This window comes from Sturnus vulgaris, unplaced genomic scaffold (genome assembly GCF_052056855.1).
Source record: "Sturnus vulgaris isolate bStuVul1 unplaced genomic scaffold, bStuVul1.hap1 Scaffold_195, whole genome shotgun sequence".
Taxonomy (NCBI): domain Eukaryota; kingdom Metazoa; phylum Chordata; class Aves; order Passeriformes; family Sturnidae; genus Sturnus; species Sturnus vulgaris.
This window is the reverse complement of record NW_028276170.1, coordinates 12812345-12955456: the sequence shown is the minus strand read 5'-3', so window position 1 is coordinate 12955456 and position 143112 is coordinate 12812345. Positions and strand designations below refer to the sequence as shown.

The 143112-nt window shown below is 52.5% G+C and overlaps 1 protein-coding gene across 1 annotated transcript; it reads right to left on the bottom strand.

The window, feature by feature from the left end:
• Window positions 1-23390: 23390 nt before the first annotated feature.
• Window positions 23391-108883, bottom strand: LOC148218091 (uncharacterized). The gene is given in 4 exon segments (XM_088158049.1): window positions 23391-23853; window positions 71888-72518; window positions 76820-76824; window positions 108155-108883. Coding segments are annotated over 4 exon segments (1821 nt in total). The 5' UTR covers window positions 108877-108883.
• Between the last annotated feature and the right edge of the window lie 34229 nt (window positions 108884-143112).

The window sequence follows — 143112 nt, the reverse complement described above, 5'->3', positions numbered from 1 at the left end:
GTATTCTATCACCATCTGTTGAAGCCAGCTGGGGTAGGGATCCTTATCTCCGAGGGAGATATCCTCTGTAAATGGGCCATATGCTAGAAAACAGGTGGGGGAGTGTTCTTTATCTTTCCTTCCATCCATCCTTCCTCCAGGACGATATCAGGTATCTTCTGTTAATGGGCCATTGAGTTCAATACATAACTGATAAAATTACATCATCCCATTTTGAGATTGTGCACCCAGGGGGAGGAGCCAAACATTTTGTACCTAGATTCAAACTGAGATTTGGAACACCAAATCATCCCTTACCCACTGGTTTCCAGAGGACAAGAGCTACCAGACCTTTCTACAGGATCACTACTACAACAAGACCACGTCATCTGGACTGCTACCACCACCTTAACTAGAGGGGCGTAAGGTTGTATTCTGACTCTGTCAGTTGTTTTCTTTTGTATTGCATGTATTATATTTTTTTCTCTTGTTTTTTTCTATAAAATTCTGTTTCTGACTTGGAGTCTCTCACAGGTTTTGCTTTCAAACCAGCCCAATTTTCGAGGGGATTTTGGCTGAATCTTGGTGTTTGGGAGGTTATTACAGACACAAGATGGTCAATGACTTCCAGAGATGAACTTTGGCAAGGAGGAACTCCCGGTTTATGGAGCTCTCTTGTTTTTTCCCCAAACCAGGATTTTTCATTCCCACGGCATGAGGACATGGAGGAGGCAGAAAAGCCCCGGAGATCCCGCAGGAGGAGGGGCTGCAAACCAAGCACAGGGAGCTGCAAGGAGGAAAGACCCTCCCTGAGCCGGGAAGGCGGCCGGAGATCCAGGCAGAGCTCAGAGCTGGTGGAGAAGCCTCCTGGAGGGGAGAAGCCCCACAAGTGCTTGGAATGTGGGAAGGGTTTCAGCTACCGCTCCAGCATGATCCGGCACCAGCAGATCCACACTGGAGAGAAGCCCTATGAGTGTAGGGAATGTGGGAAGGGATTCAGAGTCAGCTTCCATCTCATCCGGCACCAGCTAATCCACACTGGGGAAAAGCCCTATGAGTGCGGAGAATGTGGGAAGAGCTTCAGCAACAGCTCCAACCTGATCCGGCACAAGATGATCCATACTGGGAAAAAGCCCTACGAGTGTGGGGATTGTGGGAAGAGCTTCAGCTACAGCTCCAATCTGATCCGGCACCAGCTGATCCACACTGGACAAAAGTCCTACGAGTGTGGGAAATGTGGTAAGGGTTTCAGCAACAGTTCCTACCTGTTGCAGCATCAGTTGAGCCATACAGGGGACAGGCCCTACACATGCTTGGAATGTAGAAAGAGCTTTGCGTGGATGTCCAGCTTAAAAAAACACGAGCACATCCACACCGGGGAGAGGCCCTACGAGTGTCCCAAGTGTGGGAAGAGGTTTCAGACCAGCTCCAATCTCCTCATGCATGAGCGGATTCACACAGAGGAGAGGCCCTTCCGCTGCCCTGACTGCGGGAAAGGATTCAATCTCAACTCCACCCTCACTGTCCACCGGCGCATCCACACTGGGGAGAGGCCCTACGAGTGTCCTGAGTGTGGGAAGAGCTTCTCAAAGAGCTCAACCTTGACCCGACACCAACGGAGGCTCCACTAAGGGAAGCCCTGTGAGTGCCCCGAGTGTGGGAAGAGCTTCGTGCTCTGCTCCAGCTCCATCCCCCATGGGAGGATCGGTGTTGGATGATCCCCAGTGACCCCCGTTGGGCAGAGCCCTGGTGATCCGTGGTCCTGGTTATCCTCGTTGGGTCGGGGGAAGGGGTTGGAGAGATTTCTTTCCCTTCTTATTCTCCTGTGATTTGGTTGGTAATAAATTCCCTCGCTGTGCCCAGGCTCAGTCTGTTGTTCCCCTTCAGGTGCTCAGGGTGGGATCTCTCCTGTTCATTCTCTCAACTCCTGGGCCTTTCCTCAGCCAATCAAATAATGTAATTTAGATTCAGCCAATCAGAGAGAGCAGCTCTGTTGACACAGCAGTGTCCAGGCAGATCCACAGCACCCAGTGTTCCCCACCTGGACCCCACCCAGTCACTAACCCCCTGTGGCACTTACACAGGTCCTTCCCCAGTCCCTCCACACAATAAACGTGACTGGGGTGAACTGGTAAGCTTTATCGGGAACACTGGGAGCAGCTGGGGAGGGGCAGAGTGGCAGCAGGGCTGGGGGTAACACATGATCCCCCTAAAATTAGTGTGGGGACAAAGCAGAGGTCCTGCCCAAGCCTGATACCACGGGGCAGGGCTGCAGCTGCTGCCAGCTCAGCAGCTCTGTGGGAACAGAAAAGGAGGTGACACCCGAGTGGGGGCCCCACGGGGAGCACACACACTCCAAGAGAGGTGGCACATGATCCCCCCAGGACCCCTGGTCTTAGGCTGCAATACAGGATGGGACAAAAAGTATGTATTCTATCACCACCTGTTGAAATCAGCTGGGGCAGTGATCCTTATCTCTGTGGGAGATATCCTCTGCTAATGGGCCATCTGTTAAAATCAGGTGCAGCAGTCATCTTTATCTTTTCCACAGCCCATCCTGCCTTCAGGAAGATATCTTCTGTTAATGGGCTATTGAGTTATACTGTATGACTGATAAAATTACATCATTCCTTCCGTTCCCAATGAATGAATGATAAAATTCTATCATCGCATTGGGAGATGCTCCAGCCAGGGGGAGGAGCCAAGCCTTTCCTAGCTAGATAAAAACTGAGATTTGAAACACCAAGGCAGTCTTTCTCCACTGGATCGCAGTGGAAAATTGGATCTTTCAACATCAATACTGGACCTTCAGAGGAGAACTGCACGTTTCTACAGGAGCACTGCTTCAACTGAACCATATCTGTCATCCAGGAGGACTGCAGCCACCATTCAATCAGACTGCTACCAGCACCCTGACTGACACGGTGTCAGGTTGTATTCTGACTGTCAGTGGGTTATTTTTGGGCTTTTACTCTCTGATACTGTATTTCTATTTTAATTTTCCTAGTAAAGAACTGTTATGCCTATTCCCATACCTTTGCCAGAGAGCCTCTTAATTTCAAAATTATAATAATTTGGAGGGTGGGAGTTTAGATTCTCCATTTTAAAAAGAGGCTTCTGCCTTTCTTGGCAGACACCTTCTTTCAAACCAAGATAGATTTTGGTGCCCAACGTGGGGTCTGAGGGCACTGGGAGAAAGAAGGAATAACAGCTCCTGGGTAACCTGTTTTTTTGTGTGCTGGATATAGAAACCTCATTGGGTGGGACCATGTGGTCTAGCTTACTGTGGTTCAGGTGGCACGTGGTCATGGCTGTATTCCTCCCATTTGCAGGCCCTATAACTAAAGCTACTGTGGCTGTTATCCAGTTTGCTTTATGGGTTAATAAGGTGAGAAATTAATGGATTTTTAACTTCTTTGGAAGGCGGGTACATGGATTCAGGACTATCACACTCTAAATGTGTTATTGGGATTACTTTAACAATGGTACCTACTGTGAGGGAATGACACCAGGGAAGACTTTTCTCCCAACCCTTTACCCAGTTTTTTGGGTCTACCCCACCATTTTCTGAAGGGATAAAATGTCCTCTAAATGCTAATGATATCATACAGTGGCTGGTGTTGCTGATATGCCTGTTCTATTTAGCAGTCAGAGATAAGGGAATATTTATTGGCTTGGATAACCACTCTGGTACCTACCCCAGGAAATAGAGATGCTGCTGCAGAGACTGACCCTGCCCCACAGCCTGTCTCAGAAAGGAACCACCCAGACTGGGTGGGTGTTTTAGTGAAGGAGATGTGTGAGATGAGCTAGATGCTGAAGGAGTACCTTTCCCCAGCTGGTGAGAAACTCCCCCTGCCTTAGAGGGAGAGTCTGATGGTGCAGCAGTGGAACCCACAGACATTACATCTGTCCAGGTTCCAGCTGAACTGCAAGGGCAATCACAGCCAGCAATAGCCAGCCCTGTGGAAACAAAGAAGTCTAAGATGAAAACAAGGCACCTAGATAATAAGAAAGGAGGGCCCTCACAAGCAGCAGGGGAGACAGAGGTTGAGATCATCACCGAGTCCCTGTCATATGAAAGTCTCTCTAGTCTGTGAAAAGACATTGTATGATGGGGCAGCGAGGCTTTTACAACCTGGTTACTTTGGGTCTGGGACCTTATGGGTACAGGCGTCCAACTGGATGGTCCTGAGGCAAGGAATTTGGGACCCGTGACCCAGGACTCAGGTGTGGACCAGGTATTTGTAAGGGAGACAGGGTCCCTTTCCCTCTGGGAGCGACTTTTAATGAGTGTGAGAGAGAGATTTGTCCACAGAGAGAGAATGCAGGAGCACCACCATAGAATGTGCTGGAAGACCCTTGAGGAAGGGATGCAAGAGCTGAGAGAAGTGGCAGTACTGGAGGTGCTCTTTGGGAGGGATGGACAGCATGACAATGACCCTGACAAGGTCAGGTGCACAGGGCAGATGTTGTGGAATCTGGCAAACCCGGGGCCATCTCAATACACCACCTTTATTGCAACAATTAATGCTGATAACAACCAAGATACAGTGGGTTCTGTTGCTAATAAGCAACAAGCTTAGAAATTTTGAGAGTATGATCAAAGCTCGATGCAGGCTCATGTCTCTGCTGTAATTGTGAGCCTCCAAGAGGAGATGAGGGAGGAGGTGAGGAAGAACAGTTCCCAAGCAGCAGCAGTGCGAGTCACAGACCCCAAAGTTAGAGTACACTCTGAGTATTTTATTGATAACTTACATCTTGCACTTCATACATTAAACTGTGTTAATCAGACTCTGTCATATCACGAGTTCCTGGAACACATTTTCAAGCCTTCCAGCTGTAGCCCAAGGGAAGCTGTTTCTGTCTTGCATCACAAAATTGGCAGATGTTTTGCAAAGACAGCCCTTTAAAAAGGACTTGTTACTTGCATTAACATCCAAGAGGTTGCTTTCAAAGACAGACAAAAAAACCCATGAACAAACAGGAACCAAACAAACAACATATTAAAAACTTTATTTTTAGCTCTTGCTTTTAATATTTTCCAAGCTGGCCTCTTCTTCCACTGCAGTGTTTTTCTTTGAACAGAAAAACACCTTTGCCAGAGGATGTGACTTAACAAGGCACATAGAACTTACACACAATGGATATATTAAAGCTAAACAGGCAGAGTCCCATTTCACAATCATCATCATTTATTTTCTGTTTATTTTGTTTTCAGAAGGGTGAGAACTGTATCTCAGATCCCCTGGCTAGTTTGGTGCCCTAGCCACTGATTACCTGTCCTTTCTAATTATCTGTCCTTTCTGTAGTTCCTCTGGCCATTTGTCGCTCTTTGATCGCTGCCTTCTTCACCTGATTTTTATATTTTTCTGGATTTGTGGGCGATTTTGTATGGGTTTTGATTTTTTCTTGGTGGTTGTTTTGTTTGCCTGTTTTGTTGGGTCACAGTTTTGGTGTTGTTATTTGGTTGGGGTTTTTTCCAGTTACCAGTAGGAATCAGCTTGTGATTTGGATTGTAAAGTTTTGAAGACAGGTGTTGCACATAAAGGTTGTTTTTGTTTTTCAAGTCATCTCACACACAGCTCTGCAAGGCCCTGTGACTTTGAGGACTGTGAGCTCTAACAAATTGTGCATGAATAGGAAACTTGTAGTTCCTATCTGCATTACACACAGCAAAATGTAAATAAAGTGTTTGGAATGGAATCAATTCTAACCTTTTTTTTTTTCCTGCCATGCCATAAATTGTGTCAGATTCATCAATGAACTCGGTTCTTCCAGGATGGAGTGTGCAAGGATAATCCCTTAGCTCCTGTGTGGAGCTGGTGTGCACCAGGCCAGACACAGCACTGTCACCCATAGCCAGCCTCTGTCTGCACAGAGAGCAGGGAGCTGCAGCTCTGAGGAACTCAGGGCTTAGTGAGCAAACACACCAAACCCCTCATTTAGATCTGTTACTTTACTGGACTATTTGTTGCTATGTATTTAGTATATATTTATTTATAGTATATGCTGCTGGTATATTTTTATATCCCCACCCAAAGCTGAAAAAAAAGAACCCTGGCAGTTTGCTTTAGCTGTGAAGTCAAGAGACTCATTTCAACAGGTTCCAGCTTTGCTCGTTGTTTGAATTCAAAGCAAGCAAAAACCTCTTCTGTTGGTCACATCAAACCAGCATAAGTCTGTGAAAGACAGAAGAGTGTAAAAATTAGTTCATTTTCTAGTACTTACAGTCTTCTAATTCAGCCATGGGATAATTATGCCATAATTCACTAGATCAAATAACTGGTAAAAGCAATAGAAAAGAAATTTTTTAAAGCTAGGTTTAAAAAAAGTGGATTAATTTCATAAACAAAACCATGTAGTAAAAATACAGTAATTTAAACTTCTCAAAGCCTTTTGATAATGGAGCCCTGCACCCCAGTCATGTGCAGTGCAGCCTCAGCTGTCCCTTTGAGCCCAGAGCTGCCAAGGATCAGGGCTGGGATGAGCCTTCACCCAAAAGTGAATCCAAAATCAGTCGAGAACAGGGCTCACACACAGAGCAAAGTCTAAAGGCCAAGCCCAAACCTCCATCAGGTTGGATTTGTTTAAACACTGAATTGTAGAAAATTTGCTCATCCTGTAACATCATTATTACCATGAAACTTTACATGAGCTGCTAAATAACCACATTCCCATCCTGAAATGCATTCCCAAATATTGTTGTGAACTTGCTCTGCCTCTGCCGCTGCTCCTGGGGCTGCTCTTGGCCCCGCAGCCTCAGTGGGAGCCAGCACTGGCTGCAGCCCCAGCGGGCTCCCCAGGACAAGGCCCAGCAATTAAGAGGCCAATTAAAGCACTGGGCAGCAGCAGAACCCTTATCAGAGTTATTTGGACAACAGGGACTTGCCACAGCTCCACAGCAGCATGACCATGAGCCAGGCTACCAATGCAATGAGCAGAGTTTTAATAAAACTGCGGAGAAAAGTCAGCAACTTACCGTCCTATCTGATAGAGCTTCCGAATGCCAAAATAGCAGCAGAGCAGGACAAGTGGCACAGTGAACATTGTCACTACTGTGCCGATCATGCAGGACCAGCGCACATCCTGGGGGCAGACAATTCTTGGAAGGCGCTCTGGATCCTGAGCATCTATTCCTGTTTCAGGGATAACATCTGTGGGAGCAATGGGGAGCGTGAGCCCGTGCTGGGCTCCACTGCTGAGCTGGCAGCTCGCTGCATACGGCCAGGACGTTCTCTGTTTGCCCCAGAGCTGGGGCCTGCAGGCACCTTGGCACCCCTTGGCACAGGCTGTGCCACCCAACAAAGCCCAGGAGGCCGGGAGGAGAGCCCGGGGCCAGCGCAGCTGCTTGGGCAGTCGCTGCTTCCAGGGAGCCGCGCCCAACCCATCCCTGAGCAGCCACTGCCAGCCCCGACCCTCCCTGCCCCGTGACAGCTCCCCCAGCCCAAGGGGACAGAGCCAGGCCCTGTCAGGACACACTGGAGCCCTGCTCTCCCCCTCTGCCCTTTCCCCACCATGGTCACCCCTTGCAGCCCCTCCCAGGTTTCGGGCGGTGTCTCCCACGGAGGGATCCCAGCAGGATTGCTCAGCCTGGCTGAGCCTGGCACAGCAATCACCTTCTGTGGCTCTGCCTGGCATCTCCTCCCTTTGTGTACCAGGGGCTGGCACGGAGCCATTGCTTCCTCCAGGAAGCGCTGCCTTCACCAAGGCCTTTTGGTCCACCTCTGGAGAAAGGAAGAGGCACAGCTGGATCAGATGGAACCATTCCCCATTGGGGAGGGGGCATCTTCAGTAAGTAATATTTGTCAAAGACATGGATAAGGATCAGGAAAAGGCCCAGGCTCTTGGGGTTGCCACTGGGCCCTCCCTCCTCCAAACAGCCACCCCTCCTGATCTAGCCTGAGGCCAGGAAATTTCAGGGATCTCAGGGTGTGCATGGCCTGTGGGGCACTTTGGGATCCCTGTCAGATGATGCCAAAGGCCTTCCTGCAGAGGCTGGGGAGAAGCTGCAGCCAGGCCAGGCTGGGAAACAGCCCTGCAGGCTGTGACAGCAGCAGTGGGACAGCGAGGCTGCCATGGATCCCTTCCCGCTGTGCCGGGCACGGCGTGTCCAGATGTGCAGAGAAAGCCCCCGGCTGCTGAGTGTCAGGAGAAGGCTGAGGGAAATGCACCCACCACGGCGTCTCTGCAGATCACTCAGCATCTGCTCCAGCAGTTTGGCTGCCTCCAGGGATTTCTTGTTTCCTGTTTCTTGGGCCTTGCCTGTTGGTAGATCTTAGAGCAAAGTAATTCAACATCATGTGGATGGATTCCACAAAAGCAGTGCTCAGCTTGTGGGGTCAGCAGGTACACACTACTCACTCCTGCTATGGGAATTGGATTTGGACACAGCATCCAGCCCTGGAGCTGCCAAAGTGCTCCGTGCAGACACACCTGTAACTCAACAGCCACACAAGCTTCTGTCACCTGGTTTCTGCCAGGTTGTCAATGATTGTGCTGTGAGGGGAAGTTAAGAACTTACCTGCAGAAGCTCCCAAGAGTTCCAAATCTTCCATCCAACTTCCTTGAGAAGCCTTCCCAGGAACCTCACCTAGAAGGGAGCACAGATCAGAAGCATTTCCATGGTGTGCTGGGATCCCCTTCTTCCTTAGGGAACTGGGCAGTGCAAGGAAGGGAAATGCACCCACCACGGTGTCTCTCCAGATCACTTAGCATCTGGTCCAGATGTTTGGCTGCCTCCAGAGATTTCTGGTCTCCTGTGTCTTGCCTCTTGGCTTTTGGAAGACTTTAGAGCAAAATAGTTGCACTTCAAGTGTATGCATAGGGTGAGGCTGTGGGAGCCAGATGTGAATGGACATGGCCAAAGCTGCAGAGGGGCCTGGGGGGCTCTACGGTAGCTCTGGTCACTCTCCACACTCTTTCCATGCCCTGTTCAACATCCCTGGAGGGGATATCAGGGCAGCCCACGGCCACTCTGGCTCTCTCCCTCCCACTGAGGAAAACCTCCCTAAAGCCCTATGGAAAACCATCCCCAACGCTTCCTGGGGAGAAGGGAGCGCTGTCCCAGGAAAGGGGAGCCAGGCCCCCAGCTCACCTGCTCCCTGTGCTCTCCACGGAGCTGCCTGGGCAGCCCTGGCAGGCAGGGCCAGTGCCAGGAGGAGCAGGAGGAAGAGGCGCAGAGCCAGGGCCATGGTGCCTTGCCCTGTGCCAGTCCCGCAGCTCTTGCTGCCCCCGCTGTCCTGACACCGCTGTCCCAATGTCAGCACCACTGCCGCCGCCGCCGCTGCTGCCGCAGCAGTTGTGCTCAAGGCCTGACTGCTCGGTGCCTGTGGTGCTGTGCAACCACGGAGCTCTGGCACCACTGCGACCTCAGAGCCTGCTGTGACCTCATGTCCAGCGTGGAATTTTGTGGGGAGTGGGATCTATGTTCTTTGGGAGGGAGCTCATCCTGCCCAGCAGCTCTGTCCAAGGGCTGTGACACAGTCCCAGCCCAGCTGATCTCACAGCCTGGGGGATGAAGGGATGGAGAGCAGCTCTGCCGGGAAGGGCTTGTGGGTGCTGCTAGATGAGAGGCTGGACATGAGCCAGCAGTGACACATCCAAAGGAGTGAATGTTGAAGGAGGTGATTCCACCCCTCTGGTCTGATGAGAACCCACCTGGAGTACTGCATCCAGCTCTGGGTCCCAACACAGGAAGGACATGGTCCCGGTGGAGCTAGTCCAGAGGAGGCACAAAATGATCTGAGGGCTGGAGCCTCTCTGCTTTGGAAACAGGCTGGGAAGCTGGGGGTGTTCATGCTGGAAGAGAGAAGGCTCCAGGGAGACCTGATTGCTGCCTTTCAGTACGTTAAGGGGACTTGTAAAAAAGATGGGACAGAATTTTTAGTGGGGTCTGACTTCTCCGGGCAGGCCTTGGCAGCACCGCAGCCCTTCATGGCCTCCCACTGTCCCGTGCCCTCCACGCCTCCCCCAGGCCTGCCTGGCTGCTGAACGAGCTCCAGAGGAGCCGCATCAAGAGGCACCTCAGAGCCCTCAGCAATCCAGCCAGCAACACACGGGCAGGACACAGATGGCGCTTCCAGGCTGGCAGAGGGGTGCTGGCCATCTCCAGGGACCGGTCTCTCAGGGATCCCTGCCGCAGCTCCGGCCTCTGCCCGCCCGCTCTGTCAGAAGCCTTAAGGCTTCCACAGAACCACCAAAGGCCAAGGGCCTTTTGGCCACTTTCCCTTCCACTCCGCATGCTTGGCCAACTTGGCGAGCACAAGCACCCTTTTTGCCCTCTTCCCCATGGGCCTGAAGACTCTGGGCACCAAAAGAAAGCTCCTGGACCTCTGTGTATGACAACAGCAATTTACTAATACTACAATGGGGTGAAACAAAGTGCTTGCAGAGCAGAGGTGTTCCCTGCAGGCTCAGGTGGCCCCAGCAGACGCAGCCTCCCGGATCAGTTCTCCACACTGCTCACGCAGGACAACCAGCCCCTGCGACACAGGGAAGGCCGTGACTTCCAGAGCCGGCGGAATCCATCTCGCATCTGCTGGAGTCGGGAGGAGGGAATGCTCTGTACAGCTCTGTTGATGTACAGAGTCTGAAGAGCCAGGCATGAGATGGCAGGGCTGGTGTCATCTGTCATGTCCTGAAGGGCTGGAAGAGAGAGGAACAGAGCCACAGTCAGAGCCTGCATCTGCAGGGACCTGGGGAGACCCTCCAGCCCCATCCCTCCCACACGGCAGCTCTTGCCATGGCCTGGAGGAAGCAGGAGACAGCGAGGATCAGCTGGAAGGCGCTGGCCACAAATGTCCCTCCCGCAGGCCCCTGGAAGGTCTCTGTGCTCTGCCCACGCCGCCCCTCGTGCGCGCAGGGAGCAGAGCCCTCCCAGCCGGGGCAGGGAACGCAGCTGCCAGCGCCAGCCCCCGCTGACAGCCCGCTGGCCTCACTCACCCCTGCACATGAGCTGCAACTCTCGCTGCTGCTCTCTCAGGAACCGCCCGGCCATCCCTGCCAACACAGAGCCTGTCACGGCCCCAGCCGCACAGCTGCCCCGCAGCGGCGCTGCCAGCCCTGCGGCCACAGCAGCGCCTTCCCCTGCAGGGCTCAGGCCCGGCCCTCGCCGCATCCTGACGCCCAAGGACACGGCTGCGAGAGGGCGGCAGCGGCGCCGAGGGCAGGCGGGGCTCCAGAGCCCCGGCCCGGATGGCGCTGCCGGGGCAGCAGGCGGGGCTGGGGCCGAGCTGCGGCGGGGCGGGGAGGGAGCCGGGCTTGTGGCTCACCAAGAAACCTGAGGGCCGCCTCTCGCAGGGGCTCCTGTGGGCTCCGCAGGTACGGCAGCGCCTGGCGCAGCAGCTCGGCCGCTCGGCTCCTGTCCTGTGCCAGCTGGAGAGAGCGGCAGGGCACGGAGGGAAGGGTTGGCGCGGGCTCTGTCCCTTGGCCCCGGCCTGCCCTGCCCGCACAGCCCTGAGCGGGGCAGAGGGCCCGGCAAGGCGCGGGCTTGATGGAGCTCGGGGCTCCATCAGCTCCGGCCCTGGGGCCAGAGGAGCCTGGAGAAGAGCCCGCGTGGGCAGCCCAGGGAAGGGAGCAGCGTTCTTACCAAGCACTCGCCAAACCTCCACATCTGATCCGCCATCAGCAGCCGCCTAAGATCTCTCCTCTTCAGGAAGGTTAGTGCAGAAAGCAGCGTTTCACAAGAGGCCTGCAGAGCAGCAGAGACCCAGAGATGGCACCGCAGCCCAGGGCACAGGACCTGCCTCCCTGTGCCAAGGCCAGGAGGAGGCTGGAGCCCATGAGGTGCCCGGGTGCAGGGAGACAGCTGAGCCCCCTGCCAGGAGGACAGCAGCGCCCAGGAGTCCTCACCTCTGCCACACGCATGTTCTCATGGTGGCAGTTGAAGAAGAGTGGCAGCAGGCTCTTGCTCACAAGCATCTTGAGGGGCTTTTTAGCCTTGGCCGCTACCAACCTCATCACCTCTTGGAAGAGGCGAATGGAGAGCAGCTGCACATGGCGGTTGTCCTGTTGGAAAGGAAGCACAAGCCCTCCACATCAGCTGCTCCAGGCCCCTCTGTGCACAGGCCCAAAAATCCATGGGGCCCCACACTTGGGGGCAGCACCCAGTGGCCGTGGCTGGGGGCACAGAGCCTTACGTTGTCCAGCAGTGGCCAGAGCGCGCCAGCCAGCCGCAGGGCGATGGGGCTGGGTATTGCGAGGTGTCTGTGCGAGAGCAGAAAGCTGAGCACCGCGACGGTCATCTCAACGATGTCTTCATCTGCATCCCGCAACAGGTCCACAAGGCTTTCTGTCAGGCTGTACATTCTAATGCTCTGCATGGAAGACAAGGCAGGGCAAGCCCACGCTGCTGCTGCTGCTGCTGCCGTGGAGCCCAGGGGCCGAAGGCCTGTCCTGAAGCACTCGGGCAGCTGAACAGCAACGCAGGAGAGCTGGGAGCAGCTGCCACAGCTCCCAAAGCCCAGCCAAGCCCAAGGGGCTGCTTTCCCCAGCCCCACGCTGCCAGCACAGCTTCAGCCGCTGCTGTCTTCTCACCATCGAGGGGTCCTTGCTGAGCTGCACGAGGCCTCTGAGCACCAGGCGACGCATCTCCGTGGACGTGCTCTGCAGGCGCCTTGCCATGATCTCCAGGACGCTGTCACCCCATTCATTGATGTCCAGGAGGTCCAGGACCTGAAAGGCACAAAGCAGTGACCGGGGTGCCCAGCTGGCAGGAGCTCAGAACTGCACAGGGCTGAGCCAAGGCAGCAGCACAGGGCACGGGCACCGTCCCAGGCAGCTGCGGCTGTGAGAGGGCAGAGAGGTGGGAGGCAGCTCAGCTGTGCTGCCCATGGGGCTCACCTCCACAAGGAATGCCATGGCAGGCAGCTGCCAGTCTGAAATGTCTTGGCTGAGGAGCTCCAAGAGGCAGGAGATGAAGCTGCAACACCAGATCATGGAGACACAGCGCATCTCCCTGGTGGGGGGAAAAGGCATCATTGCCCCTGAGCTGAGAGGGCAAAGCTCTCCCAGGACTGACTCACAGAGCTCTGGTCTTTTCCCAAGCACCCCGTGGGCGCTTTGGGAGGCGGCTGTTCCCGGGCACCCTCCTGTGCCAGCCTTTTCCAGTCTGCTCGTCCGTCTCTTTGTGACAAAGCCGTCTCACCCCTGCCCATGGGAACTGTGTGGGGCACCCTGGGCACAAGTGCCGGGGGCAGCAGGGAGAAGGGGGTCTCACCTGGCCAGGAGTCCCACTGCATAGTGGTGGGTGTCAGTACAGAGCAGCGTGTCCCAGCCAGCCTTGCCTTCCATGGCTACCACAACACGCTCACACTGCACTCGGCAGAGCAGGACCTTCAGGGTCTGCACTGCAAACCTGTGTGCAGAGCAAAGCCCAGGTGATGCTGGCAGCCCTGGCTCCTGCCTTGGAAGGGATGGGGAGACTGGGAGGACTGGGATGGAGCACCTTTGGGGGTTGGTGGCAAGGCCCAGTTGCTCCTGGCACCCCTTCCAGAAGGTATCAACCTCCTCTGGCGTATCCAGTGTGCTGATGTAAACTTGGAAGAGCAGACACAGAAAGAGACGGGGAAAATACTCCAACACTATAGGTGGGCACCAGGTCAGGTTGAAGACCCTCCACAGTGTCACGGTTGCCTGCAAAAAATGAACCACCCAGAGACAACACTCAGTGCCAAGACATCCGTGTGGCAGGGCCCGAGCATGCCAGGGAGAGGCTGGGGGAGACACCTCGGGGTCACCCAGCCTGGTGCCCCTGAACCTTGCCCCTAAGGCAGGTTTCAGCGCAGTGCCTGAGGCAGAGAGATGCAGCTGGGGGGAGGACAGAGAGCTAGCTGCTGGAGAGGTGGCCTAGGGGCAAGCAAAGGTCAGTTGCAGGAACTCACAGCCAGGGCAAAGACTCCTGTGCTGTCCCCATCGGAGGTGTACACACTGTCCACTGGCCAGGCGTTCAGCACATTGAGGAGTATCTGCAGCGCCGGCTCCGCAGTCCCAGTGGAGGACATGATCACTCCCCACATGGCCGTAGCAGCTCTGTGGGGTCAGAGCTCTGTGTCAGGGGGGTCTGGGCCACAGCACTGTGGCCTGGGCTGCTGCAGGGGCCCGCGCTGGCCGTCAGCCCTGCCTCTGCCCACCGGCCCTCGCTGGCAGCACCCAGCCAGCCCACGGGGGTGCAGGCATCTTGAGGGGCAGGGAGGGAGCGTGGCAGCACGCTCAGGGGCTGACATGGCAGCACTGGCAAACGGAGGAGCCAGAGGCTCCTGGAACTGTCCCCCTGTCTGGCAGTCACCAGGGACAGCCTCTACAGGGTAACGGGCCGGGGAACCCTAAATCCTCAAGGCAGGTGGGGCTGCCGTACCTGTCACCCGATGGGGCCCAGTGCAAGAGAGTCATCAGCACATCGCAGGGGTATTCCCTGGTCAGCTCCAGAAGGGCCTTGTCCAGCCTGTGCCCAGCAGACTCGTTGGCCGTGAGCCACTTGTGGATGTACCTCACCATGGCTGGCACCTGCAGAAGGCCCGGGGAGACTTGGACACCTGCCCGAGCAGCAGGTTCCCCAGCTTCCCCTGAGAAGTGCTGCCCTTCCCACCCTATTGGGCTGGGCCTCAAAGACTGAAGGAACCCAGCAGAGCTGGCTTGAGGCGCCACACAATTCCTGGGGTGATCAAGCCCTGGCCACAGGCTGCTTACTTGCTTTGGATTGGAGACACCCTTCTCCACAAGCAAATCCAGCATGGCAGCCCCGGTCTCAGCAGTGAAGAGGGGAAAGTTTGCCAAGAGCCCAGTGCCCACACCGGTGGTCTCTTCCCGCCAAATGCACATGATGAATTCATAGATCATCTGCAGGAGAAGGGAAGGAAGAGAGGGAGAATCCATGGAGTGCTCCAAGCACGGTGCTGGGCTGAGCAGTGACAGCAGGCCCAGCCCAGGTGGGGATGGCTGCAGTACCTGCGCTGTTCTGCGGAAGCGGCCACGGGCAGGGTCCTGCTCTTGTGTCGGGTCCATGGCGGCACCTGGCAAAGAGCGAGCGCAGCCAGGGCTGAGGGGCTGTGGGAGAGGCCGGAGAACACAGGCCAGCCCTGCATTCCCAGGCAGGGACAGCCCTGGGATGCCCCAGAGATGGGGTGTGGCTGCCAGGGGGTTCAGCCCCAGCCCCTCTTCTGTCCTACCCATGGGCATGTTGGATGGGATGGGATGGGATGGGATGGGATGGGATGGGATGGGATGGGATGGGATGGGATGGGATGGGATGGGATGGGATGGGATGGGATGGGGCTAAGCTGGCTGCAGGCACCAGCCCTGTGACCCAGCTCTGCTACTCACCCTCCTGCAGCAGCTGGATCTGCTCCAGCTCTTCAGGCTGCTGTGCTGAGGGAGCTGCAGCCTCCTCCTCCTCCTTCACCCAGGCCAGCTTGGGCACTCTGGGTGGTGTCTGCTCCATGTCACTGTTTGGAGTTGGGACTGCTTGCAGGAGAGATGACTTGGAAAAGCTCCAGATGACCAAGTGCTGCAGTTGTGCCTTGTAGGCAGCTGCAACAGAGAAGCCTTGGGAAGGCTACAGGACACCGTGTCCTGCAGTCTGTCCTCGAGGTCACCTGCAGAGGAAACGCTTTGGAAAAGCTCCGGGTCAGTAGGGAACAAGCTGGCTGTGTGGGGGCTCCTCACAGCACCGCTCTCTCCGTCCTGTCCCGACGAGTGCACCGAGCACTGTGGTGTGGCCGTGTCACCGCCAGCACCTATGTCACGACGTGTCACAAAGGGTCACCCTTGTACGCTCTGTCCCTTTCCTATTGCACGGTGACCACGGTGCACTGTGTCACAAAGAGCCCTAGGACACACCTCCACGTGCCCTGAGGACACCCCCACCCCACCCCCACCCCCAAAGTGGCCCAGCTTGCAAGGAAGACGTTCCCCCAAGGTTCGAGGACAGCCCAACAGGAATTTTAGGAATGGCTCAAACAACAAGCAGATGCTCCTCTGCTCTGCCTGCTCAGGGCAGCAGAAGGAGCCCCCACGGTTGCCGATGCAGCTGCAGCAGGAAGGGCATCGGGGCCTTCCACAGCAGCTGCCAGGGCCTCTTTGGGACAAGACCCGGTGCTGGGTGGCCGTCACACACACAGGAGTGTGACACAGACACGGGACGTATGGCCCAGGGCACGAATGCTGCTCTGAGCCCTGGGAGTAGTGAAATCAGCAGGTGTGGCAGAGTCCCTGCCAAAGGAGACCTGCCGCCCCCAAGGCCTGCCAATGCTGGTGCCTGCTCCTGCCACAGAGACCTGTGTCCCCTGGGGACTTCTCTGCCAGAGGACAGCCAAAGCCCACGTGCATTGGTGTGTGTGCTCTTTCTGCAGGCGGCTGTTGGCAGGAGCACCTGGTGGCAACACTTGGTCTCTGTCAGAAGCTGTTACTCCTTCCTGGAATGATTTTTGCTTGGAAGTGATTATGTGCAGTGTCCACGCATCTCCCCAGCCCATCACTGCCTCACACACGAGGTGACCACCAAGCCACTCTCCGGCCATCTGACCCGCAGCTGAGCCCTTCCCAGAGTGCCCGCACCCGCAGGGAGCGCAGGGCTGGATTTGGCCGCCAGAGAGTTGGTGACCCTCGTGAGATCCTCGGTGCATTTAGTTCCCACAGGAGTGTGGGCACCGCTGGGAAATGATCTGCATGCCTTGTTAATTGGATGTTCTTCCACCGCTAGCCTGGGGCAGGATCTCTCCCGGTCCTCCTCTCAACTCCCGGGCCTCTCCTCAGCCAATCAGAGAAGGCACCAAAATAATTGAGCCAATCAGAGCGCGCGGCGCTGATGACTCCTCAGGCAGTCCCAGAGCGCCCAGAGCTCCTCACCTGGACTCCACCCGCGCCCCGCCCCCAGCGCCCCCCGCCAGGAGAATTTGGGGAGGGGGCTATCACGTTTTATCTTCTTTTTTGTTTTTCTAGAGTCGAGATTAAATGCTCTAGATACGGAATTTCGTGTTCGGACTCAGATGTTTATTAATTCTTATCTATATTACAGTGAGTTCTACAGCACTTCTAGCTAACAGGCGAAAAATGGCGACGTAACTCTCTCTACAAGGGTTTTTAAGGGCCAATGAGTCCAATTAAAAAAAGACACCATAATAGCCCAAGAACCAATCACCCGTGACCTGCAATGTGGAATTTTCTATTTAATTACAAAAGTACCACCTAGACCCGCAAAGAAATTGAAGTAGAAAGAAACCTCCGCCCTAAAATCTCCATCTTGTTTGATATATATTACTATATTCTAAAATCACAAATTCTAAATTTTCCACTATGTGACACTGCACATTTCTATTCCAACAACACACCAGTGATCCCAGATCTATCACTGAATTCTGGAAACCTTCTTCACAGCCTCAGGTCAAAAGCAGTGTTTGCCGGGGGGTCAATGCCTGTCAGCACAGAAAGCCCAAACCCCTCAGTTTCCAGGGTTCCAACAGGGGGGAGGTGTCAGACCCTGCCCGGCGCTGGCCATGGGGCGTGTGGGGCAGCTGGGGCCCTACTGGTGCCACTGGGAGCCCCCCGGGCTGGGGGCGCGGAGCTCTCGGGTGAGCGGGAGAGGCGGGAAGGGAAGTGGTGGAACGGTGGGGAGAGAAAGGGAAATGGGGAGGTGGGACCCCCAAACAGATGTTGGGGGGGGCAGGCGACTGGGGAGTGATGGGAAAGGGGGAGGAAAATACGGAGAAGCGTGGAAAAGATGAACTGGGACAGCGGGAAGAAGGGTCCCATGGTGGCCGTGGGGCACTGGGGGTGCAAGGTCGGGGTTGCCCCGGAGCTCTTGGCTACTGTGGGCTGCTGGGGGGCTGCTGGGGGGGCACCCCCGGACCTGTGTCCTGCACACACAGCGCTGTTCCAGGAGATGGTTTAGTCCGAGTGTCACTTCATTCACGGCACCGACCGGCTGAGGTTCGTGGAGAGGAACATCTCCAAGCGGGAGCAGTTCCTGCACTTGGGCAGCGATGTGGGGCTGCACGTGGGGACACCTCCTTTGGGGACAAGGCTGCCAGGCACTGGAACAGCGACCCGCAATGGATGGAGTACAGACGGGCTGCGGTGGACAGGCACTGCTGGCACAACTACGAGTTGTCCAGCCCGTTCCTCGTGGAGCGCAGAGGTGAGCGTGGGGCAGAGCGTGTCCCCTCGGGCCCTGCCCTGGGAATGACCCTGGAGCCCCTCAGAACCTGCCTGGGAATCACCCGAGACACGTCAGCCCTTCTTGTGCCCATCCCCGGGGCCTCCTGCCCCTCACCCCAAGTGACTCGGGTGGCTCTCCCAGTCCATCCCAGTCTCTCCCAGTCCATCCCAGTCTCTCCCAGTGTCCTCACAGTCCCTCCCAGTGTCACCAGAGTCCCTCCCAATTCCTCTCAGTCCCTGGCCATTTAATTCCCAGTCCACTCCCAGTCCGTCTAACTCCACTCCCAAACCTCCATCCTCTCTCCCAGTGCCCTCCCAGTGCCCTTCCAAATCTCTCCCTTCTCCCCCAATGACACCCGAGTTCCTCCCAGTCCTTTCCAAGTCCTTTGCAGTCCAATCCCAAACCTCCACCCTCTCTCCCATTGCCCCAATCCAATCCACTCTCTCCCAGTGTTCCTCCATTCTCTCCAATTTCATTCCCAGTCCCTCTCAGTGCCACACCAGCCCTCTCCTGTTGGGGACCTGGTCCTGGTGGCCACCACATGCCCTGAGAGCTCCTGCTGGCCCTGGAACCACCTCACCTGGATCTCAGCAGGGTAGAAATCCATGGAGCAGAGCAGGCAGCTGGGGCCGGGCTGGGAGCTCGAGGGCCACAGTGAGATGGACACACTGGGGGGCACTGGGAGAGAATGGGGACACACTGGGATCAGCTGGGGGGAACAGGGAGGGATTTGAGTGAGACTGGAGGGGATGGAGAAAGATCAGGAACTGGAAAGCAAGGGTTGGAATGAGGTTGGCTGTGATGGGAAGAGACTGGGAGGAGTCCTGGTGAGTCCTGGTGAGACTGGGTAGGGACTGGGAGAGGGTTTGGGGGTCCTGGGGAGGTGGGGGGCAACTGGGAGTGGGTTATGGGATCGTGAGAGTGACAGGAGGAGCGTTGGTGTCTCCTGGGGAGGCCGGGAAGAGATTGGGAGGAGGATTCAAGGAGTCCTGGGTGGGCTAGAGGTGACTGGGAGGGTGATTGGAGTAGCTTGGGGTGTCTGAGAGATTTTGGGAGGTCTTGACGCCTGTGGACCCCCAAAGATGCCACCGGACACCGCCCGCAGCAAGGTGCTGATGGGGATCGGGGGCTCCGTGTTGGGTTTCGTCTTCCTGGAGCTGGGGCTCGGCTTCTACCTGTGCAAGAAGGGTGAGGGGAGGGTCCCGGGGGTCGTGTTCCGACCCCGCAGCGTGTGCACTCCCCATGGGGACCCAGTCAGGTGCTGCCCCCTTTTCTCTGCCCACAGAGCTCCTGACCCAGCAGCTGCTGCAGCCCCTCCCCATGGCCTCGGGTGCGGCCGGGACCCCCCGGCTCCGTCCCCGCGCTGATTTTGGGGGGATCGTGTGTTCCCACCAGCCCTGCTGTCACTCTGCCCCAGCCCAGCTGCTCCCAGTGCTCCCAATAAAGCTTCCCAGTTCGCCCCGGTCCCTTTTACTTGGGGGCGGGACTGGAGAGGGACTTGGGGGAACCGCGCAGGGGGATCGTGACTGGGCGGGGAGGGCGGGTCCAGGTGGGGAACACTGGGTGCTGCGGGTCTGCCCGGCAACCGATGAGTCATCACAGCTGCTCTCTTTGATTGGCTGAATCTTCTTCATCGCATTCTCTGATTGGCTGAGAACAGGCCCGGGAGTTGAGAGAAGGAACAGGAGAGATCCCGCCCCGAGCACCGGCACGGGAACAACAGAGCCAGCCTGGGCACAGCGAGGGAATTTATTACCAACCAAATCACAGAGGGACAAGGAGAAGCGAGAGAAATCTCTCCAGCTCCTTCCCCCTCACCCAACAGGGATCACCAGGACCACGGATCACCAGGGCTCTGCCCAACGGGGGTCACTGGGGATCATCCAACACCGATCCTCCCATGGGAGATGGAGCTGGAGCAGAGCACGAAGCTCTTCCCACACTCGGGACACTCACAGGGCTTCCCTCAGTGGTCTCTCTGCTGGTGTTGGGTCAAGGCTGATCTCTGTGAGAAGCTCTTCCCACACTCCCCACACACGTAGGGCCTCTCCCCAGCGTGGACCTTGTGATCGTTGATGCTGTGGGGGTTCTTGCAGAAGCTCTTCCCTCCTTCCAAGCATCAGCAGGGATATTTCTTAGTTTGGATTTCCTGGTGCCGCATCAAGTGGGAGCTCAGGGTGGAGCTCATTTCATGTTCTAAGCTCTTGTAGGGTGTCTCAGTTTGAGAGATGGTTTTTAAGAGGACACCCTGGAGTGAGTGTCATCTCCTCTACAGGGTTCCAATAATCCCTTTCCACCAACACGAAATTAATATTAATAGATGAAAGTGGAAAAAACTCCAACACTTTATTAACAAACAGTAAGCCCAAAAGGCAATTTAAAAACAAAAAAAGTAAATAACTGGTAGATATTAAGTTGTCAGACCTTACCCCACACACATACCTGGGACAAAAGACCCAAAATGCCAGAGAAATCCCCGCTCACAACACATGGTACAGCCGCCGACTTCTCCCCCAGGGGAAAAACCAACCAGGGGCTGTCCCGAAGGAGAGGAAAGCCCGGGGCTCGCCTGCCCTTGAACTCCTCCCCAGCCGGGCTCCGCGGGCACGGTCCCGGCAGGCGAAGCAGCGGGGCTGAAGCCTCGGGCTGTTTTCTCTCCCGGCTCGGCCCGGCTCGCAGCGGCTTTGGGCTGCAGCGGCGCCGCTCCGCTCCTGCCGGCGCGGAGCCCCTGGGCTGCGACACAGCAGCTGCTCAGTTCGCCTCCAGGCACGGCAAGGCTGCCCCTGCAGCCTCTCCCAGCCAAGAAAAGGGAAAAAATCCTGTTTCCTGGGCCAAAAACGCTTCTCAGCCAAACAGAAACCCACGGTGCACAGAGAGAGCCGCGGAAAACCCGAGCAGCGAGGCTTCAAAACGCCCGCGGAATGAACAAGGAGCCTCTCCCCGCCCCGGCCCCGCACACATCCCCTCCCGGGCTGCCGGGGTTTAGATACAATAACCATTCTTTGGGCACAAAGCAGAGGATCATGGAATTACCATCACAGTAACTCACTGCAAGAGAATCGTGTACACAATAATCACATGTATCTATCTATAAAAGCATGTACTGCACGCTGGGTACAGCAATGTGCTCTAGGACAGGAGTGGAGAGGCTGAACGGACACCAGGGGAGATGGGGAATGTACGGACACAGCAAACCCTCCAAGGTCTTTAACCTCATTCCCAGCTTTTCCGTGTTTCAAGGGCCTTGAATGCTGGATTTCAATGAACTGAGATGTCATTGTGAAAAGCAGAGCAGTCTGGAACCAGACACTGCTGCTGGAGTCAAAGCCTGGACTTGTCACATCTCAGATTTCAAAATATATTGAAGAAAAACCTCCATTACCCACAACCCTTCCCAGCCCATCCATCCTCACACATAACGAAATACAACAGAACTCTTTCTAAAGAGTAAAAGAAAAAAAAGGTAAAATGAAGAATGAAAATGTTCCCGGATAAAAAGTCACATTGAGAAAATGCAAAATAATGAAGTGTGTCTAGAAAAGCCGGCTGTGATTTCTCAGATATTGGGCTCAGGGTCAGCTCCGAGCCGGGCTCTGTCTCCCAGGTGCCCAAGTGCCCGGGCCAGCTCTGAGCAGCCTCTCCCGGCTCTCCAGCCCGGCTTTGTCCCGGCTCTGCCCCGGGCAGGCACTCGGTGTTTCCGTGGTGCCCCTGCCCCGCTCAGCTCCCCGTGCCCTGCAAAGGCGCCGAGGCTGCGCTCGGTGCCCCTGGGTGTCACTGAGCGAGGCACTGACGAGCCCCGGTGCCCGGGCACAGCCCTGAGGGACACCCCTCGTCCCCGGCCTCCCGCGGGACACGGAGCCACTGCCCACAAGGCCCTGGCACGTCCGGCCCGGCCAATTCCTCCTGCCCCGGCCAGCCCGGGCTGCAGCCCCAGGGCTCTGCAGGCCGGGGCTGGGGCTGCCGGCTCCCACCGTGGCCAAAGCCTCCCAGGGCTCTGGCCATGCCAGGGGCTACAAGGCCACGAGGCCGGGGCTGCTCCGGGCCGCTTCCAGGCTGTCCCTCTGCTCTTGGGTGCCGGGGGTGGCCCTTTGTGACACGGGCGTGTGTCAGGGCCCTCGGTGATGCGGGACATTGTGGTGCTGTCATGAATGAAAGCGTTTGAGATCGCCTAAAAATCGGTGACAAGGGCATGAACAAAAGTCAGATTTAATATTAAGCGACAAAGCACAAGTTCGGTGGCAAAATTCACTCTACTGCCTACAGGACAGCTAAGGCACAACAAGGGAAAACAAGCAACAACAAAACCAAACAAAATCCAGGCAACCAAAACAGAAATGAACTGAGAACTCCCTAGGGGAGTGTGGGTGGGTGTAAGTTCATAACTATAACTAAACTTTGCTTACCGGCCTAACTTAGATATCCAAGGTACTTCCACATCTAGGAAAGCTGTATTTCTCCCAGATTTGCTGTAGCATATGTTCAGGGGCACACACACAGACAGAACAGTCAGTGCAGGCAATTCCCCCCAGAGCTCAGTGAAATCCTCCCTTCAGATGTTTTTGCATCTCCCACTGGCCGAAGGATGGGGCCTTGAGCAGTGAGGGTATGGGCCCAGGACACGTCGTGTTTCAGCGATCCTCCAGGCACAGCAAAGCCGAGGGTTTGCTGGCTCTGAGAGGCCCCTCAGAGGGAGACTGCTGGTCACAGCCCACGGTGGCCCAGGAGAGCTCAAAGGTCTCCTTTTGGATTTCTGCTGACAGGGGCACAAGAGAGTGGGCTCCAGTCATAACCATGTTTCATCCCAGCCACAGATTGGGTCAGCACTTTCTCTAGAAGTGGGGGAATGCATCACCACACTGGGATCCCAGGGGTGCCCATGGCCTGGGTGACGCTGGCCCGATGCCAGGCACCCACCAAAGCCACTCTGATCCTGCTCCTCCAGGTGCACAGGGGGGAGAAAATTTAAAAGAGAATTTCTGGGTCAGATTAAGACAGGGAGAGATCGTCCAAAAACAGCAGAACAGGCATCACAGACCCAGCCTGGGAACAGGGAGGAAATTTATTACCAACCAAACAGCTCAAAAACAAGGAGAGTGAAAAGATCTCTCCAATTCCTTCCCCCCACCCAACACGGATCACCAGGGCTCTGCCCAACGGGGGTCACTGGGGATCATCCAACACCGATCCTCCCATGGGGGATGGAGCTGGAGCAGAGCACGAAGCTCTTCCCACACTCGGGGCACTCACAGGGCTTCCCTTAGTGGAGCCTCCGTTGGTGTTCGGTCATGGTTGAGCTCCTGGAGAAGCTCTTCCCACACTCAGGACACTCGTAGGGCCTCTCCCCAGTGTGGATGCGCCGGTGCCTGATGAGGGTGGAGTTGTGCCTGAATCCCTTCCCGCAGTCGGGGCAGCGGAAGGGCCTCTCCTCTGTGTGAATCCGCTCATGTTCCAGGAGATGGGAGCTTCTCTGAAACCTCTTCCCACACTTGGGACACTCGTAGGGCCTCTCTCCAGTGTGGATGCGCTGGTGTTTTCTCAGGCCACTGCTCCACCCAAAGCTCTTCCCACATTCCAAGCAGGTGTAGGGCCGTTCCCCTGTGTGGATCACCTGGTGTTGTATCAGGTTGGAGCTGTCGCTGAAGCTCTTCCCACATTCCCCACACTGGTAGGGCTTCTCCCCAGTGTGGATCCTCTGGTGTAGGATCAGTTTGGACCTGTAGCTGAAACCCTTCCCACATTCCAAGCACTTGTGGGGCTTCTCCCCTCCAGGAGGCTTCTCCACCAGCTCTGAGCTCTGCCTGGATCTCCGGCCGCCTTCCCGGCTCAGGGAGGGTCTTTCCTCCTCGCAGCTCCTTGGGCTGGGTTTGCAGCTCCTCCTCCTGAGGGATCTATGGGGCTTTTCCTCCTCCTCCATCTGCCCACACCTTCGGAATGACAAATCCTGGTTTGAGGAAAAGAACAAGATAAGAGGTACTTGGGCTGGGGGCTTCTCCTTTCCCAAGATCATCTCAGGAAGTCACTGAGCATCTTGTGTCTGTGTGTAAGAACCTCCAAAACACCAAGATTCACCCCTGTGAAAATCGTGGAACCCTCTCCCCTGTCACCTGCTGCATGTGGGGGGAATAACACTCCTGGGGCTGGAGGGGAGGCTGCACATACAGGGAGTGGTAGAACCTTGTGCTGCTTCCCGTTTCTGCTCATCCTCCTCCTCTGTTTTCGCCAAATTTCCTCACAATCCTCTTCCTCCTACTATTCCTCCTCCTGAACAATCCCACCTTCTTGTCCCACGTGCATTATTTGACCACTTTGTTGTTCAACTCTGCTTTTCCTTCCCTTCTCCTGCTGCCCCCAGGCCCAGCACCCACTGCCGGCTCCCTCTTCCCCCCAAACCCACAGCATCCCAGCGCAGGGGCAGCGATGGAGCTGGGGCAGCTCGGGCTGGGGCAGCGCTGGGCTCTCGGCCGCTCCCGCCCGCACTCGCTCCCCACTGCAGCCGCTGCCGCCACCACAGCGCGGGGGGGCCCGGCCTTGGCGCTCCCCCCCTCCCACCTCCCCAAATTCCCCTGCCGGGGGGCGCTGGGGCCCGGGCCGGGCGCAGGTGGCTCCAGGTGGGCAACGCTGGGAGCTGCGGCTCTGCCTGGACACTGCTGCGTCATCACCGCCGCGCGCTCTCATTGGCTCAGCGCTGCCCGAGGGGCGGGGCTGCACCAAGCCGGGACACCCTGCTCCAGGGGGGATGGCCCCAAAACGGGGGACCCCCATGCAAGGAACAACAGCAAAGGGTCTCTACAAACACAGGCTGCGAATCCGCTTGGACACAGGGCCGGGGACGCGGACATAAGGAAGTGACAGCAGAAGCCATCAGGGTCAGAAAATGTTATTAACTGACCACACAGACTGCTGCTCAGCCAAGGTCCTGCTCAATTCATGAACTCCCAGAAGAAGAACAAACACTTAACAGAGCCATGAATATCGTTAGCTTTTCAAAAGTGGAATGCATATTAACGGGGGGGAATTCAGCAGGTGCATTGGGATGTCTGTACCACTCAAGTACTTCAGGCAATATGGAAAGGGAGAGGGAGATGAGGCTGGGAAAATTAGGATGAAAAGGAGGCTGTGTACTCCAAGAATTGCAGAAGCCTCATGGGAAATGGCCAGTGCTCTCTTCCTTTTTTTATGAATTAAATTACGTTTACAAGACTCCTCTGTCTTCCGAAGAGACAGAAACCTCTGGTGATGTGAATTTTTTCAAACACCTTGGGCCCGGTCAGAATTCCTTCCCCCGTCCGGGGCGGGGGCAGTGAGTGGAGCTGAAGGTGCCTCACCGAGTTTGGGTGATCGGCTCCCTTGGGTGGCGGCGGCACCGGGCATGGATTGGGTACCCGAGAGTGACCAGGAGACAGACGAGTGACAGATCAGGGGGCTGGGAAGAGTCGGCAGCCAGAGAGCACTGAAAATCTCAGCAGTGACTACAGTGGCATCTTCGGGGACTAAACATGGCAGGGCACCCGTGGAGGGTACAAAGGAAAAGCCAGGAAGGGCTCCTGGCCAAAGGGATGATGATCCCAAAATATCTCTGAAGGGTCCCTTGGGAGCATCTTGAGGGAGTTTGCGCATTCTCCCAGAGGTAATCACGGACATGGACACCCAGGGGCGCAATAAGGGAAGTCCAGAAGGGATTGGTACAACACGGGGGTGGATGCTGTTGGTGTGCAGGGAAGGGATTGGGTGAAGGGGAGTGTGCAGGAATATGGTTCAGGCAAGATGCAGCAGGAGCAATCTATGTGGGAAGAAAAATAATGATGGAAAAGAGGAGGAAGAGAAAAATACTGAGGATGGGGATGTTTTTCAGCAGGCTCTCATCCTCAGAAGTTGCCAGCTGCTGCAGATCCTTTGTATCCCCGGTTGCCAGGACAGGCACACAAGGAGGTCAGGATTGCAGGGGGTTTCTCTGTGCTGGGCAGCGGCAGGAGCGGGCGCAGAGGGGCGGCACCGGGAGCACGGGCTGGGGGCCTGTGGGGAGCTGCGGGGCCGGGCCGGGGCTGTGGGGCAGCCGGGGCTCAGCGCCGGGCGCTGCCTGAGCCCAGCACCCCCCGGCAATTGCAGGCCCGGCAGTGGCCCCCGGCCCCCAGGAGGCTGCGGGACGCCCCGGCCGCTGCCCGGCCCCGTGGAGCTGCCGGCCCTGCCCGCCGGGGGGGCCGCGTTTGGACACTGCGGCAGGACAGGCACCGGCTCTGGGATACGGGCTGGCCACGGCAGCCACAGCACAAGGAGCAGCAGGACAAAGGAACAGCTGGGAAATGGGGATTGGACGTGCAAGCATCCAGATTAGCTTTTAAGCATTTTCCTTGGGTCAGTGCAGAAAGGAATGATTTAGCAGAAAGCTCAGCAGCTGTCAGAGGATGAGCACCCCCAGGCACTGAGGGGGCTGCAGGAGGGGCAGAAGAAGCCCCTGGAGCACTTGGTCACAAAGGCACAGCAGGGGAATGCAAGAAGGGAGGAGGAAAAGGCCAAGGGGAAGGCAAAGGCCATGGCAGAGTTTCTACAGCCCCTGAGGGATGAACCCCAGGGCTCAAGGGGGCCCCAGCACCCAGGGGCTCTCACATCCTTACACCATCTTCAACCAGGTGCCCTCCTCACACTGACACCATTCAGGAATTGATGGCAAAGATGCTTTCTGGGGATGCCCACTTACACAGGATGGTAAACTGGATTTTGCCTTTGAGTGGGAAAATGGAAAAGACATGGACGGTCCTTCTGCAGGGATGCACGGAAGCACCAGCCCTATTGGGGCAAGCCTTGCGGAAAATATCACAAGAATTTACCCAACCCCCAGGGATTGGGTTAATGCAGGATGTGGATGACTTGCTGCAGAGGACAAGAAGTGGTAGAAGAAGCCTCTGTGAAATGGCTGAATGTTCAGGCTAAAAAGCATTTTTGTCTATTTGAAATAAAAGAGGAAATGATGGAGAAAAGGGTTAAATATTTGCGACATATTTTGACTGAGTGTTTGTGGTGTATTGGCCCAGAGAGGGACCAGGGAATCTCAGAAGTAATCCAGGACGAAAAAGCAGCTGCAAGAATTCTGAGGATTAATAGGCAATTGGAGAACCTGGATTGAAGATTCTCTGCTCTAGCCACAACATTGTATGACTTTTTAAACTCAAATATCCTCAGTGTTGTGGTATGGACAGGAGAAAAGAAAAAAAACCTGAGAAAATGAAAAATAACAAAATGATTGGACCACCAGCTATGTCTCCTCCAGACTGAGAAAAAGAAATTTGAATTCTATGTGTGTTATAAGTGTACATTATATTATTGAGTTTTTGCAAATATTAAAATGAATGCCATATGCTGGAAAATACTGTTGTATGAACATAGTTTCTCTTAGTTCTGCAATTAACAAAACTTATAAATACAAATATATATACATAAATAAACAAAAGTTATAATTAGTTTGTGATAAATATATTTTTGTTCCAGTATAATGTCATAATCTTATGTTCATGTAACAAACTTGGAGAATGGCAATAAAGATAATCAGGAAATTCTTCACATTCTCGGAATTATGGGACACCAAAACCCCAGGAAAGGAAAAAATAATGATTTACAGGTTGGAGGGGAATGATTCTGAATAATGCATGAAGGTGTATGAATATGCAACATGTTGCTGCATTTAGGAAGTGTTTTCTGAGTCAGTGTGTGCCCTTGGCTGAAGGCCAAGCATCCGGCCATTATAACCTTGGGCCAGAGCCAGGGCAGATATTCAATTCTCTCCCTTGGAATTGATCTTTGCAATTCCTTACCCTGGGAATTCTCCACCTAGTGCGGGCTGGAGATAAGGGATGTATATTTCAAGCAGTCTGTGGCCAGAATCCTGTCTCTTGTGAAATCTCTGCCACAGGAAGCTGGGCTGGCACAGAGCCTGCCTTGGCACTTTGCTGTTCACAGCATCCACCCAGGACTCTGCCTCTCAATTACACTCACACACTGGGCTGCCTGCGATTCCATTGCTGGAAAGTATACCAAATTTACATTTTTTTACATTTCATTTTACTAGTCAGGCTCGGTTTGCCTTTCTCTCAGGAAAGAAATTTTAAAAGGTTTTTTTAAGGGATGTGGCACCACTCAAGAGAGATGAGTTTAACATCTCAACAGACTGGGAATAGCCCAAAAGATTCCCACAAAGATAACAACATTCAACAAAACATCAAGGAAACATCAGCAAACATCAAGGAACACCCACCCCAGACACTGCCCCTGGCATAGATGGAGACACCTGGTCTGGAAAAGACTGAGAAGGAAATCCAGGAATGCAGATCTAATTAACATCAGAAGAGGAGAAATCCGTGTGCAATAGGAAACCAAACACTAAGAACTACACAACTTTGAAGCAATGAACACTAAACCAATGAATTTCATTGGGTTCGTACAGTAAAAAGTTTAGGAAAAATCTAGTAAAATTCACATCTCATGGAATGATTTTCTCTGCACACCCGGGCTATGTGTGGATGAAATTATTTCTGTTGCACATCCTGACCAGGATCAAGTAATGCCTTAACTCTCTAACACTAAAGATATTGCTGGAGAGTTTTTTATTTTCCCTGCAGTTTCAGTGACAAGATTACACCATGAGAAAAATTTTTCACATTAATCCTACTTTTAGATTAACAGTTAGGTTTGGGCCAGTGGTGTGACAAGCAATTTTTACTCCTAGGAGAAGAGGCAGAAAAGACTTGATTGCATTGGAATATTTTTCTATATATTTGTGGTGGCTCTTAATGACGGCAGAATTTCGGAATGGATCTTTAGAAGCTCACCTTTAAGTTGCATTTTGCAAACCTAGAAGAGTATTAATGGTGAGGCTTTAACGCATAAACTGTTAATAAAAAATCGATAGAAAAAAAATAAAAAAGAAAACTAAAGCAGATTGTGAGGGTGGACGTGTGAATCACCTAAAGGCTGCTCTGGAAGAAAATCCTAGTTCCAGGCAGCCAGGAGAGGAGTTATAGAAATGCAAATTAACATTGCTCTGGAGAAGTGTGGACAATGCCCAAGGGCCTTCTTGCCAGGGGGAGGAATTTCCCTGAGTCCATCTGCCCCTCACCCCCAGCTCTGCCTGCTTGCACAGATGGAATTTGCACAACTAAAGGCAGAGCCCATAGTGAGGATATCTGACTGCAACAGAAACTGGTGAAGCTGCAAAGGGAAACAGCAAACGGAGAATATTGAGCAAATTTCATGAAAAAAAGTGTGGGGGGGGGGGGGATCATCCCTCTCCCCAAAGCAATGAGGTGTTTTTGCTAGTTCAGAGAAATCACTTGGGAATCCAAACATTTGATGATTTAATCAGAGAAAAGGGGTCAATTGATGCAGCCCTGGCTGGAAGGAGCACCCAAAAAAGGGAAAAAGATGAACGGCCACCAGAACAAATCCTACAACACCATGGACCAACCCCTGGGATCCCTAACGAATTCATATCAGGACACAGAAAACCCATCCATAATTTGAGTGGCATAATTAGGTTAAAAAGTATCCTTGAAATAATAACCAAGCAGACAGCTCCAGCTCCTGACCTTCCTGCTGACCAAGCCGCTGAAATGAGGAACGAGACATTTCACCATGGGATGGAATCAGATTATCTACTTACAGAAGAAGGAGGAGTTTGTGGAAAATTAAGTGACGCAAACGGCTGTTTGCAAACAGATGATAACCGAAAAGTGGTGAAACAGATAGCAAAGGAAATATGAAAATATCTCGTATTCCGGAGAAACGATGGGAATGGAACAAATTTTCGTGGTTCCCTGGCAGACCATGGCTTAAATGAATGCTGCTCCTCCTCTGACGTGCTGCAGAAACTCTCATCTTTTTACCATGCACGACACCTTGCGCCAAACAGGATGCAGGAAAAGAGATTGAGTCGATGGAAATGAAAAGTTAGTAAAGGCAATTCTTGAGAAAATAAGAAAATGAGGGATTGAAAGCAGTAAGATTAATATCGTAGTAGGAGTGCATATTAAGAGGGACATGCAGTAGGTGGATCGGGAAGTCTGAACCTTCCAAGTATCTCAGCCAGTGGGGAAAGGGACAGGGAGATGCAGCCGGGAAAATGAGGATAAAAAGGAGGCGGCGTTTTAGAGACCGCATGGCAAATGCCGCATGGCCTCTGTCTTTGTTCATCAATAAAGTCACTTTTACAGGACTCCTCTGTCTCCTTTGGGCACACAAACCTCTGGCCACGGGAATTTTCCCGCACAGCCCCGGGCACAGGGCAGACACCTCTGTGCCACCCACAGCAACCGGGACGAGCCAGCGCTGCTCCGGCACCGGCTCCTGCCGAGGCCCCAGCGGGAAGGAGACCGCGGGCAGCCGCTCCCGCAGCGCCCTCAGCCCAGCGCCAACACGGGCCGGCACCGGCACAACCAACCCGCCAGAGCCCCCTGCCGCCCCCTCGGCCCGCAGCGAGCCCCGAGCCCCCGCACAACCGAGCGCGGCTCCCACCTGCGCTGGGGCCGCCTCCGAGCTCCGCCGCCGCCTGTGGCTGAGGAATTCGATGGGATGTGTTGCCTTAACCTTTCTGACCACTCCCAGCCCATCTATGCCAGCATTCAAGCCCTCAAAGAAGGTGTGAATAAACTTCGGGTAGATCATGGGTACGACTGGCTGAACTGGCTCTTAGGGCACTGGGGACTCACTGGCTGGATCAGGAATTTAGTTAAAATAGGTTTGTATGTATTAGGCATCATATTATGCATTGAAGTAGTTATTCCTTGTATTTTACAGTGTGTTAAGAATTTAATCGACAAATAGCTTAAGAGTGTATTTTTAGTTAAAAGAAAGGGGGGAGGTGTGGATATGGGTAATGCAAATGAGACTGATAGTACTGCAGATTTAATCAGCAAATGCAGCCTGACAACGAGGATGCCTGGCAAGAGCAAACAGAGACCTGACTGCAAGAGGACTGGATCAAGTCTGGGTTATGGGAAATAAGATTTTACTAAGTCCAAATGTAAAGTTTGTCTGTGTGAGAGTTTGTCTATGTAAGGTTTGTCTATGTGATTGCAGTAAAATATTGCCAGCCTTCCTGTAAATGGTATATAAGCACATGTAGTGCTCAGTAAAATTTGGATTTTGATCACCATTCAGTGTCCCCCCGTCTCTCTCTCATCGTCGATAGTTCAAGTACTCCCAGTGGGTTCCTGGAAAGAGAATGGTGGCACATCTACTGCCTGCTACCCCCCTCTAGGCAATATTCAACTGTTTCGTTCACAGACTCATCTTCCAGCACTCTTAGTGGGGTCAGCAGAGCCACTTCCCACTGGTGGGGGCAAAGAGCACCCTCTGTGCCTTTGTGGTGGGAGCAGACAGTGTTGTCTCAAAGGAAAGGTCAGAGAGAGACCAAGCTGGACCTCTGCCTCCTGCCCCTCACCCCACAAGGGAAGAAGGGCACAAAACTGAGCACCTTTTTATTTTTTTCTGTCCTGTCATTTCCAGGAGCTTGACTAGCTCGAAGTGCTGCCCGAAACCCCAAGTAAAACACAAACTAACAGAGTGTCAGTTTATGCGGTGCTTTATTCAGGGCCCGGGGACCTGCGGACTCGCGTCCCAAGTCAGGATCCCGCTGGTTCCCTTTTTAGAGGGTTTTTTATACCCTTTTTACAAATGGTTTATGTGCAGAAGTACACATTCTTCTGTAGATACATTCACCTTGAAGATAGCATTTTGGGCGTCATAAATCCTACATGGTTGCTTATCTTAGGACTATAGTGTTCTCCTCCTCAATCTCTCTCTGGCGCCACTGCCTCAGGACTATAGTGTTCTCCCCCTCAATCTCTCTCTTATGCCACTGCCCACCACCAGTACTTTATTTATGTTTAGACTTTAACCTTATCACTAACGGTTCTGCATGCTCTCAGCACAGCACATTCTTAAGTTAGTTTCCCAGGGCCTACTCTGGGGACTGCAGTCTTCAAGCCTTAGCATTACTACTACTATTATGGTTTATACACTTTATATTCTAATATTCAGGATTTCTAGTCCATACGGTAACAACTCCCCCCTTTTGAGCATTCTTCAGAGCCTTCTGCAAGGATGCTCAATTCTTCCAAGTGATAGTTTCCAGATATGATGGTGGAGGGTTGTTTCAGGAAGTTGGTTGAATCACTTCTTTTCGAGTCAGGGCCTTCATGATTTGCCGTGTATGTGTTCCTTCTTTAGCAATTATTCCTAAAAGACACCTATACATAATCACAATTACTACAATGATTATTACAATCATTATTCCATTTTGAATAATTGAGGATAACCAACCAGAGACCTGGATTCCTAAAGAACTGAATAAAGCTCCAACCCAATTATGTTCTGCATTCTTTTGTACTTCATGTATGTTTAGTTCAATTCGCTCCAATTGACCTATATCCTTTTCTACTTCCTTCGTGACATTTGGGATATGTACACAACAGTGATCATCCCTTCCTTGTAAATATCCACAAACTCCGTGTTCCTTTAATAAGAGCAGATCTAATGCCATTCTATTCTGGATTGTCATCCTGGTTGTGGCTTGTAATTGTAGATTAAGATCTCTAAATCCCTTTTTTGTTACTGCTGCCAATCTTTCTGTCTGCTCTAGTAATTTATATAACATTTCCCGGTTTCTATATGTAGATACAGGTGCAAATAAGGATTCAAGCATCCAACCGAATTTTACACTTTCCCCCGGTTCGTGCCATTCATTCTCTAGATTTTCTGCTTCGACTATCTCAGGGCTTAATCCCCTTTTCGTCCTTTTCTCTTGGTCCTCCTTGGTTAATTTGGACTGTTTCCAAAATGGACATAAGGTTGGTATCCCTAACGTTATTTGAGTAATCGGACCACCTATCGGTAGATGTGTAGTCCATTGGCCATGTCCCATTACCCAGACTGAATTTCCAGGGCTTCGTACTGTGGTTGATTGACAATCTTTCCGAGCTCCTTTTAATTCTCCCGTTATTGTATGGTTGTATCTCTGACATTCACATCCCCATTTCAACAACACCCGAACGGGTACTAATCCAATTTGGGATTCTGGGGTATCACAGGTTATGACTTTACTACAGTTCCAACCTGATATTTGGGCTAGTCTGTTGTGGTGCACTGTTTCAGCTTCGAGGGCCCCTGGATATTCCTGTTTTCTTGACCACTCGATACACCAGTGTATTGATCCGATATAACTATAGGGTTCCAGTAGGCTAGGACCCCAAATTGCTTTCCATTGCTCCCACTCTTCTTTCCCTTCTTGACACACTATCTCATGATAATAATCTACTACAGGTTTTCTTCTTTTCTGATTTACTTCAAATGTGCACCACCCAACATTTTTGTATTGACCTATTTCAGTGAATACAGAATTTGGTAATTTTAAACATTCCGATCTTTGCCCTGGGGTTGACCACCGTCTTCCATAGGTATAAACCTCTTCTACTATTCTAGTGCGATTTCGTAGCTCTCTGTGGCATTTCCTTGTTCCATTTACTATTTTTGGGGGCATTTCTCCTAATGGGATGATTCCCCATGGTATAGGGTCACTTGCTGCCTTTGGCAAGGGCAAACACGCTGTTATCGCTGTTACATTTTGCATTTTCCCAAAATCCCTAATTAATCCCACTACCAAATTCTCTTGCCCCAATTCCTGTTTCTCATTTTCCATTTCTTTTGCTTGTTGGACCATTCTAGTTTCTCTCATCCTGCAAAGATTCCCTAATTTGAGAGTGCAATTGATTCTCAATGAAGGACCATCCCACATGTCAATTCTCATACTTGTGGGTATTAGTTGTATTGGATAAGAATGCCCTTTTGTCTTAAAACCCTCCACCAAAATTTTTACATCTAAGTTCCCATAATCGAAGCTTTCCTTGATCCATACCATGCATGAAAATTGACCAACCTGAGCTTTTTGCAAGTGTGAGATCATTAGGGTAGTATTACCCTTCTGTTGTTTCATGTCCCAAATTGTCACAATCCCTTTTGAAAATACCTTATTTTGTCTTTACTTTATTGAATCCAGCTCCCTGGTCATCCAAAAACAAACAGGTTAGATTTACATTTGCCCCTTGTGGTACAATCACTGTTGGTTTAGGAACAGTAACTTTAACAAAGGCATCTCCGATACGAGCAATGCTCAACATTAACATCGCAATCAAGGCCTTGCCCTGAACACCAGTTTTGTGTCGGTTAAAGGTTGGACTTCCCATCGTGACGGGACTTTCTTGATTCGGGTGTAGTGTATCCAATTGTCGATCCCTTGGACCTTTACGGCTGTGTATGTAGTCATAATCACTTGTCGGGGGCCGTCCCATGTTTCTTTTAGTGGTTCCACATTCCAGTTTTTAATGTAGACTTGGTCTCCAGGCTGTATATCGTGGACGGGATTCTCCAGAGGCAAAGGTCGATTCCACTGCAACACCCCCCGTAATGCTGTAAGAGTCTTATTGAGAGACAAAATGTAATTTACCAGTACCTGATCTCCCACCACATTAGGGTCCCCTTTGTAAGTTGCAGCATGATAGGGTTTGCCGTATAAAATTTCATACGGACTTACTCCTACCTTGTCTCTAGGTTTGATTCTGACCCTTAACAGAGCTAAAGGTAATGCTTGAGGCCATTGTATCTTTGCTTCTTGGCAGATTTTCTTAATTTGGCCTTTTAGTGTCTGATTCATTTTTTCTACTTGTCCACTAGACTGAGGTCTCCAAGGTGTATGGAGATTCCATGTTATCCCAAGTACCTTAGCCACTTCTTGCACTATTCCTGCCACAAAATGAGGTCCCCTATCAGAGGACATCCCTAGCGGGATTCCAAACCTAGGGATGATTTCTCGAAGTAAAGTTTTAATCACTTCTTTTGCTTGGTTTGTTCTACATGGGAATGCCTCTGGCCAGCCTGAGAAGGTACATACATAGACTAAAACATACTTATACCCCTGTGCTTTTGGTAATTCTGAAAAATCTATCTGCCAATAATCTCCTGGTTGTGGGCCTATTTGCAATTTTCCCATTTGCACTTGCCTACGTGTCATTGGGTTGTTCTTAATACAAACTGGACACATTGCATTGATCCTTTTGGCCATTGTTAACATCTGATTGGAGATTATTTCTTGTTTTAGAAATTGCACTAAAGCTTCTGCTCCCCAATGGCATTTGTTATGTTCAATTTCCAATATCATTCTCATTATTTTTGTTGGCAATATCACTTGTCCTACAGCAGTTACATACCATCCAGCCGCATTCTTCTTAGCTTGTACTAGCCGTGCTAATTTTTCGTCTTCTGGTAGGTATACTGGTACTTCGTCCATGAAAGCTTCCGCAGGGTTGGTACGTGCTGGTAGCAACGCCATTTGGGTCCATACCTCGCGAGCAGCCTGTCTGGCTGCTCTGTCAGCCAGACGATTTCCCTGGAATGCTCTTTCTTCTCCCTGCTGGTGTCCTTTTACATGCATTACTGCCACCACCTGGGGCTTATGTACTGCTTCCAGTAGTTGCACAATTTGTTCTCGGTGTTTGATTGACGAACCCTGTGAATTTAATAGTCCTCTCTCCTTCCATAATGCCCCATGTACATGTATTACCCCAAATGCATATTTAGAATCAGTCTAAATATTTACTCTTTTCCCTTGACTCAATTCCAAGGCTCGGATGAGGGCTTGGATTTCAGCTTTTTGTGCTGATGTTCTGGGAGCCAAGGCTCTGGCTTCTATAATCTGTCTTAGAGTTACCACTGCATACCCGGCGTACCTGGTTCCATTCTCCACGAAACTAGATCCATCGGTATACAGCTCCCATTCAGGTTCGTCTAAGGGCTCATCCTTTAGATCCTTGCGGGTAGCGTATACCTGTTCGATGGTCTCCACACAGTCGTGTACCAGGTTGCCTTCTTCTTGGGTGGCTCTAAGAAATTCGGCTGGATTGAGATGGTTAGTTACCTTCATTTCAACATCATCATGTTCTCTAAGGATTGCCTGGTATTGCAGCACACGGCTGGAGGAGAGCCAATGCCCCCCTTTTTGTTCCAAAACTGCTATTACCATATGTGGGAGAAACACTTCCATTTTCTGCCCCATAGTTAGTTTTCTAGCTTCTTGTATCAGAAGCACTGTTGCAGCAACAGCTCTAAGGCAGCCAGGCCATCCAGCGCTTACTGGATCCAGTTGTTTTGAGAAGTACCCCACCGGGCGCTTCCATGTTCCCAATTTTGTGTCAACACCCCAATCCCCAGTCTTTGCCTCTCATTTACATATAGCTGAAAGGGTTTTGTGAGATCTGGCAACCCTAATGCAGGTGCCTCTTTTAGGGCTTGCTTCAAGTTCTGAAATGCCTTTTCTTGTATTTTATTCCATTTAAATTCAGGATTCTTGACTGCCTCATACAGAGGTTTTGCTTTTAGTCCAAATTCTGGAATCCACAACCGACACCACCCTGCCATTCCTAAAAAGGACCTTAACTCTTGTGGATTTCGAGGTGTTGGTATAGCACATATGGCCTGGATCCGGTTCACCCCTAATTTCCGAACTCCTTGTGATATCTCGCATCCCAAATAAATGACTTGTGTTCTTACCAGCTGGGCCTTTTCTTTTGACACTCGGTATCCAGCTTGTCCGAGCATGTTGAGGAGTTCAATGCTGAGTCTTCGACAGATGTCTTCTTCTGTTGAGGCTAGAAAAATATCATCTACGTACTGTAAAAGAATAAATGAGGAAGGTGACTCCTTTACCTGAGTTAGTCTCCATTCTTCTAGTTCCCGGGCTAATTGGTTTCCGAAGATGGTTGGAGAATTCTTGAATCCTTGTGGTAAACGTGTCCAGGTGAGCTGTCTTTTCCGTCCTGTAGCAGGGTTTTCCCATTCGAAAGCAAAAATTTTCCTACTTTCAAATGCCAAAGGGATACAGAAGAATGCATCTTTCAAGTCAATTACTGTGAACCATTTAAATATCTCCGAGACAGCTGTTAGCAATGTATATGGATTTGCTACTACTGGATGAATATCCTTTGTTATATTATTAATTGCCCTCAGATCTTGAACTAACCTGTACTTACCATTGGACTTCTTTACCGGAAATATGGGGGTATTGAATTCTGATTCACATTCCTGTAATATCCCTAAACTGACAAACTGATCTATTAAGGGTGCTACTCCTTTCCGAGCCTCCAGTTTCAGAGGGTACTGCCTTATCCGTACGGGTTGTGCTCCTTCCTTCAATTCCACAACTACCGGTTGTGCTGCTTTTGATTTTCCAGGAATCCCTGTTTCCCATACCCATGGTACCACAGCCTGTTCTATTTCTGTGGGGATTTCTGTTGCCTCTACTTCTTTCACTGTAAATAATTTGGCTATATTATCTTCTGGAATTTCTAATTTTACTCTTCCTTTTTCAAAGATTATTTTTGCCTCTAACATTGATAACAAATCCCTCCCCATTAATGATTCTGGGCTATTTGGCATATATAAAAATTGATGATCAAATTCTTTCCCCCCAAACTTTATATCCAACGGACGTAAAAATGCCCTTTCTTCCACCTGTCCTGTAACCCCTACCACCCGAATGGTAGAATCACTTAGAGGTCCTAATTTGGTGTTAATTGCAGAATATGTAGCCCCCGTATCTACTCTAAATTCCAATGGTTCCCCGTCTACTTCTAAGACTACCTTCAGGTCCCGATCTAGTCAGCTTTGATTCTGGTAGCTTCCCATCATAAAGGCTTGGGCGACACCCTGTGGCCCTCCACGAACTGCACGTGAATTATTTATCAACCCCTCCCCGCTATTCAGCCCGAATCCCATACCTTGATTAAGTGGACATTCGTTTTTCCAGTGTCCTCTGTTCTTGCACAAGGCACACTGATCCAATCCCAATCTCATTCTTCCTTGTCCCATTTGTAATTGGTTTGGGAATCCCCTTCCACCCATCGAAATTCCTCCCCTAGCCATTCCTCGCCCCCGTCCGCGCCCCCGGCCACCTCCCCACATACCATTCCCCGTTATCTGCTGTAGTACTGCCAACATACTAGCTTGTTGCTTCTTAGCAGTCTCTTTTTTCCCTATTATTATATACCTTCCACGCAACTTCTAAAAGTTTATCCAAATTCCGTGTATCTTCCCCTTCTAATTTCTGCAACTTTTTCCGAATATCCTCTTGGGATTGTCCCATAAAAATTAAAGCTAGCTGCAATTTCCCTGATTCCCCTTCAATTTCCAAACTGGTATATTTTCGAGCAGTTTCCTTAAGCCTTTCTAAGAAAGCTGACGGGGACTCATTTTTCTCCTGCTTTACTGAATACAGCTTGGACCAGTTTAACGTCTTAGGTATCCCGCTCCGTATTCCTTCTACCAACAATTCTTGATAAGCCTTAAGTCTATGGTAACCCCCTGTTGAATTAACATTCCACTCTGGATCCTCCCGCTGCACCAAATCGTTTAATGTACCATCCGCTATTTGCAACCTAATCATTTCTCGTGCCTTTTCCCTCATAGCTCTAAACACCATCTCTTTCTCAGTAGAGTCCATTATTGTATCCAGTAAAACCTGTAAATCATTCCAGTCTGGATTCTGTGTTTTAATCACCATTTTCACTACCCTTGCCGCCCGTTCAGGATCCTCCCGATAAGCCCCCGCAGACTGCTTCCAAATTAACAAATCATTAGGAGAAAAAGGAACTTTCACCATTACTCGTTCCCCGTGGGGTCCGACCGCTTCCCGCAACGGAGCCATCAATTGTGCACCCCTTTTTCCCTTCTTCTCCTGCCCACTACGGGTCCTTTCACATAGAGGAGTACGCGGCTTATCAACGACTTTTCCTTTCTCTAAATCCCCCCCTTTTTCTTCCTCATTCACCTCTTCGTCCGACTCACTCGATTCACTCTCTTCCGGGGGGGGTGCACTAGGTGCTACCAACAGAGAAACATCCTCCTCAGGGTCTGACAACTTAACAGAATACTCCTTCCCTTTCTGCCACCCTTTGCAGCCCGCACAACCATCTGTTGCTGTTTTTAAGACCATGATGCCACACTCCTTCTGCCACTCTGGCTTATTTTTCAAATAATAAAACAAATCAAGATACGGGATTTCTTCCCATTTCTCATTATTTTGTAAGAAATGCATAAGAGGAGTTATAATATCAGGATTTAGAGTACCATTTCGGGGCCATTGCATACCCTCAGGTTCGTATTGGGGCCACACATGATTACAAAAATCAATCAATTTCTTTTTACTCAGTTCTTGACCAAATTTCCCCACCTTCCAATGTTGCAACAAACAGCCCAAGGGTGAATCATTCGGAATTTCCATCCCCGAACTAGCCAGAACTTTAAAGGTTTTAAAAGGCATCATAACACTCACACTCACACACTTTACTATTATTTCCACACTCACACACCCTTTACCACAATTCTTGCCTTTCTCGTCGCCGCGAGTGGCAAGTGCTGGATCTGCGCAATCACTGTTGCGTCTGACGACCAGCGCCTAGGCTTCCTTTTCCACAACCTTTAAGACGTCCTTTGCCCCCGGTGCGGGATCACCGTCCCGTCTTAATCGGCGGGCTTTCCCTTTCAATAAAGAATAAAGCACCTTGCGGGCTTACCTCACAGTCGTCCATCAGGCGCGGGGTCGGGCACGGGTTGATGTCTCCCCAGAAATCACCTGGTGCCGGCGTGGAGTAGATCAGCTCGCGAACCGCCCCTGCCGCCTCCGGAGTCCTGCCGCGGTCGCCAAAACTGCTGCCCGAAACCCCAAGTAAAACACAAACTAACAGAGTGTCAGTTTATGCGGTGCTTTATTCAGGGCCCGGGGACCTGCGGACTCGCGTCCCCAGTCAGGATCCCGCTGGTTCCCTTTTTAGAGGGTTTTTTATACCCTTTTTACAAATGGTTTATGTGCAGAAGTACACATTCTTCTGTAGATACATTCACCTTGAAGATAGCATTTTGGCGTCATAAATCCTACATGGTTGCTTATCTTAGGACTATAGTGTTCTCCCCCTCAATCTCTCTCTTATGCCACTGCCCACCACCAGTACTTTATTTATGTTTATACTTTAACCTTATCACTAACGGTTCTGCATGCTCTCAGCACAGCACATTCTTAAGTTAGTTTCCCAGGGCCTACTCTGGGGACTGCAGTCTTCAAGCCTTAGCATTACTACTACTATTATGGTTTATACACTTTATATTCTAATATTCAGGATTTCTAGTCCATACGGTAACAACATGGTCATCTGAGAATCACCTCATGGTCACAGTCGTCTCATGCTCATGCTGGTCTCATTGTTATGGTCATCTCATGGTCATTATCGTATCATGGCCATGGTGATCCATTCCTCATATCATGGCCTATGGCTATGGTTAAGTCATGGTCACCTCATGGTCACCACATGACCTCGATCACCACACGGCTGTGTCATGGTCATAAAATGCTCATAGTCATGAAATGGTCATGGTTATTTTGTGGTCAGCTCATGGCCACAGTCATGTCACGGTCATGATCATGGTCATTTCCTGAGTGTGAGGTTTTGGGGAACCTCCGGGTGCCTCTTGGGCACTCACACTGTCGGGCTTATTCTCTATTTGTGTAAAAAGCAAAGCAGCTAATAGTTGTTATAAAGTTATTTCTTGTAGAAGCACATCAGTCTCAAAAGCAAAAACAAAGCAAAGCAAAGCAATGGCATAAAGCAATGGCAAAAGTGCAGTGGCAAAATGCAATGGCAAAATGCAATGGCAAAATGCAATGGCATAAAGCCATGGCATAGAGCACCAGCTCTCCCTGATGCATATTCTTTTACAGAAACTTTTCAACTAGCTAAGACACAAACTCGGACCACTGCTTCTTAACCTATTAGAATTCTAGTTTCTTAGCACTCCAGGCTAAATATAAACTATGTACATGGCCTATCTTGTTCTAACTGAAAAATGCAAGCAATATTCTTAACTCTAACTCTATTATGTCTGAAGCGAGGTTCTTGGAGCCTCGAAGGAAACACTAGCATGTCTTTCAACCTTCACTAGAACATGTACTACTTCTCTGGCGTCTAAGACCTTTTACTCACTAAAAGCACTTAAAACTTATTCCATTTACTTACTTATTGCTCCCTCGTGCTACAACCTAAACCTTCACCTCTGCTTTATGTGTGAGAGGCTTAACATATTTCAATCCATCTAAAGACTTTAATTCAATCCCTGCACTCTGATCTCTCTCTGAAGGATTCAGAGAAACTCTTGACTTACTGACTCTAACACATCCCCACACTGATTTTAGAGGAGTCGTGTGTCCCACACCCAGCCCCGCTGTCATTCTGCCCAAGCACAGCTGCTCCAGTGTTCCCAATAAAGCTTCCCAGTTCACTCCGGTCCCATTTATTGCGGGGCAGGACTGGGGAGGGACCTGGGGGGACCCCACTCCTTACAAACAGAAAATCCTGGATTTGGGTGAAACACTGGCTTGGGGTGTGCTTTTTTTCTCCTCCTCCCTTTTGCCAACTCCTGCTATTTCTGTCTCTCTGTGAATGCTAATTTTTGCTGTACATTTTCCTTCAGATAATTGAACTGCTTACCATATCAAGTGTAACAGTTGTTCTTCACCCAAATTTAACACGAGCAGGTGCTACTTCTCTTTCAGGTAAAGATCAGAGCTTGAATGCAGTGATTTCCAAGTGAATAAATTACCTTTCCCTCTTTCAGTCTGAAATGAGCTACTGCCACCTGCACTTGCCCTTCCCTTCCTCTCCTGAACCACCGAACAGCCCCACTGGGAAGGCAGGAGCTGGGCCTGGGAACTGCTGCCTTTGGAGTTGCATCTCCTCCTCCCGTGGCCGCTGCTCAGAGCCCAGAAGTGCTCTGAGAACTTGAAGTTCTGGCAGCTGGGTTAGAGCCTACATGGGAGGAGGAGAAGGTTCACCAGAGCCCTTCTCCTGACGTGCCAGCTCCAGGGCAAGGAGTGCAATGGAAGCCAGCCAATGTCCAAACCCCATCTGCTCTGCCTGTTCCTGTAGGAATGAGCTGCTGCAGAGGGGAAGATTTGGGTGGGAATGTGGTTCTCTAAGAAGGCCATAACTAAATGCTTGCATGGGGGTTTTGGCTTCTGGAGCAGTGGGGTAGGGCTGTTGTTGGTTCCTACCCCTCCATGCCATGATGATGTAAGGGGTGAGGGATGCCATGTGTGCTGTGCACTGGCAGTGATCCTCAAGAAATCCTTCGAATCCTCTCCTTCGAGCTAGTCAAGCTCCTGGAAATGACAGGACAGAAAAAGAAAAAAAAAAGCTCAATTTTGTGCCCTCCTGCCCTTGTGGGGTGAGGGGCAGGAGGCAGAGGTCCAGCTTGGTCTCTCTCTGACCTCTCCTTTGAGACAACACTGTCTGCTCCCACCACAAAGGCACAGAGGGTGCTCTTTGCCCCCACCAGTGGGAAGTGGCTCTGCTGACCCCACTAAGAGTGCTGGAAGATGAGTCTGTGAACGAAGCAGTTGAATATTGCCTAGAGGGGGGTAGCAGGCAGTAGATGTGCCACCATTCTCTTTCCAGGAGCCCACTGGGAGTACTTGAACTATCGACGATGAGAGAGAGACGGGGACACTGAATGGTGATCAAAATCCAATTTTTACTGAGCACTACATGTGCTTATATACCATTTAAAGGAAGGCTGGTAACATTTTCCTGCAATCACATAGACAAACCTTACATAGACAAACTCTCACATAGACAAAACTTTACATGTGGACTTAGTAAAATCTTATTTCCCATAACCCAGATTTGATCCAGTCCTCTTGCAGTCAGATCTCTGTTTGCTCTTGCCAGGCATCCTCGTTGTCAGGCTGCATTTGCTGATTCAATCTGCAGTACTATCAGTCTCATTTGCATTACCCATATCCACATCTCCCCCGTTTCTTTTAACTAAAAATACACTCTTAAGCGATTTGTCGATTAAATTCTTAACACACTGTAAAATACAAGGAATAACTACTACAATGCATAATATGATGCCTAATACATACAAACCTATTTTAACTAAATTCCTGACCCAGCCAGTGAGTCGCCAGTGCCCTAAGAGCCAGTTCAGCCAGTCGTACCCATTATCTACCCGAAGTTTATTGACACCTTCTTTCAGGGCTTGAATGCTGGCATAGATGGGCTGGGAGTGGTCAGAAAGGTTAAGGCAACACATCCCATCGAATTCCTCAGCCACAGGCGGCGGCGGAGCTCGGAGGCGGCCCCAGCGCAGGTGGGAGCCGCGCTCGGTTGTGCGGGGGCTCGGGGCTCGCTGCGGGCCGAGGGGGCGGCAGGGGGCTCTGGCGGGTTGGTTGTGCCGGTGCCGGCCCGTGTTGGCGCTGGGCTGAGGGCGCTGCGGGAGCGGCTGCCCGCGGTCTCCTTCCCGCTGGGGCCTCGGCAGGAGCCGGTGCCGGAGCAGCGCTGGCTCGTCCCGGTTGCTGTGGGTGGCACAGAGGTGTCTGCCCTGTGCCCGGGGCTGTGCGGGAAAATTCCCGTGGCCAGAGGTTTGTGTGCCCAAAGGAGACAGAGGAGTCCTGTAAAAGTGACTTTATTGATGAACAAAGAGAGAGGCCATGCGGCATTTGCCATGCGGTCTCTAAAGCGCCGCCTCCTTTTTATCCTCATTTTCCCGGCTGCGTCTCCCTGTCCCTTTCCCTTCTGGCTGAGATACTTGGAAGGTTCAGACTTCCCGATCCGCCTACTGCATGTCCCTCTTAATATGCACCCCTACTACGATATTAATCTTACTGCTTTCAATCCCTCCTTCTCTCATTTTCTCAAGAATTGCCTTTACAAACTTTTAATTTCCATTGACTCAATCTCTTTTCCTGCGTCCTCTTTGGCGCAAGGTGTCGTGCATGGTAAAAAGCTGAGAGTTGCTGCAGCACATCAGAGGAGGAGCAGCATTCGTTTAAGCCGTGGTCTGCCAGAGAACCACGAAAACGTCTCCCATTCCCATCCTTTCTCCGGAATACGAGATATTTTCATATTTCCTTTGCTATCTGTTTCACCACTTTTCGGTTATCATTTGTTTGCAAACAGCCGTTTGCGTCACTTAATTTTCCACAAACTCCTCCTTCTTCTGTAAGTAGATAATCTGATTCCATCCCATGGTGAAATGTCTCGTTCCTCATTTCAGCGGCTTGGTCAGCAGGAAGGTCAGGAGCTGGAGCTGTCTGCTTGGTTATTATTTCAAGGATACTTTTAAACCTAATTATGCCACTCAAATTATGGATGGATTTTCTGTGTCCTGATATGAATTCGTTAGGGATCCCAGGGGCTGGTCCATGGTGTTGTAGCATTTGTTCTGGTGGCCGTTCATCTTTTTCCCTTTTTTGGGTGCTCCCTCCATCCACGGCTGCATCAATTGACCACTTTTATCTTATGAAATGATAAAATGTTTGGATTCTCAAGTGATTTCTCTGGACTAGCAAAAACACCTCATTGCTTTGGGGAGAGGGATGATTCCCCCACACACACTTTTTTTCATGAAATTTGCTCAATATTCTCCGTTTGCTGTTTCCCTTTGCAGCTTCACCAGTTTCTGTTGCAGTCAGATATCCTCACTCTGGGCTCTGCCTTTAGTTGTGCAAATTCCATCTGTGCAAGCAGGCAGAGCTGGGGGTGAGGGGCAGATGGACTCAGGGAAATTCCTCCCCCTGGCAAGAAGGCCCTTGGGCATTGTCCACACTTCTCCAGAGCAATGGTAATTTGCATTTCTAAAACTCCTCTCCTGGCTGCCTGGAACTAGGATTTTCTTCCAGAGCAGCCTTTAGGTGATTCACACGTCCACCCCCACAATCTGCTTTATTTTTCTTTTTTATTTTTTTTAACGATTTTTTATTAACAGTTTATGCGTTAAAGCCTCACCATTAATACTCTTCTAGGTTTGCAAACTGCAACTTAAAGGTGAGCTTCTAAAGATCCATTCCAAAATTCTGCCGTCATTAAGAGCCACCACAAATATATAGAAAAATATTCCAATGCAATCAAGTCTTTTCTGCCTCTTCTCCTAGGAGTAAAAATTGCTTATCACACCCCTGGCCCAAACCTAACTGACAATCTAAAAGTAGGATTAATGTGAAAAATTTTTCTCATGGTGTAATCTTGTCACTGAAACTGCAGGGACAATAAAAAACACTCCAGCAATATCTTTAGTGTTAGAGAGTTAAGACATTACTTGATTCTGGTCAGGATGTGCAACAGAAGTAATTTCATCCACACATAGCCCGGGTGTGCAGAGAAAATCATTCCATAAGATGTGAATTTTGCTAGATTATTCCTGAAATTTTACAGTCTGAACCCATTGAAATCCATTGGTTTAGTGTTTACTGCTTCCAGGTTGTGTAGTTCTTAGTGTTTGGTTTCATATTGGATCTGGATTTCTCCTCCTGTGATGTTAATGAGGTCCCACTCCTGGATTTCCTTCTCAGCCTTTTCCAGACCAGGTGTCTCCATCTATGCCGGGGCAGTGTCTGGGGTGGGTGTTCCTTGATGTTTGCTGATGAATCCTTGGTGTTTTGTTGAATGTCGTTCTCTTTGTGGGAATCTTTTGGGCTATTCCCAGTCTGTTGAGATGTTCAACTCATCTCTGTTGAGTGGTGCAACATCTCTTAAAAAAAACCTTTTAAAATTTCTTTCCCGGAACAAGGGCAAACCGAGCCTGACTAGTAAAATGAAAGGTAAAAAAAATTTAAAGCTTGTATATTTCCCAACAGTGGAATCGCAGGCAGCCCAGTGTGTGAGTGTAATTGAGAGGCAGAGTCCTGGGTGGATGCTGTGAACAGCAAAGTGCCAAGGCAGGCTCTGTGCCAGCCCAGCTTCCTGTGGCAGAGATTTCACAAGAGACAGGATTCTGGCCACAGACTGCTTGAAATATACATCCCTTATCTCCAGCCCGCACTAGGTGGAGAATTCCCAGGGTAAGGAATTGCAAAGATCCATTCCAAGGGAGATAATTGAATATCTGCCCTGGCTCTGGCCAAAGGTTATAATGGCCGGATGCTTGGCCTTCAGCCAAGGGCACACACTGACTCAGAAAACACTTCCTAAATGCAGCAACATGTTGCATATTCATAGACCTTCATGCATTATTCTGAATCCTTCTCCTCCTACCTGTAAATCATTACTTTTTCCCTCCCTAGGGTTCTGGTGTCCTATAATCCAAGAATGTGAAGAATTTCCTGATTATCTTTTTTACCATTCTCTGAGTTAGTTACATGAACAAAAGCTTTTCACATCAAAATGTTGTAGTTCAAAGAAATATATATACCACTAGTATTTCTAAGTTCTGTTAATCGCAGATCTAAAATAAACTATGTTCATACAGGAAAGTTTTCCAACAGAGAGCATTCATTTTAATATTTGCAAAAAGCCAATAATATATACTTATAACACACCTAGGATTCAAATTTATTTTCTGAGTATGGAAGAGCCATAGGTGGGGCACCAATCATTTTGTTATTTTTAATTTTCATTTTCTCTGTTATTTTTCATTTTATTTGTTCCTTTTCTTCTGTCCATACCGCAACTATTTATTTTCCTTAGGTCCTGCAGCATTCTCTTGATTCCCTCTGATATCTTGACTGGCAGGATAGGAGCATTATATGGAGAGATCCCTGGTTCCAAAAGTCCTAGCTTTTTCAGGGACTCAATAAGAGGCTGTAAGCCCTTCCTTCCCTCCCTTGGAATACGGTATTGCTTTTAGACCCCACTTGTCCTGTTTGCTTCAAAGTACTTTGGAGAGGCTCCATATCTCATTTTCCCTATTTTCCTGGAGCTGCCTGAATTTCTGGGTTCACTTCAGCATAGGCCTTGCCAAAAATAATCCAAAAACTTACAACAGAACTAGGCACTGTATCACATTTTTCAGTATTAGTTTGCATTCCAAATTTAGGCATCAAATCCCTTCCCAGTAAATGACAATCACAGTTATGAGCAAATAAAAATTCCTGCATTTCAAGCTTGTCACCTGTTGAATCGGGCCCACTTTGAGCTCTGGGGTTCATCCCTCAGGGGCTGTAGAAACTTCTTCTTCTGGGAAGTCATGAATTGCTCAGGACCTTGGCTGAGCAGCAGTCTGTGTGGTCAATTAATAACATTTTCTGACCCTGATGGCTTCTGCTGTCCCTTCCTTATGTCCACGTCCCCGGCCCTGTGTCCAAGCGGATTCGCAGCATGTGTTTGTAGAGACCCTTTGCTGTTGTTCCTTGCATGGGGGTCCCCCGTTTTGGGGCCATCCCCCCTGGAGCAGGGTGTCCCGGCTTGGTGCAGCCCCGCCCCTCGGGCAGCGCTGAGCCAATGAGAGCGCGCGGCGGTGATGACGCAGCAGTGTCCAGGCAGAGCCGCAGCTCCCAGCGTTGCCCACCTGGAGCCACCTGCGCCCGGCCCGGGCCCCAGCGCCCCCCTGGATGGGAATTTGGGGAGGTGGGAGGGGGGGAGCGCCAAGGCCGGGCCCCCCCGCGCTGTGGTGGCGGCAGCGGCTGCAGTGGGGAGCGAGTGCGGGCGGGAGCGGCCGAGAGCCCAGCGCTGCCCCAGCCCGAGCTGCCCCAGCTCCATCGCTGCCCCTGCGCTGGGATGCTGTGGGTTTGGGGGGAAGAGGGAGCCGGCAGTGGGTGCTGGGCCTGGGGCAGCAGGAGAAGGAAATGAAAAGCAGAGTTGAAGAACAAAATGGTCAAATACTGCACGAGGGGAATAGAAGGTGGGATTGTGCAGGAGGAGCAGGAATAGTAGGAGGAAGACAAGTGTGAGGACATTTGGCGAAAACAGAGGAGGAGGATGAGCAGAAACGGGAAGCAGCACAAGGTTCCACCATTCCCTGTATGTGCAGCCTCCCCTCCAGTCCCAGGAGTGTTGTTCCCCCCACATGCAGCAGGTGACAGGGGAGAGGGTTCCACGATTTTCACAGGGATGAATCTTGGTGTTTTGGAGGTTCTTACACACAGACACAAGATGCTCAGTGACTTCCTGAGATGATCTTGGGAAAGGAGAAGCCACCAGCCCAAGTACCTCTTATCTTGTTCTTTTCCTCAAACCAGGATTTGTCATTCCGAAGGTGTGGGCAGATGGAGGAGGAGGAAAAGCGCCATAGATCCCTCAGGAGGAGCGGCTGCAAACCCAGCCCAAGGAGCTGCGAGGAGGAAAGACCCTCCCTGAGCCGGGAAGGCGGCCGGAGATCCAGGCAGAGCTCAGAGCTGGTGGAGAAGCCTCCTGGAGGGGAGAAGCCCCACAAGTGCTTGGAATGTGGGAAGGGTTTCAGCGACAGCTCCAACCTGATACAACACCAGGTGATCCACACAGGGGAACGGCCCTACACCTGCTTGGAATGTGGAAAGAGCTTTCAGTCGAGCACCAACCTGAGAAGCCACCAGCGCATCCACACTGGGGAGAGGCCCTACGAGTGTCCTAAGTGTGGGAAGAGGTTTCAGACCAGCTCCAATCTCCTCCTACATGAGCGGATTCACACAGAGGAGAGGCCCTTCCGCTGCCCCGACTGTGGGAAGGGATTCAACCGCAACTCCACCCTCAGGCACCGGCGCATCCACACTGGGGAGAGGCCCTACGAGTGTCCTGAGTCTGGGAAGAGCTTCTCCAGGAGCTCTCACTTGACCCAACACCAACGGAGGCTCCACTAAGGGAAGCCCTGTGAGTGCCCCGAGTGTGGGAAGAGCTTCGTGCTCTGCTCCAGCTCCATCCCCCATGGGAGGATCAGTGTTGGAGGATCCCCAGTGACCGCGGTTGGGCTGGGCCCCGGTGATCCCTGTTGGGTGGGGGGAAGGAATTGGAGAGATCTTTTCACTCTCCTTGTCTTTGAGCTATTTGGTTGGTAATAAATTTCCTCCCTGTTCCCAGGCTGGCTCTGTGATGCCTGTTCTGCTGTTTTTGGACGATCTCTCCCTGTCTTAATCTGACCCAGAAATTCTCTTTTAAATTTTCTTTCCCCTGTGCACCTGGAGGAGCAGGATCAGAGTGGCTTTGGTGGGTGCCTGGCATCGGGCCAGCGTCACCCAGGCCATGGGCACCCCTGAGATCCCAGTGTGGTGATGCATTCCCCCACTTCTAGAGAAAGTGCTGACCCAATCTGTGGCTGGGATGAAACATGGTTATGCCTGGAGCCCACTCTCTTGTGACCCTGTCAGCAGAAATCCAAAAGGAGACCTTTGAGCTCTCCTGGGCCACTGTGGGCTGTGACCAGCAGTCTCCCTCTGAGGGGCCTCTCAGAGCCAGCAAACCCTCGGCTTTGCTGTGCCTGGAGGATCGCTGAAACACGACGTGTCCTGGGCCCATACCCTCACTGCTCAAGGCCCCATCCTTCGGCCAGTGGGAGATGCAAAAACATCTGAAGGGAGGATTTCACTGAGCTCTGGGGGGAATTGCCTGCACTGACTGTTCCTGTCTGTGTGTGTGCCCCTGAACATATGCTACAGCAAATCTGTGAGAAATACAGCTTTCCTAGATGTGGAAGTACCTTGGATATCTAAGTTAGGCCTGTAAGCAAGGTTTAGTTATAGTTATGAACTTACACCCACCCACACTCCCCTAGGGAGTTCTCAGTTCATTTCTGGTTTGGTTGCCTGGATTTTGTTTGGTTTTGTTGTTGCTTGTTTTCCCTGGTTGTGCCTCAGCTGTCCTGTAGGCAGTAGAGTGAATTTTGCCACCAAACTTGTGCTTTGTCGCTTAATATTAAATCTGACTTTTGTTCCTGCCCTTGTCACCGATTTTTAAGCGATCTCAAACGCTCTCATTCATGACAGCACCACAATGTCCCGCATCACCGAGGGCCCTGACACACGCCCGTGTCACAAAGGGCCACCCCCGGCACCCAAGAGCAGAGGGACAGCCTGGAAGCGGCCCGGAGCAGCCCCGGCCTCGTGGCCTTGTAGCCCCTGGCGTGGCCAGAGCCCTGGGAGGCTTTGGCCACGGTGGGAGCCGGCAGCCCCAGCCCCGGCCTGCAGAGCCCTGGGGCTGCAGCCCGGGCTGGCCGGGGCAGGAGGAATTGGCCGGGCCGGACGTGCCAGGGCCTTGTGGGCAGTGGCTCCGTGTCCCGCGGGAGGCCGGGGACGAGGGGTGTCCCTCAGGGCTGTGCCCGGGCACCGGGGCTCGTCAGTGCCTCGCTCAGTGACACCCAGGGGCACCGAGCGCAGCCTCGGCGCCTTTGCAGGGCACGGGGAGCTGAGCGGGGCAGGGGCACCACGGAAACACCGAGTGCCTGCCCGGGGCAGAGCCGGGGCAAAGCCGGGCTGGAGAGCCGGGAGAGGCTGCTCAGAGCTGGCCCGGGCACTTGGGCACCTGGGAGACAGAGCCCGGCTCTGGGCTGACACTGAGCCCAATACCTGAGAAATCACAGCCGGCTTTTCTAGACACACTTCATTATTTTGCATTTTCTCAATGTGACTTTTTATCCGGGAACATTTTCATTCTTCATTTTACCTTTTTTTTCTTTTACTCTTTAGAAAGAGTTCTGTTGTATTTCGTTATGTGTGAGGATGGATGGGCTGGGAAGGGTTGTGGGTAATGGAGGTTTTTCTTCAATATATTTTGAAATCTGAGATGTGACAAGTCCAGACTTTGACTCCAGCAGCAGTGTCTGGTTCCAGACTGCTCTGCTTTTCACAATGACATCTCAGTTCATTGAAATCCAGCATTCAAGGCCCTTGAAACACGGAAAAGCTGGGAATGAGGTTAAAGACCTTGGAGGGTTTGCTCTGTCCGTATATTCCCCACCTCCCCTGGTGTCCGTTCATCCTCTCCACTCCTGTCCTAGAGCACATTGCTGTACCCAGAGTGCAGTACGTGCTTTTATAGATAGATAGATACATGTGATTATTGTGTACACGATTCTCTTGCAGTGAGTTATTGTGATGGTAATTCCATGATCCTCTGCTTTGTGCCCAAAGAATGGTTATTGTATCTAAACCCCGGCAGCCCGAGAGGGGATGTGTGCGGGGCCGGGGCGGGGAGAGGCTCCTTGTTCATTCCGCGGGCGTTTTGAAGCCTCGCTGCTCGGGTTTTCCGCGGCTCTCTCTGTGCACCGTGGGTTTCTGTTTGGCTGAAAAGCGGTTTTGGCCCAGGAAACAGGATTTTTCCCCTTTTCTTGGCTGGGAGAGGATGCAGGGGAAGCCTTGCCGTGCCTGGAGGCGAACTGAGCAGCTGCTGTGTCGCAGCCCGGGGGCTCCGCGCCGGCAGGAGCGGAGCGGCGCCGCTGCAGCCCAAAGCCGCTGCGAGCCGGGCCGAGCCGGGAGAGAAAACAGCCCGAGGCTTCAGCCCCGCTGCTTCGCCTGCCGGGACCGTGCCCGCGGAGCCCGGCTGGGGAGGAGTTCAAGGGCAGGCGAGCCCCGGGCTTTCCTCTCCTTCGGGACAGCCCCTGGTTGGTTTTTCCCCTGGGGGAGAAGCCGGCGGCTGTACCGTGTGTTGTGAGCGGGGATTTCTCTGGCATTTTGGGTCTTTTGTCCCAGGTATGTGTGTGGGGTAAGGTCTGACAACTTAATATCTACCAGTTATTTACTTTTTTTTTTTTAAATTGCCTTTTGGGCTTACTGTTTGTTAATAAAGTGATGGAGTTTTTTCCACTTTCATCTATTAATATTAATTTCGTGTTGGTGGAAAGGGATTATTGGAAGCCTGTAGAGGAGATGACACTCACTCCAGAGTGTCCTCTTAAAAACCATCTCTCAAACTGAGACACCCTACAAGAACTTAGAACATGAAATGAGCTCCACCCAGAGCTCCCACTTGATACAGCACCAGGAGATCCAAACTAAGAAATATCCCTGCTGGTGCTTGGAAGGGGGGAAGAGCTTCAGCAAGAACCCCCACAGCATCAAGGACCACAAGATCCACGCTGGGGAGAGGCCCTACGTGTGTGGGGAGTGTGGGAAGAGCTTCTCACCGAGATCAGCCTTGACCCAACACCAGCATAGGGACCACTAAGGGAAGCCCTCGGGAGTGCCTCGAGTGTGGGAAGAGCTTCGTGTTCTGCTCCAGCTCCATCCCCCATGGGAGGATCGGTGTTGGATGATCCCCAGTGACCCCCGTTGGGCAGAGCCCTGGTGATCCGTGGTCCTGGTGATCCCTGTTGGGTGGGGGGAAGGGATTGTAGAGATTTCTCTCTCTTTTCCTTCTGTTGTTATGATTTGATTGGGAATAAATTCCCTCGCTGTGCCCAGGCTGGCTCTGTTGTTCCCGTGCCGGTGCTCGGGCCGGGATCTCTCCTGTTCCTTCTCTCAACTCCCGGGCCTCTCCTCAGCCAATCAGAGAATGCGATGAAGAAGATTCAGCCAATGAGAGAGAGCAGCTGTGATGACTCACTGGTTGCCGGGCAGACCCGCAGCACCCAGTGTTCCCCACCTGGACCCCACCCTCCCCGCCCAGTCACGATCCCCTCCCGGGGTCCCCCCCAAGTCCTCTCCCAGTCCCGCCCCACAATAAACGGGACGGGGCGAATTGGGAAACTTTACTGGGAACACCGGGAGCAGCCAGGCTGGGGCAGAGTGAGAGTGGGGCTGGGGGGAACACACGACCCCCCCAAAATCAGCGCGGGGACGGAGCGGGGGGTCCCGGCCGCACCCGAGGCCATGGGGAGGGGCTGCAGCTGCTGCTGGGTCAGGAGCTCTGTGGGTAGAGAAAAGGGGGCAGCACCTGACTGGGTCCCCATGGGGAGCGCACACGCTGCGAGGTCGGAACACGACCCCCGGGGTCCTCCCCTCACCCTTCTTGCACAGGTAGAAGCCGAGCCCCAGCTCCAGGAAGACGAAACCCAACACGGAGCCCCCGATCCCCATCAGCACCTTGCTGCGGGTGGTGTCTGGCGGCATCTCTGGGGGTCCACAGGCGTCAAGACCTCCCAAAATCTCTCACTGACGCCCCAAGCTACTCCAATCACCCTCCCAGTCACCTCTAGCCCACCCAGGACTCCTTGAATCCTCCTCCCAATCTCTTCCCAGCCTCCCCAGGACCCACCAACGCTCCTCCTGTCCCTCTCACGATCCCATAACCCCCTCCCAGTTGTCCCCCACCACCCCAGGACCCCCAAACCCTCTCCCAGTCCCTACCCAGTGTTACCAGGACTCACCAGGACTCCTCCCAGTCTCTTCCCATCACAGCCAACCTTATTCTAACCCTTGCTTTGAAGTTCCTGATCTTTCTCCATCCCTTCCAGGCTCACTCAAATCCCTCCCTGTTCCCCCCAGCTGATCCCAATGTCTCCCCACTCTCTCCCAGTGCCCCCCAGTGTGTCCATCTCACTGTGGCCCTCGAGCTCCCAGCCTGGCCCCCGCTGCCTGCTCTGCTCCATGGATTTCTACGCTGCTGAGATCCAGGTGAGGTTCTTCCAGGGCCAGCAGGAGCTCTCAGGGCATGTGGTGGCCTCCAGGAAGAAGTCCCCAACAGGAGATGGCTGGTGTGGCCCTGCGAGGGACTGGGAATGAAATTGGAGAGAGTGGGGGAACAGTGGGAGAGAGTGGATTGGACTGGGGCAATGGGAGAGAGGGTGGAGGTTTGGGATTGGACTGCAAAGGACTTGGAAAGGACTGGGAGGAACTGGGATGTCATTGGGGGAGAAGGGAGAGATTTGGAAGGGCACTGGGAGGGCACTGGGAGAGAGGATGGAGGTTTGGGAGTAGATTTAGAAATACTGGGAGTGGGAATGGAATGGCTGGGGACTGAGAGGAATTGAGAGGGACTCTGGTGACACTGGGAGGGACTGTGAGGACACTGGGAGAGACTGGGATGGACTGGGAGAGCAGCCGGAGTCACTTGGGGTGAGGGGCAGGAGGCCCCGGGGATGGGCACAAGAAGGGCTGACGTGTCTCGGGTGATTCCCAGGGAGGTTTTGAGGGGCTCCAGGGTCATTCCCAGGGCAGGGCCCGAGGGGACACGCTCTGCCCCACGCTCACCTCTGCGCTCCACGAGGAACGGGCTGGACAACTCGTAGTTGTGCCGGCAGTGCCTGTCCACCGCAGCCCGTCTGTACTCCATCCATTGCGGGTCGCTGTTCCAGTGCCTGGCAGCCTTGTCCCCAAAGGAGGTGTCCCCACGTGCAGCCCCACATCGCTGCCCAAGTGCAGGAACTGCTCCCGCTTGGAGATGTTCCTCTCCACGAACCTCAGCCGGTCGGTGCCGTGAATGAAGTGACACTCGGACTAAACCATCTCCTGGAACAGCGCTGTGTGTGCAGGACACAGGTCCGGGGGTAGCCCCCCAGCAGCCCCCCAGCAGCCCACAGTAGCCAAGAGCTCCGGGCCCCCGCCACTCGCCCCATGGCCAGCACTGGGCAGGGTCTGACACCTCCCCCTGTTGGAACTATTGAAACTGAGGGGTTTGGGCTTTCTCTGCTGACAGGCACTGACCCCCAGGAAAACACTGCTTTTTTCCAGAGGCCAGGAAGAAGCTTTCCAGAATTGAGTGATAGAACTGGGATCACTGGTGTGTAGTTTGAATAGGAGTGTGCAATGTCCCATGGTGGAAAATTTAGAATTTGTGGTTTTAGAATATATTAATATATATAAAACAAGATGGAGATTTTAAGGTGGAGTTTTCTTTCTTTTTCACCTTCTTCACGGGTATAGGTGGTACTTTTGTCATTGGATAGAAAATTCCACATTGCAGGTCAAAGGTGATTGGTTGTTGGTTTAAAAGTAAAAAGAATTTAGCTGTCTGTTCTTAATTAGAGAGATTGACCCTTAAAAGGCCTTGTAGAGAGAGAGAGAGATACGTGTCCATTTTTGGCCTGTTAGCTAGAAGTGCTGTAGAACTCACTGTAATATCGAGAAGAATTAATAAATATCTGAGTCCGAACACGAAATTCCGTCTCTAGAGCATTTAATCCTGACTCTGGAAGAACAAAAAAGAAGATAAAACGCAATTTCCCCCTCCCCAAATTCTCCTGGCGGGACCGCTGGGGGCGGGGCGCGGGTGGAGTCCAGGTGAGGAGCTCTGGGCGCTCTGGGACTGCCTGAGGAGTCATCAGCGCCGCGCGCTCTGATTGGCTCAATTATTTTGGTGCCTTCTCTGATTGGCTGAGGAGAGGCCCGGGAGTTGAGAGGAGGACCGGGAGAGATCCTGCCCCAGGCTAGCGGTGGAAGAACATCCAATTAACAAGGCATGCAGATCATTTCCCAGCGGTGCCCACACTCCTGTAGGAACTAAATGCACCGAGGATCTCACGAGGGTCACCAACTCTCTGGCGGCCAAATCCAGCCCTGCGCTCCCTGCGGGTGCGGGCACTCTGGGAAGGGCTCAGCTGCGGGTCAGATGGCCGGAGAGTGGCTTGGTGGTCACCTCGTGTGTGAGGCAGTGATGGGCTGGGGAGATGCGTGGACACCACATGATCAGAGAGCTGACTGGGTAAAGGGACACGGGAACAGCGACACCGCAGTGACAGGCAGCCAATGCGGGCTTGGTTCAGTAAAGTTTGGGTTAAGTTTCTCTTGGGGTTGTTTTTTTTTCTTTTTTCCCTCGCCTTGCTGTCTGGAATTTTTTCCCATTGACATGCTAAGATGGCTAGTGATAGGCGAGACTCCCTGACCCTTTTTGGAGTTTCTCTCGCAGGGCAGGGGGGATGGGGGAGAAGAGGGAGAACATCGCAAGATCAGGGGCAGGTAAAGGAGAGGTGTGTGCAGCTGCTCACTCTCTCGCTCGTTTGGCTCGGAGAAGGACGGCCACTAGAAAACCTCGCCCTGCCATCCCAACGCCGGGAGCTGCCTTTCCTCGGCTGTGGGACCCTGCACCCTCCTGCTTGGACGCTCTCCCACTTCAGCCTGCCACCTCCACACAACCTATTGGAGAACTGGGACTGACACTGCCTCCAAGGATCCATGAGCAGAGTCTCTCCTCCGCCCTTCCCACCCAGGACACATCCTCCATCACCCCAGCACTCCTGCAGCCACACGGGATCACCGCATCTGCCCCTGCCCACCGGGAGCCGGCTGGCACTGACTGCCAAACTGGGACGGTAACTGCAGCAGAGGGGAAAGGTGTCCACAACCAGAAGAACTGTTACTGGGTTCCCGTCTTCTATTTGTTGTTAATTACTTAGCTGTTGTTGTTTTGTTTGCCTTGTTATATATATATACACATACTAGTAAAGAACTGTTATTCCTATCCCCGTATTTTTGCCTGAAATCCCCATAATTCCAAAATTATACTAATTCAGAGAGAGGGATTTATTAGCTCCATTTCCAGGGAAGGCCCTGCTCTTCTCCAGCACAACCTGTCCTTTTTAAAACCAGGACAGATTTTTGGTGCCCAACATGGCCCCTCTCCCTCTGGGAATGGCTTTTAATGAGTGTAATAGAGAAGTTTCTCCACAGAGAGAGAATGCAGGAGCACCATCATAGAATGTGTTGGAAGACCCTTGAGGAAGGGATCCAAGAGCTGAGAGAAGTGGCAGTGCTGGAGGTGCTCTTTGGGAGGGATGGACAGCATGACAATGACCCTGACAAGGTCAGGTGCAGAGGGCAGATGGCAAACCTGGGGCCATCTCAATACACCACCTGTACTGCAATGGTTAGTGCTGACAGCAGCACAGAAACAGTGGGTTCTGTCACCAACAAACTTAGACATTAGGAGAGTACGATCAATGGCCCGATGCAGGCTCATGTATTCCACCCGAACCCCTGGCTCTCCTCGGGTCAGGATGGACTGGAACCTGCCTCTACCTGGACTGGGATGGGAAAAGCAGCTTTTCCCTTCTCCCTCCGTGACTGGTGTGTTGCCATCTGCTTTACTTTTCCTCCCCCTTCCCCCCCTCCCCGGGTCCCGCCTCTACCTGGGCTAGGATGGGAAGGACCCAGCCTCTACCTGGGCTAGGACAAGAAAAGCAGTCTCTCCCTTTGTGCTCACTCGCTTCGTCCGGTCACCGGCCAGGTCCCTCGCGGGATGCTGGAAACGCGGATAGAAGGACTCCACTCTCGCTTCGCAGCAAAGGCCACGTCTCATTCAGGCAAGCACACAGTCATCCCCACCAAACCACACAGATACTCACAGTCCGATGCTCCTGTCTGGGTCTCCGTGCACGAGAATTCCAGGTGATTTTGCCGCGGTCTCCCGGGGAGATTTTCCTTGCTCAGTCTCTATGGTGCGGGACGTCGATGGGTCCCGAGAATCACTGACGAACCGGGGCCACAGCAGTGGGGCGCCTCCCCGAAATCGCAGTGCCTCTCAGGGCTCCAAGGACGTCCCGGGTTTCGGCACCAAATTGTTATAAATGAGAGACAAAAGTCTCGATATTCAGCAAAATTTAGATTGCTTTATTTGATATAGAAAGAGCAAGCAGCACGCTGGGGAACGTGAGGGGTCACCACCCACTCCACGCTCCACACAAACTTGGTTTGCAGCCTCTTCTTATACTGTGGTTTCTCATTGAAATCAATAATTTTTGGATTTTTGTTGTCATAAGCTGTGGTGGTTGAATAAACATCCTTACACAAAGCCTTTGGGTGATAATCAGTCACAGATAGCCATCTGATCCTTGTAGATAACCACCAGAGAAGTTCTGGGAGTCTGGTTCTTGAGATAGGCAGCATTGATCAGACAAAGGCAGGAAGGGCTATTGGGAAGTCTGATTTTGCAAGCTGGTAGCCGAAACAACTTATTTACAAAATAGAGCATAACATATTATAATGTAACATAATACTGCATAATATAACATAATAATGTGATTTTAAACAGAATTATTTTATCATATAATTTCCAATATCTAGTGTCCATGCTTCACTTCAGAGCTTAGTATTCTGGTTTATACAAACCCCAATGCTTTTGTGATTAACATGAATCTTTTCTCAGTTATCACACACCACACTTAAAGGGTTAAAACACCATTCCACGGCTACAAATGCTCAGTCGCAAAGAGGTGTGAAACTAATTTCAATGTGAAGCTGGGATAGGCAATGAATATGTATTAGGTCTATTGTGTAGTCCTAGTTTGTAGAGAATAAAAGGAGAGGCCAGGTCGCCAAAGGTGTGCATGTTTTTGGAAGAGCTATCCACCATGCACCTCAGCGCTGAATAAATACACATCTACTCTTATAACTCATTTTGTGGGTTATTGAGTGTTTTTCCACGCTTCAATGGGGCCATGGTCAGTTCATCCCCAGTGGCTTCTCCCTCTGCTCAGGGACAGGAGTCGTTCCCCTGCTGCACCTTGGGGTCTCTCCCACAGGAGACTTCTCCTGGACTTCTCCAACCTGAGTCCATCCGATGGGTACCAGCCCCCTTCACTCTGCTGCAGCGTGGGTCACTCTGCCACGGGCTCAGTCCTTCAAGGACAGGCTGCTCCAGCGGGGGCCCCTCTGTCTGCGGGGTCACAGCCTCCTCTCAGGGATCCCCGCACTCCTGCGTGGCTCCTCCAGGGGCTGTGGGGGGATCTCTGCATCCCCATGGATCTCCAGAGGCTGCAGGGGGATCTCTGCATCTGGAACTGCTGTGTTTGGAGGCAGCAGGAATAGGCTGAGCTCTGCCTGAAGCTCTTCTCACAGTCCCCACACTCGTAGGGCCAATCCCCAGTGTGGATGTTCTGATGTTTCCTCAGCTTGTAGCTCCACCTGAAGCCTTCCCACATTCCAAGCACCCAGGGCTTCTCCATGGCCTGAGGCTTCTCCACCAGTTTCAAAATCTGGCCGGATCTCCCATTGCCTTCCTGGCACAGGGAGGGTCTTTCCTCCTCACAGCTCCCTGGGCTCGGTTTGCAGCCCCTCCTTGTGTGGGATCTCTGGGACTTTTCCTTCCCGTTGCATTTCTGTGCCACGGAGCCACTCAAAACGGCCTCTTCCACAAGGTTCTGTGCCAGGGATTTGTTGTCCCTGGTCTCTGTCTGCAGCTCAATGTCTGGGCGAGGAAGGACAAGGAGAGGAAGGGACAGCGAGAAGGGAAAAGGAAAAGGCAGGAGAGGAAAGAACAAGAAGGAGCAAGGGAGGAAGGAGAAGGGAAAGGAACGTGGATGGATGAAGGACAGAAAGAGGAGAGGAAGGAAGGTGGACAAGGAGAGGATGGGATTTGCCTCCATTGCAGATGGAAGGGGAAGGAGATCCCCCCAATCCGTCCCTGGCAGGAGGTGTCGGCAGCGGGGTTGTCCTGCAGCCGGGGGTGATGCTGGGCTGGGAGATGGAGCAGAGGAGAGGAGGAAAGGGGCACCTGCCCCTTCACCTGCCTCCTACCCAGGGCATCTTCCTTTTCCTCGCAGCCTCCTCCTCCAACATCTGAACAAAGTTTGGGATTGACAGATCCTGGCTTGGGGGGGAAAGAAAGCGGTGAGCACCTTGGGTTTTGTGAGGAACCAGCCTCACTCTTTAAAATTTTCAAAAGTTTAATAAGAGATAAAAGGGACAATAACAGTGCTGGGTACGTAGCCACAGTCAGAGGCACACTGGGTAACCATAACAACTTTTTCATTGCATTGGTCAAATACATATTTATAGGGATTATACATATTCAAACGTTGCTTTGAATTAGTTTACATCTGGCAATTCTTTAGCTTGGTTCGACCCCTGTCCTCCCTTCTGTGCAGTTTAGAGGGTCCTGTGTCACTTGCTCACAAGGGTCCCCTGTTTGGTAATTTCAGTGACAGTTATTGACAGTCAGCAGCAGAGTCCTCCTTACATCTGTTCTCTCAATGTTATCTGCATGGTTCTTTCAATGATGTCTGAACATGCAGACGGTTTCAGCTATTTCCACTACTCTAAGTTTATTATAAGTACTTTGAATCAACATAGACATTTCACAAATATATTTGAGTTATTCTAAATATTGTCAGTTAGTTATAAAAATAAAAGTATTATTTATTATTTCACAACTACATTTATTTCTGTAAATATTAATATTATAATGCACAATACAAAGCCTCTACTTAAATATTTTGTGAAAGTTTTAACTATAATATACATTTATCATGTATTAGTCTGTATGGACCCCCTAAACTACAAGTTTGTGGGGGACTCTCAGCACCAAGAAAATGGAGATGTAGAGTATCCACAGTATGCCACTGGTATCCATCTCCAAGACATCTGTGGATGCTCTCCATCAGAGAGCAGAATTCCATTGGGATCCACAGAGTGGTGAGGTTTTCTACTTAATTTGGCTCTTTCACTCTCTTTCTCTCCCCCCACCTCTATTCCATTTCTGTTTTTCTCTCTCTGTCATTTTCTCTGCCTCTCATTTACTCTTCAGTAAAACCCACACTATTAACTTTGCCACATGCTCTCATTTGCACCCTAATTGAGGCAGAGCCTTTTCTGATCATTTTCATCAGTGGATCAGAACAAGGGGCTAGAAGCCCTCCAGGCTGGCTGCTGCTCCATGCCACTTCCAGGGGCTTGGGCTGCTGAAGGGGTGCTGGGCTGGGCCCTTTGTGACACAGGGCCGTTCTATCGGGTTCCTGGGTGCTGTTGGCCATTCTGTTGTCCTGGTGACATGGCACAGCCCCGCCCTGCAGGGGTATATACGGGGCACAGGGCCCTGCGCTGCCCAGTGCCAGGAGTGCCACTGGCTCAGGAGGAAGCAGCTCCTGGGATCTCTGTGCTCCAGACAGTTGCACATGGAGGAGGAAAAGGTGAATCCCAACTCCAAAGCAGCCAGCCCCATGCCCAGCAGGCTGGAAGAGCAGGCCCTCAGCGGGCAGGGGCTGGGGACAGGCGACAGCTCAGGCCTGCAACCATGCAGCAACCTCAGCAACAGCTGCCATGAGGGATCCCAAGGGGAAGCCTGCATTGAGCAGGAGCTGTCCCCAGCAGAAACCAGCATGTACCATCAAGAGTCCCATGAGGAAGCATGCATTGGGCAGAAGCTCTCCCCATAAGAAGAGGCTGAGGGGGATGGAATGAGCGTCCTTGAGCTCTGTGAGGACAAAGAAGAGAGAGAGCACAGATGGGCAGGTCTGTCAGCAGGCGGGTTCCCCTTGGCTGCCCCTCGCCAGGCCTGGGTTGAGCCGGGACCAGCTGAGCCGAGCTCCCCAGGCCCGTGCTGTGCCTGCCCTGCCCGTGTGGAAGCGCCTGCACCCATCAATAACCATCGATCCCGGCTGCGGCGGGCACTGCGGGCGCTGCGCCGCCTCTGCCGCTGCCCCTGCCTGGCTCCACTGCCCCAGCAGGAGGGCTGGAAAAGGAGTGAGAACAAGAAAAAGCAAACAGAATGAATAAGAATAAGAATAGGAAAAAGAATAGGAATTAAGAATAAGGACACAAAACCAAAAATTAAGAATAAAAATAGGAATAAGACTATAAGACTATAAGAATAAAAGAATATAACAATAAGAAGTAGACGTAGAAAGAAAGAGAACAGGTAGAAGAAGCCCATAAGAAAAAAAATTATAGTACAGAAAAATAATAATAATAAGAAGAATAAAAATATTAAGATGAAGAAGAAAGAGTGGTAGCAGTAAATGTCATAATCATTGTAAGTATAGACAGAAGAAGAAGGAGAAGGAGAAGGAGAAGGAGAAGGAGAAGGAGAAGGAGAAGGAGAAGGAGAAGGAGAAGGAGAAGGAGAAGGAGAAGGAGAAGGAGAAGGAGAAGGAGAAGGAGAAGGAGAAGGAGAAGGAGAAGGAGAAGGAGAAGGAGAAGGAGAAGGAGAAGGAGAAGGGGAAGGAGAAGGGGAAGGGGAAGGAGAAGAAGAAGAAGAAGAAGAAGAAGAGCAAGAAGAAAAAGAAAAAGAAAAAGAAAAAGAAAAAGAAAAAGAAAAAGAAAAAGAAAAAGAAAAAGAAAAAGAAAAAGAAAAAGAAAAAGAAAAAGAAAAAGAAAAAGAAAAAGAAAAAGAAAAAGAAAAAGAAAAAGAAAAAGTCCTGCATGGTTGGAATCCCTGTCCCTCCTTGTCCCTGGCCAAGCAGCCTGGGCACCTCGGGGCTGTCCCCACCGTCCTGCTGAGGCCAGGCCTCGAGGGCTTCTGCCACGGGCACCAGAGACGCGTCGGGGAAGCGCCAGAGCAGCCGGCTGGCAGGAAGAAGGTGGCTGTCTGGGGGCTGCTTATGGCCTCTGCCACCCAGTTCCTCAGGGCTTCCCACCAACCCATCCACACAAGTCCTCCTGGCCCATCACAGCCTCCCGCCACCCAGCGCCACACGCATCCCCCTCACGCCTTCCCACTGCCTTCTCCGGGCAGGCCTTGGCAGCACCGCAGCCCTTCATGGCCTCCCACTGTCCCGTGCCCTCCACGCCTCCCCCAGGCCTGCCTGGCTGCTGAGGGAGCTCCAGAGGAGCCGCATCAAGAGGCACCTCAGAGCCCTCAGCAATCCAGCCAGCAACACACGGGCAGGACACAGATGGCGCTTCCAGGCTGGCAGAGGGGTGCTGGCCATCTCCAGGGACCGGTCTCTCAGGGATCCCTGCCGCAGCTCCGGCCTCTGCCCGCCCGCTCTGTCAGAAGCCTTAAGGCTTCCACAGAACCACCAAAGGCCAAGGGCCTTTTGGCCACTTTCCCTTCCACACCGCACGCTTGGCCAACTTGGCAAGCACAAGCACCCTTTTTGCCCTCTTCCCCATTGGCCTGAAGACTCTGCACCAAAAGAAAGCTCCTGGACCTCTGTGTATGACAACGGCAATTTACTAATCCTACAGTGGGGTGAAACAAAGTGCTTGCAGAGCAGAGGTGTTCCCTGCAGGCTCAGGTGGCCCCAGCAGACGCAGCCTCCCGGATCAGTTCTCCACACTGCTCACACAGGACAACCAGCCCCTGCGACACAGGGAAGGCCGTGACTTCCAGAGCCGGCGGAATCCATCTCGCATCTGCTGGAGTCGGGAGGAGGGAATGCTCTGTACAGCTCTGTTGATGTACAGAGTCTGAAGAGCCAGGCATGAGATGGCAGGGCTGGTGTCATCTGTCATGTCCTCAAGGGCTGGAAGAGAGAGGAACAGAGCCACAGTCAGAGCCTGCATCTGCAGGGACCTGGGGAGACCCTCCTGCCCCATCCCTCCCACACGGCAGCTCTTGCCATGGCCTGGAGGAAGCAGGAGACAGCAAGGATCAGCTGGAAAGCGCTGGCCACGAATGTCCCTCCCGCAGGCCCCTGGAAGGTCTCTGTGCTCTGCCCACGCCGCCCCTCGTGCGCGCAGGGAGCAGAGCCCTCCCAGCCGGGGCAGGGAACGCAGCTGCCAGCGCCAGCCCCCGCTGACAGCCCGCTGGCCTCACTCACCCCTGCACATGAGCTGCAACTCTCGCTGCTGCTCTCTCAGGAACCGCCCGGCCATCCCTGCCAACACAGAGCCTGTCACGGCCCCAGCCGCACAGCTGCCCCGCAGCGGCGCTGCCAGCCCTGCGGCCACAGCAGCGCCTTCCCCTGCAGGGCTCAGGCCCGGCCCTCGCCGCATCCTGACGCCCAAGGACACGGCTGCGAGAGGGCGGCAGCGGCGCCGAGGGCAGGCGGGGCTCCAGAGCCCCGGCCCGGATGGCGCTGCCGGGGCAGCAGGCGGGGCTGGGGCCGAGCTGCGGCGGGGCGGGGAGGGAGCCGGGCTTGTGGCTCACCAAGAAACCTGAGGGCCGCCTCTCGCAGGGGCTCCTGTGGGCTCCGCAGGTACGGCAGCGCCTGGCGCAGCAGCTCGGCCGCTCGGCTCCTGTCCTGTGCCAGCTGGAGAGAGCGGCAGGGCACGGAGGGAAGGGTTGGCGCGGGCTCTGTCCCTTGGCCCCGGCCTGTCCTGCCCGCACAGCCCTGAGCGGGGCAGAGGGCCCGGCAAGGCGCGGGCTTGATGGAGCTCGGGGCTCCATCAGCTCCGGCCCTGGGGCCAGAGGAGCCTGGAGAAGAGCCCGCGTGGGCAGCCCAGGGAAGGGAGCAGCGTTCTTACCAAGCACTCGCCAAACCTCCACATCTGATCCGCCATCAGCAGGTGCTCAAGATCTCTCCTCTTCAGGAAGCTTAGTGCTGAAAGCAGCGTTTCACAAGAGGCCTGCAGAGCAGCAGAGACCCAGAGATGGCACCGCAGCCCAGGGCACAGGACCTGCCTCCCTGTGCCAAGGCCAGGAGGAGGCTGGAGCCCATGAGGTGCCCGGGTGCAGGGAGACAGCTGAGCCCCCTGCCAGGAGGACAGCAGCGCCCAGGAGTCCTCACCTCTGCCACACGCATGTTCTCATCGTGGCAGTTGAAGAAGAGTGGCAGCAGGCTCTTGCTCACAAGCATTTTGAGGGGCTTTTTACCCTTGGCCGATACCAACCTCATCACCTCTTGGAAGAGGCGAATGGAGAGCAGCTGCACATGGCGGTTGTCCTGTTGGAAAGGAAGCAAAAGCCCTCCTCATCAGCTGCTCCAGGCCCCTCTGTGCACAGGCCCAAAAATCCATGGGGCCCCACACTTGGGGACAGCACCCAGTGGCCGTGGCTGGGGGCACAGAGCCTTACGTTGTCCAGCAGTGGCCAGAGCGCGCCAGCCAGCCGCAGGGCGATGGGGCTGGGTATTGCGAGGGGTCTGTGCGAGAGCAGAAAGCTGAGCACCGCGACGGTCATCTCAACGATGTCTTCATCTGCATCCCACAACAGGTCCGCAAGGCTTTCTGTCAGGCTGTACATTCTAATATTCTGCATGGAAGACAAGGCAGGGCAAGCCCATGCTGCTGCTGCTGCCGTGGAGCCCAGGGGCCGAAGGCCTGTCCTGAAGCACTCGGGCAGCTGAACAGCAATGCAGGAGAGCTGGGAGCAGCTGCCACAGCTCCCAAAGGCCAGCCAAGCCCAAGGGGCTGCTTTCCCCAGCCCCACGCTGCCAGCACAGCTTCAGCCGCTGCTGTCTTCTCACCATCGAGGGGTCCTTGCTGAGCTGCACGAGGCCTCTGAGCACCAGGCGACGCATCTCCCTGGACGTGCTCTGCAGGCGCCTTGCCATGATCTCCAGGAGGCTGTCACCCCATTCTTTGATGTCCAGGAGGTCCAGGACCTGAAAGGCACAAAGCAGTGACCGGGGTGCCCAGCTGGCAGGAGCTCAGAACTGCACAGGCCTGAGCCAAGGCAGCAGCACAGGGCACGGGCACTGTCCCAGGCAGCTGCGGCTGTGAGAGGGCAGAGAGGTGGGAGGCAGCTCAGCTGTGCTGCCCATGGGGCTCACCTCCACAAGGAATGCCATGGCGGGCAGCTGCCAGTCTGAAATGTCTTGGCTGAGGAGCTCCAAGAGGCAGGAGATGAAGCTGCAACACCAGATCATGGAGACACAGCGCATCTCCCTGGTGGGGGGAAAAGGCATCATTGCCCCTGAGCCGGGAGGGCAAAGCTCTCCCAGGAGTGACCCACGGAGCTCTGGTCTTTTCCCAAGCACCCCGTGGGAGCTTTGGGAGGCGGCTGTTCCCGGGCACCCTCCTCTGCCAGCCTTTTCCAGTCTGCTCGTCCGTCTCTTTGTGACAAAACCCTCTCACCCCTGCCCATGGGAACTGTGTGGGGCACCCTGGGCACAAGTGCCGGGAGCAGCAGGGAGAAGGGGGTCTCACCTGGCCAGGAGTCCCACTGCATAGTGGTGGGTGTCAGTACAGAGCAGCGTGTCCCAGCCAGCCTTGCCTTCCATGGCTACCACAACACGCTCACAGTGCACTCGGCAGAGCAGGACCTTCAGGGTCTGCACTGCAAACCTGTGTGCAGAGCAAAGCCCAGGTGATGCTGGCAGCCCTGGCTCCTGCCTTGGAAGGGATGGGGAGACTGGGAGGACTGGGATGGAGCACCTTTGGGGGTTGGTGGCAAGGCCCAGTTGCTCCTGGCACCCCTTCCAGAAGGTATCAACCTCCTCTGGCGTATCCAGTGCGCTGATGTAAACTTGGAAGAGCAGACACAAAAAGAGACGGGGAAAATACTCCAACACTATAGGTGGGCACCAGGTCAGGTTGAAGACCCTCCACAGTGTCACGGTTGCCTGCAAAAAATGAACCACCCAGAGACAACACTCAGTGCCAAGACATCCGTGTGGCAGGGCCTGAGCATGCCAGGGAGAGGCCGGGGGAGACACCGCGGGGTCACCCAGCCTGGTGCCCCTGAACCTTGCCCCTAAGGCAGGTTTCAGCGCAGTGCCTGAGGCAGAGAGATGCAGCTGGGGGGAGGACAGAGAGCTAGCTACTGGAGAGGTGGCCTAGGGGCAAGCCAAGGTCAGTTGCAGGAACTCACAGCCAGGGCAAAGACTCCTGTGCTGTCCCCATCGGAGGTGTACACACTGTCCACTGGCCAGGCGTTCAGCACATTGAGGAGTATCTGCAGCGCCAGCTCCGCAGTCCCAGTGGAGGACATGATCACTCCCCACATGGCCGTAGCAGCTCTGTGGGGTCAGAGCTCTGTGTCAGGGGGGTCTGGGCCACAGCACTGTGGCCTGGGCTGCTGCAGGGGCCCGCGCTGGCCGTCAGCCCTGCCTCTGCCCACCGGCCCTCGCTGGCAGCACCCAGCCAGCTCACGGGGGTGCAGGCATCTTGAGGGGCAGGGAGGGAGCGTGGCAGCACGCTCAGGGGCTGACATGGCAGCACTGGCAAACGGAGGAGCCAGAGGCTCCTGGAACTGTCCCCCTGTCTGGCAGTCACCAGGGACAGGCTCTACAGGGTAACGGGCCGGGGAACCCTAAACCCTCAAGGCAGGTGGGGCTGCCGTACCTGTCACCCGATGGGGCCCAGCGCAAGAGAGTCATCAGCACATCGCAGGGGTATTCCCTGGTCAGCTCCAGAAGGGCCTTGTCCAGCCTGTGCCCAGCAGACTCATTGGCCGTGAGCCACTTGTGGATGTACCTCACCATGGCTGGCACCTGCAGAAGGCCCGGGGAGACTTGGACACCTGCCCGAGCAGCAGGTTCCCCAGCTTCCCCTGAGAAGTGCTGCCCTTCCCACCCTATTGGTCTGGGCCTCAAAGACTGAAGGAACCCAGCAGAGCTGGCTTGAGGCGACACACAATTCCTGGGGTGATCAAGCCCTGGCCAGAGGCTGCTTACTTGCTTTGGATTGGAGACACCCTTCTCCACAAGCAAATCCAGCATGGCAGCCCCGGTCTCAGCAGTGAAGAGGTGAAAGTTTGCCAAGAGCCCAGTGCCCACACTGGTGGTCTCTTCCCACCAAATGCACATGATGAATTCATAGATCATCTGCAGGAGAAGGGCAGGAAGAGAGGGAAAATCCATGGAGTGCTCCAAGCACGGTGCTGGGCTGAGCAGTGACAGCAGGCCCAGCCCAGGTGGGGATGGCTGCAGTACCTGCGCTGTTCTGCGGAAGCGGCCACGGGCAGGGTCCTGCTCTTGTGTCGGGTCCATGGCGGCACCTGGCAAAGAGCGAGCGCAGCCAGGGCTGAGGGGCTGTGGGAGAGGCTGGAGAACACAGGCCAGCCCTGCATTCCCAGGCAGGGACAGCCCTGGGATGCTCCAGGGATGGGGTGTGGCTGCCTGGGCGTTCAGCCCCAGCCCCTCTTCTGTCCTGTCCATGGGCATGTTGGATGGGATGGGATGGGATGGGATGGGATGGGATGGGATGGGATGGGATGGGATGGGATGGGATGGGATGGGATGGGATGGGGCCAAGCTGGCTGCAGGCACCAGCCCCTGTGGCCCAGCTCTGCTACTCACCCTCCTGCAGCAGCTGGATCTGCTCCAGCTCTTCAGGCTGCTGTGCTGAGGGAGCTGCAGCCTCCTCCTCCTCCTTCACCCAGGCCAGCTTGGGCACTATGGGTGGTGTCTGCTCCATGTCACTGTTTGGAGTTGGGACTGCTTGCAGGAGAGATGTCTCGGAAAAGCTCCAGATGAGCAAGTGCTGCAGTTGTGCCTTGTGGGCACCTGCAACAGAGAAGCCTTGGGAAGGCTACAGGACACCGTGTCCTGCAGTCTGTCCTCGAGGCCACCGGCAGAGGAAACGCTTTGGAAAAGCTTCGGGTCAGTAGGGAACAAGCTGGCTGTGTGGGGGCTCCTCACAGCACCGCTCTCTCCGTCCTGTCCCAACGAGTGCACCGAGCACTGTGGTGTGGCCGTGTCACCACCAGCACCTATGTCACGATGTGTCACAAAGGGTCACCCTTGTACGCTCTGTCCCTTTCCTATTGCACGGTGACCACGGTGCACTGTGTCACAAAGAGCCCTAGGACACACCTCCACGTGCCCTGGGGACACCCCCACCCCACCCCCACCCCCAAAGTGGCCCAGCTTGCAAGGAAGACGTTCCCCCAAGGTTCGAGGACAGCCCAACAGGAATTTTAGGAATGGCTCAAACAACAAGCAGATGCTCCTCTGCTCTGCCTGCTCAGGGCAGCAGAAGGAGCCCCCACGGTTGCCGATGCAGCTGCAGCAGGAAGGGCATCGGGGCCTTCCAGAGCAGCTGCCAGGGCCTCTCTGGGACAAGACCCGGTGCTGGGTGGCCGTCACACACACAGGAGTGTGACACAGACAAGGGACGTATGGCCCAGGGCACGAATGCTGCTCTGAGTCCTGGGAGCAGTGAAATCAGCAGGTGTGGCAGAGTCCCTGCCCAAGGAGACCTGCTGCCCCCAAGGCCTGCCAATGCTGGTGCCTGCTCCTGCCACAGAGACCTGTGTCCCCTGGGGACTTCTCTGCCTGAGGACAGCCAAAGCCCACGTGCATTGGTGTGTGTGCTCCTTTCTGCAGGCGGCTGTTGGCAGGAGCACCTGGTGGCAACACTTGGTCTCTGTCAGAAGCTGTTACTCCTTCCTGGAATGATTTTTGCTTGGAAGTGATTATGTGCAGTGTGCACGCATCTCTCTAGCCCATCATTGCCTCACACACGAGGTGACCACCAAGCCACTCTCCGGCCATCTGACCCGCAGCTGAGCCCTTCCCAGAGTGCCCGCACCCGCAGGGAGCGCAGGGCTGGATTTGGCCGCCAGAGAGTTGGTGACCCTCGTGAGATCCTCGGTGCATTTAGTTCCTACAGGAGTGTGGGGTCCGCTGGGAAATGATCTGCATGCCTTGTTAATTGGATGTTCTTCCACCGCTAGCCTGGGGCAGGATCTCTCCCGGTCCTCCTCTCAACTCCCGGGCCTCTCCTCAGCCAATCAGAGAAGGCACCAAAATAATTGAGCCAATCAGAGCGCGCGGCGCTGATGACTCCTCAGGCAGTCCCAGAGCGCCCAGAGCTCCTCACCTGGACTCCACCCGCGCCCCGCCCCCAGCGCCCCCCGCCAGGAGAATTTGGGGAGGGGGGTATCGCGTTTTATCTTCTTTTTTGTTGTTCCAGAGTCAGGATTAAATGCGCGAGAGACGGAATTTCGTGTTCGGACTCAGATATTTATTAATTCTTATCTATATTACAGTGAGTTCTACAGCACTTCTAGCTAACAGGCTAAAAATGGACACGTATCTCTGTCTCTCTACAAGGCCTTTTAAGGGCCAATCTGTCCAATTAAGAACACACAGCTAAATTCTTTTTACTTTTAACCCAACAACCAATCACCTGTAACCTGCACTGTGGAATATTCTATCCAATTACAAAAGTACCACCAAGACCCGTGAAGAAGGGGAAAAAGAAAGAAAACTCCACCCTAAAACCTCCATCTTGTTTTATATGTATTAATATAGTCTAAAACCACAAATTCTAAATTTTCCACCATGGGACATTACACACTTCTATTCAAACTACACACCAGTGATTCCAGTTCTATCACTCAGTTCTGGAAAGCTTCTTCACAGCCTCAGGTCAAAAGCAGTGTTTTCCTGGGGGTCAATGCCTGTCAGCAGAGAAAGCCCAAACCCCTCAGTTTCCAGGGTTCCAACAGGGGGGAGGTGTCAGACCCTGCCCGGCGCTGGCCATGGGGCGTGTGGCGGGGGCCCGGAGCTCTTGGCTACTGTGGGCTGCTGGGGGGCTGCTGGGGGGACACCCCCGGACCTGTGTCCTGCACACACAGCGCTGTTCCAGGAGATGGTTTAGTCCGAGTGTCACTTCATTCACGGCACCGACCGGCTGAGGTTCGTGGAGAGGAACATCTCCAAGCGGGAGCAGTTCCTGCACTTGGGCAGCGATGTGGGGCTGCACGTGGGGACACCTCCTTTGGGGACAAGGCTGCCAGGCACTGGAACAGCGACCCGCAATGGATGGAGTACAGACGGGCTGCGGTGGACAGGCACTGCCGGCACAACTACGAGTTGTCCAGCCCGTTCCTCGTGGAGCGCAGAGGTGAGCGTGGGGCAGAGCGTGTCCCCTCGGGCCCTGCCCTGGGAATGACCCTGGAGCCCCTCAAAACCTCCCTGGGAATCACCCGAGACACGTCAGCCCTTCTTGTGCCCATCCCCGGGGCTTCCTGCCCCCTCATCCCAAGTGACTCCAGTGTCTCTCCCAGTCCATCCCAGTCTCTCCCAGTGTCCTCACAGTCCCTCCCAGTGCCACCAGAGTCCCTTCCAATTCCTCTCAGTCCACAGCCATTCCATTCCCAGTCCACCCCCAGTCCTTCCAACTCCACTCCCAAACGTCCATCCTCTCTCCCAATGCCCTCCCAGTGCCCTTCCAAATCTCTCCCTTCTCCCCCAATGACCCCCCAGTTCCTCCCAGTCCTTTCCAAGTCCTTTTCATTCCAATCCCAAACCTCCACTCTCTCTCCCATTGCCCCAATCCAATCCACTCTCTCCCAGTGTTCCCCCACTCTCTCCAATTTCATTCCCAGTCCCTCTCAGTGCCACACCAGCCCTCTCCTGTTGGGGACCTGGTCCTGGTGGCCACCACATGCCCTGAGAGCTCCTGCTGGCCCTGGAACCACCTCACCTGGATCTCAGCAGGGTAGAAATCCATGGAGCAGAGCAGGCAGCCAGGGCCGGGGTGGGAGCTCGAGGGCCACAGTGAGATGGACACACTGGGGGGCACTGGGACAGAGTAGGGACACACTGGGATCAGCTGGGGGGAACAGGGTGGGGTTTGAGTGAACCTGGAGGGGATAGAGAAAGATCTGGATCTGGAAAGCAAGGGTTGGAATAAGGTTGGCTGTGATGGGAAGAGACTGGGAGGAGTCCTGGTGAGTCCTGGTGAGACTGGGTAGGGACTGGGAGAAGGTTTGGGGGTCCTGGGCTGGTGGGGGGCAACTGAGAGGGGGTTATGGGATCCTGAGAGGGACAGGAGGAGCGTTGGTGGGTCCTGGGGAGGCTGGGAAGATATTGGGAGGAGGATTCGAGGAGTCCTGGGTGGGCTAGAGGTGACTGGGAGAGTGATTGGAGTAGCTTGGGGTGTCTGTGAGAGATGTTGGGAGGTCTTGACTCCTGTGGACCCCCAGAGATGCCGCCAGACACCGCCCGCAGCAAGGTGCTGATGGGGATCGGGGGCCCCGTGTTGGGTTTCGTCTTCCTGGAGCTGGGGCTCGGCTTCTACCTGTGCAAGAAGGTGGGGGGGGGGGGGGTCCCGGGGTGCATATCCCCCCTCCCCAATAAAGCTTCCCAGTTAGACCCAGTTTCGTTTATTGTGGGGCGGGACTGGGGAGGGACTTGGGGGGACCCCGCGGGGGGATCGTGACTGGGCGGGGAGGGCGGGTCCAGGTGGGGAACACTGGGTGCTGCGGGTCTGCCCGGCAACCGGTGAGTCATCACAGCTGCTCTCTCTGATTGGCTGAATCTTCTTCATCGCATTCTCTGATTGGCTGAGGAGAGACCCGGGAGTTGAGAGAAGGAACAGGAGAGATCCCGCCCCGAGCACCGGCACGGGAACAACAGAGCCAGCCTGGGCACAGCGAGGGAATTTATTACCAACCAAATCACAGCGGGACAAGAAGAAGGGAGAGAAATTTCTTCAACGCCTTCCCCCCACCCCACGGAGATCACCAGGACCACGGATCACCAGGGCTCTGCCCAACGGGGGTCACTGGGGATCATCCAACACCGATCCTCCCATGGGGGATGGAGCTGGAGCAGAGCACGAAGCTCTTCCCACATTCGGGACACTCAAAGGGCTTCCCTTAGTGGTGACTCCGTTGGTGTCGGGTCAAGGTACAGCTCTGTGAGAAGCTCTTCCCACACTCAGGACACTCGTAGGGCCTCTCCCCAGTGTGGATGCGCCGGTGGACAGTGAGGTTGCCATTCTGCTTGAAGCCCTTCCCGCAGTCGGGGCAGCGGAATGGCCTTTCTTCTGCGTGTATCTTCTCATGCAGGAGGAGACTGGATCTGGTCTGAAACCTCTTCCCACACTCAGGACACTCGTAGGGCCTCTCCCCAGTGTGGATGCGCTGGTGGCCCTTCAGGGAGGAGCTCCACCGAAAGCTCTTCCCACATTCCCCACACTCATAGGGCCGTTCCCCAGTGTGGATCACCCGATGCCGGATCAGGCCAGAGCTGTCGCTGAAACTCTTCCCACATATTCCACACTCATAGGGCTTTTCCCCAGTGTGGATTGTCTGGTGTTGGATCAGTTTGGAGCTATCTCTGAATCCCTTCCCGCACTCCCCACACTCATAGGGCTTTTCCCCAGTGTGGATCCTCTGGTGCCGGATCAGTTTGGAGCTGTAGCTGAAACCCTTCCCACATTCCAAGCACTTGTGGGGCTTCTCCCCTCCAGGAGGTATCTCCACCAGCTCTGAGCTCTGCCTGGATCTCTGGCCGCCTTCCCGGTTCAGGGAGGGTCTTTCCTCCTCGCAGCTCCCTGGGCTGGGTTTGCAGCCCCTCCTCATGAGGGATCTCTGGGACTTGTTCTCCTCCTCCATGCGCCCACGCCTTTGGAATGAAAAATCGTGGTTTGAGAGGTAAAAAAAAGAGGAGAGTGCTTTAGGTTGGGGGTTCCTCCTTACCCAAGTTCATCTCTGAAAGGTATTGGGCATCTTGTATGTGTAAGAACCTCCAGAACATCCAGCTTCAACCCAAAACTCCTTTAAACACCAAAACCCAGTTAAATAATCCCCCAAACATCAAGATTCAGCAAACATCCCCTCCAAAGATAAAGATTCAGTCCCTGTAAAAAAACAAAACAGTAATTTTTAGCCAAATACAGATCAGCAACACCAAGATTCACCCCTGTGAAAATCGTGGATCCCCTCCCCAGTCACCTGCTGCATGTGGGGAGACAACGTGCCGGGGGCTGGGGGAGGCTGCATATAAAGGAAGGCCTGGAACCTTGTGGTGTTTACTGATTCTGCTCCTCCTCCTCCTGTGTCCCTACTCTTTCTCACATCCCTGTTCCTCCTACTATTCCTCTTCCTCCCGCAGAATCCCACCTTCTCCTCCCACGTATATCTTTTGACCATTTGGTTCTTCAACCCTGCTTCTCCTTCCCTTCTCCTGCTGCCCCCAGGCCCAGCACCCACTGCCGGCTCCCTCTTCCCCCCAAACCCACAGCATCCCAGCGCAGGGGCAGCGATGGAGCTGGGGCAGCTCGGGCTGGGGCAGCGCTGGGCTCTCGGCCGCTCCCGCCCGCACTCGCTCCCCACTGCAGCCGCTGCCGCCACCACAGCGCGGGGGGGCCCGGCCTTGGCGCTCCCCCCCTCCCACCTCCCCAAATTCCCATCCAGGGGGGCGCTGGGGCCAGGAGACAGACGAGTGACAGATCAGGGGGGCTGGGAAGAGTCGGCAGCCAGAGAGCACTGAAAATCTCAGCAGGGACTACAGTGGCATCTTCGGGGACTAAACATGGCTGGGCACCCATTGAAGATAGAAAGGGAAAGCCAGGAAGGGATCCCGGCAAAAGGGATGATGATCCCAAAATATCTCTGAAGGGGCCCTTGGAAGCATGTTGAGGAAGTTTGCACATTCTCCCAGAGGTCATCAAGGACAGGGAGACACAGGGGAGCAATAAGGGAAGTCCAGAAGGGATTTAGACAACGGGATGGATGCTGTTGGTGTGATGAGAAGTGCAGGGAATATGGTTCAGGCAAGAAGCAGCAGCAGCAGGAATCTATGTGGGAAGACAAAGAATGATGGAAAAGAGGAGGAAGAGAAATATACTGAGGATGGGGATGTTTTTCAGCAGGCTCTTATCCTCAGAAGTCACCAGCTGCTGCAGATCCTTTGTATCCCCGGTTGCCAGGACAGGCACACAAGGAGGTCAGGATTGCAGGGGGTTTCTCTGTGCTGGGCAGCGGCAGGAGCGGGCGCAGAGGGGCGGCACCGGGAGCACGGGCTGGGGGCCTGTGGGGAGCTGCGGGGCCGGGCCGGGGCTGTGGGGCAGCCGGGGCTCAGCGCCGGGCGCTGCCTGAGCCCAGCACCCCCCGGCAATTGCAGGCCCGGCAGTGGCCCCCGGCCCCCAGGAGGCTGCGGGACGCCCCGGCCGCTGCCCGGCCCCGTGGAGCTGCCGGCCCTGCCCGCCGGGGGGGCCGCGTTTGGACACTGCGGCAGGACAGGCACCGGCTCTGGGATACGGGCTGGCCACGGCAGCCACAGCACAAGGAGCAGCACGAAGGAACAGCTGGGAAATGGGCATTGGACGGGCAAGCATCCAGATCAGCTTTTAAGCATTTTCCTTGGGTCAGTGCAGAAAGGAATGATTTAGCAGAAAGCTCAGCAGCTGTCAGAGGATGAGCACCCCCAGGCACTGAGGGGGCTGCAGGAGGGGCAGAAGAAGCCCCTGGAGCACTTGGTCACAAAGGCACAGCAGGGGAATGCAAGAACTGATGAGGAAAAGGCCAAGGGGAAGGCAAAGGCCATGGCAGAATTCCTACAGCTCCTGTGCCCATGGGGTCACTGTTTTTCCAGGGAAAATGGAAAAGACATGGACGGTCCTTCTCCAGGGATGCACGGAAGCACCAGCCTTATTGGGGCAAGCCTTGCAGAAAATATCACAAGAATTTACCCCACCCCCAGGGAATTGGGTTAATGCAGGATGTGGATGACTTGCTGCAGTCAGGAGGACAAGAAGTGGTAGAAGAAGCCTCTGTGAAATGGCTGAATGCTCAGGCTAAAACCATCTTTGATTATTTGAAAAGAAGTGCAAATGCTGGAGAAAAGGGTTAAATATTTGGGACATATTTTGACTGAAATTTTGTAGTGTATTGACCCACAGAAGTACCATACAATTTCAGAACTAACATTATCCAGCACTAAAATGGAGCTGGGATAATTCTGAGGATTAGCAGGCAATTGCAACACCTGCACTGAGGATTCTCTGTTCCAGCCCGAATATTGTACGACTTTTTAAACCCAGACAGCCTTAATATTATGGTATGGACATAAGAAAAAGAACAGAACTAGAGAAAATGAAAAAAACCAAAGTGATTGAACCCCTGCCATGGCTCTACCAGAGTCAGAAAAGAAATTGGAGTGGGATGTGGATGTTAAATAGGGCCATGCCAAAGGAATTTGGAATTCCCAGGTGCAGGAGCAGCATGGGAGGGCACCACTGACCCTGCACTGAAGGCAACGCAGCAGCAGCCAGGGCTCCACATCGGGCCAAGCCCCTGGGCCTGCCCACAGATCCTCTGCTGAAATCCTCTGCCTGGGCACCCTCCTTTGGCATCTCCACACACTGGGGCCAATCCTTGCTGCCACTGCTGGAGCTTCGCTGCTTTCTGTGCCTGCACTGCCACAGCTGCTGGGGAAGACAACGGCACAATTCCACTCTGCCCCTCAGTTACACTCACACACTGGGCTGCCGGGGATTCCATGGTCGGAAAATATACCGAGTGTAATTTTAAAAATCTATTTCTCTACTCAGGCTTCATGTGCCTTTGCTTTGGGGAAACGAATTTTAAGGATATTTCTAAGGAATTTTCCTCCAGTCAACAGAGAGGAGTTTAACATCTCAATAGACTGGGAATAGCCCAAAAGATACTCACAAAGATAACGACCATTAAGGCCATCAGCAAACATCAAGGAACACCCACCCCAGACACTGCCCCTGGCATAGTTGGAGATGCCTGGTCTGCAAAAGGCTGAGAAGGAAATCCAGGAGTGCGGACCTAATTAATGTAGAGGGGAAGAAATCCGGGGCCGATAGGAAATTAAATACTTAGAACTACACAACTTGGAAGCAATGAACATAAAACCAATGGATTTCTATAGGTTTTGGACTGTGAAAAGTTAAGGGAAAATCGAGTAAAACTCACATCTCATGGAATGATTTTCTTTGCACACCCAGGCTATGTATGGCTGAAATTATTTCTGCTGCACATCCTGGCCGGAATCAAGTAATGCCTTGATTCTCTAACAGTAGAAATGGTGTTGAAGAGTTTTGGGTCCTCCCACAGTTTTGGTGACAAGATTACACCATTAGAATGGTTTTTTTTAATAATCCTACTTTTATATTTTCAGTTAAGATTGGGCCAAGGGTGTGAGAACCACATTTCAGTGTTAGGGGAATAAGCAGAAAAAATCTTTATTCCTTTGGGGATTTTTTGTGTATGTTTATGAGTGGCTGTTAGTGATGGCAAAATTTTGGTATGGAATTTGTAATGTTCACTGTTCACCTTTAGGCTGCATTTGGCAAAACCAGAAGCCCTGTAATATTTAATAGAATATTGTTCTAAAAAGAGACCAAAAAAGAAAAGCAGCGGGAGGGGGGAGGGGAGAGAGGAAGGAGAGAATATGTGAGTCCCCTGATGGGCTGTGATGAAAAGAAGATTCATTCCAGGCAGAGCCAGGAGAGGAACTTTAGAAATGCAAATTAACTCTGCTGAGACAAAGCGCAGACAATTTACCAAACTCTTCATGCCTGGGGGAGGAATTGGGCTGATTCCCTCTGTCCCTCACCCCCAGCTCTGCCTGCTTGCACAGATGGAATTTGCACAACTAAAGGCAGAGCCCACAGTGAGGATATCTGACTGCAACAGAAATTGGTTAAGCTGAAAAGGGAAACAGCAAACGCAGAATGTTGGGAAAACTTCATGAAAAACAGCGGGGGGGAATCATCCCTCTCCTCACTCCAACCTGTGCTGTCACTGTCCAGGTTATATAGGGTGTATTGGGGCACTGGGGTGTTTTTGCTGCCACAAGTTCAAGGAAATGAGTTGGAAATCCAGGTATGTGGGGATTTAATTAGAGAAAAGTGGCCAATTGATGCAGCCCTGGCTGCAGGGAGCACACCAAAAATGGAGAAAAGATGAACAGACACCAGAACAAATCCTACAACACCATGGACCAGCCCCTGGGAGCCCTAACGAATTCATATCAGGAGACAGAGAAGTAATTTATCATTTCAATGGCATAATTAGATTACACAATGTCCTCGAAATAATACCCAACCAGACAGCTCCAGCTCCTCACCTTCTTCCCGACCAATCCACTCAGATGAGGAATGCAACGTTTCCCCATGGGATGGAATCAGATTATCCACTAACAGAAAGAGGAGGAATTTGTGAAAAATCAAATTACTCAAACTGCTGTTAGCAAACAGATCACAAAGGAAAAGTGGTGAAACACAAAACAAAGAACATGAGAAAGTAGCTCATATTCCGGTCCAAATGTGCAAAGGATGGGAATGGGACATGTTTTCGTGGTTCCCTGGCAGACCACGGGTTAAACAAATGTTGTTTGTCCTTGTATGAGCTACAGCAACTCTCATCTTTTTACCATGGGCCGTGGGGGGACACAGGCATGGACGGAGATGTGGGGGACAGTGACAGGAATAGAAACAGGAAGGGGTGCCCAGCACCCAGGGGACTGGGTTTGAAATGCAGGAATTCCTATGTGTTCCTAAATGTGATTGCAATTTACTGGGAAGGTTATTGATGTCTTAATTTGGAATGCAAATTAATATTGGAAAAGGTGATAGAGAGGCTAGTTCTGTTGCACCTTTGTGTCAAATGTCTGGCAAGGCCTATGCTGAAGTGAGCCCAGAAGTGTGGGCAGCTCCAGAAAAAATAGGGCAAGGGAGATAAGGAGCCTCTCCAATGTACTTTGAAGCAAATTGTACAAGTGGTGTCTAAAAGCAATACCCTGTTCCAAGGGAGGGAAGGCAGAGCTTTCAGCCTCTTATTGAGTCCCTGCTAAAGGCAGGGCTTTTGAAGCCAGGGATCTCTCCCTGTAATGTTCCTATCCTGCCAGTCAAAAAATCAGAGTGAATCAACAGAATGGTGCAGGACATAAGAACAATAAATGAAATTACTAAACCGAGGCACCCCACAGTCTCACATCCTTACACCATCCTGGACCAGGTGCCCTCCTCACACTGACACCATTCAGTCCTTGATGGCAAAGATGCTTTCTGGGGATGCCCACTTACACAGGATGGTAAACTGGATTTTGCCTTTGAGCGGGAACAAGAGGTAGAAGGGAAAATGAGAAAGACATGGACGGTCCTTCTGCAGGGATGCACGGAAGCACCAGCCTTATTGGGGCAAGCCTTGCAGAAAATATCACAAGAATTTACCCCATCCCCAGGGATTGCATTAATGCAGGATGGGGATGACTTGCTGCAATCAGGAGGACAAGAAGTGGCAGAAGAAGCCTCTGTGAAATGGCTGAATGTTCAGGCTAAACAGCATCTTTGAGTATTTGAAATATAAGAGCAAATGCTTGAGAAAATAGTTAGACATATTTTGTCTGAAGGTTTGTGGTGTATTGACCCAGAGAGGGTCTGGAGAATCTCAGAAGCAATCCAGGACTGAAAAGGAGGTGCAAGAATTCTGAGCATTAATAGGAAACTGCAGGACCTGAATTGAGAATTCTCTGTTCTACCCATAACATTGTATCACTTTCTAAACCCCAATAGCCTCAATGTTGTGGTATGGACAGAAGAAAAGCAACAAATAAAATGAAAATGAAATATAACAAAATGATTGGTGCCACAGCTATGGCTCTTCCATACTAAGAAAAGAAATTGAATCCTAGTTGTGTTATAAGTACATATTATATTATTGACTTTTTGCAAATACTACAATGAGTGCTCTCTGTTGGAAAACTTTCCTGTATGAACATAGTTTATTTTAGCTCTGCAATTAACAGAACTTAGAAATAGTTGCGGTAAATATAATTTTTGGAAGTACAACATTTTGACGTAAAAAGCTTTTGTTCATATAAATAACTCAGAGAATGGTAAAAAAGATAATCAGGAAATTCTTCACATTCCTGGATTATGGAACACCAGAACCCCAGGGAAGGCAAAAATAGTGATTTACAGATTGAGGGAGAATGATTCTGAATAATGCATGAAGGTCTATGAATATGCAACATGTTGCTGCATTTAGGAAGTGTTTTCTGAGTCAGTGTGTGCCCTTGGCTGAAGGCCAAGCATCCGGCCATTATAACCTTTGGCCAGAGCCAGGGCAGATATTCAATTATCTCCCTTGGAATTGATCTTCAGAATTCCTTACCCTGGGAATTCTCCACCTAGTGCGGGCTGGAGATAAGGGATGTATATTTCAAGCAGTCGGTGGCCAGAATCCTGTCTCTTGTGAAATCTCTGCCACAGGAAGCTGGGCTGGCACAGAGCCTGCCTTGGCACTTTGCTGTTCACAGCATCCACCCAGGACTCTGCCTCTCAATTACACTCACACACTGGGCTGCCTGCGATTCCATTGCTGGAAAATATACCAAATTTAAATTTTTTTCATATTTCATTTTACTAGTCAGGCTCGGTTTGCCTTTCTCTCAGGAAAGAAATTTTAAAAAGTTTTTTTTAAGAGATGTTGCAGCACTCAACAGAGATGAGTTTAACATCTCAACAGACTGGGAATAGCCCAAAAGATTCCCACAAAGATAACAACATTCAACAAAACATCAATGAAACATCAGCAAACATCAAGGAACACCCACCCCAGACACTGCCCCGGCATAGATGGAGACACCTGGTCTGGAAAAAGCTGAGAAGGAAATCCAGGAATGCGGATCTAATTAACATCAAAAGAGGAGAAATCCATTTGCAATAGGAAACCAGACACTAAGAACTACACAACCTGGAAGCAATAAACACTAAACCAATGGATTTCAATGTGTTCAGACTGTAAAATTTCAGGAAAAATCTAGTAAAATTCACATCTCATGGAATGATTTTCTCTGCACACCCGGGCTATGTGTGGATGAAATTATTTCTGTTGCACATCCTGACCAGGATCAAGTAATGCCTTAACTCTCTAACACTAAAGATATTGCTGGAGAGTTTTTTATTGTCCCTGCAGTTTCAGTGACAAGATTACACCATGAGAAAAATTTTTCACATTAATCCTACTTTTAGATTGTCAGTTAGGTTTGGGCCAGGGGTGTGACAAGCAGTTTTTACCCTTAGGAGAAGAAGTAGAAAAAGCTGGATTGCATTGGAATATTTTTCTATATATTTGTGGTGGCTCTTAATGACGGCAGAATTTTGGAATGGATCTTTAGAAGCTCACCTTTAAGTTGCATTTTGCAAACCTAGAAGAGTATTAATGGTGAGGCTTTAACGCATAAAGTGTTAATTAAAAATCGTTAAAAAAAATACAAAAGAAAAATAAAGCAGATTGTGAGGGTGGACGTGTGAATCACCTAAAGGCTGCTCTGGAAGAAAATCCTAGTTCCAGGCAGCCAGGAGAGGAGTTATAGAAATGCAAATTAACATTGCTCTGGAGAAGTGTGGACAATACCCAAGGGCCTTCTTGCCAGGGGGAGGAATTTCCCTGAGTCCATCTGCCCCTCACCCCCAGCTCTGCCTGCTTGCACAGATGGAATTTGCACAACTAAAGGCAGAGCCCAGAGTGAGGATATCTGACTGCAACAGAAACTGGTTAAGCTGCAAAGGGAAACAGCAAACGGAGAATATTGAGCAAATTTCATGAAAAAAAGTGTGTGGGGGGGATCATCCCTGTCCCCAGAACACTGAGGTGTTTTTGCTAGTCCAGAGAAATCAGTTGGGAATCCAAACATTTTATCATTTCATAAGATAAAAGTGTTCAATTGATGCAGCCGTGGCAGGAGGGAGCACCCAAAAAAGGGAAAAAGATGAACGGCCACCAGAACAAATCCTACAAGACCGTGGACCAGCCCCTGGGATCCCTAACGAATTCATATCAGGACACAGAAAACCCATCCATAATTTGAGTGGCATAATTAGGTTTAAAACTGTCCTTGAAATAATAACCCAGCAGACAGCTCCAGCTCCTGACCTTCCTGCTGACCAAGCCGCTGAAATGAGGAACGAGACATTTCACCATGGGATGGGATCAGATTATCTACTTACAGAAGAAGGAGGAGTTTGTGGAAAATTAAGTGACGGAAACGGCGGTTTGCAAACAGATGATAACCGAAAAGTGGTGAAACAGATAACAAAGGAAATATGAAAATATCTCGTATTCTGGAGAAAGGATGGGAATGGGACAAATTTTCGTGGTTCCCTGGCAGACCACGGCTTAAACGAATGCTGCTCCTCCTCTGACGTGCTGCAGCAACTCTCAGCTTTTTACCATGCACGACACCTTGCGTCAAACAGGATGCAGGAAAAGAGATTGAGTCAATGGAAATTAAAAGTTTGTAAAGGCAATTCTTGAGAAAATAAGAAAATGAGGGATTGCAAGCAGTAAGATTAATACCGTGGTAGGAGTGCATATTAAGAGGGACATGCAGTAGGTGGATCGGGAAGTCTGAATCTTTCAAGTACCTCAGCAAGAGGGGAATGGGAGAGGGAGACGCAGCCGGGAAAATGAGGATAAAAAGGAGGCTGCATTTTAGAGACCGCATGGCAAATGCCGCATGGCCTCTCTCTTTGTTCATCAATAAAGTCACTTTTACAGGACTCCTCTGTCTCCTTTGGGCACACAAACCTCTGGCCACGGGAATTTTCCCGCACAGCCCCGGGCACAGGGCAGACACCTCTGTGCCACCCACAGCAACCGGGACGAGCCAGCGCTGCTCCGGCACCGGCTCCTGCCGAGGCCCCAGCGGGAAGGAGACCGCGGGCAGCCGCTCCCGCAGCGCCCTCAGCCCAGCGCCAACACGGGCCGGCACCGGCACAACCAACCCGCCAGAGCCCCCTGCCGCCCCCTCGGCCCGCAGCGAGCCCCGAGCCCCCGCACAACCGAGCGCGGCTCCCACCTGCGCTGGGGCCGCCTCCGAGCTCCGCCGCCGCCTGTGGCTGAGGAATTCGATGGGATGTGTTGCCTTAACCTTTCTGACCACTCCCAGCCCATCTATGCCAGCATTCAAGCCCTGAAAGAAGGTGTGAATAAACTTCGGGTAGATCATGGGTACGACTGGCTGAACTGGCTCTTAGGGCACTGGGGACTCACTGGCTGGGTTAGGAATTTAGTTAAAATAGGTTTGTATGTATTAGGCATCATATTATGCATTGTAGTAGTTATTCCTTGTATTTTACAGTGTGTTAAGAATTTAATCGACAAATCGCTTAAGAGTGTATTTTTAGTTAAAAGAAACGGGGGAGGTGTGGATATGGGTAATGCAAATGAGACTGATAGTACTGCAGATTGAATCAGCAAATGCAGCCTGACAATGAGGATGCCTGGCAAGAGCAAACAGAGATCTGACTGCAAGAGGACTTGATCAAGTCTGGGTTATGGGAAATAAGATTTTACTAAGTCCACATGTAAAGTTTGTCTATGTGAGAGTTTGTCTATGTAAGATTTGTCTATGTGATTGCAGGAAAATATTACCAGCCTTCCTGTAAATGGTATATAAGCACATGTAGTGCTCAGTAAAAATTGGATTTTGATCACCATTCAGTGTCCCCATCTCTCTCTCACCGTCGATAGTTCAAGTACTCCCAGTGGGCTCCTGGAAAGAGAATGGTGGCAACATCTACTGCCTGCTACCCCCCTCTAGGCAATATTCAACTGTTTCGTTCACAGACTCATCTTCCAGCACTCTTAGTGGGGTCAGCAGAGCCACTTCCCACTGGTGGGGGCAAAGAGCACCCTCTGTGCCTTTGTGGTGGGAGCAGACAGTGTTGTCTCAAAGGAAAGGTCAAAGAGAGACCAAGCTGGACCTCTGCCTCCTGCCCCTCACCCCACAAGGGCAGGAGAGCACAAAATTGAGCGCTTTTAATTTTTTTTTTTCTGTCCTGTCATTTCCAGGAACTTGACTAGCTCGAAGAGGATTAGAAGGATTTCTTGAGGATCACTGCCAGTGCACAGCACACATGGCATCCCTCACCCCTTACATCATCATGGGATGGAGGGGTGGGAACCAACAACAGCCCTACCCCACTGCTCCAGAAGCCAAAATCCCCATGCAAGCATTTAGTTATGTCAGGAAAATTAATCCACAAATACCAGAGGTTTATGTCCAAAAAGGAGACAGAGGAGTCCTTTTTGCTTTATTCGAATAAAGGGAGAGGCCATGGGACATTCCCCTGGCATCTCTCAAATTTTTGGAGGACGCAGCCTCCTTTTTATCCTATTTTCCCGGCCGCATTTCCCTCTCTCTTTCCCCATTGGCTGAGGTACTTGAGAGGCACAGACTTCCCGGAGCGCCTGATACCTGAAATTCACCTCTAATGTATAACCCTCCCTTTTCCTTTTTATTTTTTATAGAATTCATAGTTCCACCCCCCCCCCCCCCCCGTTGCTTCTTTCATCTTTTGATATCCAATTTGATTTATCAGCAGCCCTACAGTTTGTTTGTAAAGGCAAACATCTTTTTCCATTCATCAATCAGTGGAATCCATCCCATTGTTTTTTTTATCTCTCAGTGCTAGCCTTATCTACAGGCAGATCCAGAGCTCATTTGTAAAGACAAATTCAACATTCCTCTCAGCCCAGAGGAGAATCTAGCACAAAATATTCTCCCTGTGTACTGCACGACAAAAAATATTCAGGGGAAAATACAGTGGCAGCTGAGGCTTGTGGAACTCCCAGAATACTGAGCCTGCAGAGGAGGCAAACAGCCCTGGCAGTGCCTGAGGGGACTTCTCCTCACAGACTCCTCTCAAAGTGTGTCACTTGAGCAGGGGAAGGCTTTCAAACCTTTGCCTTTCCTTCCTCCTGTGCTAAAATTTAAGGCTCCTCTTGAGAAAATACTGGGTTATGAACAATTCTCCATTCCTCAACAAAGCTACTCAGGTGCTCAACCGAAGAAAGAGCAAAACTGAAGGTGGTCAGAAATTTCCTATCAAGGACTATTTGCAGAGAAACCCCACCATATGGGAGCAAATATTTATTAGCATCAGTTCACCCAAAAGAAACCCAACCCTATATTAAGCAGCGTTTTAAACAAACTTGAATTCGTTTTCCTCACATATCTGCTGGACTGGTTTGCTCCTTTTTTATCCTTGAGAGAATATTAGAACGATTTGCTCTTGACAGGACTCCTTGGGTGGTCCCCAGCCCTGGCTCCTCACCACGCCTTGCCTGGGCTGTTAACGCAGCCTGTCAGCACCACCTGACTTTGGCAGCCTGTTCAGACCTCGGGCACGGCTGGTGCCACGGTCCCCTCTGGTGCCACGGTCCCCTCTGGCTCCTGGCGTGTCCCTGCTGCTGGAGGAGCCCTGCTCGTGCTGCTGCCTGCGTTCAACAATGCACGTCCTGCTCCCCAGGCAAAGAGAGACCAAAATCACTGCTTTGGGCAGCTCGTTTGAACGAGTTGAACACTTACTCATCTCTAACACAGACCTCTTAACATCCACGCACCAACACCAGGAAGTCATCTCATCGACAGGAGTGAGGAAACCTGAGCGAACAGAAGGTCAGCATTCAAGCACATCGAGATTTTAATTTAGTGGAAGCACTCACACGTTCACAAGCCTTACTTATCAAACTGGATTGTGCCATGCAATTGTCTTGCTTGTGTTAGAGAGAAACCAGGGAGAAATCAGCTAAGAAATAAGAACCACACTTGGGGCTCGGGCTTGGCAGACAAAGGGAGCAGGGCGGCACCTGCCCGCTTTGCCCGAGTCCCTGCTCCTGCCGGACAAAGGCGGACGCGGCTCCGTGCGGGGCGAGCCGGGCGCTCCGTGCCGGGGCCGGGGCCGAGCGCTCGGGCGGGCGGCGCTCAGGATGCTCGGGCAGCGCCGCGGGCCGGGCGGGCGCGATGGAGCCGCCTGAGGGCTGGGACCCCTCCGGGCGGCCGGCCCGGCGCACGCAGTGGCTGCTCAGCGCCCTCGCCCACCGCTACGGGCTGGAGCGCGGCGTGGAGAACGAGATGGTCGTGCTGGCCAGCGGCCCGGAGCAGTCCCTGCACGAGATCTTCCAGCAGCGGGACTGCGCCGGGCCGGGCCGCATCCCCGGCGAGGAGTCCCGCACGCTGTGCCGGGCGCTGGCGCCGGAGGAGGCGGCGGAGCCCGAGGAGTGCGCGGGGCTGTGGGACGGGCTCTGGGCCGAGCTCACCTTCCGCCAGCTCCACGCGCGGCTCTGCGGCCGCTTCAGCACCCGCGCGGGGCCGCGGCTGCCGCTGGGCAGGGAGGGCGAGCACATCGAGAGCCACATCCGCCCGCGCAGCCCCCGCCGAGCCCGAGCGGCGGCCGCCGGGGCCCCGCTCCCGAGAGCGCTGCGAGGAGATGGTGGCGCTGGAGCGGGCCGAGGAGCGCATGGCCGAGCTGCAGCAGGAGAAGGGCAGCCTGCGGCAGCTGCTGGAGGACGTGCGGGCCGCCCTGCAGAGCAGCGATGCGCGGTGCCCGGCGCTGCGACTGAGTCCGGGCCGGCTTCTGCACCGCGCTCCCGGCGGCGCCTCGGGTGGCCCCGAGCGCTTCAGGAGAGATGCTGCTCTCGGAAAGTCAGTATTTAGAACACCTCCACCTCCGTACTGAGACCGAAGTTGCTCGTTCATCCTCGGCATTAACTTTCCAGCAAAGTTTAGTTACAAGGCAGGCTTTTAGGAGAAATGTATGGCATCGGTGTGCCATTAAATATGTTTGTGATGAGCACTGTTCAAAGTGTAGGGGAGTTCAGCTTAACAAACCCACGTGTACAATGCTGCTGCTGCTTCTCCTGCACGTGCAGCCAGGATGTGCTGATAGCAGATGCTGGGTATGCACTGCTGCAGGGTTTTTCCTGAAGTAAGAAAGAACTTTGGGATTCTTCCCTGCACAAGCACATGCAGTGCCTCAGTCATAAGTGCCTCATAAATATCAGAAGTGTGTCTTCTTCAGAGTGTGGTCACAAGGGTTCAGAGTTGGAGCCAGTTCTGCGGGCAGGCTGATGAATAGTCTGGGGCTCCTCTGCAGAGCCCCATTCATTCTGGGGCTGCTTTCTGCTGGTTCTGCTGGACTGGCTCGAGTGAAACACACACCCAATTAACAGCAGTTAAATTACTCTGGCATGAAACAGTGGGGAACAGGCAGAGCAGTGAAGGGCAGCATGGACCAGTTGTTCTGGCAGCTCTGACGAGGTCTGGTTTGATACAGCACTCACAGAACTCTGCTCCACCTGTGACACTTCCACTTGCAGTAGATGACTGTTCCTCTTCACAATATCCAGCAAGGCAGGTCAAAGACACTTTTACCATTTTCATCTTCAAAAGGGAGAAGAAATCAGCAGCAAACATGAAGTAACCAGTCAGAGGTCCCAGGAAGAAACAAAAGAACAAAGAGTGGTGGATAAAAACAGATGGAGCAGTGATCCTTATCTCTGTGGGAGATATCCTCTGCTAATGGGCCATCTGTTAAAACCAGGTGGGGCAGTGTTCTTTATCTTTTCCACAACCCATCCTTCCTCCAGGAAGATATCTTCTGTTAATGGGCCATTGAGTGCCACTGCATGACTGATAAAATTCCATCATCCCACTGGGAGATGCTCCAGCCAGGGGGAGGAGCCAAGCCTTTCCTACCTAGATAAAATCTGAGATTGGGAACACCAAGGCAGCCCTTACCCACTGGTTTCCAGAGGACAAGAGCTACCAGACCTTTCTACAGCATCACTACTACAACAAGACCACTTCATCGGGACTGCTACCACCACCCTAACTAGCGGGGTGTCAGGTTGTATTCTGATTCTGTCAGTTGTTTTCTTTTGTACTATTGCATGTATTTTTTTTCTCTTATCTTTTTTCCTATAGAATTGTATTTCTGACTGATTCTCTCATTGGTTTTGCTTTCAAACCAGCACATGTCTGGAGGGGATTTTGGCTGAAGCTTGTTATTTGGGGAGTTTTTGATCCGTGTGTTAAAGTTTGGAGGATTCTGGGTGGGAATCTTGGTGTTTGTGAGGTTATTACAGACACAAGATGCTCAATGACTACCAGAGATGAACTTGGGCAAGGAGGAACACCCAGTTTATGGAGCTCTCTTCTTGTTATTTCCCCCTAATCCAGGAATTTTCATTCCTCAGGTGTGCAGGGATGGAGGAGGCAGAAAAGCCCCAGAGATCTCTCAGGAGGAGGGGCTGCAAACCCAGCCCAGGGAGCTGCGAGGAGGAAAGACCCTCCCTGAGCCGGGAAGGCGGCCGGAGATCCAGGCAGAGCTCAGAGCTGGTGGAGAAGCCTCCTGGAGGGGAGAAGCCCCACAAGTGCTTGGAATGTGGGAAGGGTTTCAACTACAGGTCCCAGCTGATCCTACACCAGAGGATCCACACTGGGGAGAAGCCCTACGAGTGTGGGGAATGTGGGAAGGGCTTCAGCAACAGCTCCAACCTGATCCAGCACCAGGTGATCCACACAGGGGAACGGCCCTACACCTGCTCGGAATGTGGGAAGAGCTTTGGCTGGAGCTCTGACCTGAGAAAACACCAGCGCATCCACACTGGGGAGAGGCCCTACGAGTGTCCCAAGTGTGGGAAGAGGTTTCACACCAGCTCCAATCTCCTCCTACATGAGCGGATTCACACAGAGGAGAGGCCCTTCCGCTGCCCCGACTGCGGGAAGGGATTCAACCGCAACTCCACCCTCACTGTCCACCGGCGCATCCACACTGGGGAGAGGCCCTACGAGTGTCCTGAGTGTGGGAAGAGCTTCTCCAGGATCTCTCACTTGACCCGACACCAACGGAGTCTCCACTAAGGGAAGCCCTGTGAGTGCCCCGAGTGTGGGAAGAGCTTTGTGCTCTGCTCCAGCTCCATCCCCAATGGGAGGATTTGTGTTGGATGATCCCCAGTGACCCCCGTTGGGCAGAGCCCTGGTGATCTTTGGTCCTGGTGATCCGTGTTGGGAAGACACCTGGCTGAGGGGTTTCTGCATCATCCTGTCTCCCTGTGGGCACCTGGATGAACACAGGGGCAGGAACGTCCATCAGGGCCCAAACTGCCATTGGGAATTCTTTGAGAAGAGCAGATTTGTTGACTTTCAAGCTCAGAAAATATTCTGTGTTCAATCCTATCTCCTGGTGGTATCCAGGAATATCCAGGAATGGTCTTGGAGACCTTTTCCAACCTCACTAATTCCCGGATTTTCATTTCCTATTGCCCAAGGTTGTCTTCCGCAGCCAAATGGTGATGAACTGAGGCAATGACCAAGATTTTGGAGACAGTGGGATGGAAAGTCCTCCAAAAAGTGTTTTTCCCTCCCACTCAAGCACATTGGTCCTCAGCTCACACAGACACTGAAATCTTTTTCTTTTAGCCTCGATTTGCTTTTCATTTCTCTTCATCCTTTTAAAACAACCAACACGGGTGAAAATAAAGACACTGAACTGAGACATGGGTGGGGATATGGAGGGACAAAGACATGGTGGGGCACAGACATGGAGAGTTGAATCATGGTTTTAAAGAGTTAAGATTTTTGCTAAGGGTAGAAGGAGTTTCCATGGCCAAGATGTGAGTTAGGTAGGTAATTACTTGATGCTTAGGCAAGAGCTAATTGGTATAATTATCTGCTATTATGAACTTAGGTATAGAAGAACCTAAATAATAAATAAAATAATAAACCATTAATCATGAAGCACGAGGCCTTGGATAGTGCCAGAGGGTCACAGAGACCTGATGAAGACTCTCCTGACTTCATCCATCGAGACCACTGACCCATTTCGAGACCACCGACCCAATTCAAGAGAAGAACTGCGCACGCATGAAGGACGAATGGGCTCATTTTAATATGGGATGGGGATGGGAGGTGCTGGGGTTATGCACATGTATTGTATGTAAGATCTTGGGCAATAAATAGAGGGCAAAGAACCTTGTTCGGGGCGGTCACGCCTTTGGGAGGTGACTCCTGTGCCGGCGAATAAACACACCACTTTGTAACTTTAATTAGTTACAGTGCCTTTGTCCGTGATTATTCCGGTTTTTAATGATTCAGGGGGACAAACTGCGGTCACGTGGGGACACTGCAGGAACATCGTAGTGACCCAAAACAGGACAGGCAACAGCAGGGTGGCCCTGATGTCCCCAAGGCAAGGACACCAAGGTCCCCAGTGTCCCTCGGGGTGACAGTACAACCCCGTGTCCCCACCATGTCCCTGCATCCCGGGCTGCCTCCAGCTTTCACATCACCTCCTTGTGTCCCTCCACCGATGTCCCCAAGACCCCCACGATGTCCCCGAGGGCCTGGGCAGCTCTGAGGAACCCCTGTCGCCATGTCCCCCACATGCCACCACCATGTCCTGGTTAACAAAGTTCACCAAGGTCCCCACGTGCCATGTCACCGTGTCCAGCCACCCCTGGACATTGCGGTGACCTTGCTGGTGGCCGCAGTGGCCTCAGCACTGGCCCTGGCCATCGCCACCCACTGGGCATGGTCACGCAGGCGCTGGGCCACGGCCCAGTGCTCATGGGCGGTGGTGGCCAGGTGTCACCACGATGTCACGGAGGCCTGCAGGATCACCTGGCAGGACATGGCCATCGTGCCCAGGGCCAGCAGCAGGTGACTGTCCTTGGCCACCCCCAGGGCAGAGCGCTCCGAGTCCAGGGACACTGCGGGGACATGGGGACACTGCACAGGTGGCACCAGGGACACAGCAGCAGGGCAACCAGCACAGTGGCACTTGAGCAGTGGCACCAGGGACACCCCAGAGCCACCAGCCCAGTGTCCCTAGTTCCATCTCAGTGCCACCAGTTCTATCCCACTGTCACCAACCCAGTGTCACCAACCCAGTGCCACCAAGCCACTCCCACCCCAGTGTCCCCAGTCCTGTCTCAGTGTCACCAGCCCAGTGCTCCCAGTTCCTTCCCAGTGGTCCTAGTGCCAGCCCAGTGTCACTGCCCCATTGCCACCATACCAATATCACCATCCCAGTGCTCCCAGTTTCCTCCCAGTGTCTCCAGTCCCATCCCAATGTCCCCCATCCTGTCCCAGAGTCCCTGTCCCAGTGCTCCTAGTTGTGTCCCAGTGCCACCAGTTGTGTCCCAGTGTCACCATCCCAGTGCTCCCAGTTCAATCCCAGTGTCCCCAGTTCCTTCCCAGTGCCACCACCCCATTGTCCCCATACCAATGTCACCATCTCAATGTCTCCAAACCAGTTCCCTCCCAGTGCTCCCAGTGCCAGCCCAGTGTCCCCCATCCTGTTCCAGTGTTTTTGTCTCTGTGCTCACAGTTATGTCCCAGTGCCACTGCCCCATTGTCACAATACCAGTGTCACCAACCCAGTGCCACCAGTTCTGTCACCACCCAAGTGCCACCAGCCTGGTGTCACTAACCCAGTTCCAGCCCAGTGTCCCCAGTCCTATCCCAGTGCCACCAGTCCTGTCCCAGTACCACATCCCCAGGGTCCCCATACCAATGTCATCACCAGCCCAGTGTCCCCAGTGCTATCCCAGTGTCCCCCATCCTGTTCCAGTGTTCTTGTCCCAGTTCTCCCAGTTGTGTCCCCGTGCCAGCCCAGTGCCACCCTGTCATTGACCCATACCAGTGTCACCAGCCCAGTGCCACCAGTCCTGTTCTAGTGCCACTAGCCCAGTGCTCTCAGTGTCACCATCCCAGTGTCCCCAGTTCCATCCCAGTGCCACCAGTTCTGTCCCAGTGTCACCAATCCAGTGTCACTGGTCCTGTCCCAGTGCCCCCAGTGCCATCCCGGTGTCACCACCCCAGTGTCACCTGTCCCTTCCTAATGTCCCCATCCCAACGTCCCCTCCCAGTGTTCCCAGTTCCATCCCAGCGTCCGCAGTGCCATCTCAGCGTCACCAGTTGTCACGATCCGCTATTAATGCAGAGCGGGGGTCGTGATGGTTCTTTTGATCTCAAAGGTGCAAACAGGCAAAATGCAGGGGACAAAATCAGTTTATTCAACAACAGAAAATCAGTTTAGTCAACAACAGCAATGCATTTCATCAAATGCCAACAATTCAGTTACGGTAAAGGGGAGAGGTACAGGATAGGGAAAGGGGAAGGAAAGGAAGGGATGGGAGAATAGCTACCAACAGACGAGATGGGCGTCCTCACAGGTCATCCGATAGATGAGTCTTCATCCGTGGGGAGATCTCAGGGGTCTTCATCAGTGGAGAGATCTCAAAGGGTCCTTTCCAGAGGGTCGCTCTTTTATAGTCCTTCTCCAAAGTGAGTGGCCTCTGGCCAAAAGGTGGGAAGATTTATGGACCATTGTGTGGTGCTGCAGGAGACAGGTACGGACAAGCAGTCCTCAGTTGGTACAACACAACCTCTGGTTGGTGCCACAGCAGCACAGTCCAGTGAACACAATACACCAGCACACAGTCATGAGCATCCACCTGGCCCGGCCAGTAAACCATTGTCCAGAGTCAGCCTGGGTGGGGTCCTCGAGGTCTCCTTGCGACGGTCGGGAGGCAAAATCGAGGGGAACTTGGGAGTGACCCTTACACCACCCCGTGACTCACGATCGTCGTCAAGAGCGCCCTTTTGTAGAGTTGTAGTGAAGTCTCCAGTTGTGGTGTCTTCAGGACTCGTCCCCGTTGGTAGCATATCCCGGAAAACAGAGACAGGAAAGTAGGAAAAAGATAAGGGACAGGATAAGGAAAAGGAGAAAATTCGGAAAACAAAACAGATTAATTATGTTCAATTTTGTTGATTGCTAACGACTTCAAACAATTTGTTCAATTCTTTAAATTTTTTTCAATTTTGATTAGAAATAAATCAATTTTTAAAGAAAGTTTTTGATTAAACAATTCTAATTGAAATTAGAAGATAAAAAAGAAAAAAAAGAAAATATTCATTTTTTATTTTATTTGAAACCTTGTGTCAATAACCCTGGGGATGTCAACAGTAGCCGATCTGGGTATATCTGTCACAGATGCCAATTGTGTTAATCGTTTCGTTATTCTCCAAGTCATGATGTATAGAATTGCTGACAAAACAAAACCAATTAAAACTAAAATCAAGAGAACAATGGTGGGATGACACAATTTGTTCAGGACACCTGTAGCAGTAGGTGACCACCCAAATAGAGTATCCCACCACCTGTGTTCAGCATCTGTCTTTACTCTTTCTAAAACACAATGTATTTTTTCCACATTGTGATGAACAGCTATTAGAGTTTTCTGTCCGTTTTTCTTGATCTTCTCCAAAATTTCGATCAGATCTTGGTGGAGCAACAATTGCTTCACCAGAGAGAGGTTCATTCCAATTGGAGTGGGCAATAGATGGTGGATCAGTGTGTAATTTGACTGCAAAAGATGGTGAGAAGTAACTGGGGCTACATAGGAAAAATCACATCCTGAAATCCTAGTAAAGTTGCAGACACAAAAGTTTGAATGATTTTTAGTATTCAGTACCAAATTTTCTATAAAAACACTATCACAAGCAGTTCTAAAGCATGCACATCCATTGCCTATATATACTAATACAGTTTCAGGAATCTCATTTGGATGGATTTCAAAGTTACAAACATTCTGTTCTGTGTCCAAGCAGATATCTTGAGCTCTGATTGCATTACTTTCACAGATAAACCCTTGTTGTTCCCGGACAATGCAAGTTTCCAAATTGACAGTTTGCCACCTCCCACCAATTTGACAGGCCCATTCCCTATGCTCAAAAGGATAGAGAATAGCTCCATCATGGTTCAACCCTAATGCACTGATGGGGAATATTGAATGCACTGAAGCATTACGAATTGTCAGTACAAAGGCTGTGGCAGTGTTTGTGCTGGGATCATAGGTAAAATTTATTAAGTTCCACCAGGACTGGAATTCTTTTTCAAAATCAGTGGCACTGTCCCAGACTATTTTTCGGATTTCAGCGGGAAAAGTGCCTTCCTCACCTTCTCTTATAATTAAAGCAGCAACTGACTGTATCCACAACTGGGCCTGGATACAACTGAGAGCCAAAGAGATGCTATTTTGAGTAGCACCAAGTGCATCGATTATCAATTTGTGGTCATTTATGTTTACCTTTTCCCAACTTGGTAATATGTTTGATAACAACCATTGTTGGGTCCCCAAAGCTGTTAAGGCTGTTTGCAGGGGCCGTTGTAATTTGGTTACATCTCCAGCTGTGGTAGCCAATTTATTCATTAGTACTTCCGAATTGATGCTATTCAAAATTCCCAGTCCTGTTCCCACAACACCGGTTATGTCTCTTGCCATTCGTTTTTTAGCAGGATTTCGTTTCCACAGCCAGGTTGTCCATCCCTCAAAAGAAGTCTGTAGAAAGGGTGAACAAACTGGTTGGACTTCTGAGACATTATTTTGCATCAATAATTTGATTTGTTTGAGAGACCATGCCGGATTAAACAATATTTGTTGTTGGCCTGTTTTTCTAATTACATAAGGTCCAAATTGAAAAATTGTAGGGCTTAGCACAACCGGTGGTTGGGTAGTAGGTGTTACAACATTAACATCAAGTTCTCCCCAGTATTTTGTATCATTTTTCCCACACATGATTTTATAGGAAAATTGTACAGCAGTTAGGTTTAGCCAACAGTCTTGCTTTTGGGTTTTGCAATATAAAGTCCGGCCATGAGATCCTATGCCATAACTGTATGCAGGTTCAGTGAGGGATCCAGTTGCTAATTTACAAGTTATTGCGACATCATCACCTTGTGTCACCATGAAAGGAGGAAAAACCTTGGTTTGTCATCCAACACTAAGGGGGTGCTTCTTCATGTCCCTCGGTGTTCTTCTGTGAAAAGTAAACACAAACAGAGTCTGCCTCCAGAAGGCAGGAGATTAAAATGATGGAACTATCCAGTGTGTAGCGTGGACTGGAATTCTGTTAACTTCCCAATCATTTTGCTGCTGAAAAGGAGGCCACTCTGTACCTCCTTTAAACACAGCATAGGAGTCAGTGTAGATGTAAACAAGAGAGATATTCTGTACCTCAAGTCGGAAAACACTCCAAACAACTGTCAGCTCACCGGTCTGAGAGCTGCCTTCTCCCTCAGTAATAATTTGTTCACCAGCAGAAGTGGGGAGGGCTACTGCCCTGTATTTCCCCACCTTTCCCTCTCGTTTGGCAGAAGCATCAGTGAACCAAGAATTTGCTGATTGTTCAGGGGAGAAAGGAGTGGCTACTTTACTTACCAAGGCAGGTTTGTCATGGCTATTTGCCAAGCTCTCAGTTTCTTGTATTGCCAGATTTTTTACAGCTCTTTCTATCACTAAGAAGATGTTACAGTAATGTTTTATCTGGGCATACCACTTCCCAACTGAGGATCTCTGGGCCACCCCGTCAGGGGGAGAGGTCTCAATAGTGACTGTGATGTGTTTTCTCCAGAACACTAATAATTCTAGAGCCTGTTGGATATCTTTCCTGGATTCAGGCAATTTAATTTGATCCAGGGAGGTTAGAATATCAGGTGGAATACATGTCATACCTCCTTTCCACCAAATTCCCAAAAACTTCACCTCCTGAGAAGGTTTTTGAATTTTCTCTGAGGAAATTTGCAAATCAGGGTTTTCCAAATGAGAGATTATTTTTTGTTGGGTATCCCCCACTACTTTTATTTCATCCCCTCCCACCAGAATATCATCAATGTATTGATAGACAGCTGTATTGTCAGGTTTGGGTATCTTTTCTAATTCCTGGGCTAAAGTGTGGTGGGCCGAAGTGGGGGAATGTTCAGACCCTTGGGAAAGCCCAGTGCAGGTGAACTGCTTTGGCTCAACTCCCAGAGCCTGTGGAGGAGATTGATTTGGTTCATTGTTCAGAACTTGTGGAGAAGTTTGCTCTGGTACACTGCCCAGAACCTGTGGAGAAGGTTGCTCGGGGGGTGCATCACTGATATAATCATATTCTATTTTAATCACAGGTTTCAAGTTGGAGCAGCAGTGTTCCCCACAATTTTTCATCAAAATTGGGTCTTTTGGAGAGTACATTGGATTAATGTGAATAGCTTCCTTCTCCTGTGTTCCTTTTGGTGAATCAGCACGCTTTGAATTTTCGTCCCATTCTTCTCTTAAGGCAGCTTTTAACAAATTATTTTCATCTCGCAACAAATGGTTCTCATTCCTTTCTTGATCTAATTGTTTTTGCAAAATTGGAACAAGATTTTGTAGAGAGTCTATAATTGTTCTTTCCTCATTTCTGCACTCAGAGCGAGTTTCTATGGCTGCCGTAAGACAAGCTCCTAAAACCGAGCAGAGTATGGTTTTATCTTTGCCCAGTTTGAACTTTGACTCATGTTGCAGAGAATATATTCTATCAATCACATTCTCCAGATTAAACCAATTATTGTTCGCCCATTCCTCCCCACCTTGGGACGGTCTGGCGCTATACTTAGCTAATAGAGCATAAAATGCAGCTTTATTTGTTACAGTGGAATTCTCAGTCATTTTGTGAAGGGATAAGTAAAAACCACAACAGGGAGGTCTATTGCTTAAGTTACCACACACAATGAAACAGCTTCGCTGTGTGCCCCCCTTCGCTTCCCTGTGTGGGTGAAGAGACCAAACTACTTGGGAGGCACTCCTTAGTTACAAAACACCAGGTTGTCTCTTCACTGCACCAAGTAGTCAAACATCATAAAAAACAACAACAACAACAACAACAGTGTCCCGCCTTTTGCACCAGTAGATCTTTTGTGAAATTCTGACGACAGAACCCTCAAGTGAGTCTGGGGATGCTCCACACCAAGGTGTCTGCAGTCTGCGGGAAATCAGAAAAACCCCCCTTGCTTTCTAGACAGGCTCACCCATCCAAGGTGGCCGGCTAGGTGCGGCTGGAGTAAGTCTTCCTTCCCCTGATACAGACTACAGACAACCTTGCATCCCTTCTGTCTGCCAGAAAATCCTGTCCGTGACACCAATTTAATGTCACGATCCGCTATTAATGCAGAGCGGGGGTCGTGATGGTTCTTTTGATCTCAAAGGTGCAAACAGGCAAAATGCAGGGGACAAAATCAGTTTATTCAACAACAGAAAATCAGTTTAGTCAACAACAGCAATGCATTTCATCAAATGCCAACAATTCAGTTACGGTAAAGGGGAGAGGTACAGGATAGGGAAAGGGGAAGGAAAGGAAGGGATGGGAGAATAGCTACCAACAGACGAGATGGGCGTCCTCACGGGTCATCCAATAGACAAGTCTTCGTCCGTGGGGAGATCTCAGGGGTCTTCTCCAGGGGGTCTTCATCAGTGGAGAGATCTCAAAGGGTCTTTTCCAGAGGGTCGCTCTTTTATAGTCCTTCTCCAAAGTGAGTGGCCTCTTGCCAAAAGGTGGGAAGATTTATGGACCATTGTGTGGTGCTGCAGGAGACAGGTACGGACAAGCAGTCCTCAGTTGATGCAACACAACCTCTGGTTGGTGCCACGACAGCACGGTCCAGTGAACACAATACACCAGCACACAGTCATGAGCATCCACCTGGCCCGGCCAGTAAACCATTGTTGGGAGTCAGCCTGGGTCGGGTCCTCGAGGTCTCCTTGCGACGGTCGGGAGGCAAAATCGAGGGGAACTTCGGACCGACCCTTACAGACATCGTTCTTGCCATGGTGGCAGCAGCTCTGTGGGTCCCGACCTCAGTGTCAGGGGAGTCTTGGCCACACAGCACAGTGGCCTGGACAGCTCTGGGGACCCGGGCTGATCGCCAGCGCTGCCACTTCCCACTGCTCCTCGCCTGCAGCAGCCAGTGGCCGTGCTCCAGCAGGGCCTCCTTGTCCCTCCTTGTCCCTCCTTGTCCCTGGCCAAGCAGCCTGGGCACCTCGGGGCTGTCCCCACCGTCCTGCTGAGGCCAGGCCTCGAGGGCTTCTGCCACGGGCACCAGAGACGCGTCGGGGAAGCGCCAGAGCAGCCGGCTGGCAGGAAGAAGGTGGCTGTCTGGGGGCTGCTTATGGCCTCTGCCACCCAGTTCCTCAGGGCTTCCCACCAACCCATCCACACAAGTCCTCCTGGCCCATCACAGCCTCCCGCCACCCAGCGCCACACGCATCCCCCTCACGCCTTCCCACTGCCTTCTCCGGGCAGGCCTTGGCAGCACCGCAGCCCTTCATGGCCTCCCACTGTCCCGTGCCCTCCACGCCTCCCCCAGGCCTGCCTGGCTGCTGAAGGAGCTCCAGAGGAGCCGCATCAAGAGGCACCTCAGAGCCCTCAGCAATCCAGACAGCAACACACGGGCAGGACACAGATGGCGCTTCCAGGCTGGCAGAGGGGTGCTGGCCATCTCCAGGGACCGGTCTCTCAGGGATCCCCGCCGCAGCTCCGGCCTCTGCCCGCCCGCTCTGTCAGAAGCCTTAAGGCTTCCACAGAACCACCAAAGGCCAAGGGCCTTCTGGCCACTTTCCCTTCCACTCCGCACGCTTGGCCAACTTACTGAGCACAAGCACCCTTTTTGCCCTCTTCCCCATTGGCCTGAAGACTCTGGGCACCAAAAGAAAGCTCCTGGACCTCTGTGTATGACAACAGCAATTTACTAATCCTACAGAGGGGTGAAAGAACGTCCTTGAAGTGCAGATGTGTTCCCTGCAGGCTCAGGTGGCCCCAGCAGACGCAGCCTCCCAGATCAGTTCTCCATGGTGCTCATGCAGGACAACCAGCCCCCGCGACACAGGGAAGGTCGTGACTTCCAGAGCCGGCGGAATCCATCTCGCATCTGCTGGAGTCGGGAGGAGGGAATGCTCTGTACAGCTCTGTTGATGTACAGAGTCTGAAGAGCCAGGCATGAGATGGCAGGGCTGGTGTCATCTGTCATGTCCTGAAGGGCTGGAAGAGAGAGGAACAGAGCCACAGTCAGAGCCTGCATCTGCAGGGACCTGGGGAGACCCTCCTGCCCCATCCCTCCCACACGGCAGCTCTTGCCATGGCCTGGAGGAAGCAGGAGACAGCAAGGATCAGCTGGAAGGCGCTGGCCACGAATGTCCCTCCCGCAGGCCCCTGGAAGGTCTCTCTGCTCTGCCCACGCCGCCCCTCGTGCGCGCACGGAGCAGAGCCCTCCCAGCCGGGGCAGGGAACGCAGCTGCCAGCGCCAGCCCCCGCTGACAGCCCGCTGGCCTCACTCACCCCTGCACATGAGCTGCAACTCTCGCTGCTGCTCTCTCAGGAACCGCCCGGCCATCCCTGCCAACACAGAGCCTGTCACGGCCCCAGCCGCACAGCTGCCCCGCAGCGGCGCTGCCAGCCCTGCGGCCACAGCAGCGCCTTCCCCTGCAGGGCTCAGGCCCGGCCCTCGCCGCATCCTGACGCCCAAGGACACGGCTGCGAGAGGGCGGCAGCGGCGCCGAGGGCAGGCGGGGCTCCAGAGCCCCGGCCCGGATGGCGCTGCCGGGGCAGCAGGCGGGGCTGGGGCCGAGCTGCGGCGGGGCGGGGAGGGAGCCGGGCTTGTGGCTCACCAAGAAACCTGACGGCCGCCTCTCGCAGGGGCTCCTGTGGGCTCCGCAGGTACGGCAGCGCCTGGCGCAGCAGCTCGGCCGCTCGGCTCCTGTCCTGTGCCAGCTGGAGAGAGCGGCAGGGCACGGAGGGAAGGGTTGGCGCGGGCTCTGTCCCTTGGCCCCGGCCTGCCCTGCCCGCACAGCCCTGAGCGGGGCAGAGGGCCCGGCAAGGCGCGGGCTTGATGGAGCTCGGGGCTCCATCAGCTCCGGCCCTGGGGCCAGAGGAGCCTGGAGAAGAGCCCGCGTGGGCAGCGCAGGGAAGGGAGCAGCGTTCTTACCAAGCACTCGCCAAACCTCCACATCTGATCCGCCATCAGCAGGTGCTCAAGATCTCTCCTCTTCAGGAAGCTTAGTGCAGAAAGCAGCGTTTCACAAGAGGCCTGCAGAGCAGCAGAGACCCAGAGATGGCACCGCAGCCCAGGGCACAGGACCTGCCTCCCTGTGCCAAGGCCAGGAGGAGGCTGGAGCCCATGAGGTGCCCGGGTGCAGGGAGACAGCTGAGCCCCCTGCCAGGAGGACAGCAGCGCCCAGGAGTCCTCACCTCTGCCACACGCATGTTCTCATCGTGGCAGTTGAAGAAGAGTGGCAGCAGGCTCTTGCTCACAAGCATCTTGAGGGGCTTTTTACCCTTGGCCGCTACCAACCTCATCACCTCTTGGAAGAGGCGAATGGAGAGCAGCTGCACATGGCGGTTGTCCTGTTGGAAAGGAAGCAAAAGCCCTCCACATCAGCTGCTCCAGGCCCCTCTGTGCACAGGCCCAAAAATCCACGGGGCACCACACTTGGGGACAGCACCCAGTGGCCGTGGCTGGGGGCACAGAGCCTTACGTTGTCCAGCAGTGGCCAGAGCGCGCCAGCCAGCCGCAGGGCGATGGGGCTGGGTATTGCGAGGTGTCTGTGCGAGAGCAGAAAGCTGAGCACCGCGACGGTCATCTCAACGATGTCTTCATCTGCATCCCGCAACAGGTCCACAAGGCTTTCTGTCAGGCTGTACATTCTAATGTTCTGCATGGAAGACAAGGCAGGGCAAGCCCACGCTGCTGCTGCTGCTGCTGCCGTGGAGCCCAGGGGCCGAAGGGCTGTCCTGAAGCACTCGGGCAGCTGAACAGCAACGCAGGAGAGCTGGGAGCAGCTGCCACAGCTCCCAAAGCCCAGCCAAGCCCAAGGGGCTGCTTTCCCTAGCCCCACGCTGCCAGCACAGCTTCAGCCGCTGCTGTCTTCTCACCATCGAGGGGTCCTTGCTGAGCTGCACGAGGCCTCTGAGCACCAGGCAACGCATCTCCCTGGACGTGCTCTGCAGGCGCCTTGCCATGATCTCCAGGAGGCTGTCACCCCATTCTTTGATGTCCAGGAGGTCCAGGACCTGAAAGGCACAAAGCAGTGACCGGGGTGCCCAGCTGGCAGGAGCTCAGAACTGCACAGGCCTGAGCCAAGGCAGCAGCACAGGGCACGGGCACCGTCCCAGGCAGCTGCGGCTGTGAGAGGGCAGAGAGGTGGGAGGCAGCTCAGCTGTGCTGCCCATGGGGCTCACCTCCACAAGGAACGCCATGGCGGGCAGCTGCCAGTCTGAAATGTCTTGGCTGAGGAGCTCCAAGAGGCAGGAGATGAAGCTGCAACACCAGATCATGGAGACACAGCACATCTCCCTGGTGGGGGGAAAAGGCATCATTGCCCCTGAGCAGAGAGGGCAAAGCTCTCCCAGGAGTGACCCACGGAGCTCTGGTCTTTTCCCAAGCCCCCCGTGGGCGCTTTGGGAGGCGGCTGTTCCCGGGCACTCTCCTGTGCCAGCCTTTTCCAGTCTGCTCGTCCGTCTCTTTGTGACAAAGCCCTCTCACCCATGCCCATGGGAACTGTGTGGGGCACCCTGGGCACAAGTGCCGGGGGCAGCAGGGAGAAGGGGGTCTCACCTGGCCAGGAGTCCCACTGCATAGTGGTGGGTGTCAGTACAGAGCAGCGTGTCCCAGCCAGCCTTGCCTTCCATGGCTACCACAACACGCTCACAGTGCACTCGGCAGAGCAGGACCTTCAGGGTCTGCACCGCAAACCTGTGTGCAGAGCAAAGCCCAGGTGATGCTGGCAGCCCTGGCTCCTGCCTTGGAAGGGATGGGGAGACTGGGAGGACTGGGATGGAGCACCTTTGGGGGTTGGTGGCAAGGCCCAGTTGCTCCTGGCACCCCTTCCAGAAGGTATCAACCTCCTCTGGCGTATCCAGTGCGCTGATGTAAACTTGGAAGAGCAGACACAGAAAGAGACGGGGAAAATACTCCAACACTATAGGTGGGCACCAGGTCAGGTTGAAGACCCTCCACAGTGTCACGGTTGCCTGCAAAAAATGAACCACCCAGAGACAACACTCAGTGCCAAGACATCCGTGTGGCAGGGCCCGAGCATGCCAGGGAGAGGCCGGGGGAGACACCGCGGGGTCACCCAGCCTGGTGCCCCTGAACCTTGCCCCTAAGGCAGGTTTCAGCGCAGTGCCTGAGGCAGAGAGATGCAGCTGGGGGGAGGACAGAGAGCTAGCTGCTGGAGAGGTGGCCTAGGGGCAAGCCAAGGTCAGTTGCAGGAACTCACAGCCAGGGCAAAGACTCCTGTGCTGTCCCCATCGGAGGTGTACACACTGTCCACTGGCCAGGCGTTCAGCACATTGAGGAGTATCTGCAGCGCCGGCTCCGCAGTCCCAGTGGAGGACATGATCACTCCCCACATGGCCGTAGCAGCTCTGTGGGGTCAGAGCTCTGTGTCAGGGGGTTCTGGGCCACAGCACTGTGGCCTGGGCTGCTGCAGGGGCCCGCGCTGGCCGTCAGCCCTGCCTCTGCCCACCGGCCCTCGCTGGCAGCACCCAGCCAGCCCACGGGGGTGCAGGCATCTTGAGGGGCAGGGAGGGAGCGTGGCAGCACGCTCAGGGGCTGACATGGCAGCACTGGCAAACGGAGGAGCAAGAGGCTCCTGGAGCTGTCCCCCTGTCTGGCAGTCACCAGGGACAGGCTCTACAGGGTAACGGGCCGGGGAACCCTAAACCCTCAAGGCAGGTGGGGCTGCCGTACCTGTCACCCGATGGGGCCCAGCGCAAGAGAGTCATCAGCACATCGCAGGGGTATTCCCTGGTCAGCTCCAGAAGGGCCTTGTCCAGCCTGTGCCCAGCAGACTCATTGGCCGTGAGCCACTTGTGGATGTACCTCACCATGGCTGGCACCTGCAGAAGGCCTGGGGAGACTTGGACACCTGCCCGAGCAGCAGGTTCCCCAGCTTCCCTTGAGAAGTGCTGCCCTTCCCACCCTATTGGGTTGGGCCTCAAAGACTGAAGGAACCCAGCAGAGCTGGCTTGAGGCGCCACAGAATTCCTGGCCAAAGGCTGCTTACTTGCTTTGGATTGGAGACCCCCTTCTCCACAAGCAAATCCAGCATGGCTGCCCCGGTCTCAGCAGTGAAGAGGTGAAAGTTTGCCAAGAGCCCAGTGCCCACACCGGTGGTCTCTTCCTGCCAAATGCACATGATGAATTCATAGATCATCTGCAGGAGAAGGGCAGGAAGAGAGGGAGAATCCATGGAGTGCTCCAAGCACAGTCCCTGGCTGAGCAGTGACAGCAGGCCCAGCCCAGGTGGGGATGGCTGCAGTACCTGCGCTATTCTGCAGAAGCGGCCACGGGCAGGGTCCTGCTCTTGTGTCGGGTCCATGGCGGCCCCTGGCAAAGAGCGAGCGCAGCCAGGGCTGAGGGGCTGTGGGAGAGGCCGGAGAACACAGGCCAGCCCTGCATTCCCAGGCAGGGACAGCCCTGGGATGCTCCAGGGATGGGGTGTGGCTGCCTGGGGGTTCAGCCCCAGCCCCTCTTCTGTCCTATCCATGGGCATGTTGGATGGGATGGGATGGGATGGGATGGGATGGGATGGGATGGGATGGGATGGGATGGGATGGGATGGGATGGGATGGGGCTAAGCTGGCTGCAGGCACCAGCCCTGTGACCCAGCTCTGCTATTCACCCTCCTGCAGCAGCTGGATCTGCTCCAGCTCTTCAGGCTGCTGTGCTGTGGGAGCTGCAGCCTCCTCCTCCTCCTTCACCCAGGCCAGTTTGGGCACTCTGGGTGGTGTCTGCTCCATGTCACTGTTTGGAGTTGGGACTGCTTGCAGGAGAGATGTCTCGGAAAAGCTCCAGATGAGCAAGTGCTGCAGTTGTGCCTTGTAGGCACCTGCAACAGAGAAGCCTTGGGAAGGCTACAGGACACCGTGTCCTGCAGTCTGTCCTCGAGGCTACCTGCAGAGGAAACGCTTTGGAAAAGCTCTGGGTCAGTAAGGAACAAGCTGGCTGTGTGGGGGCTCCTCACAGCACCGCTCTCTCCGTCCTGTCCCGACGAGTGCACCGAGCACTGTGGTGTGGCCGTGTCACCGCCAGCACCTATGTCACGACGTGTCACAAAGGGTCACCCTTGTACGCTCTGTCCCTTTCCTATTGCACGGTGACCACGGTGCACTGTGTCACAAAGAGCCCTAGGACACACCTCCACGTGCCCTGGGGACACCCCCCGCGCCCCCCCCCCCCCCCCAAAGTGGCCCAGCTTGCAAGGAAAACGTTCCCCCAAGGTTCGAGCACAGCCCAACAGGAATTTTAGGAATGGCTCAAACAACAAGCAGATGCTCCTCTGCTCTGCCTGCTCAGGGCAGCAGAAGGAGCCCCCACGGTTGCCGATGCAGCTGCAGCAGGAAGGGCATCGGGGCCATCCACAGCAGCTGCCGGGGCCTCTCTGGGACAAGACCCGGTGCTGGGTGGCCGTCACACACACAGGAGTGTGACACAGACACGGGACGTATGGCCCAGGGCACGAATGCTGCTCTGAGTCCTGGGAGCAGTGAAATCAGCAGGTGTGGCAGAGTCCCTGCCAAAGGAGACCTGCCGCCCCCAAGGCCTGCCAATGCTGGTGCCTGCTCCTGCCACAGAGACCTGTGTCCCCTGGGGACTTCTCTGCCTGAGGACAGCCAAAGCCCACGTGCATTGGTGTGTGTGCTCCTTTCTGCAGGCGGCTGTTGGCAGGAGCACCTGGTGGCAACACTTGGTCTCTGTCAGAAGCTGTTACTCCTTCCTGGAATGATTTTTGCTTGGAAGTGATTATCTGCAGTGTCCACGCATCTCCCCAGCCCATCACTGCCTCACACACGAGGTGACCACCAAGCCACTCTCCGGCCATCTGACCCGCAGCTGAGCCCTTCCCAGAGTGCCCGCACCCGCAGGGAGCGCAGGGCTGGATTTGGCCGCCAGAGAGTTGGTGACCCTCGTGAGATCCTCGGTGCATTTAGTTCCTACAGGAGTGTGGGCACCGCTGGGAAATGATCTGCATGCCTTGTTAATTGGATGTTCTTCCACCGCTAGCCTGGGGCAGGATCTCTCCCGGTCCTCCTCTCAACTCCCGGGCCTCTCCTCAGCCAATCAGAGAAGGCACCAAAATAATTGAGCCAATCAGAGCGCGCGGCGCTGATGACTCCTCAGGCAGTCCCAGAGCGCCCAGAGCTCCTCACCTGGACTCCACCCGCGCCCCGCCCCCAGCGCCCCCCGCCAGGAGAATTTGGGGAGGGGGGTATCGCGTTTTATCTTCTTTTTTATTCTTCCAGAGTCGAGATTAAATGCTCTAGAGACGGAATTTCCTGTTTGGACTCAGATATTTATTAATTCTTATCTATATTACAGTGAGTTCTACAGCACTTCTAGCTAACAGGCTAAAAATGGACACGTATCTCTCTCTCTACCAGGCGTTTTAAGGGCCAATTTGTCCAATTAAGAACAGCCAGGTAAATTCTTTTTACTTTTAACCCAACAACCAATCACCTGTGACCTGCAATGTGGAACTTTCTATCCAATTGCAAAAGTACCACCTAGACCCATGAAGAAGGTGAAAAAGAAAGAAAACTCTACCCTAAAACCTCCATCTTGCTTTATATATATTAATATATTCTAAAACCACAAATTCTAAGTTTTCCACCATGGGACATTACACACTTCTATTCAAACTACACACCAGTGATCCCAGTTCTATCACACAATTCTGGAAAGCTTTTTCATAGCGTCAGATCAAAAGCAGTGTTTTCCTGGAGGTCAATGCCTGTCAGCAGAGAAAGCCCAAACCCCTCAGTTTCCAGGGTTCCAACAGGGGGAGGTGTCAGACCCTGCCCGGCGCTGGCCATGGGGCGAGTGGCGGGGGCCCAGAGCCCTTGGCTACTGTGGGCTGCTGGGGGGCTGCTGGGGGGACATCCCCGGACCTGTGTCCTGCACACACAGCGCTGTTCCAGGAGATGGTTTAGTCCGAGTGTCACTTCATTCACGGCACCGACCGGCTGAGGTTCGTGGAGAGGAACATCTCCAAGCGGGAGCAGTTCCTGCACTTGGGCAGCGATGTGGGGCTGCACGTGGGGACACCTCCTTTGGGGACAAGGCTGCCAGGCACTGGAACAGCGACCCGCAATGGATGGAGTACAGACGGGCTGCGGTGGACAGGCACTGCCGGCACAACTACGAGTTGTCCAGCCCGTTCCTCGTGGAGCGCAGAGGTGAGCGTGGGGCAGAGCGTGTCCCCTCGGGCCCTGCCCTGGGAATGACCCTGGAGCCCCTCAAAACCTCCCTGGGAATCACCCGAGACACGTCAGCCCTTCTTGTGCCCATCCCCGGGGCCTCCTCCCCCAAGTGACTCCGGTTGCTCTCCCAGTCCATCCCAGTCCCTCCCAGTGTCCTCACAGTCCCTCCCAGTGTCACCAGAGTCCCTCCCAATTCCTCTCAGTCCACAGGTATTCCATTCCCTGTCCACTCCCAGTATTTCTAATTCCAATCACAGACCTCCACCCTCTCTCCCAGTGCCTTCCCAGTCCCTTCCAGTCTGTTCCAAGTCCTTTTCAGTCTAATTCCAGACTGCTACCCTCTCTCCCATTATCCCAATCAACTCCACTCTCTCTCAGTGTTCCGCCACTCTCTCCAATTTCATTCCCAGTCCTTCAAAGTGCCACACCAGCCCTCCTTCACCTCTCCCAGTTCCCAGCAGCTTATCCCATTGTGTCCTCACTCTCTCCCAGCGCCACCCAGTGTGTCCATCTCGCTGCTTCCCTCGAGCTCCCAGCCCGGCCCCGGCTGCCTGCTCTGCTCCCTGATGGATTTCTACCCTGCCGACATCCAGCTGAGCTGGTTCCAGGGCCAGCAGGAGCTCTCGGGCCACGTGGTGGCCACCGACCTGGTCCCCAGTGGGGACTGGATTTCTACCAGCTCCAGGTGCTGCTGGAAACCCCCCCGGCACGGGGTCAGCTCCAGCTCCAGGTGGAGCACGTCAGCCTGGAGCACCCCCTGAGCCGGCACTGGGGCACGGCCCGGACCCCACAGCGCCGGGAGGGGCTGGCAGGACACGGAGGGGATTGGGGGTCCTGGGCTTAACGTGGACACCCTCCCTGGGAACCCTCTTCCCGCTCTCCCATCTCCCTTTATACCCCCTCTCCCACCCCTTTCCCACCAGTCCTGTTCCCGCCCCGCTCACCCGAGAGAGCTCCTCGCCGGCAGCCGAGAGATGGAGGAGAAGGGGCAGGAGAGGGAGGAGGAGGAGCGTGAGGAAGAGGAGAGGTAGAGGAGGAGCAAGAGGAGGAGGAGCAGCGAGAGGCGGCAGCCCGTGCGTCCATCGCTCTCTGGATCTGCAGCCCCTTCGCGCCCGCAGTATCGGCCCCCCCGTATTGTGTAGGTGACCGGGGAGGGGGACCTCGCCCCGAATATCTTGGGCGGTCCTGGCAGGGATTTTTTGAAAGGGGGAGGGATATTTGGAGCTCACCCGAAGTATCTTTGGGTCTCCCTGTTTGTGTATTTCGGGAGGTGGCAGGCGGAGCGATGTTTGCATCTTGCAGGGCTCCAGAGCTGTCCCGAAATCCCCTTTTGGGGGATCCTGTGGGGTCCCCAGGTGGTTTTTTGGGGATGTCTGGGTGGTGGCTGCAGACAGAGCCCCGGCGGTGGGTGGGGGATGGAGGTCCCCGGAGCCCCGTGGCGATCGCCCGGGACTGGCAGGGCGAGGGGAGCAGCCTTGAGGGGGGAAAGCGAAAAGGGGAGAGCCCCGGGAGTGCCAGAGCCTGAAATGGGGGCCTGGAGAGGGGGGACCCCGAGAGCCGGGAGTGAGGGGAGCCTGGAGAAGGGATGAGCCTGGAGACGGGGAACCCCTGGGACACCAACGTGGGGACCCCAAAGCCTCCCAGGGCTCTGGCCACGCCAGGGGCTACAAGGCCACGAGGCCGGGGCTGCTCCGGGCCGCTTCCAGGCTGTCCCTCTGCTCTTGGGTGCCGGGGGTGGCCCTTTGTGACACGGGCGTGTGTCAGGGCCCTCGGTGATGCGGGACATTGTGGTGCTGTCATGAATGAGAGTGTTTGAGATCGCTTAAAAATCGGTGACAAGGGCATGAACAAAAGTCAGATTTAATATTAAGCAACAAAGTACAATAAGTTTGTTGGCAAGATTCATTCTACTGCCTACAGGACAGGTGAGGCACAACAAGGCAAGAACAACACCAAATAAAATCCATGCAATCAGAACAGAAATTAACTGGGAACTCTCTAGGGGAGTGTGGATGGGTGTGTGCTGTGTTTAGGTGCATGCAGGGATTAAAAGGAACACGGCCTAAAAACTTAACAACTCTAAACAACTCTTTAACTTCTACCTTAATTTGTAACTTAACTTATTCCTTAGGCCTAGCAAAGCAACAGACGAACAACAGTGAATTTGTACCTAACTTAACTTATAACTTAACATTAACAATTCCACAGAGCAATAACACTTAACAGCATTTAACCTAACTTACAGCTATAACTTCCAAATTGTATTTAGCAGCTTAATACAAAAACAACACTTACGATTACATTTAAGAACTTAGCAAAACACTTAGCATTTAATAGCATTTAAGTATGTTCATAACTATAACTGAACCTTGCTTACAGGCCTTAGATATCCAAGGTACTTCCACATCTAGGAAAGCTGTATTTCTCCCAGATTTGCTATAGCATATGTGCAGGGGCACACACAGACAGGAATAGTCAGAGCAAGCAATTCCCCCCAGAGCTCAGTGAAATCCTCCCTTCAGATGTTTTTGCATCTCCCACTGGCCGAAGGATGGGGCCTTGAGCAGTGAGGGTATGGGCCCAGGACACGTCGTGTTTCAGTGATCCTCCAGGCACAGCAAAGCCGAGGGTTTGCTGGCTCTGAGAGGCCCCTCAGAGGGAGACTGCTGGTCACAGCCCACGGTGGCCCAGGAGAGCTCAAAGGTCTCCTTTTGGATTTCTGTTGAGAGGGTCACAAGAGAGTGGGCTCCAGTCATAACCATGTTTCATCCTGGCCTCAGTTTGGGTCAGCACTTTCTCTAGGAGTGGGGGAATGCATCACCACACTGGGATCTCAGGGGTGCCCATGGCCTGGGTGACACTGGCCCAATGCCAGGCACCCACCAAAGCCACTCTGACCCTGCCCCACCCAGCTGCAACAGGGGAGAAAAGGTTTAACCAAGAGTTCCTGGGTTGGTGTAAAAAGGAGAAACATCCCGTACCAAACAGCAAAATGTGCATCACAGACCCAGCCTCGGCATGGAGAGGAAATTTATTACCAACCAAATCACGGCAGGACAAGAAGAAGGGAAAGAAATCTCTCAAACCCCTTCCCCCTCACCCAACGGGGGTCACTGGGGATCATCCAACACCGATCCTCCCATGGGGGATGGAGCTGGAGCAGAGCACGAAGCTCTTCCCACACTTGGGCACTTACAGGGCTTCCCTTAGTGCTGGGTCCTTTGGTGTTGGGTCAAGTTAGAGCTCTGTGAGAAGCTCTTCCCACACACAGGACACTCGTAGGGCCTCTCCCCAGTGTGGATGCGCCGGTGCCTGATGAGGTTGGAGTTGTGCTTGAATCCCTTCCCGCAGTCGGGGCAGCGGAAGGGCCTCTCCTCTGTGTGAATCCGCTCGTGTAGGAGGAGATTGGAGCTGGTCTGAAACCTCTTCCCACACTTGGGACACTCGTAGGGCCTCTCCCCAGTGTGGATGCGCTGGTGTTTTCTCAGGAGAGAGCTCCATCCAAAGCTCTTCCCACATTCCAAGCAGGTGTAGGGCCGTTCTCCTGTGTGAACCACCTGGTGTGGCAACAGGTCATAGATGTCTCTGAAGCTCTTCCCACATTCCCCACACTCATAGGGCCGTTCCCCAGTGTGGGTCACCTGGTGCCGGATCAGGTGGGAGCTCCTGCTGAAACCCTTCCCACATTCCAAGCACTTGTGGGGCTTCTTCCCTCCATGAGGTTTCTTCATCAGCTCTGAGCTCTGCCTGGATCTCCGGCCGCCTTCCCGGCTCAGGGAGGGTCTTTCCTCCTCGCAGCTCCCTGGGCTGGGTTTGCAGCCCCTCCTCATGAGGGATCTCTGGGGCTTTTCCTCCTCCTCCTTCCACTGACACCTTAGGAATGAAAAATAGTGGTGAGGGGGAAAAACAAGAGGATAGAGTCTTGGGCTGGGCATTTCTCATTCCCCAAGTGCAACTCAGGAAGACATTGATCATCTTGTGTCTGTAAAAATCTCCAAAATAACAAGATACAGCCTAAAAATGCTACAAACATCATAACACAGATCAAAAACCCCCAAACAGCAAGATTTAGACAAAACCCTCTCCAAAATACTAAGGTTCAGCCCCTGAAAAAAAACAAAGCCCCAATATTTGGAAAGTTAAAGCTCAGAAACACCAATATCCACCCCTCTAAAAATTGTGGAACCCCACTGTGGTCACTCGCTGCATGTCGGGGGGGCAACGCTCCTGGGGCTGGGGGAGAGGCTGCAGATACAGGGCGGGGTGGAACCTTGTGCTGCTTCCAGTTTCTGCCCCTCCTCCTCCAGTATCCCTGCTCTTCCTCACACTTCTCTTCCACCTCCTACTCCTCCTTCTCCTGCACAATCCCACTTTCTCCTCCCACGTGCATCGTTTGACCATTTTGTTCCTCAGCCTCGCTAATCTATCCCTTCTCCGGCTGCCCCCAGGCCCAGCACCCACTGCCGGCTCCCTCTTCCCCCCAAACCCACAGCATCCCAGCGCAGGGGCAGCGATGGAGCTGGAGCAGTTCGGGCTGGGGCAGCGCTGGGCTCTCGGCCGCTCCCGCCCGCACTCGCTCCCCACTGCAGCCGCTGCCGCCACCACAGCGCGGGGGGGCCCGGCCTTGGGGCTCCCCCCCTCCCACCTCCCCAAATTCCCCTGCCGGGGGGCGCTGGGGCCCGGGCCGGGCGCAGGTGGCTCCAGGTGGGCAACGCTGGGAGCTGCGGCTCTGCCTGGACACTGCTGCGTCATCACCGCCGCGCGCTCTCATTGGCTCAGCGCTGCCCGAGGGGCGGGGCTGCACCAAGCCGGGACACCCTGCTCCAGGGGGGATGGCCCCAAAACGGGGGACCCCCATGCAAGGAACAACAGCAAAGGGTCTCTACAAACACATGCTGCGAATCCGCTTGGACACAGGGCCGGGCACGTGGACATAAGGAAGTGACAGCAGAAGCCATCAGGGTCAGAAAATGTTATTAATTGACCACACAGACTGCTGCTCAGCCAAGGTCCTGCTCAATTCATGAACTCCCAGAAGAAGAACAAACACTAAACAGATCCGTGAATATCGTTAGCTATACAAAAGTGGGGTGCATATTCAGGGGATGAAGCAGTGAGTGCATTGGGAAATCTGTACCTCTCAAATACTTCATCCAATGAGGAGAGGGAGATGCAACTGGAAAAATTAGGATGAAAAGGAGGCTGTGCTCTCCAACAATTGCAGACACGCCATGGGAAATAGCTCATGGCCTCTCCCTTGTTTTATGAATGAAATTGCTTTCATAAGACTCCTCTGTCTTATTTGAGCACAGAAACCTCTGGTGATGTGAATTTTTCCACACACCTTGGGGGTCGGCAGGAATTCCTTCCCCCGTCCGGGGTGGCGGGCAGTGAGTGGAGCTGAAGGTGCCTCACCCAGTTTGGGTGATCAGCTCCCTTGGGTGGCGGCGGCACCGGGCATGGATTGGGGTTGGGAAGGATGAATTAGGGAAACCTTATCAATACGAGTGCCTAACAAAAGACTTTGAGAATAGGAAAAATATAAGCAAAATAGAAATGACAGCCATTTTTGACTGTGTGGCTGAAAGCAACTGAATGCCTGAAGGCCCCTTTGTTTAGATAATGTTAGATGCTGCGAATACCAAAAAGCAAACAGACATCCTCCCTAGGCATGGCACGAAAGGTCCCAGGTAAAATTTAGAGATAAGAAAAGCAGTAAAACATGGTAATATAGTCATTCCTATAGGTTGCATACAAATGTTAGACAATTTGTATCTTCTATAAGAGTGGTTAGTGGAAACTAGAATATTCAACATAGAAGGAAATTTCTTGTATCGTAAACGGGAAAATCTCACTCTTATGCACTTATTCTTGCCATCTTTCTTACTCTCTTACGCTCTCTGCTCTAACTCTTGCTCTGTCACTCTCTCTCCGTCCTGCTTTGAGCTGCAGCTGCAGTTCCTAGCAGGGCCTTATATATACCCACGCCCTACCAAATAAACTGCAAACTTCAAGACCAGAGCGCCTCAGTTTGTCCCTACAATCCCAACGCAGTAATTCCTACAGACTGTGTACCCGAGAGTGACCAGGAGACAGACGAGTCACAGATCAGGGGGGCTGGGAAGAGTCGGCAGCCAGAGAGCACTGAAAATCTCAGCAGTGACTACAGTGGCATCTTCGGGGACTGAACATGGCAGGGCACCCATGGAGGGTAGAAAGGGAAAGCCAGGAAGGGCTCTCGGCAGAAGGGATGATGATCTCAAAATATCTGTGAAGGGTCCCTTGGGAGTATGTTGAGGGAGTCCGCACATTCTCCCAGAGGTAATCAAGGACAGGGACACCTAGGGAGGCAATAAGGGAAGTCAAGAAGGGATTTAGACAACAGGGGATGGATGGTGTTGGTGTGCTGGGAAGGGATTGGGTGAAGGGCAGTGTGCAGGAATATGGTTCAGGAAAGAAGCAGCAGGAAAAATCTATGTGGGAAGAAAATGGATAATGGAAAAGAGGAGGAAGAGAAGAATACTGAGGATGGGGATGTTTTTCAGCAGGCTCTCATCCTCAAGAGTTGCCAGCTGCTGCAGATCCTTTGTATCCCCGGTTGCCAGGACAGGCACACAAGGAGGTCAGGATTGCAGGGGGTTTCTCTGTGCTGGGCAGCGGCAGGAGCGGGCGCAGAGGGGCGGCACCGGGAGCACGGGCTGGGGGCCTGTGGGGAGCTGCGGGGCCGGGCCGGGGCTGTGGGGCAGCCGGGGCTCAGCGCCGGGCGCTGCCTGAGCCCAGCACCCCCCGGCAATTGCAGGCCCGGCAGTGGCCCCCGGCCCCCAGGAGGCTGCGGGACGCCCCGGCCGCTGCCCGGCCCCGTGGAGCTGCCGGCCCTGCCCGCCGGGGGGGCCGCGTTTGGACACTGCGGCAGGACAGGCACCGGCTCTGGGATACGGGCTGGCCACGGCAGCCACAGCACAAGGAGCAGCAGCACAAAGGAACAGCTGGGAAATGGGGATTGGACGTGCAAGGATCCAGATTAGCTTTTAAGCATTTTCCTTGGGTCACTGCAGAAAGGAATGATTTAGCAGAAAGCTCAGCAGCTGTCAGAGGATGAGCACCCCCAGGCACTGAGGGGGCTGCAGGAGGGGCAGAAGAAGCCCCTGGAGCACTTGGTCACAAAGGCACAGCAGGGGAATGCAAGAAGGGAGGAGGAAAAGGCCAAGGGGAAGGCAAAGGCCATGGCAGAGTTTCTACAGCCCCTGAGGGATGAACCCCAGGGCCCAAGGGGGCCCCAGCACCCAGGGGCTCTCACATCCTTACACCATCTTCAACCAGGTGCCCTCCTCACACTGACACCATTCAGTCCTTGATGGCGAAGATGCTTTCTGGGGATGCCCACTTACACAGGATGGTAAACTGGATTTTGCCTTTGAGTGGGAACAAGAGGTAGAAGGGAAAATGGAAACGACATGGACGGTCCTTCTGCAGGGATGCACGGAAGCACCAGCCTTATTGGGGCAAGCCTTGTAGAAAATATCACAAGAATTTACCCCACCCCCAGGGATTGGGTTAATGCAGGATGTGGATGACTTGCTGCAGTCAGGAGGACAAGAAGTGGTAGAAGAAGCCTCTGTGAAATCGCTGAATGTTCAGGCTAAAAAACGTCTTTGAGTATATGAAAAAAAGGAGCAAATGTTGGAGTAAAAGGTAAAATATTTGGGACATATTTTGACTAAAGATTTGTGGTGTATTGACCCGGAGAGGGTCCGGAGACGCTCAGAAGTCATCCAGGACTGAAAAGGAGAATTCTGAGCATTATTAGGAAATTGCAGGACCTGGATTGAGGATTCTTTCTTCTACCCATAACATTGTATCACTTTCTAAACCCCAATAGCCTCAAGGCTGTGGTATGGCAGGACGAAAGGAAGAAAACCTGAAAAAATGAACGATAACAAAATGATTGGTGCCCCACCTATGGCTCTTCCCGACTCAGAAAATAAATTTGAATCTTGGGTGTCTTATGAGTACATATTAAATTATTGGCTTTTTGAAAATATTAAAATGAATGCTCTATGTTGAAAAACTTTCCTGTATGAACATAGTTTCTTTTAGCTTTGCTATTAACAGAACTTATAAACAATAGTGATAAATATATTTTTTTGGACTACAACATTTTGATGTAAAAAGCTTTTGTTCATTTAACTAACTCAGAGAATGGTAAAAAAGATAATCAGGAAATTCTTCACATTCTTGGACTCTGGGACACCAGAGCCCTAGGGAGGGAAAAATTAATGATTTACAGGTTGGGGAGAATGATTGTGAATAATGCATGAAGGTCTATGAATATGCAACATGTTGCTGCATTTAGGAAGTGTTTTCTGAGTCAGTGTGTGCCCTTGGCTGAAGGCCAAGCATCCGGCCATTATAACCTTTGGCCAGAGCCAGGGCAGATATTCAATTCTCTCCCTTGGAATGGATCTTTGCAATTCCTTACCCTGGGAATTCTCCACCTAGTGCGGGCTGGAGATAAGGGATGTATATTTCAAGCAGTCTGTGGCCAGAATCCTGTCTCTTGTGAAATCTCTGCCACAGGAAGCTGGGCTGGCACAGAGCCTGCCTTGGCACTTTGCTGTTCACAGCATCCACCCAGGACTCTGCCTCTCAATTACACTCACACACTGGGCTGCCTGCGATTCCACTGTTGGAAAATATACCAACTTTAAATTTTTTTACATTCCATTTTACTAGTCAGGCTCGGTTTGCCTTTCTCTCAGGAAAGAAATTCTAAAAGGTATTTTTTATGGACTGTTAGACCACTCAACAGAGATGAGTTTAACATCTCATCAGACTGGGAATAGCCCAAAAGATATCCACAAACATAACAAACATCAACAAAACATCAATGAAACATCAGCAAACATCAAGGAACACCCACCCCAGACACTGCCCCGGCATAGATGTAGACACCTGGTCTGGAAAAGACTGAGAAGGAAATCCAGGAGTGGGACCTCATTAACATCACAGGAGGAGAAATCCAGGTCCAATAGGAAACTAAACACTAAGAACTACACAACCTGGAAGCAGTAAACACTAAACCAATGGATTTCAATGGGTTCAGACTGTAAAATTTCAGGAAAAATCTAGCAAAATTCACATCTCATGGAATGATTTTCTCTGCACGCCCGGTCTATGTGTGGATGAAATTATTTCTGTTGCACATCCTGACCAGAATAAAGTAATGCCTTAACTCTCTAACACTAAAGATATTGCTGGAGAGCTTTTTATTGTCCCTGCAGTTTCAGTGACAAGATTACACCATGAGAAAAATTTTCACATTAATCCTACTTTTAGATTGTCAGTTAGGTTTGGGCCAGGGGTGTGACAACCAATTTTTACTCCTAGGAGAAGAGGCAGAAAAGACTTGATTGCATTGGAATATTTTTCTATATATTTGTGGTGGCTCTTAATGACGGCAGAATTTTGGAATGGATCTTTAGAAGCTCACCTTTAAGTTGCATTTTGCAAACCTAGAAGAGTATTAATGGTGAGGCTTTAACGCATAAACTGTTAATAAAAAATCGTTAAAAAAATAGAAAAGAAAAATAAAGCAGATTGTGAGCTTGCACGTGTGAATCCCCTAATAGCTGCTCTGGAAGAAAATCCTAGTTCCAGGCAGCCAGGAGAGGAGTTATAGAAATGCAAATTAACATTGCTCTGGAAAAGTGTGGACAATGCCCCAGGGCCTTCTTGCCAGGGGAGGAATTTCCCTGAGTCCATCTGCCCCTCACCCCCACCTCTGCCTGCTTGCACAGATGGAATTTGCACAACTAAAGGCAGAGCCCATAGTGAGGATATCTGACTGCAACAGAAATTGGTTAAGCTGCAAAGGGAAACAGCAAACGGAGAATATTGAGCAAATTTCATGAAAAAAAGTGTGTGTGGGGGGGATCATCCCTCTCCCCAAAGCAATGAGGTGTTTTTGCTAGTCCAGAGAAATGAGTTGAGAATCCAAACATTTTATCATTTCATAAGATAAAAGTGGTCAATTGATGCAGCCGTGGCAGGAGGGAGCACCCAAAAAAGGGAAAAAGATGAACGGTCACCAGAACAAATGCTACAACACCATGGACCAGCCCCTGGGATCCCTAACGAATTCATATCAGGACACAGAAAACCCATCCATAATTTGAGTGGCATAATTAGGTTTAAAAGTATCCCTGAAATAATAACCAAGGAGACAGCTCCAGCTCCTGACCTTCCTGCTGACCAAGCCTCTGAAATGAGGAACGAGACATTTCACCATGGGATGGAATCAGATTATCTACTTACAGAAGAAGGAGGAGTTTGTGGAAAATTAAATGACGCAAACGGCTGTTTGCAAACAGATGATAACCGAAAGTGGTGAAACAGATAGCAAAGGAAATAAGAAAATAGCTCGTATTCCGGAGAAAGGATGGGAATGGGACACGTTTTCGTGGTTCCCTGGCAGACCACGGCTTAAACGAATGCTGCTGCTCCTCTGACGTGCTGCAGCAACTCTCAGCTTTTTACCATGCACGACACCTTGCGCCAAAGAGGATGCAGGAAAAGAGATTGAGTCAATGGAAATTAAAAGTTTGTAAAGGCAATTCTTGAGAAAATAAGAAAAGGAAGGATTGAAAGCAGTAAGATTAATATCGTAGGAGGAGTGAATATTAACGAGGACATGCAGTAGGCGGATCGGGAAGTCTGAACCTTCCAAAAACATCAGCCAGAGGGGAAAGGGACAGGGAGACGCAGCCGGGAAAATGAGGATAAAAAGGAGGCGGCGTTTTAGAGACCGCATGGCAAATGCCGCATGGCCTCTCTCTTTGTTCATCAATAAAGTCACTTTTACAGGACTCCTCTGTCTCCTGCGGGCACACAAACCTCTGGCCACGGGAATTTTCCCGCACAGCCCCGGGCACAGGGCAGACACCTCTGTGCCACCCACAGCAACCGGGACGAGCCAGCGCTGCTCCGGCACCGGCTCCTGCCGAGGCCCCAGCGGGAAGGAGACCGCGGGCAGCCGCTCCCGCAGCGCCCTCAGCCCAGCGCCAACACGGGCCGGCACCGGCACAACCAACCCGCCAGAGCCCCCTGCCGCCCCCTCGGCCCGCAGCGAGCCCCGAGCCCCCGCACAACCGAGCGCGGCTCCCACCTGCGCTGGGGCCGCCTCCGAGCTCCGCCGCCGCCTGTGGCTGAGGAATTCGATGGGATGTGTTGCCTTAACCTTTCTGACCACTCCCAGCCCATCTATGCCAGCATTCAAGCCCTGAAAGAAGGTGTGAATAAACTTCGGGTAGATAATGGGTACGACTGGCTGAACTGGCTCTTAGGGCACTGGGGACTCACTGGCTGGGTTAGGAATTTAGTTAAAATAGGTTTGTATGTATTAGGCATCATATTATGCATTGTAGTAGTTATTCCTTGTATTTTACAGTGTGTTAAGAATTTAATCGACAAATCGCTTAAGAGTGTATTTTTAGTTAAAAGAAACGGGGGAGGTGTGGATATGGGTAATGCAAATGAGACTGATAATACTGCAGATTGAATCAGCAAATGCAGCCTGACAACGAGGATGCCTGGCAAGAGCAAACAGAGATCTGAGTGCAAGAGGACTGGATCAAGTCTGGCTTATGGGAAATGAGATTTTACTATGTCCACATGTAAAGTTTGTCTATGTGAGAGTTTGTCTGTGTAAGGTTTGTCTATGTGATTGCAGGAAAATATTACCAGTCTTCCTGTAAATGGTATATAAGCACATGTAGTGCTCAGTAAAAATTGGATTTTGATCACCATTCAGTGTCCCCGTCTCTCTCTCATCGCCGATAGTTCAAGTACTCCCAGTGGGCTCCTGGAAAGAGAATGGTGGCACATCTACTGCCTGCTACCCCCCTCTAGGCAATATTCAACTGTTTCGTTCACAGACTCATCTTCCAGCACTCTTAGTGGGGTCAGCAGAGCCACTTCCCACTGGTGGGGGCAAAGAGCACCCTCTGTGCCTTTGTGGTGGGAGCAGACAGTGTTGTCTCAAAGGAAAGGTCAGAGAGAGACCAAGCTGGACCTCTGCCTCCTGCCCCTCACCACACAAGGGCAGGAGGGCACAAAACTCAACACTTTTTTTTGGACCCATCTTTCCCTTGAGCTTGACTAGTTTGAAAGAGAGGATTCATAGGATTTCTTGAGGATCACTGCCAGTGCACAGCACACATGGCATCCCTCACACTTTACATCATCCTGGGATGGAGGGGTAGGAACCAACCACAGCCCTACCCCACTGCTCCAGAAGCCAAAATCTCCATGCAAGCATTTAGTTATGGCCTTCTTAGAGAACCACATTCCCACGTGAGAGCCCTCCCGCACAGCCGGGCTGGTTCTCCACCCTCGGCCGCGCTGTCCGCGCCACCTCTGGGCTGGCGAACGCCGGGAGTTGCTGGGCTGGGTTTGATGGCCCCGCTCAGCGCTTTCGGCCGCTGCTCACGCCGCACCCTCGCGATTTTCGCTGGCGATCAATGCAGATTGGCCATGAAAGTCCAGAAAGCAAAAATAGACACCAAGGGCGTTCTAGAAGGGGTTTCCTGCAGCCAGACACACAGCAGCAATTTCCAGGAGCTGTCACTTGCTAGTCCACAGCTTTAAGGATGCTGTGGTGGTGCCACAAGAGAAGACCCTTGGTGTTGTGCTGGAACAGGTTCCTGCAGAAGAAAAGGTGATGTTCCTATGTGCAGGGAACTCTGTGGTATCAGCAGTGGAGGAGCAGGGTGAGGAAGATCTCCAGCCTTGGGATATTTCTGCAAGAGCCTTCACCCCTGCCAGAGCCTGGGTGAGAGCAGCCAGAGTGCAGAGGGAGGCAGCCCTTTGGACAGGCGTCCCTGCTCCCTCAGAGCCACGGCTATGAGACAAACAGCCTCATCCCTGAGGATGCAGATGGGCAGAAAATGCCTGGAAGTAAAAAGGGGAGCCCAGACTTCTCCAAGAAGCTGTTCCCAGAGGCAAGTGTCCCAGCAGGAAGTGTCCTGGAGCCACTTGTGTTCAGCCTACAGTCAGTTCCCAGAACGCTGTCCCTGTTCCAGTGGGGAACCTCCCACGCTTTGCAGCAGGAAAGATTCACATGAAACCAAGGAGGTTTTTCCATCTGCAGGAAGCTTCTCCCCTCTGCTAGTGAGATGGCCTCTGACTACCAGGAATGTGTTTACAGATTAAGATCTGATCTTCTTCGGAGCATTAGTGTTAAATACATTAGGATTTTCTCGGAGATTTGTCAGAATGTTCCCATTGTTTTGGATTTGACTGGTGTGATAATTGATAAAAGATCCCTGTTAATTACAAAAGCATTGGGGTTTGTATAAACCAGTATACTAAGCTCTGAAGTGAAGCATGGACACTAGATAATGGAAATTATATGATAAAATAATTCTGTTTAAAATCACCTTGTTATGTTATATTATGTTGTATTATGTTACATTATATAATATGTTATGTTATGTTTTCCAAATGAGTTGTATCAGCTACCACCTTGCAAAATCAGACTTCCCAAAAAGCCCTTCCTGCCTTTGCCTAATCAATACTGCCTATCTCAAGAACCAGACTCCCAGAACATTTCTGGTGGTTATCTACAAGGATGTTTATTCAACCACCACTGCTTATGACAACAAAAATCAAAAAAATTATTGATTACAACGAGAACCCACAGTATAAGAAGAGGCTGCAAACCAAGGTTGGGTGGAGCGTGGAGTGGGCGGTGACCCCTCACGTTCCCCAGCGCTGCTTGCTCTTTCTATATCAAATAAAGCAATCTAAATTTTGCTGAATATCGAGACTTTTGTCTCTCATTTATAACAATTTGGTGCCGAAACCCGGGACGTCCTTGGAGCCCTGAGAGGCACTGCGATTTCGGGGAGGCGCCCCACTGCTGTGGCCCCGGTTCGTCAGTGATTCTCGGGACCCATCGACGTCCCGCACCATAGAGACTGAGCAAGGAAAATCTCCCCGGAAGACCGCGGCAAAATCACCTGTAATTCTCGTGCACGAAGAGCCAGACAGGAGCATCGGACTGTGAGTATCTGTGTGGTTTGGTGGGGATGACTGTGTGCTTGCCTGAATGAGACGTGGCCTTTGCTGCGAAGCGAGAGTGGAGTCCTTCTATCCGCGTTTCCAGCATCCCGCGAGGGACCTGGCCGGGGACCGGACGAAGCGAGTGAGCACAAAGGGAGAGACTGCTTTTCTTGTCCTAGCCCAGGTAGAGGCTGGGTCCTTCCCATCCTAGTCCAGGCAAAGGCAGGACCCGGGAAGGGGGCGGGCGGGGGTGAAGGGGGAGGAAAAGAAAAGCAGATTGCAACACACCAGTCACGGAGGGAGAAGGGAAAAGCTGCTTTTCCCATCCAAGCCCAGGTAGAGGCGGGTTCCAGTCCATCCTGACCCAAGGAGAGGCAGGGGTTTGAGCAGAACACATCGGGGAGTACAAACACTTCAAGACAGTCCCTTGAGGTAAAAATGGGACAAAGGGAGAGCAAGATTCTGAGTCCCAGGGAACCACGAAGAGGTTCCAGTTCATTTGGTCCACAAGGAGACTGGGAAAATAAAGACAAGACAAGTAGGTTGCCAGAAATAGCACCAGGCAGCCCTTTGGGAGTAATATTAAAATGTTGGGACACAGGGGCGGTATACAGAGGAAAAAGTAAAGAAAAATTGATTCAATATTGCATGGTGGAATGGACCAGAGAAATGATCCGTAAAAATAACCTATACTGGCCCATGTTCCGATCATTTGAGGGTTGGATTTCTCGGGCATTAAACACATATGTGGCTTGTAAAGAACCATTTAACAGAGAGGAATGTGAGTATGCTGCCCTGTGGGCAAAACAGTCCAAGCCATCCTTGATATATACTCTAAAAGAAAAAGAGGATGAAAATAAAAAAAAGGTTACCTGGGAACCCCTCGATAATCTCCCACCTCCGTATAATACAGAAAATACAGGAGACCCCCCCACGCACCCACTTCTCCTCCTGGTACTCCCATAGCTCTGAGAACTCCCTCCAGTCAAAGGAATACCAGGAGAGATGGTATCACCAGAGAGGAGGGAGATAACGACACCAAGGCTCGCCTTTACCCCCTGAGGGAAGTGCCATTAGCAGGACAACAGGCTGGATTAATTGGATTTGTAAATGTTCCCTTGAACACAGGGGAAGAGAGAAACTTTAAAAAAGAAATGGGAAAACTATTAGAAGATCCTATAGGGGTATCAGAGAGACTAGATCAATTCCTCGGACCAAGTATGTATACTTGGATGGAATTACAATCTATATTAAGTATCCTGTTCACCACGGAGGAACGGGAAATGATCAGACAGGCTGGAATGAGGGTGTGGGACCGGGAGCATCAGATTGGACCTAGGGGAGACCAGAAATGGCCATTAAATAATCCTAACTGGGATAATCAGAATGATGTCCATCGCCAGAATATGATGGACTTAAGATGGATACTCGTTAAAGGTATCTGAGAATCAGTTCCTAAAGGACAAAATATTAAAAACGCCTTTAGTGTACAACAATAAAAAAAAAGGACGAATCCCCGACAGACTGGTTGGAGCGGCTGAGGAAAGATCTCCAAATGTACTCCGGGATAGACCCTGACACACAAGTGGGTCAGGCACTCCTCAAAACCCAATTTGTTGCTCGGTTATGGGGAGATATTAGAAAGAAATTAGAAAAGTTAGACGATTGGCAAGATCGAGGGTTACAAGAATTGCTAAGAGAAGCAAAAAGCAAAAGCTAAAATCTTTATAGCTGCAGTTCATGAAACACAGAAAGAAACCCAGCAGAAAGGGGGAGGGAAACCACGAAAACCCCCACCGAAACAAGGAAATGAAGCAGGAAATAATTCACCAAGGCGAACCTGCTTTTACTGTAACAAGAAAGGTCAAATAAGGAAAAATTGTAAGGAACAGATACAGGATGAAAAAAAAAAAGTTACAGGAAGATGAATAGGGGTGTCAGGGGCTGTATGTATTAGGGACCATACCATCTAAAGAGCCCTTGATAAAATTAAGGATCGGTCCCCAGGGAGAGGAGGTGGAATTTTAGTAGATACAGAAACCGAAAAATCCACAATTAAACACCTACCAAAAGGCTGTAAACCTAGTAGAGAAACAGCACTCGTGGTTGGAGCAAAAGGTGAACCATTTCGGGTCCCTATTATTAAAAATGTGCAAATTGAGACCCAAATCAAAATTGAATTAAAAGATCTGCTGTTACAGCCAGAGGCAGAAAATAATTTCTTGGTGAGGGATTTAATAATAGCATAGGATTTGAAAATTGAAGTATCCCAAGGGCAGCTTAAAATTTTTGCTTTAACCCAAAAGGATGAGGAGCAAATATACCTGAGGTGTGGTACACCCCTGGGGAAATAGGGAAGTTAAAAATGAAACCTATCAAAGTGAAAATCACTGATCCCGATTTACCTATCCGAGTTCATCAATATCCAATATCTCTGGAAGGGAGATGGGGCCTTAAGCCTCTCATAGAAAACCTTTTGCAACAGGGGGCTTTAGAACCATGAATATCCCCACATAATCCTCCTATTCTGCCTGTCAGAAAGACAGACGGGAATTACAGATTGGTACAGGATTTGAGGGCTATAAATCAGCGAACTGTTACCAAATTTCCTGTAGTAGCAAACCCTTACACACTCTTAAACCAGTTGTCCCCTGACTACACTTGGTATAGTGTAATAGATCTAAAAGATGCCTTCTGGGCATGCCCGTTAGAGGAAAGTAGCAGAGATCGCTTTGCCTTTGAATGGGAAGATCCTGATAAGGGCAGGAAACAACAACTGCGTTGGACAGTATTGCCTCAGGGCTTTACAGAATCCCCCAATCTCTTTGGACAAGCCCTAGAAGAATTAATGCAATCTTTTGAGTCACCCGACGGGGTGAAATTGTTACAATATGTAGATGATCTATTAATAGCAGGAAAAGACGAGAAATCTACTAGAAATGGAACTATAAAACTTCTAAACTTTTTGGGACAACAGGGATTGAAAGTATCCAAAGCCAAATTACAGTTCACAGAACCAGAAGTAAAATATTTGGGACATTGGCTAAGTAAAGGGAAAAAGAAATTGGATCCTAACAAAATCTCTGGAATATTAAGTCTGGGACCTCCAAAAACTAAAAAAGAAGTGAGGAAAATTTTGGGATTGCTGGGATATTGTCGCCAATGGATAGAGGGATTTAGTGAGAAAGTAAAATTTCTATATGAAAAACTTACCACTAATCGCCTAAAATGGACAGAAGAGGATGATAAGAGTTTTGAAAAGGTCAAACATGCTTTAATTCAAGCCCCTGTACTCAGTCTCCCAGACTTGGAGAGACCATTTCAGTTATTTGTAAACACCTCTGATCAAACAGCATATGGGGTACTCACCCAGGAATGGGCAGGCAGTCGAAAGCCAGTGGGATTTTATTCTAAACTGCTCGACCCTGTCAGTCGGGGTTGGCCCACATGCCTCCAGGCCCCAGTGGCCACAGCACTTTTAATTGAAGAAGCCCGAAAAATTACCTTTGGGGCACCCCTAGTGGTCCACACCCCTCATAACGTAAGGGGAATTCTGAATCAAAAAGCTGAGAAATGGTTAACTGATGCCCGAATATTAAAATATGAAGCTATTCTAATCACTTCCCCAGATTTGGAGATAAAAGCAACAACTGCTCAAAGTCCTGCACAATTCCTATATGGGGAACCAGGAGAAAACTTAGAACATGACTGTTTGAATGTTATAGAATTACAAACAAAAATTAGACCTGATTTAGGAGAAGTTGAATTTAAGGATGGAGTAAAATTGTTTATAGATGGATCTTCTCGAGTGGTGGAAGGAAAACGAAAATCAGGATATGCCATAGTAGGAGGAGAAGAATTGAAATTAGTAGAATCCGGACCCTTAAACGCAGCAGGGTCCGCTCAGGCTTGTGAACTATTTGCTCTTTATAGGGCATTGTCTTATTTAGAAGGTAAAAAAGGAACGATATATACGGATTCTAAGTATGCCTATGGCATAGTCCACACATTTGGTAAAATTTGGGAAGAAAGGGGGTTAATTAACACTCAAGGACGGGGGTTGATACATCAAGAGTTAATTGTTAGAATACTAGAGGCTCTTAGGGGCCCCATTGAAATTGCTGTGGTACACATAAGAGGGCACTAAAAAGGAACAAGCTACCATACAAGGGGGAATAATCTGGCTGACAAAGAAGCAAAAAAAGCAGCATTGGAGCAAAAACCGGTTTCTGTATTAAGTACTAGAGTTAGAAATCTCAGCCCCAACCAGGAATTACAGAAGCTATTTACTCCTAAGGAAAAAGAAGCAATAAAAAAAATTAAAGGCAGAACAGCATGAGAACAAATGGGTTTTACCAGATGGCAGGGAAATTTTACCTAAGACCCAGGCCAGACAAATTATTGAACAATTACACCAACAAACACATTGGGGAACCAGAGCACTAGCAGACCAATTTTTAAAATTTTTTGGATGCATCGGCATTTTTGATATTGCAAAGCAGAGCGTAGAGGGTTGTTTAACTTGTCAGAAAATTAATAAAAAAGGTATGTGACAAGGTCCGTCAGGAGGACGGAAAACTGCTTACACACCCTTTGAAAGAATACAAGTAGATTTTACAGAATTACCAAAAATAGGAAGGTGGGAATACTTACTAGTAATAGTAGACCAATTAACCCACTGGGTAGAGGCATACCCTGCAGCTAGAGCCACATCACAAGTGGTAGCCAAAATATTGTTGGAACACATAATCCCAAGGTATGGCCTGGTTCGAGCAATAGACTCAGAGCAGGGGACGCACTTTACATCAAAGGTGCTGCAGTCACTGACCCCGGCACTGGGCATCAGCTGGGAGTATCACACACCTTGGCACCCTCAGAGTTCTGGCAGGGTTGAAAGGATGAATCAAACATTAAAACAACAGCTGTCAAAATTAATGATTGAGACTAAAATGCCATGGACAAAGTGCCTCCCACTAGCCCTGTCTAATATACGAACAATGCCAAATTCCAAAACAGGGATTTCACCATATGAAATGCTGTATGGTATGCCTGACCCTAAAGGAGTACACCTTGATCCGACCTTAGTTCAGGACCCTTCTCTTCAGAATTACGTAATAACAATCAGCAAAAACTTGGAAGAATTAAGAGAGAAGGGGATTTTAGCTCAAACTGTCCCTCTAGGATTTGCCATACATAAAATTAAGCCAGGACAACATGTGTTAATTAAATTATGGAAAGAAGAAAATCTAGCTCCAAAATGGGAAGGACCGTATTTAGTTCTGTTAATGACTGAAACAGCTGTGAGGACAGCTGGCAAGGGATGGACACATGTGAGTAGAGTCAAGGGTCCTGTAACCCCTCCTACTGCAGGTTGGGCAGTGACATCTGAGCCTGGAGACCTCAAAGTGCGAATTGGGAAGACTTGATGTCAATATCGGATCAATTCGTCTCGAAGGTCTCCTAATCAGGACTGAAAGTCACCTGCCCCAAACCCGGCTGTAGCCTGTTCATCAAGAAAAGGTGTCCATATTGTACTGAGTTGTTGTGGTGTTATTCCTATGGTGGGTATCCCCCATTCCCATTATGTGTCCAGTGTAGAAGAAATGAATGTAAGGAAACTATTAAAGTATTAATACCCTATCAGCACAAGGAGAAATCGAAATTGATGATCATAACTGGTGGGAGGAATAAGGAAAAAAAGAGAGCCAGAGCAGAGGTATTGGCAAAAGAGTGTCAGAAGGGTTGTGTATACCGAGCTGTTACTGCTGTACCTCATACTGGAATGTTAAAGCTAAAAGCTGGGACAAAATTAAGAAACACTATGTGTTGGTTTGAAAGTAAAACCAGTGCGAGACTCCAAGTCAGTAATACAATTTAATAGGAGAAAAGAGAAAAAAATAAAATACATGCAATAATATAATAGAAACAACCACCAACACAGTCAGAAATACAACCTGACACCCTGTCAGTCAGGGTGTTGGTAGCAGTCCGTATAAATGGTGGCTGCAGTCCTCCTGGATGACAGATGTGGTTCTGTTGAAGCAGTGCTCCTGTAGAAGGTGCAGTTTTCCTCCGAAGATCCAGCAATGATGTGGAAAAGGTCCAACATTCCTCTGGGATCCAGTAGAAAGGTCTGCCCTCGAGTCCCAAACCCCAGTTTTTTATCTAGGTAGGAAAGGCTTGGCTCCTGCCCCTGGTTGGGGCATCTCCCAATGGGGTGATGTAATCTTATCAGTCACACAATAGGACTTAATGGCCCATTAACAGAATATATCTTCTGGAGGAGGGATGGGTTGTGAATAGATAACGATGATCATCCCCCTGATCTTATCAGATGGCACATCAGCAGAGGATATCTCCCACAGAGATAAGGATCACCACCCCTCCCACATTTTAACAGATGGTGATAGAATACACATTTTTGCATTGTACCCCAGGACACACTACCAAAAGAGAAAGACAAAGTGGGAGAGCCCAGGACATATTCCCTGCTGCCGAGAAGATCAAACAAACCTCGGCTACTGGCAGCAACCCCGTAGGCCTTGAGGGAGGCAGAGGGATGAAAATGGTCATGGGAGTCATCCTATTGCTAATGATGATAAAAGGAAATAATGCTGATGCTTGTTCCAAGTGTCACCAGACAATTGGGTACGGGGATGCACGGTATCCACCCTTGCCTTCCACACACACATCAATTCGGCCTGCTGTAATAAACACATTATGCACTATTATGGAAAAAATTGGGTGGCCACCAATTTGGGAAAAGAAGGGTGGGCTCCATTGGCATACCAAAGTTGCCCAGTAGGAGAGACACACCTCTGCTTCACAAAAGAAGGTATGTGGGGATATTCAGATCAAGGAGGAGTGCAAGATCACTACAAGGAGGAATTGATTAAAAAAAAAATAACTAAAATGTTCAAGGGAAAAAGGACAAACCGTGGGGGAAGTTTTAACTTCTATGAGAGAATAAAACAACAACTCAGCGAACGGGAATTACCCACTTCGGGAAAAAAATATTTGTAGAATTAATGAAAGAAATTACTACTGAACTTAACTCACTGTTGGATCTGTAGAGGAATGCAGATGACTGAACAATGGCCATGCAGGGCGGGGGAGGATTAGGGCCAGAACAGTTGTTACAGTGAAATCAAACAGAAATATCGAGGGGGAGTGTGTGGGAAGTTTAATAATTCTGAATGCTGTTTAGAAATTGATGATAATGGTCAAGTAATTACTAAAATTGTAGAAGAAATAAAACGATTAGCCCATGTACCTGTACAAAACTGAAACACTATGCTTAATTATAATTGGTGGAATAACCTGTTGGGGGGGAGCTTGGTGGAAGAAATTAGGGTTTATGTTAACATGTGCATTATTAGGACTACTGTTCATCCCTTGTCTTGTTCCAAGCTTCATTCGACTAATCCAGTTGGTGGTTCAAGGAATGCAAGTTGCTACAATACCAAGAGACCCTGAGAAGGCAACAAAATTAATGACAGTACATGAATTAAATCTAGTACAAGAGGTACTGACAAAATTTGAAACCAGAACACGAATCAATGGGATAAAAAAAGAGAAGTGGGGAAATTGTGACAATTGATAAAAGATTCGTGTTAATCACAAAAGCATTGGGGTTTGTATAAACCAGAATACTAAGCTCTGAAATGAAGCATGGACACTAGATAAAGGAAATTATATGATTAAATAATTCTGTTTAAAATCACCTTGTTATGTTATATTATGTTGTATTATCTTACATTATATTATGTTATGTTATGTTTTTCAAATAAGTTGTATCGACTACCAGCTTGCAAAATCGGACTTCCCAAAAAGCCCTTCCTGCCTTTGTCTAATCAATACTGCCTATCTCAAGCACCAGACTCCCAGAACTTCTCTGGTGGTTATCTAGAAGGACCGGATGGCTATCTGTGACTGATTATCACCCAAAGGCTTTGTGAATTTGTGTACAACGAGAACCCACAGTATAAGAAGAGGCTGCAAACCGAGGTTGGGTGGAGCGTGGAGTGGGCGGTGACCCCTCACATTCCCCAGCGCTGCTTGCTCTTTCTATATCAAATAAAGCAATCTAAATTTTGCTGAATATCGAGACTTTTGTCTCTCATTTATAACAGGGTTCACCTTTTCCTCCTCCATGTGTAACGTCGTCTGGAGCACAGAGATCCCGGGAGCTGCTTCCTCCTGAGCCAGTGGCACTCCTGGCACTGGGCAGCGCAGGGCCCTGTGCCCCGTATATACCCCTGCAGGGCGGGGCTGTGCCATGTCACCAGGACAACAGAATGGCCAACAGCACCCAGGAACCCGATAGAACGGCCCTGTGTCACAAAGGGCCCAGGCCAGCACCCCTTCAGCAGCCCAAGCCCCTGGAAGTGTCATGGAGCAGGTGCCCAGCAGGTGCTGGCTTTGCAGGCTGGGCTGTGCGGGGCCAGAGGAATTGGCCGGATGGACGCAGGCAGGGAGTTGTGGTCAGCGGCTCCATGGGCGGCTGCAGGCCGGGGATGAGGGGTGTCCCTCAGGGAGGGCTCTGCCTCGGCCCCGGGGGGGCCCAATGCGAGGGCGAGGGGCTGGGGGGGCCATGGGGGCGTTCGATCAATGGGGAGGGCCCGGGGAGTGCTGAGAAGGGGGTGGTGAGTGGGGGGGAGGGAGGGATCCCATGGATTTGGGGGGAGTCTTGATGAGTGTGGGGGGAGTCCCATGGATTTTGGGGTCCTGGTGACGGGGGGAGAGCGGTGAGTGGGGGGGTCCCATGGATGGGGGAGGGGCGGTGAGTGAGGGGGGGTCCTGGCGCCCTGGGGTGGTCCCAAGTATCCGGGGGGGTCCCAGCGCTTTGGGGCGGTCGGTGAACGGGGGGGCAGTGAATAGGGGGAGCCCCGGTAAATTGGGGGGGTCCCTGGTGATAACCGGAGGAGGAGAGGGGGGAAAGGAGCGAGCCCCAAGGGACGCCCCCCGGTGCTGGGGACACCCCGGTGCCCCCCCCAGCGCACGGCCCCCCCCCATTCCCGCTCCTGTTCCCGGGAGAAGTCAAAGGGGAGGGGCGGAATCCCCGGGATGGGCAGGGGGGGCACAAAGGGGGGTCCGGGCCCTGTGCACCGGAGGGTGGTCGGTACACGAGGGGGGGTCCAGTCCCGGTGCCCGAGGGGGCGTCCCGGTGCCCGGTGATTCGTGAGGGGGTGTCCGGTGATTCCTGGGGAGGTCTCCGGTGGTCCTGGTGCATGACGGGGGGGTCCCGGTGACTCATGGAGGGGTCTCCGGTGATCTCGGTGCCCGAGGCTGGCGATGTTTGAGCGGGGGTCCGGCGGTCCCGGTGCACGATGAGAGGGTGTCACTGCTCGATGGGGGGGGAGTCCCGGTGCACGGTGACGGTGCTGATTGATGGGGGAGTTCCTCTGGTGGTCCCGGTGCCCGGTGATTGATGGAGGGGGTCTCCGGCGATTCCTCGGGAAAGGGGGGGCGGTCCGGTGATGCCGGTGCATGAGGAGGGGAGAGAGGAAACTCGAGGGTCCTGAGGGGTCCCGGTGCACGAGGACGGTTAAATTCGGGGGTCCTGGTGCTCGGAGGGGGGGTCGGTTCCTGGTGTGTGACACAGAGAGAGACCCCGGTGACACTGGGGACCCTGGCACGGGGCTGGTGACACTCAGGGGCTCCGGGTGGCACAGAGACTCTCCCCAAATTCTCTGGCACGAGGTCCTGGTGGCACGAGGGGCTCTCGATGATACGAGGAGCTGGTGGCACTCCAGGGACTCCTGGTGGCACAAAGAGCTGGGGGCACTTGAGGGGCTCTTGGTGACACAGGGCTCTCAGTGTCACTTGCAGGGCTCTCGGTGACACAAGGAATCCCCCCGTTCCTCCTGGTGGCAATCGAGGAGCTTTTGGTGACACTCGCGGGGCTCTCAGTGACACGAGGAGCCCCAAAATTCCTCTGGGTGACACAAAGAGCTCCCCAAACTGGTCTGGGTGACACCAGGAGACGGTGGCAGGAGAGGAGCCCTTTGCACGAGGATCCGTCGCACGAGGATCCCCAAAATTCCTCGAGCGAACCCCCCCGAAATCCTCACGCGGGACCCCCCACTCAGCGCGAGCCCAACCCCCCGCCCCCCCTCCTGCTCCTCACCCCGGGGGTCTCCGGGTGATCCCGCCCCAGATCCTCCCCTTTCCCCCTTTTCCCCCAGGACTGGGAAGGTTGGAGGGACTGAAGGGGGGGTGCAGGTGCGGGTTTTTTCCGGGGGGGGTCCCGGCGGCCCCCGGGGCGGGGTCAGTGCTCAGCAGCGGGGCCGCGCCGCTCGCACCCGTTGGCCGAGATCGGGGGGGGGGGGGGGGGGGCGTGGGTGGCCCGGGGACCCCGCTGGGCCCCCAAATCACACCCGGGTCTGCTGCTTTAGTCCTGTGCTCCCAGCGCTGATTTTTCTCCTAATTCAGTCTTTTGGTGTATTTTTTTTTGCTAAGGTTTAATAAACCTTTATAAATTTACAAAGTGAGCGTCGTTTCTCACACCCTGCACTGCCGAGGTAGGAGGTGCAGTTGGAAAGAGGGAGGCGTGTGGAAAGCTGGTTTGAAGGGTCTTCATTTACTTCTCATTATCCTGCTCTGAGTTTTTGGAGTTTTCTGCCAGAAATCTCTCCCCTCTCCCACTCATCCACAGGGGTTTGGGGCAGTTTTCCCTTTTTGGGGGAAATTAAAGCCAAGCACAGACGCTCCTAATTAGGGGGTAGGAGAAGTGAGGCTCCAGGGCTTCCCGCTGAGCCGGAGGCAGCGAACACGCAGGGCTGGGAAAGGCGTGCCGGGAGCTGCGGAGAACTTTGTTTGTGTTTCCAGGCCAATGGCGGCTCGGGCCCGGGCCAGTTCCAGGGCTGCTCCTCATCTCCGCCTTTGCCCTCCCACAGCCCGGGGGGCCCTGAGAGCGCGGGCCGAGGCTGGGCCGTGTGCAGAGCCCGGCCCTCGCTGCCATTGGCTGATTGTGCCAATGTCACTCCTGGTTGTCGCGCGCTGATTGGGCAGAGCAGCAAAGGCGCCATTGTGGCAGCGTCTGTGCGGGCCCGGCAGCGGCGGCAGCGGCCGGAGCCCGGGGAGGCGGCGGCGGAGCTCGGAGGCGGCCCCAGCGCAGGTGGGAGCCGCGCTCGGTTGTGCGGGGGCTCGGGGCTCGCTGCGGGCCGAGGGGGCGGCAGGGGGCTCTGGCGGGTTGGTTGTGCCGGTGCCGGCCCGTGTTGGCGCTGGGCTGAGGGCGCTGCGGGAGCGGCTGCCCGCGGTCTCCTTCCCGCTGGGGCCTCGGCAGGAGCCGGTGCCGGAGCAGCGCTGGCTCGTCCCGGTTGCTGTGGGTGGCACAGAGGTGTCTGCCCTGTGCCCGGGGCTGTGCGGGAAAATTCCCGTGGCCAGAGGTTTGTGTGCCCGCAGGAGACAGAGGAGTCCTGTAAAAGTGACTTTATTGGTGAACAAAGAGAGAGGCCATGCGGCATTTGCCATGCGGTCTCGAAAACGCAGCCTCCTTTTTATCCTCATTTTCCCGTCTGCATCTCCCTCTCCCATTCCCCTCTGGCTGACGTTTTTGGAAGGTTCAGACTTCCCGTTTCCCGTTTTCCTATTGGATCTGGATTTCTCCTCCTATGATGTTAATGAGGTCCTACTCCTGGATTTCTTTCTCAGCCTTTTCCAGACCAGGTGTCTCCATCTATGCCGGGGCGGTCTCTAAAGCGCCGCCGCCTTTTTATCCTCATTTTCTCTTCTGCACCTCCCTCTCCCCTTCCCTACTGGCTGTGGTACTTGGAGGGTTCAGACTTCCCGATCCGCCTACTGCATGTCCCCCTTAATATGCACTCCTATTACGATATTAATCTTACTGCTTTCAATCCCTCCTTCTCTCATTTTCTCAAGAATTGCCTTTATAAACTTTTAATTTCCATTGACTCAATCTCTTTTCCTGCATCCTCTTTGGCGCAAGGTGTCGTGCATGGTAAAAAGCTGAGAGTTTCTGCAGCACGTCAGAGGAGGAGCAGCATTCGTTTAAGCCATGGTCTGCCAGGGAAACACGAAAATTTCTTCCATTCCCATCCCTTCTCCAGAATACGAGATATTTTCATATTTCCTTTGCTATCTGTTTAACCACTTTTCGGTTATCATCTGTTTGCAAACAGCCGTTTGCGTCATTTAATTTTCCACAATCTCCTCCTTCTTCTGTAAGTAGATAATCTCATCCCATCCCATGGTGAAATGTCTCGTTCCTCATTTCAGCGGCTTGGTCAGCAGGAAGGTCAGGAGCTGGAGCTGTCTGCTTGGTTATTATTTCAAGGATACTTTTTAACCTAATTATGCCACTCAAATTATGGATGGGTTTTCTGTGTCCTGATATGAATTCGTTAGGGATCCCAGGGGCTGGTCCATGGTGTTGTAGCATTTGTTCTGGTGGCCGTTCATCTTTTTCCCTTTTTTGGGTGCTCCCTCCTGCCACGGCTGCATCAATTGAACACTTTTATCTTATGAAATGATAAAATGTTTGGATTCCCAACGCATTTCTCTGGACTAGCAAAAACACCTCATTGCTCTGGGGAGAGGGATGATCCCCCCACACACACTTTTTTTCATGAAATTTGCTCAATATTCTCCGTTTGCTGTTTCCCTTTGCAGCTTAACCAGTTTCTGTTGCAGTCAGATATCCTCACTATGGGCTCTGCCTTTAGTTGTGCAAATTCCATCTGTGCAAGCAGGCAGAGCTGGGGGTGAGGGGCAGATGGACTCAGGGAAATTCCTCCCCCTGGCAAGAAGGCCCTGGGGCATTGTCCACACTTTTCCAGAGCAATGTTAATTTACATTTCTAAAACTCCTCTCCTGGCTGCCCGGAACTAGGATTTTCTTCCAGAGCAGCCTTTAGGTGATTCATACGTCCACCCTCACAATCTGCTTTATTTTTCTTTTTTTTTTTTATTTTAACGATTTTGTATTAACTATTTATGTGTTAAAGCCTTACGATTAATACTCTTCTAAGTTTGCAAAATGCAACTTAAAGGTGAGCATTGAAAAACCCATTCCGAAATTCTGCCATCATTAAGAGTCAGCCACAAATATAGAGAAAAATATTCCAGTGCAAGCAAGTCTTTTCTACATCTTCTCCTAGGAGTAAAAATTGCTTGTCACACCCCTGGTCCAAACCTAACTGATAAAATAAAAGTAGGATTAATATGAAAAAATTTTCTAATTGTGTAATCTTGTCACTGAAACTGCAGGGAAAAGAAAAACTCTTCAATAATGTCTTTAGTGTTAGAGTCAAAGCATTACTTGATTCTGGTCAGGATGTGCAACAGAAATCATTTCATCCACACATAGCCCGGGTGTGCAGAGAAAATCGTTCCATGAGACGTGAATTTTACTAGAATTTTCCTAAACGTTTTACAGTCTGAACCCAATGAAATTCATTGGTTTAGTGTTCATTGCTTCCAGGTTGTGTAGTTCTTAGTATTTGGTTTCCTATTGCACACGGATTTCTCCTCTTCTGATGTTAATTAGATCCACATTCCTGAATTTCCTTCTCAGCCTTTTCCAGACCAGGTGTCTCCATCTGGGCCAGGGGCAGTGTCTGGGTGTTCCTTGATGTTTGCTGATGTTTCATTGATGTTCCTTGATGTTTATTATCTTTGTTGGTATCTTTTGGGCTATTCCCAGTCTGTTGAGATGTTAAACTCATCTCTGTTGAGTGGTCTGACAGTCCATAAAAAATACCTTTTAAAATTTCTTTCCTGAGAGAAAGGCAAACCGAGCCTGACTAGTAAAATGAAATGTAAAAAAATTTAAAGCTTGTATATTTTCCAGCAATGGAATCGCAGGCAGCCCAGTGTGTGAGTGTAATTGAGAGGCAGAGTCCTGGGTGGATGCTGTGAACAGCAAAGTGCCAAGGCAGGCTCTGTGCCAGCCCAGCTTCCTGTGGCAGAGATTTCACAAGAGACAGGATTCTGGCCACAGACTGCTTGAAATATACATCCCTTATCTCCAGCCCGCACTAGGTGGAGAATTCCCAGGGTAAGGAATTGCAAAGATCAATTCCAAGGGAGATAATTGAATATCTGCCCTGGCTCTGGCCAAAGGTTATAATGGCCGGATGCTTGGCCTTCAGCCAAGGGCACACACTGACTCAGAAAACACTTCCTAAATGCAGCAACATGTTGCATATTCATAGACCTTCATGCATTATTCAGAATCATTCCCCTCCAACCTGTAAATCACTATTTTTTCCTTCCCTGGCGTTTTGGTGTCCCATAATCCAGGAATGTGAAGAATTTCCTGATTATCTTTTTTACCATTCTCTGAGTTAGTTACATGAACAAAAGCTTTTTGCATCAAAATGTTGTAGTCCAAAAAAATATATTTATCACTATTATTTATAAATTCTGTTAATAGCAAAGCTAAACTAAACTGCTCATGCAGCAAAGTTTTCCAACATAGAGCATTAATTTTAACATTTTCAAAAAGCCAATAATATAATATGTCCTTAGAACACAACTAGGATTTAAATTTATTTTCTCAGTAGGGAAGAGCCATAGGTGGGGCACTAATCATTTTGTTATTGTACATTTTCTCAGGTTTTCTTCTGTCTATACCACAACATTGAGGCTATTGGGGTTTAGAAAGTGATACAATGTTATGGGTAGAACAGAGAACTCTCAATTCAGGTCCTGCAGTTTCCTATTAATGCTCACAATTCTTGCACCTCCTTTTCAGTCCTGGATTACTTCTGAGATTCTCCAGACCGTCTTTCGGTCATTACACAGCAAACCTTCAGTCAAAATATGTCCCAAATATTTAGCATTCTCCATTTGCTCCCTTTTTTCAAATACTCAAAGATATTTTTTAGCCTGAACATTCAGCCATTTCACAGAGGCTTCTTCTACCACTTCTTGTCCTCCTGATTGCAGCAAGTCATCCACATCCTGCATGAACCCAATCCCTGGGGTGGGGTAAATTCTTGTGATATTTTCTGCAAGGTTTGCCCCAATAAGGCTGGTGCTTCCGTGCATCCCTGCAGAAGGACCGTCCATGTCTTTTCCATTTTCCCTTCTACCTCTTGTTCTCACTCAAAGGCAAAATCCTGTTTACCATCCTGTGTGAGTGGGCATCCCCAGAAAGCATCTTTGCCATCAAGGACTGAATGGTGGCAGTGTGAGGAGGGCACCTGGTTCCAGATGGTGTAAGGATGTGAGAGCCCCTGGGTGCTGGGGCCCCCTTGGGCCCTGGGGTTCATCCCTCAGGGGCTGTAGAAACTCTGCCATGGCCTTTGCCTTCCCCTTGGCCTTTTCCTCCTCCCTTCTTGCATTCCCCTGCTGTGCCTTTGTGACCAAGTGCTCCAGGGGCTTCTTCTGCCCCTCCTGCAGCCCCCTCAGTGCCTGGGGGTGCTCATCCTCTGACAGCTGCTGAGCTTTCTGCTAAATCATTCCTTTCTGCAGAGACCCAAACAAAATGCTTAAAAGCTAATCTGGATGCTTGCACGTCCAATGCCCATTTCCCAGCTCTTCCTTTGTGCTGCTGCTCCTTGTGCTGTGGCTGCCGTGGCCAGCCCGTATCCCAGAGCCGGTGCCTGTCCTGCCGCAGTGTCCAAACGCGGCCCCCCCGGCGGGCAGGGCCGGCAGCTCCACGGGGCCGGGCAGCGGCCGGGGCGTCCCGCAGCCTCCTGGGGGCCGGGGGCCACTGCCGGGCCTGCAATTGCCGGGGGGTGCTGGGCTCAGGCAGCGCCCGGCGCTGAGCCCCGGCTGCCCCACAGCCCCGGCCCGGCCCCGCAGCTCCCCACAGGCCCCCAGCCCGTGCTCCCGGTGCCGCCCCTCTGCGCCCGCTCCTGCCGCTGCCCAGCACAGAGAAACCCCCTGCAATCCTGACCTCCTTGTGTGCCTGTCCTGGCAACCGGGGATACAAAGGATCTGCAGCAGCTGGCAACTTGTGAGGATAAGAGCCTGCTGAAAAACATCCCCATCCTCAGTGTTTTTCTCTTCCTCCTCTTTTCCATCATCCATTTTCTTACCACATAGATTTTTCCTGCTGCTTCTTCCCTGACCCATATTCCTGCACACTCCCCTTCACCCAATCCCTTCCCAGCACACCAACACCATCCATCCCCCTGTTGTCTAAATCCCTTCTTGACTTCCCTTATTGCCTCCCTAGGTGTCCATATCCTTGATTACCTTTGTGAGAATGTGCAAACTCCCTCAACATGCTCCCCAGGGCCCCTTCAGAGATATTTTGGGATCATCATCCCTTTGGCCAGGATCCCTTCCTGGTTTTCCCTTTCTACCCTCCATGGGTGCCCTGCCATGTTTAGTCCCCGAAGATCCCACTGTAGTCACTGCTGAGATTTTCAGTGCTCTCTGGCTGCCGACTGTTCCCAGCCCCCCTGATCTGTCACTCGTCTGTCTCCTGGCCCCAGCGCCCCCCTGGAGGGGAATTTGGGGAGGTGGGAGGGGGGGAGCGCCAAGGCCGGGCCCCCCCGCGCTGTGGTGGCGGCAGCGGCTGCAGTGGGGAGCGAGTGCGGGCGGGAGCGGCCGAGAGCCCAGCGCTGCCCCAGCCCGAGCTGCCCCAGCACCATCGCTGCCCCTGCGCTGGGATGCTGTGGGTTTGGGGGTAAGAGGGAGCCGGCAGTGGGTGCTGGGCCTGGGGGCAGCAGCAGAAGGGAAGGAGAAGCAGAGTTGAAGAACAAAATGGTCAAAGGATGCACGTGGGAGGAGCAGGTGGGATTGTGCATGAGAAGGAGGAATAGTAGGAGGAAGTGAAATGTGAGGAAAAGCAGGGACACAGGAGAAGGAGGAGCAGAAAAGAGAAGCAACACAAGTTTCCATCCCTCCCTCTATCTACAGCCTCACCCCTACAGCCCCAATTTCATTGCCCCCCTCCAAATGCAGCAGGTGACCAGAAAGGGGGATCTGTGATTTTCTGAAGGATGAATCTTGGTGTTGGAAAGCTTTATTGGGGTAAAAGTTGGTGCTTTATTTCTTTTGTGGGGACTGAATCTTTGTATTTCAAGGGGATTTTGGCTGAATCTTGCTTTGTGGGGCGCTTTTGATGTGTATCTTGAGGTTTGGAGGATTTTGGGGCTGAATCTTGGTGTTTCAGAGGTTCTTAGAGACACAATATGGCCAATAATTTTCTGGGATGAACTTGGGCAAAGGGGAACCGCCAGCTCAAGGCACTCCCCTCTTGTTTTTTCCCCAAACCAGGATTTTTCATTCCCAAGGCGTTGGCAGATGGAGGAGGAGGAAAAGCCCCAGAGATCTCTCACGAGGAGGGGCTGCAAACCCAGCCCAGGGAGCTGCGAGGAGGAAAGACCCTCCCTGAGCCGGGAAGGCGGCCGGAGATCCAGGCAGAGCTCAGAGCTGGTGGAGAAGCCTCCTAGAGGGGAGAAGCCCCACAAGTGCTTGGAATGTGGGAAGGGTTTCAAGTGGAGCTCCGAGCTAATCCAACACCAGAGGATCCACACTGGGGAAAAGCCCTATGAGTGTGGGAAATGCAGGAAGAGCTTCAGGACTATTTCTTATCTGATGCATCACCAGGTGATCCACACTGGGGAACGGCCCTACACCTGCTTGGAATGTGGAAAGATCTTTGGGTGGATCTCTGCCCTGAAATACCACCAGCGCATCCACACTGGGGAGAGGCCCTACGAGTGTCCCCAGTGTGGGATGAAGTTTCACACCAGCTCCGATCGCCTCAGACATGAGCGGATTCACACAGAGGAGAGGCCCTTCCGCTGCCCCGACTGCGGGAAGGGATTCAAGCAACATGGCAATCTCACTGTCCACCGGCGCATCCACACTGGGGAGAGGCCCCACGAGTGTCCTGAGTGTGGGAAGAGCTTCTCCAGGAGCTCAACTTTGACCCGACACCAACGGAGGCACCACTAAGGGAAGCCCTGTGAGTGCCCCGAGTGTGGGAAGAGCTTCGTGCTCTGCTCCAGCTCCATCCCCCATGGGAGGATCGGTGTTGGATGATCCCCAGTGACCCCCGTTGGGCAGAGCCCTGGTGATCCGTGGTCCTGGTGATCCCTGTTGGGTGGAAGGAAGGGGTTGGAGAGATTTCTCTCCCTTTTCCTTGTCCCGCTGTGATTTGGTTGGTAATAAATTCCCTCGCTGTGCCCAGGCTGGCTCTGTTGTTCCCGTGCCGGTGCTCGGGGCGGGATCTCTCCTGTTCCTTCTCTCAGCTCCCGGGCCTCTCCTCAGCCAATCAGAGAATGCGATGAAGAAGATTCAGCCAATCAGAGAGAGCAGCTGTGATGACTCACCGGTTGCCGGGCAGACCCGCAGCACCCAGTGTTCCCCACCTGGACCCCACCCTCCCCGCCCAGTCACGATCCCCCCGCGGGGTCCCCCCAAGTCCTTTCCTAGTACCCCCCACTAAATGAACTGGGTGTAACTGGGAAGCTTTATTGGGAGGACTGGGAGCAGCTGGGCTTAGGCAGAGTTCCAGCAGGGCTGGGGGAGACACACTACCCTCCCAAAATCAGTGTGGGGATGGAGCAGGGGGTCCTGGCCGGGCCTGAGGCCACGGGGAGGGGCTGCGGCCGCTGCCGGGTCAGGAGCTCTGTGGGCAGAGAAAAGGGGGTGACACCCGGCTGGAGGTCCCCAGGAGGAGCACACCTACTCCGGGGGCGGGGGAATATGAAGCTCGTGTCCCCCCCTCACCTTCTTGCACAGGTAGAAGCCGAGCCCCAGCGCCAGGAAGACGAAGCCCTACACGGAGCCACCAATCTCCGTCAGCACATTGCTGTGAGCGGCGTCTGGCGGCATCTCTGGGGGATCACAGGGGTCAGGGCCACCCAAAACCTCTCACGCACATTTCAAGCCTCTCCAAGAATCCTCCAAATCTCCCCCAGCCCACCTGGGGCTCCCTAAAACTTCTTCTAATTCTTCTAATCTCTTCCTGGCTTCCTTGGGACCCACCAAAGCCCCTCCTGTCCCTTTCAAAATGCCATAACTCCCTCCCATTTGCCCCCCACTGCCCCAGGACCCCCACACCATCTCCCAATCCCTTCCCAGCCACACTAGAACTCACCAAGATCCTCCCAGTCTCTTTCCAGCACAACCAACCTCATTCCAACCCCTGCTTTCCAATCCCTGATCTTTTTCCAGCTCCTCCACGCTCACTCAAATCCTTCCCAGTTATACCCAGCACCCCCAGACACCCTCCCAGTGCTCTCCAGGACCCCTAGAACCCCATCCCACCCTCCCCAGCATCCTTCAAACTCCTTCTCAGCCATCCTAGACCCCCGATCCCTTCTCCTATTTTAATCCAGGCTATCTCAAACTCCCTCCCAGTTACTCCCAGCACACGCCAATCCCTCTCCCAGCTCCCTCAGTGCCTCCCCCACGCCCCTCACACTGTGGGGTCCGGGCCGTGCTCCAGACTGACGTGCTCCACCTGGAGCTGGAGCTGACCCCGTGCCGGGGGGGTTTCCAGCAGCACCAGGAGCTGGTAGAAATCCAGTCCCCACTGGGGACCAGATTGGTGGCCACCACATGCCCCGAGAGCTCCTGCTGGCCCTGGAACCAGCTCAGCTGGATGTGGGCAGGGTAGAAATCCATCAGGGAGCAGAGCAGGCAGCCGGGGCCGGGCTGGGAGCTCGAGGGCCACAGTGAGATGGGCACTGGGGAGCGCTGGGAGAGAGCGGGGACACACTGGGATAAGCTGGGGTGGGGACTAGGAGAAATGGAAGAGGGCTGTTGTGGAAGTGAGAGGGACTGGGGATGAAAGTGGAGAAAGTGGGGGAACACTGGGAGAGAGTGGAGTGGATTGGGGAACGGGAGAAAGAGTGGAGGTTCGGGATTGGACTGAAAAGGACTTGGAACAGACTGGGAGGGATTGGGAGTGCACTGGGAGAGAGGGTGGAGGTCTGGGAGTGGAATGCGAATGGAATGGCTGTGGACTGAGAGGAATTGGGAGGGACTCTGGTGACACTGGGAGGGACCGTGAGGACACTGGAAGAGACTGGGATGGACTGGGAGAGCCACCGGAGTTACTTGGGGTGGGGGGGCAGGAGGCCCCGGGGATGGGCACAAGAAGGGCTGACGTGTCTCGGGTGATTCCCACGGAGGTTCTGAGGGGCTCCAGGGTCATTCCCAGGACACGCTCTGCCCCACGCTCACCTCTGCGCTCCACGAGGAACGGGCTGGACAACTCGTAGTTGTGCCGGCAGTGCCTGTCCACCGCAGCCCGTCTGTACTCCATCCATTGCGGGTCGCTGTTCCAGTGCCTGGCAGCCTTGTCCCCAAAGGAGGTGTCCCCACGTGCAGCCCCACATCGCTGCCCAAGTGCAGGAACTGCTCCCGCTTGGAGATGTTCCTCTCCACGAACCTCAGCCGGTCGGTGCCGTGAATGGAGTGACACTCGGACTAAACCATCTCCTGGAACAGCGCTGTGTGTGCAGGACACAGGTCCGGGGGTGTCCCCCCAGCAGCCCCCCAGCAGCCCACAGTAGCCAAGAGCTCCGGGGCAACCCCGACTCCGCACCCCCAGTGCCCCACGGCCGTCATGGTACCCTTCATCCTGCAGTCCCAGTTCCTCTTTTCCACCCTTCTCTGTATTTTCCTCCCCCTTTTCCAACACTCCCCAGTCTCCAGCCCCCCCCCCCCCCCAACATCTGTTTGGGGGTCCCACCTCCCCATTTCCCTTTCTCTCCCCACCGTTCCCACCACTTCCCTTCCCGCCTCTCCCGCTCACCCGAGAGCTCCGCGCCCCCAGCCCGGGGGGCTCCCAGTGGCACCAGTAGGGCCCCAGCTGCCCCACACGCCCCATGGCCAGCGCCTGGCAGGGTCTGACACCTCCCCCTGTTGGAACCCTGGAAACTGAGGGGTTTGGGCTTTCTGTGCTGACAGGTATTGACCCCCCGGCAAACACTGCTTTTGACCTGACGCTGGGAAGAAGGTTTCCAGAATTCAGGGATAGATCTGGGATCACTGGTGTGTTGTTGGAATAGAAATGTGCAGTGTCACATAGTGGAAAATTTAGAATTTGTGATTTTAGAATATAGTAATATATATTAAACAAGATGGAGATTTTAGGGCGGAGGTTTCTTTCTACTTCAATTTCTTCGCGGGTCTAGGTGGTACTTTTGTAATTAGATAGAAAATTCCACATTGCAGGTCACGGGTGATTGGTTCTTGGGCTATTATGGTGTCTTTTTTTAATTGGACTCATTGGCCCTTAAAAGGGCTTGTAGAGAGAGGTACGTCGCCATTTTTAGCCTGTTAGCTGTAAGTGCTGTTGAACTCACTGTAATATAGATAAGAATTAATAAACATCTGAGTCCGAACACGAAATTCCGTGTCTACAGCATTTAATCTCGACTCTAGAGAAACAAAAAAGAAGATAAAACGCGATACCCCCTCCCCAAATTCTCCTGGCGGGGGGAGCTGGGGGCGGGGCGCGGGTGGAGTCCAGGTGAGGAGCTCTGGGCGCTCTGGGACTGCCTGAGGAGTCATCAGCGCCGCGCGCTCTCATTGGCTCAATTATTTTGGTGCCTTCTCTGATTGGCTGAGGACAGGTCCGGGAGTTGAGAGGAGGAGCAGGAGAGATCCTGCCCCAGGCTAGCGGTGGAAGAACATCCAATTAACAAGGCATGCAGATCATTTCCCAGTGGTGCCCACACTCCTGTAGGAACTAAATGCACCGAGGATCTCACGAGGGTCACCAACTCTCTGGCGGCCAAATCCAGCCCTGCGCTCCCTGCGAGTGCGGGCACTCTGGGAAGGGCTCAGCTGCGGGTCAGATGGCCGGAGAGTGGCTTGGTGGTCACCTCGTGTGTGAGGCACTGATGGGCTGGGGAGATGCGTGGACACTGCACATAATCACTTCCAAGCAAAAATCATTCCAGGAAGGAGTAACAGCTTCTGACAGAGACCAAGTGTTGCCACCAGGTGCTCCTGTCAACAGCCGCCTGCAGAAAGGAACACACACACCAACGCACGTGGGCTTTGGCTGTCCTCTGGCAGAGAAGTCCCCAGGGGACACAGGTCTCTGTGGCAGGAGCAGGCACCAGCATTGGCAGGCCTTGGGGGCGGCAGGTCTCCTTTGGCAGGGACTCTGCCACACCTGCTGATTTCACTGCTCCCAGGGCTCAGAGCAGCATTCGTGCCCTGGGCCATACGTCCCGTGTCTGTGTCACACTCCTGTGTGTGTGACGGCCACCCAGCACCGGGTCTTGTCCCAGAGAGGCCCTGGCAGCTGCTGTGGAAGGCCCCGATGCCCTTCCTGCTGCAGCTGCGTTGGCAACCGTGGGGGCTCCTTCTGCTGCCCTGAGCAGGCAGAGCAGAGGAGCATCTGCTTGTTGTTTGAGCCATTCCTAAAATTCCTGTTGGGCTGTCCTCGAACCTTGGGGGAACGTCTTCCTTGCAAGCTGGGCCACTTTGGGGGGGGGGGGGGTGTGGGTGTCCCCAGGGCACGTGGAGGTGTGTCCTAGGGCTCTTTGTGACACAGTGCACCGTGGTCACCGTGCAATAGGAAAGGGACAGAGCGTACAAGGGTGACCCTTTGTGACACGTCGTGACATAGGTGCTGGCGGTGACACGGCCACACCACAGTGCTCGGTGCACTCGTCGGGACAGGACGGAGAGAGCGGTGCTGTGAGGAGCCCCCACACAGCCAGCTTGTTCCCTACTGACCCGGAGCTTTTCCAAAGCGTTTCCTCTGCAGGTGGCCTCGAGGACAGACTGCAGGACACGGTGTCCTGTAGCCTTCCCAAGGCTTCTCTGTTGCAGGTGCCCACAAAGCACAACTGCAGCACTTGCTCATCTGGAGCTTTTCCAAGACATCTCTCCTGCAAGCAGTCCCAACTCCATACACTGAGATGGAGCAGACACCACCCAGAGTGCCCAAGCTGGCCTGGGTGAAGGAGGAGGAGGAGGCTGCAGCTCCCTCAGCACAGCAGCCTGAAGAGCTCGAGCAGATCCAGCTGCTGCAGGATGGTGAGTAGCAGAGCTGGGCCACAGGGCTGGTGCTTGCAGCCAGCTTAGCCCCATCCCATCCCATCCCATCCCATCCCATCCCATCCCATCCCATCCCATCCCATCCCATCCCATCCAACATGCCCATGGATAGGACAGAAGAGGAGCTGGGGCTGAACCCCCTGGCAGCCACACCCCATCCCTGGAGCATCCCAGGGCTGTCTCTGCCTGGGAATGCAGGGCTGGCCTGTGTTCTCCGGCCTCTCCCACAGCCCCTCAGCCCTGGCTGCGCTCGCTCTTTGCCAGGTGCCGCCATGGACCCGACACAAGAGCAGGACCCTGCCCGTGGCCGCTTCCGCAGAACAGCGCAGGTACTGCAGCCATCCCCACCTGGGCTGGGCCTGCTGTCACTGCTCAGCCCAGCACCGTGCTTGGAGCACTCCATGGATTCTCCCTCTCTTCCTGCCCTTCTTCTGCAGATGATCTATGAATTCATCATGTGCATTTGGCGGGAAGAGACCACCGGTGTGGGCACTGGGCTCTTGGCAAACTTTCCCCTCTTCACTGCTGAGACCAGGGCAGCCATGCTGGATTTGCTTGTGGAGAAGGGTGTCTCCAATCCAAAGCAAGTAAGCAGCCTGTGGCCAGGGCTTGGTCACCCCAGGAATTGTGTGGCGCCTCAAGCCAGCTCTGCTGGGTTCCTTCAGTCTTTGAGGCCCAGCCCAATAGGGTGGGAAGGGCAGCACTTCTCAGGGGAAGCTGGGGAACCTGCTGCTCGGGCAGGTGTCCAAGTCTCCCCGGGCCTTCTGCAGGTGCCAGCCATGGTGAGGTACATCCACAAGTGGCTCACGGCCAATGAGTCTGCTGGGCACAGGCTGGACAAGGCCCTTCTGGAGCTGACCAGGGAATACCCCTGCGATGTGCTGATGACTCTCTTGCGCTGGGCCCCATCGGGTGACAGGTACGGCAGCCCCACCTGCCTTGAGGATTTAAGGTTCCCCAGCCCGTTACCCTGTAGAGCCTGTCCCTGGTGACTGCCAGACAGGGGGACAGTCCCAGGAGCCTCTGTCTCCTCCGTTTGCCAGTGCTGCCATGTCAGCCCCTGAGCGTGCTGCCACGCTCCCTCCCTGCCCCTCAAGATGCCTGCACCCCCGTGGGCTGGCTGGGTGCTGCCAGCGAGGGCCGGTGGGCAGA